At 46.4% G+C, this 144,179-nt stretch overlaps 1 protein-coding gene across 1 annotated transcript; it reads right to left on the bottom strand.

Moving 5' to 3' along the window:
• Positions 1–42,500: 42,500 nt before the first annotated feature.
• LOC138473468 (deleted in malignant brain tumors 1 protein-like) lies at positions 42,501–136,673 on the bottom strand. Its single transcript, XM_069612114.1, has 4 exons — positions 136,529–136,673; positions 98,052–98,372; positions 96,332–96,334; positions 42,501–42,859 (listed from the first exon to the last, which is right to left on the bottom strand). The coding sequence occupies exons 1-4, from the start codon at positions 136,671–136,673 to the stop codon at positions 42,501–42,503; spliced, it is 828 nt and encodes a 275-aa protein (XP_069468215.1).
• Between the last annotated feature and the right edge of the window lie 7,506 nt (positions 136,674–144,179).

The following is a 144,179-nucleotide window of genomic DNA, read 5'->3' as shown; positions in this document are numbered from 1 at the left end:
TCCTGGGAAGGTCTTTAAGGCTGGCAACCTTCTTCATATTGCCACTCTCAACTCTCGCTCTGCTGTCAAACACTCCTGTGACATCTGCCACCTCCTTGAAGAACTAGACCTTGATGTCCTTGGTCTTACTGAGACATGGTTCACGGCCAGCTCTGTCACAAGCTTTGACACTCTCTTCCCTGATGGCTACAAGATCCTCTCAGCACCCAGATCCTCCTGGTCCCGTGGGGGGGGGGAGGGGTAGCCTTGATCTTTCCTGACTGGATTCCTGCCTCTATCATTCCCACTCAGACCTACTCCTCTTTTGAATTCCGTGTCTGTAGGCTTCCTCTCGCCTACCCATTCTCTTACTGTGGTTACCATCTACCGGCCTCCTGGTCATATCACCTCATTTCTGTCTGAGTGGTCACACCTCTCCTCCTCCCTCCTGGCCTCTACCACTCAACTCTCCTCCTCGGTGACCTCAATATACATTTAGACTCTCCTTGCTCCTCCTCTTTACTCTTCAGTGACCTCAGCGACTCCCTCTCCCTGTCCATCCTGCCCCGTGGCCTGACTCACTCTGCAGGGCACACACTCGATGACTTGATCTCCTCTGACCTCCCCCTCTCCATCCCTCTGACCACTCCTCTCCCCTGGAGCGATCCCTCCCTCATCTCCTCTCATCTCTTCCTCTCTTCCCCCCAAGCCAAGCCTACCCCAACCCTGCCACCTACCTTCTTGGACATCTGACCTATGAAGCGTGTGTCAGTTGAGGCTTTCGCTGCCACCTTCTCTCCCCCCTCACCTCCTCTGGCTAACTCACACCCGGACACAACCCTGTCCCTGCTCTACTCTTCAATTTCTGATACTCTTGCCCCTGTCATGAGGTTCCGCTTGAAGTCCAAAGCCAAGTGCAATTCCTGGTATGACTCTGACCTAGCTACACTTAAACGTAAGTGTAGGGCGGCTGAGAGGAAATGGAGGACTTCTTGTTCATCCTCTGACAAACTGGTCTGTCGCCTGCTACAAAGGCAATACCGACTCTCTGTCCTCACCAAGAAGAGAGTCCACATTGAAGCTCATGTCTCTGCGGTATCTAACAACTCGGCCAAACTCTTTAAAACCTGCAAGGAGCTGGCCAACCCTGCTGAAGTCTCAACCCCTCCTGTTGCCTCCCAGGCTCTTTGCAATGCCCTTGCCTCTAACTTCATTTAAAAATCCCAGGACATCCTGTCCACCCTCTCCACCCACACCCCTCCTCTCCCTCTCCATCTGTGCTTGCTGACCCTCCTTTAGCCACCCCCCACCATCCTTCTCGTCCTTTCCTCTTTTCGCCCCTGACAAGGTTGCTAGACAAGTCACGATCTATGAAAGAATCGTCAAAAAAGGTTCCTCCCTGTTCTTCTAAAACCATCAAGGACCACATTGACACCCTCGCTCCGGCCCTTGCTGATTTTTGCAACCACTTTTTTACCTCGGGATCCTTCACCTGCCCTCTGAAGCACTCCTTTGTGCATCCTCTTCTCAAGAAACCCACAGCTGATCCTTCTTGTCCAGATAACTATCGCCCAATTCCCATTACTGTAACGCTCACCTGGTATCCACAGGGACGCCACCCAGACGGGTTACTCGCTGGTATGCTTCTCAGCTTTGCCTTGATGTGGTCTGCGGGGAAGGTTCTGCCTTGTGGTAGAATTAGGCGTGCTCTCCGTCCTGCTTTCTTTGCAGGGGCACATTGTCTTTCATGGGCGAGTGCGGTCCAGTTACTTCACTGACGCTGGCCCGTTTGATATTGTTCAGGTAGGTCTTATTGCTGTTCTTTAGTTTTGTTGCTATCCTGCATGCCTTTCTTTGTTTAAAATTTCTCTTTTTTCTCCCTTAGGTATGCAGAGCTTCAGAGCGGCGAACTGGCTTGGTTGAGCCCCGCTGGTAAATGATGGCGCATTAAGAGCGCTATCATGTGGTAAGTAAAAGCTATGCGCAGCGCTGCGAAGTCTTGCCTTTGCTAACCTGTGTTTTCCTTCCTTGTAGGTCGTGGTGTTCTTCGGGGCAAGTGGAATGTCCGGAGTGGTGCCAGCCGAGAGGCGACCAGCCAGGTAAGCCTTTTGAGCAGTTTGTAATTTGTAAATGTCTCTACAGCTTTCTTTAATGTTGCCTCTATCTTCCTCTTTCAGGTCGTTCTGTCCGGGAGGCGTGCAGATTCGAGGAAGCTGTTCTCAGTAGCTGCGAGTGTTTAAAGATGAAGACTGCAGGTAAGATGCTGCTGCTAATGATGTTCCTTTTGTCTCCTTGTAGTTTCTGCTTCTCCGAGGTTCGAGGGAATAGCTGGACACAGTGAGCGTCACGTTGCAAGCTGGAAAATAACTTGAAGCAGGTTCTGCAGTCAGGGTGTGGTTTATATAGCCCAGGTAAAGTAGTACCAGGGAAAGTAGTTCCAGGCCTGCCACACCCAAAACACTAGACCGCATAGCTTGGTTCTTAGGGAACAAAGCTATGTGGATGCCTCCATGTTGGCTGACAATACAATAAAGTAGTTCCCAAGCACATTGTTGTTCATGGTGTATGAGCCTGGCGCCATAGGCGCCAGGACTGGCCCCATGAGGGCTTTTGAAGAGGATGCCAGGCTCTAGAGGCCCGAGTCCTGACTCCACCTGGCCAATGGGTTTGCCAGAGGGGGTTTTGGGCGAGGGTTGTGACAATTACTCCCTTTCTGGGCAAACTCTTGGAAAAGTTGGCCATCTCTCAGCTTAACCTTCATTCCAATTCTGTTGGCTGTCTCCATTAACACCAGTCTGGCTTCAGAGCTGCCAGAAGCACGGACACTGCTCTCCTGAACATCCGTGAAGACCTGCTCTCCAACCTTGACTCTAACATTAACTCTGTCCTCATCCTCCTCGATCTCTCTTCTGCCTTCGACGCGGTCAACCATACCATCCTGCTCAACCGTCTCCGTGAAACCCTGGGTATCACTGATCAGGCTCTGGCCTGGCTGACCTCTTTCCTCTCAGATCATCCCTCCCAGGTCCAACTTGGGTCCTTCCTTTCATCTATCTTCCTCTCTACCTGTGGTGTTCTCCAGAGGTCTAACCTCTCGCCCTGGCTTTTCAACCAATACCTGGCAACTCTCGCCCACTGCATTGCCACTTTCTGCTCATATTTCCAGTGCTACGCTGACGACACAACTCATTTTCAGGCTGCCCTCGGCCACCTCCTCTCCCTCTCTGATTGCCTAACTGCCATACAAGATTGGTGTGCCGCCAATGATCTTTGTCTGAATGCCAGCAAGACAGAGATCCTCCTCATCGGCACACCTTCACCATCCTTTCCCCTCACTATCTGGCCGGCTTCCCTTTGCCCTCCTCCTACCCACACATGCGAGGCTAAGAACCTCAGGGTCATCTTTGACTCCACCCTTTCCTTCTCATCCCACATCTCTGAGGTCTCTAAAAAGTAAAATTTCCTACTGCACCTCCTCAGAGGTACTCTGCCTTTCCTCTCCTTCCCCCAGAAGCTCATGGTATCCCAAGCTCTGGTTCTCTCTAGATTGGACTATTGTAACAGCCTCTTTCGAAATCTACCTGCCTCTACTCTCCGCCCTCTGCAACTAATCCAGAACAGGATTGCGAGTCTTGTCCTTGGCCTCAAGCCCTGGGATCGTATCTCTACAGCTCTGAAATCTCTCCATTGGCTACCAGTGGATGCAAGGATTAAATTCAAAACCCTCTGCATTGTCCACAAGGCTGCTTGCTGGGGCCTGGGTCCAAAATACCTTCAGCTATCCCTCCGCAAATACCTTTCCTCTCGAGCTCTTCGCTCCTCTACCTCCAACTCCCTCAGGGTCAGCCATTTTTCAAACAAACGAGCTGGGGGTAGATCTCTGTCTTCGGCTGGGGCCTCCCTCTGGAACAGCCTCCCTGCCACTCTAAAACTTGAGGAGAACCATCTCCGGTTCCGGAAGCACCTCAAGACCTTCCTCTTTTCTTCTGCCTTTGCTCCCCCTCTCCCCTGCTGATCTGTTCACTTGGCATTGTGCACCTGGCCACCCACTGTCTTCCGGGCCCAGGTACCTGCTCACCCTGCCACCCTTCGGCACTGCCTCCTGGCCAACCCTGGGGTCTGTATCTGTACCCATACAGCCTCCCCTTTTTCTTCCTGCACTTATCAGACCTACCATGTCTGCTGCCTTAAACCAAGCACTTGCAAATTGCTGGCTGCACTACCACTGTTTGTTGCCTTTAATATTTATTTATTGTTATTTATCTGTTTCTCTTCTGCTTCGCACTTTCCACTTCTCCCCCCTTCCATGCACTTTTCCCCTCCCCCTCTCCCATGCACTTGCGCGTTCTCAATGTCACCAGGCCTAGTAAGATCGCTGTTTTGTTCTCCCCTGTTCCCCGCCCTTGCCTTGTCGCGCTCTGAAACACTTGTGTACTGGCGCGATAGAAATAAAATATCAATATCTTTGGCTCCTTGGGGTTCCCTTCTCCAATCTTTAACTTGTTCAAGTTCCAAACACCACAAAAGAAATACCTGGGTCCATTTGAAGCTTCTCAGGGTTCCCGTCCCCAAGCTTCAATCCGTTCAACAATACAACTTGGCTAGGCCTCTCAGAGTTCCCTTCCCCAATCTCAGGCGCCTTTCAATTTCCAATACAAATTCAGTTTTGTCAGGATGTACTTTGCTTTTCCTTCAATATCATGACATCATAGGTATTCCACTGTGTTAGGGCTCTCTGGGTTCCATTCCCCAAGCTTATGCCCCTTTTGGTTTCAAACACAGGTTCATTTTGTCAGGATGTACCTTTCCTTTCAGTTACAGTTCTTGCACCCACCCTTCTCTTGTGGGGGTACAATCAGAGACTTTCAAAACCGCCTGGTTCTTTGCTCCTCCTAGGCATGACCACTCTGATCTGTAACAACTCCCTTTATCCCTTGCTCCTCCTTTTAAACCTTTCATCTTCGCGTGCTCCCTGTACCCTTTCTTGTTCTTCTTCGCTTCTTCCTCTGCACACTTGCACCTTCCCTTTGCTGTTCCATTTTTCCACTGTGAACTCTTGCCCCTTACTTTGCTTTCTTATCGGGCCTCTTGCGCAACGTACATACTTTCTTTTCCCTTAACGTGCACACTTGCACTTGTCAGTTTCTTTCTCTTGCTTCCTGCACACTTAACAGACTGTCCTCTCTTTACGGTGCACACTTTGCACTCTTTAAAAGTCTTTATTCCACTTTTCGTTCTTTGCACGGTTCAAATGTCTGCCTTTCACTTTACTTTTATTACGTGCCTCCAGGGCAACTTCCTTCTTTCTATTTCTCTTATTCTGATTATCTCTTATACTTTTCTGTCCTTCGTACTCTTTATTTCTCTTTCCACTCTGTGACCCTTTTAAAACTGTGTCTTTCTCCTGTTTCGCTTCAGTCAAACGCACATTCCCGAGTTTCTCTCTCTCACTCACCAGGCAGCGTCGCGTTGGCAAGTGGTCCCTCTGGATACAAAGGGTTGAGGTCAGGGTCTCACCACCTGACCCTCAGACACACTTGGGACAAGCACACATCCCTAGGGAACGAGCACTCCACTGAATGCACCCAGCAGGATCCAGGGTGCCTTACTTCGGCTCCTTGCTGCGGCCCCTCACAAAACCCGGCCAGCGTCTCGGTACACTGTGCTCCTCCAGGTTTCCATTTCTGCTGCTCTCTGTTCCTTGGCTTCTCGGGTCCGGACAGCATCCCCAGCTTGCTCTACTCCTTGTGAAAAACCACATAGTAAAGTGAGTCAGGTTTGAGTGGTCATTATTAAATGCCTGACCCTGCCTGACTTTATTAGTGGGACAACTTGTATTCTTTCTATACTATGTTCCCCTTACTTTCCCCGTGTTGTTTCTATGGGTATCTTTACTGCTCTTAGTTGCCTCTACCTTGTCTCGGTATTTGATGCAAATGGGGAGGGGGAGAAGGGGTAGATTGAAAATACCCCATGAAGGCTGAGGGAGAGTGGGTTGCGGTAATATTGGGACTGGGGGAATACCATGTCTCGCCCTTGGGCATCCTCCTCCCAATCCCTCGTGACCCTCCACTTAGGTGATCCTCGCTCGCTTGTCCACCCCCAGGGTCCGGAGTGATGGCGCTTCCCTGGCCACCTGAATGGAAGATCCTGAGGGAGTAGGTGGGTGAATACCATTAGGTTTCTCGTGGCTGCCTGAAGAAACTGTTTAGCTTGCTAAAAGCTAATCAGCTAAAAGAAAGATTGGAATGTTTAAATAAAATAATGGAAAACACAAGAGAACAATTGTGATGCCTTAATTCCTAGATGAACTTGGTGATGACGTGTTGTTTCATTGCAGTAGCAGTTGGAGGAAACAGATGTGGGTCCAACACTTGTGATGCAGACAAATGATTGTTGTATGTGTGTCTCTGCTTGTGTCTATGTGTTTGTATTACAAAAGTAATATGAACCTTTCAAAATGTTAGGAGTGAAGTTCTCCAAGACATGAAGTATATCAGAAGATGTAACATGATGTGCATGTTAAATTGTTGTCACTCCATATGGATAGCATGGGTAGAACCTGGGATACAATAGAAAATGTGAATGTTTGCTGAAGTTTGATAAAGGTTCCTGGCTACCTGGTTAGGCGCCACAGGAGATTGGGGAAGCTTGGGGACACCACGTTGGATCACGCGATCCATGAAGCTGGGAAAGTGTAGAACAACTCGCAAGTGCTTTTTACTGATCATACACCAGGATCCAGGCTGGAGGATTTCCCCGACAGAGAAGAAACCATTTATGATTCCAGATTAATGTACATCTGGAATACCACGGGCTGACAGCCTAGAATGGTGAACTGGGGGATACTGTTCTTAGAAACCAGCATAGTAGAGAGAATGAATAGGAGTTAGCAAAAATAACCTTATAAGGTAGACATTTTTCACCTCATTGGCCCCAAGATCAACTGTTTGACGGCCACCGCCCACCAAATCCAATCGCTGGAGCGTCAAACATCGACCCCTCACAGTGGCAAAAGCCTGACTCGCCTGGCCCACCTGCAAAGAGATCCTGGGACCCTGGGACCGCACCGACCTGCATCGTTGAGAGCCCCCCTTGACCGCGCAGAGCGACAGCATTCGCTCCCATCCGTTGCTCCCGCTTGCTGCCTAGGCTTACACAATCAAATGTTCGGCACTGGGTCTGACTTTGTCAACCCGCCAAGAACCAAATCCAGATCCTGTTTACCACGAACTGCCTCCTCGGTACACTTTGGCACTAGAGACTGGTTAGGTCACAATCCCAGCTGTTTTCCGCAACAACATGTCCTTTTCTTGACTAGTATCCTACCTACCACCCACAGAACCATGCTCAGAGTGCCACTTTTCTCAGTCCGTTGCATCTTCTCTGTTCTTCCTTCAGGGTGGGTTTTTGTACAATATTCTCTACTCTTTCTACTGCAGATGGTGTGTTTAATTAGTCTATATATATTCATAGACCCTTGATTGGATGTTCCCTTTATTTTGCAATGTGTTACTGTGTTGTTGGGATCACTACTGGTTCACCTTCACACCCCTTTTAAGAGTATAGCCTTCCCCCAGCCCACGTTACCACCGAAGTCGAAAGAGGAATATCCCTTAACTGTGAGGGCTGAGTGGACCATTTTACCCCCACTCGCCCTTTTACTCCTGCTGAGCAGAATCCAGTTTGCCACACCCTGCTTTGCGTTAGTTGTCACCTTGGCGTTGATACCCAACCACCTCATCCTTCCTTCCTTCAGTTTCCCGTTTGGTACTGTGCCTTCCACCAGTTCTGCAGTCCTTCTTCTGCCGTTCTTCTGACTGCTAATGTCTTGCTGCTTACCTTACTTTTCAGGACTTTCCATATCGATGGCTACTCAGACTCCCAATCTTCAGGCTTCTATTCCTCGATCCTGGGTTCTTCTACATGAAAGATCTACCTACCATTGTTACAACAGAGGGTTATCCCTTCTGGGTTTTCCCATCTTTGGGAGTAAACGGGCTGGCAGACTATCTCCTGACACAGTGGGTTCTTCAAAGAAGCGGCCAAAATTCACTCAAAACTGTCTGCAGTCGTTACCAGTAAGACCAGTACTTGACATAGGCTTATGATGTGCCACCCTTGACTGACCAACAGGGTGGTGTAACTGGCACGCTCATGAGGCCGCCTATTGATTCGGATGATGGAATAGGTGACCAGACTTGCTGGAAGCTGAATGTATCACAATTTAGGATTGGAAAGAACCATGTAAGAGGGGGGCATTATGAAGCACCTCCCGATAATCGCAAGAAAGGATAAAATATCCATGACCATGTTGTAGGTGAGGAAAGAGATTGCCACTAGCAACTGCTTTGTGTTCATATGTCTGTGTTAGAATAAGTCTTATTTATGCATCCTGTCGTTGTCGTTCTACCTTTTCCAGTGCGGAGGTGGATAGAACCTGATCTTTGCGTGCATGTGAAGGGTAGTGGCTCTTACTCGGTGTATTGACGTGGGTGTAACAGGCACAGAAAGGGGCCCCAGTACCTAGAGGGGTCAGACAACAAGAGTGTCATTCTGCTTGTTTCTGGGACCCTGCAGTGGGGTAGGCCAGCCAAACCTTGTTGGATGGAAGCGACATGGTCACTGAGTACAGTGCTCTAACTGTCAGCCCTTGGGATCCCCATGCCGTGTGATGTGACGTCATCCCTTGTAGAAAAGTTATAAAGTGTTTCAACAGGAGATGTGCTTAGTGGGAAATTAGTGAAAATGTCCCACACTACCATTATTTGAGTGTCAGATGATCACTGGGGGAAGCAGTAACGACATCGCTGGATTTGTCAGAGCAAATTTTGGGATATTAAAAAATGAACATCTTGAACTTGGGCCATCTAATTTTCTTGAAATTGAAATATTAAAATATGTGTCCTGTTTCTTTTGGGACTAAGGAAAAACCAATACAAAAACCCCTGCTTTCCAACATGGAAATTGCCATGAAACTTGAAATTTAACATAGTGAACGGATCAGTTTCTCGTCACATTTTGTGATCTTTGATCAGCGACATCAAAGGTTACTGAGAAAAACGTTTTCTGAATGTCAGCGCTATATGTCTTGGACTATAGCGTAGCTACCGTGACACTTTCAGATACACATTAAGAGAGAGGAGGAGAGGAATCTGTACATACCTATCTTCTAATACATGGGAGTCTGGTCTCTCTAGAAAATCCTGCAGTGTATTTTATATTATGAGCCAGTTGTGATGTCCTTCATGAAAACATGCATCCATCATCTGCTCAACAAATACCCGCTGATTAATTCACCCCCAAAGTCTTCCTTGAGTGTACTTCTCTCAAAGCTTCAAATCTTTTTGTTTTCTTTACTCTTTGAAGATGCTTCGGAAATACATTATTTTGTACAATAGGAGAAATCAAAATGTGATGTACCTGAACAGACAACCCCAGCATCGTTACTATGGAGACAGTTGTTGACATTCCACCCTCGGTTGGGGCAGTCCCACAGGTGCACCTCTTGTCCTTTGCAGAGAACATCGTCCAGAAGAATGCTTCCAGTGCCCTGACCAAAGAAGGCCCCACCACGAGAAGCCACGGCAGTTCCACATCCCATCTGTCTGCACACAACCTGCGAATTCACCAAAGTCCAGAAATTATCACAGACCGTCCCCCAGGCTCCTCCATAGTAAACCTCAATGCGCCCGGTACAAAACTGCCCGCTGCCAGCAAGGCGCAAAGCCAGGGTTTGGGTGTCTGGAGGGGGTAAGGAGACAAAAATAACATGTATTTGTTATCAAGTGCAAATGATCATGCAAAACTCTTGAATCCATAGGAAACATGCATGTTTATTCACTCATTATGTCAGCATTTAGTGCAAGAGTTGCTTTAAGGAAGTTAGTTAGGAACATAAAGGAGTACGTGTGGCATTAGCCACTCTTAGCCCAGCAAAAGTAGGTGTTCCAAAGGATGTGTCTAAGAGTTGCCAAGACTGTGTATAGAAAACACAAACATGCCTTAAGGTGCAGCTTGACTTTTGTTCACAAAAGTTAAAAGGTACATTAGAAAAGTCAGGGAATGTACTTAATTTTCACCCAGACGTTCTAGCTATAAGTGACGCATGAGGGGCATCAAAGTGAAGATGTAAATGTGTGAGGTAAGTGAAGTAGGGGCAATTACTTACCAGTCATTTTCCTTCTACAGATTATCTGCCAACAGCTTTCTCATCTGACGCTACGGATGGTGCAGATGCTACGGATGGCACGGATGCTACAGATGGTACCGACGATGTGGATGCTGCAGACGGTACGAATGCTGCGGCAGATGGTACAAGCTGTATCTCCTATATATGCTATGTACCTGTATCACCGTTTTATCTGTATCACATGTTTACCCTATCCATCCTGTCGCTTTATATACGTATGCCACTATGTACGCCCCACTGTCCTGTTCTCGTACGTGGTCGCAGGTGCTTTACTGATAACCACCATATCACACTACTACGCTTACTCTCCCCTATACACCATCACTCAACTAGAATACAGCTAAACCATGGTAAATTCGGGCTAGCTGTTCTCATACTAACATGACCACACGAACACCTCATCATCCTAATGAAACACAGCTAGTTGAGCACATTCTGGCTAGCTTAGGCGTCTCCTCAGGCGAAACGCAGCCAGAACTCAGTCTGGGTGTCCACCCTCCAGACTGAACACATCCAAGTGATTTCCTCAGCACCACACCTACCGCTATGAAGCAGCTATCATGCAACAACCACCCCAGCTGCACACATATCCGGTGCGCCCACGCACCATACAACACTCTCTCTCTGACTTGAACTGCGGTTCCGGAGGGCGTTCAACCTACCAGCGCTTTGAGGTCATACCAGTGATATATAAGGCGCTATATAAATGCCAAGTAACATAACATAACATAACATCTGGATAGTGAAGGGAAGCGCCCCCAATTCAGCACGATCCTCCCCGCAATGAGAGACAATAAGGGACTCTCCCGTAGTGGGAATAAGGCCAAGACAGAGTGCGGGTGAGCGTAAGTGGGAGTTTATCCAAAAATAAGGCATGCAAAGAACTCTGCAACCTACGAGAGCGCTCTGTCTGACAATAGCAAAGACAGGCGTATTTCTAATACAAAAAACGTCATCAACACCTAAACACTATAGGGGGCACAAGTTAATTGGGATTGGGTGGCGTCGACTAACTATAGGTGTTGCTGCAGCGGGGTTGGTCTTGGCGTGTCGACGTCACTGGTCAGCCTCGTGGGTTGGGTTGGGCCTGGCAGGCCGGCTTGAGGTCATCCGTGCGGTGTTGATGTGCTGGGGCAGCCTGTGACAATGACGAATACCTTTCCTGTCTCATTTGCCCTAGGCCATGCACACTGCAGTTATTCAGAAAAACGACATTTAAGTTCATTAATAAATCGCTTCAGCAGCTTATCTTATAAAATAAACACAACACATGAGGAATGCACCTCGTGAGAGGTCTGGTGGTTGTCGGTTGGGGTGAGATTTACCTGTGTCCTATTGACCGGTATTTTAGGTCGCGGGACGGGGCTCTGGGGCCTGGGCCGAATGATACATGTCTGTCTGCTGCGTTAGAAGTTATTATATAGATGGGTCTCTGTGTCTTGTCCCAATGATGGGGGTCGTCCTTGCGCGGGGTCAGGATTCTTGGGGGGTTCGTGGGATTTATGATAGGGTGCTGGTAGATCAGTGGGTTCAACCGTGGGTTTATTACCGTGCTGTAAATAACACAGGTGGCGGGCTGTGGCCTTGGTTGCGGCGCCGGGGCCTCTGACTCTCTGAAGTAACGCCAGCTTGGTTGGGGGAGGTGAGGGAGCGCGGCACAAGTCTTAGCTTTTTTATCTGGCAGGCTTGGTGGGGTGGGAGAGGGAATGGCCTTGCATATATCCACAAAGGTGTTTTCCTCGTGCGTTGCTGATCAGTGAATGCAGAAGTTTTATACTGTTCTGCCTTATTTTGACGTTATTTAGACACACATTTATATTTCAATTTCGTTACACATTTCTTTAATACAGTCGGTTCCAGTACCTTTTCATTACCTAACATTATATTCACTACATTGTGTGCGTATTGTATGTACATTAGACGTTATACGAGGGATATCTAGGTTATGGCCTACAGAGATTGATGCTCGCCGCTTTGGGTGATTCAAAAACATATATGAGTTCAAGTTTCTACATACTATTGAAAAACACTTTTACAGATAAAGGTCACACGTTTGGTCAACATCTTTCTCCGTGGTTATAGCAGCATTAGTCCAGACCTGGAGGGATATCATATAACGTTACATTTTTATAGTTTGTTCACATTTTAAACAGAGGTAGTTCATTAATACCAATACTTGAATTATTTTCTACCTTCTTCAGATAGTGATGCTTCAGTTTTTTTCCTCGCTACCCCGGCCTTGCGGTCCGGGTCATACGGGGTGCAATATCACATTGTTACTAATATAATGTTGCCGTGTTGGCATCTCGGGTTTAGCTCATCTCCGACTTTCTCATGGGAACGCGCTCGCAGCGGATCTGCCAGGGCTGCTGAGGCGGCAGAGATGCATGAAAGGCCCTCCAAAGGTGGGGGCCTCGTTACAGTGTGCTGAACTCACACCATGTTTGCTAGGCAAGATGGCGTCTAGACCTAACTAATTTTTGGTAAATGCAAGGAAAGGGTACGTGTGGGCAATGTCGTCGGCGGGTGAACCCTCCTCCACCTGGGCCCGGGTGGCATGAGGGGGCGCCCACCGAGTCATGGTCCTCACCTGGGGAGGAAGCTGTAGGTGAGGAGGGCCTCGTGGCCATTGCTCCCCTACATTTCCCCCCTTTCGTTACTTAAAGTAACGAATTCTTTAGCTCTTCCAATCTTCTACATTCTTGTTCCTCTATCACTGCGTCATCCCATGCAGGGGTTCCTTTTATAGGCATCCATGCTCTGCACACCCCCCTTAAACTCTCACCTCTCCTAGCATACTCGTCTGGTGTACATGTTAAATATATACAGTCGCCAGTTTCTTCCAGATCTACCCAGACCTCCTCATACCATTCCAGTTCTACGTCTCGTGGTTCTTTGATAGTGGTGTGCCATAGTTTATCTACTATGTACTTATCACGGCACATAGGCACTAACTGGTACCTGGGGGTGTTATCTGCTCCTGTCTGCACATGTACTTCTTGTGTTGTTTTAATTGTACCACCGGAGTTGCCCATTGTCACCATCATCATTGCACCGTTAGGAACTGCGTTAGCACAACATCGGAGGCCCACCTGGCACAGGCAGAACATTACAAGGATGATCACCACTATTGGTATCAGGAACTTCATTGTCACTCCAAGCCATGAGGGAACCCAAGAGAAGATATTGTCGAACCACGAGCTGTCCTCAGCTCCACCTTCCATTTTCATCTTCTCGCCCAGGTTATGTACTGCTTCAATAACGTGGGACAGGGACCCATTTTCTGCGTCTTCGGAAGGTACGAACGTGCAGCACGCACTTCCTATTTTTCGGCAAACACCTCCATCGATTGCTGTTAACAGGTCTAGAACATACCTGTTCTGCATGGTCATTAGTCGCAGAGCTCGTAGTTCCACCTTTATTATGTTGAACCCTTCTTCAGTGTCATTGGCCAACTGGATCAGTTCCCACCGTGTGATCTGGAGCCATTTTGCATTTGCTCGTGCTTGGACACTTGATACTAGCGAGGCAAAGAATGTTTCCACGGAGCTGAACAGGCGATACCTGTCTGGGATCTGTGCCAATAAATCAGATGATGCTTGTGATATGTAGTTCGAGGCTCGCTTGTTCCTTGAGAGCTCTTCTCCTTTCCCTCCGGAGGACAGGACATAAAGGTGCGCTTGTGTAGTTGGAGAAGCTACATCCTGGTTCAAGCCTCCCTTCATCATGTTACTTCTGTCAATGTGGCTTTCTGGAATCACCATTAGTGTTGAATGCAAAGTGGCCATTGAGCAGCTACCACTCCATGATTGGGGAAGGTGCAGGTACGCCTTGTTTCCGCATACCCAGTATGTGTCCATTAGTGCTGCTGTTCCTTTTTTCATATCTGGGATGGTGAGAGTTTTGTTACAGTTCTTGTTCGTTCCCATTGCCATTTTTCCTTCTCCCTTGAAACATAGTTCGTTTTGTATTTCACTTTGTAGCTTGAAGGGTTTCTCCATCGCTGTTACCCATGTTAGTTTAGGGATGTGTTCTTTCCATATTGGCAAGCACGTTCTTTCCATCCACCGCAACTTGTCCGGTTGGACACCTTTCAGTGCTTCTGCCTTGCACAGCACTTCTTCGTCTTTCCATTTGTTTTCGGAAAACAGTGTCCCTTGTATTGCAAAGAAAGGTTCTTTAAGACAGATCACTCCAGACGCTTGCGAATAGCACGTTTTGTTGTTCTGTAGCATTCTGAAAGAGACATCGTGTGCTTGAAAAGTGTTCTTTATTCTACACAGCGTGAGATGAAGGAGACATTGGGCATCTACAATGGGCAATTCTCGTGGCAACAATACTTTAGGTGTGCCTGATGCATGGGGGATAAGTGAGCAGACATAGCAGCTCTCATTGGTTGTCTGTTTGGCTGTTGTGCTCATATCTGCATACCATTTATTTGCTTGGTGAGGGTGTCGTGGGTCTTCCATTTTGTCTAACCCTAACCCATAATACTCATCATACCCCTGTCCACCAGTCTCTCTTCTCCGCCTACTTTTCTCCCTTCTTCTGTACCTTCTCGTTATAGTAGGTGAAGAACCAGGCCCCCCTTCCTCCTTCCCACCCCCCTTTTCTAATTCTTCATATAGGGACTTGTGTTCTGTCATCATAATCACTTTTCCATCCTCCTTAATAAACAAGAGATCGTTGTTTGAAATTGGGGCGGGAGGGATCGTGCGGTTGTTGTATGTTCCAGGTTGGGACATTGTGTCATTATTTACATTTTTGGTTCTCGATTGTGACAGGACAGCAGTGGGTGGTGTAGTATAGTATCCCCACACAAAGTGTGATCCATCCCAGATCAAAAAATCACCTTCTTTGATACCTACAGTCGGAATTGTTTTCGTTCCAGGGGCAAGGGTGGTGTTGTTCCCCCCTCCCCCCTCGTTCATCTCGGTAGAGATGAACGCTATAATCCAGTGTAATACCAGACAGAACATTGAGATGAAGAACATGATAGCACACATTGATAAACCACATTCAAATGAATATGTTAATCTAGCCACTAACATTTCTCTAAATCTAACATATCTATTAGTTGCAGGCTGCCCATTCGATGCCATGATAAATCCTGTTTGAGACACAAGAGTTCATTAAATACAAACATGTAAACATTTCCACGTTGTAACGTTTCGGTGATAAAATATAGGGTTGGGTGAGGGAGGGGGTGTGTTGACAGACAAGGTAGCCTTTCAATCATCATTATTCGTACCTTACTTTATATATATATATATATAAATAATAAAAAACATAACAGTTTAAAAACAACAATAATAAAAAAAAACATCTTAAAGAGCACAGGAGAGAAAAAAAAGAACCCAACGCAAAACTTTTAAAAGTTGTAATAAAAAGAAAATTTTCATATACATATGTACATGTTTTAGTCCAGGACATTTGTTGCGCGCTAATTGTGTTCACTGTTCATCTCATAATGCACACAAAATTCCAATCATTCATTCTGCACAACTTCATCGTCCGCTGTTGCCTGTGCCTCGTCCTGTACCTCACTCTCCGCAGCGCTGTAAGCTTTACGTACGTCTGTCAAATGCACCCAATATCGCAGGCCCTTCACCTTTACCGCTGTGGGCGTGCAAAACACTACCTCATAGGGGCCATGAAAACGTGGTGCATTCCACCTCCGCACAAAACTTCTGACATATATAAGGTCACCAGGCATTAGCTGTAGTGGTTTTTCAGGCAACCTGTTTGGTTCAGTCGCGTTCCCCTCCTCTCTTGTCGAGGGGGGGGCTAGTTGCTTTGCAATTACGCGCGCTGCCCGTGTCAGTTTTCGCAGGTATTCTGTGAACTCCTCCCCCAATATAGCTGCGCTTCTGTGTGCATCAGAACGCTCACGGAGAGGCGAATGCGCTGTGTGCATTCTTCTTCCCGTGACGATCTCGTGCGGGGACAAATGGTGGTCCTTACTTGGCTGGTTTCGTAGTTCAAACAAGGCCAAAGGCAGGCAGTACATCCAAGTCTTTTTAAGGGAAAAACAAAGTTTTGATAATCTGCTTTTTAACAGGCCATTTATCTTTTCCACGACGCCATTACTTTGAGGATGATAAATCGAACATAATTTGTGCTTTATTCCCAATAATGTTGTCACTTCTTTAAATAATTCATTAACAAAATGCGTCCCGTTATCTGAGCGAATAACGTCGCAAATTCCCCAGCGCGGAAACACTTCCCGCACTAGGAACTTCGCGGCGCCCTTCGCGTCAGGGCGGGCACATGGGCCTGCCTCCACCCACCTCGAAAATGGACATACAACCACAATCATGTATCGAGCCCCGTTACACCTTTCTCCCATGTCTACATAATCAATGTGGAGCTCTCTGAATGGGCCACTTGGTTTTGGTATCGTACCCCTTAGTGTACGCAATGTCATACCTGAGTTGTAAATTTGACATGTCGTGCATTCTAGAGCTAACCTTGTGACGTGTTCCTGGAGGCAAGGTGCAAACCAATCTTCTTGTATCTCTGCCATTATGTGTTTCTTTGTGTTGTGTGCGGGAAAGTGTAGTTGTTGAAATGCTATTTCTAACAGCGTAATTGGCATTACCACTTTTCCTGAACTCTCTTGTCGCCACAATAAATCAGTCGGTGATTTGCTACATCCTCTCTTAGTCCACAGCAATTTTTCCTCTGCACTAGCTCCCTCTTGCAGCTCTATTATCTCCTGTGTGGACATCATGTTGTATCCTGTGGGGACCTCTTGGCTTGCTGTGTGGTGCAACATGTACTCTCCTATTTCACCTTTTTGTAAATATGAAGCTGCTTTGGCAGCGGCGTCTGCTGCCGCGTTCCCCAAAGATATAAAATCTGTATTTGTGGTATGAGCTTGACATTTTACGATGGCCACTGCCGTGGGGTCTTGCAGGGCCTCAATCAGTTCTTTCAATAATTCTGCATGCTGGACTGGCGTTCCGTCTGCTCGCCGAAACCCTCTCCGCCCCCACCGGGCCAACCCGCCGTGAACTGTTGTTGTCATGTATGCTGAGTCTGTATATATGGTCACTGCGCACCCCTTGGCGGCATGCAATGCTTCTATTAGCGCTATTAGTTCTGCTGCTTGCGCTGAATAGTGTGATGGGAGGCGGTGTTGTACTAGTATCTCATATTCATCTTCCTCTAATCGTACCACTGCCATACCCACATGCTTTTCTCCTGTCTCCATGTCTATTGATGCTGACCCGTCCACAAAATACACTTCACCCTCGGTCAGGGCATTTTCAAAAATCACTTGATCCTTACTTTCGTCACCTGTGTACGTGGCGCAGTTGTGGTTTTGCATGTCCTCTACGGTGCATGCCTCTGTGATGAATGTAGCTGGGTTCACTGTTTTACATCTTACTATATGGATGTTAGCGCTGGACAGTATTATCTCATATGCTGTGGCGCGTTGTGTTGTCAATGTGCTCTTTGTTCGCTCTAATATTGCAAAAAGTGAGTGTTCCACAAACAGTGTCACCGGGCAGCCCATCACTATCGTGGCACTTTTTTCAATTGCGAACGCGGCTGCAGCTAGGGATTGCTCGCACGCGAAATGACCTTGCATTACTGCGTCTAGGGTGCCGCTATAGTAAGCAAGTGGTTTGTGCCCTAAAGATGTTTTCTGTGTCAGTACTGCTGTCATCAGTGTTCCTTTGCAGTGTGAAAATAAAAAGAATTCGCGCCCATAATCTGGATTTGCTAGTACTGGAGCGCTTGATATCAGCTCTTTTAGTGAGTTAAATGCTGTGTTCATCTCCTCTGTCCATTCTATGTGTTTGTGTTCTTGTTGTGCTTCTTTCAATGCCTGTAACAAGGGCCTTGTGTACGCCGCATAGTCCAATATCCATGCTCGGCAATAGTTACACATACCCAGAAATTTCTGCATCTCTTTTACTGTTTTGGGCTCTCCAATTGTTCTAATCGCCTGTGCCCTGTCTGGTATAATTCGCTTGCCATCCTTTGATATCAGCTGACCCAAGTATAGGACCTCTGTCAGACAGTATTGTAACTTCCCCTTGTCCACCTTGTACCCTTTATTGGCCAATAATGTCAAGAGTGTTATCGAGTCCTGTCTGCACTCTTCCTCAGCCTGTGCACAAACCAATAAATCATCAACGTACTGAATCACTGTGCTTTCTACAGACAAATTCCCCAGATCTTCATGTAGTACCCTGTTAAATATGCTTGGGCTCTCGCAATATCCTTGTGGTAGTCTGCAGTGTTCGAACCTCCTTCCTCCCAATGTAAATGCTGTCAAGTACCTGCTCTCTTCTGCTAAGGGAATCGAAAAAAATGCATTTTTTAAGTCAATTACTGTGAAGTGTGATGCTACTTTTGGAATGTTGCACAGTATTGTCGCCGGGTTCGGGACTAAAGGGAACTCCTTCATTACCACATCGTTCAGTGGGCGTAAATCTTGTATCATCCTCCATGAACCCCCCTTCGCTTTTTTGATTGGGTAAATGCATGTGTTGCATGGGGAGTTTGAGGGCACTATTATACCCTGTGCTAGCAGTGCTTCTATTGTCTCTCTGATCCCTTCTTCTGCTTCTCGCGACAGTGGATATTGTTTTACCCGGGGTAGTATTGCTCCCTGTTTTAATTTTATCACCACAGGCTGAACTTCATGCAGCAACCCTACATCGTGGGGGCCATTAGTCCATAAGTTAGTGGGTACTGAACTCATGTCTTCATCAAAAAATGTGTGCGGTGCTCCTACTACCGCCATTAGTTCAACCTTAGTTTGTCTGGCTGTAACTACAATGTCGCAGGGCATTGCCAGTTCCATCACTATTTCACCATCTCCCTCAGTGTCAGAAAATAGCTCCTCGTCCGAGAGCTCTCTCAGCGGGATATTTGCATTTGTACACAATACTGTCCGCCACTCACATCCTTCCATGTCAATACCAATCACACATATTCTGTTTGTTGATACATGTATTGCATGCAAATCCAACGATAGTACTGCCCCAAGAGCAGTGTCAGGGCTTGCTATGGGACGAAAAAGGAATTCTGCTGGGATCCTCCACTCCACCCTTTTTAGTTCTGGTACTATGAGAGCCAATGTTCTCATACCTTCAACAAACATCTCCTCATTTTTTGGTACCCCTCTGATCTCTTTCATGATTGTGTGGCCGTGTATTACTGCTAATATACGGAGGGGGCATATGCCTGGCGTTGAACATACGATGCCGCTCCCTGTGAATGATATTGTCATATTCAGTTTGCTCAAGAGATCTCTCCCCAGTAAGTTGATGGGAGAGTTTTCATAGGACAGTAAGGGTGCTTTCACTGTTTTACCCCCTACTGTCACATCCAAGACCTCTGTGTAAGGAACTTCAATTACAGCCCCAGAGAACCCCTGCGTCTCTAACGTTCTATTAGATAACGGGAACCGGCCCTCTCTAATGCATGATTTCTCCGCTCCCGAATCCACCATGAATATGAATTGCTTGTCTCCTATCTGCGCTCCTATCAATGGTTCCTCTGATGCATTGTGGGTCGTAGACAGTACTGGACACGCAAGTGCTCTCTGTGGGCTGTCCTATGCGGGGTGTCTCATTGCCCCCCCCTGATCGAAAATGTTCCCCGAAACAACTGACACTCCACTGTAAGGTGCGGGGGCGGGTGCCCCATTAGCTACTGTGGCGAAAGTGTTACCAGGCGTGTAGTGCACATTGTCATTATTCTGTGGGCTGGTTTGTGTTCGGTACTGATGTCCGTGTAGTTGTGCGTTACTCCTTTGTACTACATTGTCTGGTTGCTGGTATTGTCCCATGGGGAGGCCGTAAGGGCTTCCTGGATGGGGGTGTCCATACTGTTCTATCTCTTGGAAACCGTTGTTTTGTCTGCTCCTGCATTCTCTTGAGTAATGCCCCCATCTCCCACAATTCCAACAGCTCCCCTGTGGACCTCTGGGACCCTGCCACCCATTTCCTCCCATTCCTCCATACCCTTGTCCTCCTCTTCGACCCCTGTACCCACCTCTTCCTCCTCTTGGGGCCCACTCTTGCCACGTTGGACCTCCGTTCTGCTCCTGCTCTGTCCACTGTCGTTGCCCTTGTCCTGCCCAATTCGCTGCTATTCTTCCTTGTATTGCTATTTGCCCCTCCTCTCCTTCCTCTCCCTCCCGTATGAGTGGGAGTCCCGCTACCGCTGCTGCGACCTTCACCAATTTTGATTGCACCAACTTCGCCTCATCCGCCAACCTTTTCTGTGCTACTTCCCTCTCTCTTTCTTTGATCCGTTTACAATGGTGTACTATTATGCTTTGGATCTCCGGCCAGCCTTTTGCCTCAACGCCTGCTATTTTATCTAGTGCCTTTTGCACTTCCTTTGGGAGCCCTCTCTTAATGATGAAGTAAAATAGAGATGTGGATTGGTGCCAGGGCGTACCCGTTTCCGCTCTCCACATCTCCTGCACCCGAAGAATGTAATCCATAGCGTCCTCCCCGTCATTCATGGTACATTGCATTACTGACTGCAAATCAGGGGTATCTGGGAAGGTTTCCCGCAGTGCGTCCCACACCCTTGCTCGCACGGTGTTAAAAGAAGCCCCATCATGGCGATCACACTCTAAAGTTACAGCTGGAAAACCCGCTTTAGCCCATACTCTGTCTGCCTGATCCCCTACTGCGGACACTAGTAGGCTCTTCACATCGCCTACTGCCAGCGGTATACCAGCGGTATGTTTCTCAAATGCATATATCCACTTGCTTGCCCCTCCTGACAGCTGTGGTAGTAATTTCATTAAATTAGCCTTGTCCATCTGAGCCCACGGTATATAGTTTGGCCTCCCGCCCCCTCTGTGGAGTAATGGGAGTTGTAATTTCCCTTTTGCCGTTGCAGCTTCCTTTTCCTTAGTCACTACCGACTCCAATGACGCCATCTTCCCCACCCTATTTCTTAGTCGTCCCATCCATTCATCTTCTATAGTCCCCAGTGAACATGCACCATCTAGCTCCTCGCCTTCTCCTCCTACTGCCATGCTCAATCTATCACTCTCATCCCCTCCTCCTCTGACATCACATAACAAATCCTCTCTGATCCCTCTCTCCCGTGAGACGTCACCAATGCTTCCTTCTGCTGTCCCCACTTCTATTATTCTGGTCGGTTCTTCCTCAATTCTGAACAGTATTTCCCCCTTTTTCCATCCCTCCTCAATTTGTCTATTTTCGCTCGACGCTCTAGACGTGCGTCCAGATTGTGTGGGGGCGCATGCTGTGCGTTCACATATGTCTTTTATTCTTGAGAGTTCATCTCTTGCCACTGTAAGCCTCGACTCTAAGTCACTCGTTAACTTCTCTATGTCCACCCTCTGTGTGCCTCCCTGGGCGCGCTCTCTGGTGTTTTCGTATGGTGGGGGTGCAGTTGGTCTTTGTGGCGTGCTGGTCGAAGGGGGAGGCACATAAATCGGGTCGCTATATCCTGCTGCAGGGGCTGGTTTAGGTAATATTGGGTACAACATAACCACTTCTGCAGGTTGTTCTGTACTTAGCTGTTCCTTTTCCTCTCGCGGGATCATTAGTGGATTGTCTGTGGTGGAAGGTAAATCAATATTTGGGGCTGGAGCTTTGGGTGGGGGTACTTCCTCAAACAATCTCCAAAGATCTAATATCTCCTTCCTATTCTGCCATTGTTTCCCCTTATACTTGAGGCGAATACATGTACATACCATATCAAGAACGCTTTTGTCAAAAGACCCTCCTTCTGGCCAAATCTGGGGTAACCCCTCCCCTTTCAATTCTGTTAACCATTGATCATGATATTTATTTATGCGTTCAGCATATCCCGGCAAGCTCTTACAAATGTGTGACAAGGGAGTTTCAGCCCCCATCCTCTAAATCGCTAGTGCTACCGCGTTTGCCTTCGTTACTTTTGATTAGGTGTAGATATGCGTATGTATACCTTTACGGCACAGACAAGAGCGGACCTCTCAAAATTATCACCCACTGTTATTCACTGTGCAAATCTCTTCTCGCTCACCATATCTCATCTCCTTCCCATTCCCAGGCACTCTTATGTGATCTCACTTGCAATTGATCAAGTACTGGTTATGGCCACACTCTCTGGCACCACCTCGCGGCCACTCGTTCGTCTCCAACACTCGTACGGTGCGCGCACCCTTCACAATGCTTTCCACTCACACTTTTGTCTTTTTCCTCCCTTTCCTCCCTGGCCAGCTGTCCCTGTTTTCCTGCTAAGGTTACTGTGTTCACGTCTGTACGTGCCACTACTGAGTCCCCACTTTTTAAGATGTTCTAACTACTTTATACCCTTCTCATTTTCAACCCCTACCCCGTGGAAATGGGAAAAAAAAAAGAAATAGAGAGAGAGAGAGCACAATCACTAAAAAATATTCCCGGTGTCTCCTTTTGCTAGACACCAATAACTTATTTCTCACTTCTTCATATATTCCCAGTACTAGTCTAGATAGCACTATGCGGCGCCGCCTTCCACCCCCTTTCGGAGCTAGGTTTCCGTCACTTCTACCACGTCACTTATTTCTTACTCCTAATGGCCATATGCAAAGAAAGAATAAAGAAAGTTTCAAGACCCGTCTGTAGTAGACCCCCGATGTTCTTCTCCTCTGCCTGTCCCCGTTCTTTTATTCCCAATTCCCCTTCTTTTCCCCTTGACGATCACTCGCACTCGGTACTCACGTGCCCGTCTTGAACCGATACTCTCCGAAACTGGGTCCGTCCAGGCGGCGTCACCGGTAACTCAACGGTCGGCCCCTGGCTCCGGCGAGCGGCACTCAAAGGGGATTTTTTTCCAATCGGGATCCCGTACCCTTTCTCATTGAGTGCGCACTTCTTATTGTGCCGGTCGCCGTTGGCGGGCGGCCTCCCGGAGACGGCTCACCGTGCGTATCCCTTCTCGACCGGAGATTCTCGTGCCACAAGGGGGTCGTTAAGAAGGAGTTAGGAAAAATAGTTTGGAGATATCACGCTATCGGGGTCACCACTGAAGGGAAGCGCCCCCAATTCAGCACGATCCTCCCCGCAATGAGAGACAATAAGGGACTCTCCCGTAGTGGGAATAAGGCCAAGACAGAGTGCGGGTGAGCGTAAGTGGGAGTTTATCCAAAAATAAGGCATGCAAAGAACTCTGCAACCTACGAGAGCGCTCTGTCTGACAATAGCAAAGACAGGCGTATTTCTAATACAAAAAACGTCATCAACACCTAAACACTATAGGGGGCACAAGTTAATTGGGATTGGGTGGCGTCGACTAACTATAGGTGTTGCTGCAGCGGGGTTGGTCTTGGCGTGTCGACGTCACTGGTCAGCCTCGTGGGTTGGGTTGGGCCTGGCAGGCCGGCTTGAGGTCATCCGTGCGGTGTTGATGTGCTGGGGCAGCCTGTGACAATGACGAATACCTTTCCTGTCTCATTTGCCCTAGGCCATGCACACTGCAGTTATTCAGAAAAACGACATTTAAGTTCATTAATAAATCGCTTCAGCAGCTTATCTTATAAAATAAACACAACACATGAGGAATGCACCTCGTGAGAGGTCTGGTGGTTGTCGGTTGGGGTGAGATTTACCTGTGTCCTATTGACCGGTATTTTAGGTCGCGGGACGGGGCTCTGGGGCCTGGGCCGAATGATACATGTCTGTCTGCTGCGTTAGAAGTTATTATATAGATGGGTCTCTGTGTCTTGTCCCAATGATGGGGGTCGTCCTTGCGCGGGGTCAGGATTCTTGGGGGGTTCGTGGGATTTATGATAGGGTGCTGGTAGATCAGTGGGTTCAACCGTGGGTTTATTACCGTGCTGTAAATAACACAGGTGGCGGGCTGTGGCCTTGGTTGCGGCGCCGGGGCCTCTGACTCTCTGAAGTAACGCCAGCTTGGTTGGGGGAGGTGAGGGAGCGCGGCACAAGTCTTAGCTTTTTTATCTGGCAGGCTTGGTGGGGTGGGAGAGGGAATGGCCTTGCATATATCCACAAAGGTGTTTTCCTCGTGCGTTGCTGATCAGTGAATGCAGAAGTTTTATACTGTTCTGCCTTATTTTGACGTTATTTAGACACACATTTATATTTCAATTTCGTTACACATTTCTTTAATACAGTCGGTTCCAGTACCTTTTCATTACCTAACATTATATTCACTACATTGTGTGCGTATTGTATGTACATTAGACGTTATACGAGGGATATCTAGGTTATGGCCTACAGAGATTGATGCTCGCCGCTTTGGGTGATTCAAAAACATATATGAGTTCAAGTTTCTACATACTATTGAAAAACACTTTTACAGATAAAGGTCACACGTTTGGTCAACATCTTTCTCCGTGGTTATAGCAGCATTAGTCCAGACCTGGAGGGATATCATATAACGTTACATTTTTATAGTTTGTTCACATTTTAAACAGAGGTAGTTCATTAATACCAATACTTGAATTATTTTCTACCTTCTTCAGATAGTGATGCTTCAGTTTTTTTCCTCGCTACCCCGGCCTTGCGGTCCGGGTCATACGGGGTGCAATATCACATTGTTACTAATATAATGTTGCCGTGTTGGCATCTCGGGTTTAGCTCATCTCCGACTTTCTCATGGGAACGCGCTCGCAGCGGATCTGCCATGGCTGCTGAGGCGGCAGAGATGCATGAAAGGCCCTCCAAAGGTGGGGGCCTCGTTACAGTGTGCTGAACTCACACCATGTTTGCTAGGCAAGATGGCGTCTAGACCTAACTAATTTTTGGTAAATGCAAGGAAAGGGTACGTGTGGGCAATGTCGTCGGCGGGTGAACCCTCCTCCACCTGGGCCCGGGTGGCATGAGGGGGCGCCCACCGAGTCATGGTCCTCACCTGGGGAGGAAGCTGTAGGTGAGGAGGGCCTCGTGGCCATTGCTCCCCTACAATAGATATCCACCAACGTCAGCTGTTCTCGGAAAAACAGAGGGCATAGTGCAACTTGACTCATTCACGTTGGCTCTCATGCTCCTCGACTCCAGACGTGATGTCGGCTTTCATACTTAAAGTACACACTATGTCCCGTACCTCATTGTCTCACCTTTTTCCTCTGTGCTCAGAAGCAGAGGGAATCGATTCCCTTGTTAAGAAAACACATATACAAAATGGAACCACTTTTTTAAGTGTGGAACTATAACCAAGAATAACACATGTACCTTATCCTGGCTCAATTTTTGCACCTGGACACTTTCCCTTTTTATTTTTAAACTCATCTTAGAACTCACCCACAAGAAAACTTTCAGGAGTGGGGGAGGCTTGGAGAGTGATGAGGAATCTGTGGGAGGAGAATCCATAGAATGAACATTACTGGTAAGAGATTTTCCCTTCAATGCATTGCAGCCTCACACAGATTCCTCATCAGGATAGACTCCCACAGCAGTAGATGAGGAGGAGGCGGGCTGAAAGCTTTGCAAAACGGCCATGCCAAAGCGGGTATCTCTGCCCCTAGACAGATATAAGCTGCAGTGCTTTGTGAAAGTCTGAAAGGATGCCCACATGGCAGCCTTCAAATGTCCTTCAATGGCACCACTCTTTTCAGAGCAGAGGAATCAGCCACCCTCCTTGTGGAGTGGGCCTACAAACTCCTATGGTACTCCCTGCCCACCTTTTTGTAACACTAAGCTGTGCACAGCATGATGTAGCGAGATAAAGTCTGTTTGGTCACTGTAGGCCCTTAGACAACCACACCTGCATCTTGCTTACACATCAGGCCGATGTAATTGCCACTAGAGACATTTTCTTCAATGTGAGAGACCTGATCGACACATAGTGAAAAGGATCAAAGGGACCTGCCATCAAGTGGAGAGAGAGTGCTTGATAAAGATCCCAGGTTAGGACTAAAAACTGAACTGGGGTTAACACATTCACAAACCCTTAAGGAATTGGGAACCATAGGCCCTGAAAAAAAGAACCCTGGACCAGTAGACTCTTAAAAAGAGAAATAGAAGCCAGGCTACCCCAGGTACCCTTTCCCTGTGCCCAGCTGTAGCCCCTACATGTCCAGGGACACCAGAAACTCCCAGACCACCCAGAAGGGGCACGATATCGGGTCATGTGCCTCTCTCCCTACACAATGACACAAACGTTCTCCATCTGCACGCATAGATGGGGCCCGTAGAAGGTCTGTGCGTAGACGGCAACACCTCCAATACATCATGCCTCAAGTCCCAGCCATCTTATCTTAGTCTCTCAAGAAGGATCAGGCGAGCCAAAACTTCCTGAAATTCCTGAGAACCAATGAGATGACTGGAATTGGGTTTAATGCATAGTGAAGTCAAAGGCCCCACCCGACTGAAAAGGCATCCCCCAGAGCTCCCCTTTGGGGAAATTTTCTCAATTAGAACAGTTAGCACTAGTTACCCAGAACGGTTCCCCTGCCATTTCATTCCCCTGGCTGCACCATCACGACAGAACGTTGTCCACTGTCCTTGAAACCCTGAGAACATCCAATTGTTCACTGGAAAACCGTGACCATTGACCAGAGAGTAGCTTCTTTAGGGAACACATCTGATGCCTGCACTCTGGCATCAGAAGAATGCAGGTGGCCATGGGGTAAAGGAGGAAGCTGTGGCTGATAGATTGTGCACGTTCTGGAACAGTCTGACCATTTCACCAATGCTGGAGCCTCTTTCTACGTTGGGGAAAACCTTTGCCCCATACATATCCAGGTCTCCCCCGATGAATCGGAGCCTCTGTGTAGGTGTTGTGTGCTATTTCTGGAACATCATGGAGAAGCCAGAACTGTGACGCATCAAACAAGTGTCCTCGAAGGCACCTCGATATCTGCTCCAGGAAGCAGCACCAGATGAGTCAGTCGTCAAGGTACAGGACGACACCAGATACAGGATGACATAGACTCTGTCCCTCCTGGGATGGGCCGCCACCGCTGCCATCAGCTCGGTGAACACCTTGGGTGCAGAGGTCAATCCAAAGGGAAGCACTTTGAACTGGAAATGCTTCTTGCCGATTTCGAACCTCAGGAATTCCCTGTGCCTCTGGTGCATTAGCACATGGAAGTAGGCATTTTATAGGTCCCACAACACCAACCAGTCCTGGCATTGCAGATCCTGGAGAATTTCTCACAACGTTGCCATCTTGTACTGTCCTGCCAGGAGAACTTGTTCAAGCCCCTGAGATCCGGAATGGGACAAAGTCCACACCCCTTCTTGGATAGCAGTAAGTTAAAAACTACCAATCCATTCCTCTCTCTTGAGCTAGGACCTCCTCCACTGCTCCCTTTGCCAACAATGAGGTGAAATCTTTCCCTCAGCTCTGGCTCTGGGTCTGAGGAGACCTGTCTGGAGTTCTGCAGAGGAATGGAAGACAGTAACCTCGGTCGACCAACTGAAGCACTCGAGCTTCGAAGGTGATCTCCAGCCACCTGTTTTAATGCTCAGAGTCTCTTCACTCAATCAGCAAAGTGTCGGGGGGGAGACCTCAAAGAGGTTTTGAGGCATGGGCCGACGCAGGCACTGAAGTCACCCGACTTCTTGCTGCTGGGGCTGCAAAGGCATCATGAAGTAAGACACAGACAACAGATTCACTTTTCTAAAACAGAGCATTTTATTTTATTTTATCTCAAATGTCAGGATGGAGTAAGGCCTCACCTGTCCGATGCGCAGGTGGGGTTTCCCTACCTAAAGAAACTAAGGGTAGTCTGTATCATAAAGTTCAACTCAAAAGTCTGTCTGTGTCCAAAACCTATATTTGCCCTCACAAAATATATACAATGTGTAGGGATGTCAGCAACCAGAGAAAGAGTGTTCAAAGTAACGTTCTGAGCTTCTTCTAGCTCCTTATTTTCAGCTTCTACTTCCTCAGCTTCAAAAGGGTTCCAAAAAAAGGGTCTTGGAGCTCCCTTCCCCAAGATCAACACAGTTCGAAATAACCTTGGGGTTCCCTTCCCCAAGTTCAACACATTTCTAAATAACCTCAAGGATCCCTTCCCCAATTCAACACAGTTCCAAATAACCTTGGGGATCCCTTCCCCGAGCACAACACATTTCCAAACCATCTTGGTTTTTTTTCTTCCCCAAGTATAACACAGTTCACAGTTAATTCACCATTGTCAGATTTCTGCATGAATGGCCATCCTTCAGACTTTCCAACCATTCACTTGGCTTACCTTCTCTTTAGTCACTTTCAGACTGATGAGGCAAAATAACTTAAATCTGATTATTTTCCTTGGCTCACTCCAAGTAGGGTTTCCTCGCTCTAGGAGCAGTTGTTGGACCACACGGTCCACCCATCACACGTCACGCAACCGATAAACCTTGCCACCTTATAATGTTCACTAATTCTCATTGAACTAATTTGTCACCACATGTTTCCTCTTTGCACTTGTGACATTAGTCCATCTGTACTCCTGTTTCTTCTTGACAGTCTCTTGACTCTGCCAACGTGTGCCTATCATACAATTCCCTTCATGATGTTTATTACTTGTCACCACCTTGCTTTCACACTAACCAATAGTGCTTCTTATTTGCCTTTCATGTGCATCCCCAACTCTCATTACTGGTTTGCACTTGGCTTTGCGGTTTCACATTGTTCAAAAATGCTGCTTCCTTATTTTCATTCATCACTTTCTCTCCACTTGTGCCGAATTTTCATATATTGTGCATAGCTTTTCTTTAGTTCGAAATTCCATATTTGTTGAGCACTTGCCAACTTTCTCGGTGCTCAATGTTCATCTTGTCTCCAGATGCATTCACTATAGGCAGCCATTTGTTCTGAAACTTCCTTGGCACATATTAAGCCCCCAGAGCGCTCCGGTATGAGTGCTATCTCCCTGTCACTCACCGGTATACAGAGGTTCCTCCAGGTGCTTGCGCAATACTCTTCTGCTTTCGCTCGCTCCCCTCACTCACATCGGGAGCACCGACGAGCCGCGCTCACTGCTTCTGGAAGTTCTTCTTCTGCAACGTAGTGGAGATTTCTGTGTCCCCCGGCTCTAGCTGGGGACACACCGCTCGGAGCTCATCAGTGTTGGCCCCCAAAGACTTAGCAGTCAGGGCTGCTGGCGACTTCGATGGGGGCCCAGCTAATACCAACTTCACTGAGCATTATTCCCTTGAGGCGTTCGGCTTCCTGGACTGACACGAGGCACGTTGCTCCATGTCATGGTCCACCTCCAGACACCACACACAGATGTTGTGTGGGCCGGTAATGAACATCTTGGAGCTGCAGTCTCTTCTGTGTTAAAAACCTGACAGTTTGGGGCCCGACATAGTGGCATTCTAAAAATATTTTGAGATAATGTTCCGACAAATCATGCTGAACCTGCAGGAAATAGGAACTGAGGCTGGGGCGCATAGTAAGTACTATAAGTACAGACACCAAAGTCATGTCCGGAGTCATGGAGCATGAGAGCGGAGGTGCATGAGAGCTGAGGATGATGTTGTCGAACTGCACTACGCCACCTGTTGAAATTTCAGAACTAATTTTAAATAATTACTCTGCGGATTAGGGTTGGCTGTCAGGAAATATGTGGGTTTTTATAAGCTTGAATTCACCCTTTAATACCAGCCCTATAGGTGGGTAGTTCCAGAGAGGTTCCTGAGTTTCCTGGTAAGCATATTTCATGTGGGATGGCAGAGTTGGCAGCTAGAACCAACTCACAGAGCGGAAGGATTGACTGTCTTGGGTAATACGAAGCAACAGGTATTTTTCTATATTTACCACAGCAGTGTAACTCTGCTTTATAGTCCGGAACAATTGACACTTTGCTAGTACTTAAAAGCTCTAATTTTATGCTTATTTCTACATTTTGAGGCCTGGATTAAGTATTTTAACCCATTTACATCACATATATTCTTTCTAAAAACATATTTTTCTTTTACATGACATTTGAAAACCAAGCGTTGTCTTGATGTGTCTTTGTTAAGATTGTTACCAATTGTTCTCTGGTGTGTGGAGGAACACTGCACCTTGGTGCAGGAGGATCACGTGGGTGAGGAGTCTTTGTGGAGTGGGAGTGGGACACTGGATGGCGAGACGCGTTATCCCTCCCCCTTTGCCCCATCCTACCAGGTACGATATGTGAGAACCTTACCCACCCCTTTCCCTTCTCCAAAACGTTCACATGGACAGCCCGCTCTGGGAGAAAACAGACTCACACCCGAGCAATGTACCTGACATGTCCCGCTACTATGGTCAGGTGAAGTCAGGCAATTACTGACAATCACTCACACCTGACTTCATTAATCTTCCTGTCATGGGTATCAGGAAGGTAGTTGGGGCAAGCTGGGTGGAGGCTTGGCAGGCCTGGCATAGGCACACAAAGAGCCCATACAAATCCCTCCTTTCATTCCTTCCTAGTGTTTGTAGTAACTTCCTGGTTACCACTTCCTGTTGCCAAACAGGAAGTGCATGATAACTCATGAGCTCTCTAGTGTTTGGGTGTGGCTGGCTATATAAGCCACACCCAAGATTCTTCCAGTGCTTCGTGTTGCTTACTGTGAGCTTTCTCAGCAACACACTTGCCGTGCTCTGGATCAGCCAGCATCCGCTTACCTGCTCCGGATCATCCTGTTTCTGCTTACCTGCTCCGGATCATCCTGCTTCTGCTTACCTGCTCCGGATCATCCTGCTTCTGCCTACCTGCTCCGGATCATCCTACTTCTGCTTACCCACTCTGGATCACTCAGCTTCAGCTTACCTGGTTCTTACTCCACGCCGCAGCTATCTCCAGTCAAGAGGGGACTTCTACACCGGCACCTGTAAGAACAAAGAAGAACAGCTTTAACACGCGCACATCAGTAACGCTGCGCATACTCACCAAATCTGCCCGCGATGCTGGAATCCAGGTTAGTTGCACGAGCGCACAAACCTCTGTAAGAAAGAAGAGACATTATTCATTGCGCTCGCTCCAATAACGCGGACACTTATTTCACTGCACTCTCTCTTTCTACGCGGTGCATACTTACCAAAAGCCTCCGTGAAAATTTACCTAACCACCAAGTCTCCAGTAGCGCTGAACCCGGCCTTGAGGCGCTAATACCACATAATTTTTCCTGCAAGGGAAATGGAGAGACATTACCAGGCGCGCTCGAATTGAAGGCGCTGTGCAAACCTACCAGTAGCTAGCTTCTACACGCAGCGCTACTCCCCCACATAAATACCGGCAAACAAAGACAATACGGACAATTTTGGACACTCAACATTCTCCGCGCAACGTTCACTTGTGGTAAGGAGCGCTAATACCACATAATTTCTCCTGCAACGGAAAGGGAGAGACATTACCAGGCGTGCTCGAATTGAAGGCGCTGTGCAAACCTACCAGCAGCTAGCTTCCACACGCAGCGCTACTCACCCACAAAAATACCGGCAAACAAAGACAATACGGACAATTTTGGACAGTCAACATTCTCCGCGCAACGTTCACTTGTGGGAAGGACTTTCTAGCCAGTGAAGAAACTCTCGGCCTTGCTGTGAAGGCATAAAACAGCGTTTGGCATCTGAACTCAGCCTACAGACATTGGCACCAATCACATGAGTGAATCGCGCCCCTGCAAATGCAGGATGGAGTGCACACCCTACTAAAGATCAAGGTAAGCCCATAGGGGGACATCACAGCACACAGTAAAGAGAAGGGAAGGGCCCAGAGGAATCGGGTGAATTCAGGTCTGAGTGTACACCTGGTATTTGACAGGTATTGCTCCGGGTGAAACAGGAGAAGTGAAGACTCAGGGTCAAGGGAGGCTCATCCATCGCTCATGAAGAGACACAGGTAAGTGTGACACTTCCCCACATGGATAAAAGGTGGAGTACGAGAGAACACTCAGAGCTAGGCAAAGCACACGAAGGAACAGCAGTTTCGAGCTGGCAACTGAACGAGGGGAGAAAGATGGCAAACCAAGAGGGGTTCGTATAGAGGGAAATACCCTTGACCTTTTCGGAAAGAGTCTGGTACTTTCAAGAAACCTTAGAGTCTGGAAGCATAAGGCCAGGAAAACAGACTGAATAATCCTGCATTGTGTGTTCGAGATACCGAAAGCCCTCACGCGTAACCGACCAAGGTGGGGAGGAGAAGCAGACACCGGCTTGGTTCCAAGAACAAAGAGGCGCAAGGGAGATCAACACAGCTGGTGAGTTGGGGAGACCGATGCAAGACCGATCTGTGTTGAAGTCAAGGTTGCAAGCGGCAACATTATATAACGAGCGCTGGAACAGGCATTGTTAAACGCGTGTGATGAAAGACGCAAGTAAACCTAAACTGCTGATGAATGTTTGAACTTGAGAAGGAAAGATACGACACTTTTGACAAAGTGGTCCGGCACCATGAATGTGCTCAATTGAATGTCTCTGTAAGGCATCCTGCCAAGTGATACGAAAGTAGAAGATTGATGAGAACATTGTGAAAAGTGAATCAAAGTGGTCCTGCGATGGTTTAAGCAAAACCCATTGCACATTCAAATGTCTTCGATTTTGATATCAAGAGATTCCGAGCCTGAACGAGGGAGACCAAGAGTAAACATTGTGGTAAAAAGGGGTTCAAGCCTGAAGGAGGGAGACCCATAATAAACACTGAAAGCGAGAACTTGTGCATGTGAAGATCCTGATAGGAATTAAACTTTGATACCTGTTTGTTACGACAGGCCCTCTGCAGTAAGAGACTGGTGAAGGAAAAGAGACTTTGACAGAAAGGCCCTGATATTTATGCTTTGAACTGTAACCTTGTGGCAGAGAAGCCAAAGTGTGTACGAAGCTTAAACCTACTGCCTTACCCTGTGCTGAAAACACGGGGAAGGGAAGCCAACTGCTCAACTGTTCTGACATATTATTTCTTGAACACTTTTCCTTTTTGCATACATTATTGTCCCACACCCTTTTGTATTTAGAAGTATGGATTGGCAATAGGTTTATAAGTATAGGCCCTTTTATTTTGACGGAGACTATCCTTTTATTTAGGGTAGATAGGCTTTCAACCAACCCATTGAAGTTCAATAAACACCCTTGAAATATGATCACTTGTGTCTACCTTGTTACCGCCCTGTAACACCTTTACCCCATCCTACCACATAGGATATGTGGGAACTTTACCCCCCCCCTCGCTTCTTAAACACTTTCACACGTACAGCCCGCTCTGGGAGAAAACAGACTCACACCTGAGCATTGTACCTGACATGTCCATCAGGCGTAGTCAGGCAATTACTGACAATCACTCACACCTGACTTCCAGTAAACTTCCCCACATGTATAAAATGCGACGCATGGGCGCACACTCTGAGCAAGTCAAAGTACACGAAGGAACAGCAGTTTCGAGTCCGAAGTTGAATGAGGGGAGAAAGACGGCAATCCAAGAGGGCTTTGCAAAGAGGGAAATACCCTTGGCCTTTTCGGAAAGAAACTGTTACTTTCAAGAAATCTTCAAGTCAGGAAGCGCAAGGCCAGGAAACCAGACTGAAGAATCCTGCATTGTGTGTTGGAGAGAGCGAAGGCCCTCCTACATAACCGACCAAGGTGGGAGGAGCAGCAGCCGCCGGGGTATCGTTCTTGGCTCCAGGAACATACAAGCGCAAGAGAGATCAACACAGCCAGTGAGTTGGGAGACCGATGCAAGACCGGTCTGTGTTGAAGTCAAGGTGTCAAGGTTGGAAGCTGCAATATTGTATAACAAGTGCTGGAATGAACATTGTTAAACGCGTGTGATGTAAGACACGAGTAAAGGTAAACTGCTGTTGAATGTTTGCAATTAATAATTTGCATTTTAAAAGTGCTCCCATAGCCCAGGGGCATCGAGGTGCTTTTACAGGAATGTGTATTAGTTGCGTATTTATAACGCTCTTAAAATAACCATAGGTTTATAAGCGCAGACCCAGGGATCGAACCTGTGTTGCTTCATGTCGTCTTGTTTCCAAGGCGAGCACGTTACGGCTGAGCTATCCTCCCGGGACTTGAACAAAAGATATAATACCGTTGACTGAGTAGAATATTGATGAGAACATTGTGTAAAGTGAATCGAAGTGGTCCTGCAATGGTTTAAGCAAAACCCATCACACATACGAAAGCCTTCAATTTTGATATCAAGATGATCGGATCCTGAACGAGGGAGACCAAGAGTAAACATTGTGGTAAAAAGGGGATCCAGGCCTGAAGGAGGGAGACCCATGATAAACACTAAAAGCGAAAAATTGTGCATGTGAAGATCTTGATAGGAATTAAACTATGATACCTGTTTGTTACAACAGGCCCTCTGCAGTAAGAGACTGGTGAAAGAAAAGAGACTTTGGCAGAAAGGCCCTCATATTTGAACTGTATCCTCGCGGCAGAGAAGCCAGAGTGTGTGCAAAGCTCGAACGTGCCGCCTTGCCCAGTGCTGAAAACATAGGAAGGATATTATTTCTTGAAAACTTTTCCTTTTTGCATACATTATTATCCCACACCCTTTTATATTTAGAAGTAAGGATTGCCTTAGGTTTATTAGTATAGGCCCTTTTATTTTGCCAGAGACTCGACTAGGACTGCGTTATTATTATTTGATGGTTGTCGCTTACTCTCATCCTTAGATTTAGGTTAGATAGGCGTTCAACCAAGCCACGGAAGTTCAATAAACACCCTTGAAGTGTGAGAACTTGTGTCTGTCTTCACTGTTTGATACCATGCCTTCTTTACATCTCCCAACTGATCGACCACACTGAATCTGTTGGTTCGCTCCACGACCACTAGTCTGGCTTTAGAGCAGCCAGAGGCACAGAAACTGCTCTCCAGAACACCCGTGAAGGCTTGCTCTCAAACCTCGATTCAAATGCCCCCTCCATTCTCACCCTTCTCAATCTTTCCTCTGTCTTTGATACGGTCAATCTGCTCTCCGATATCCTTGGCATCACAGACCTGACACTGGACTGGTTGACTTCCTTCCTGTCTGACCGACCTTCTCAGGTTCAATTGGGCCCTTTCCTCTCTTCCACACACTCTCCACCTGTGGCGTCCCTCAGGGTCCTCAGTGCTCTAGCCTCTTGCCATGGCTCTTCAACATGTACCTTGCCCCTCTGGCCCACTTGATGTCCACCTTCTCTCCTCACTTCCAGTGTTGTGCATACGACACGCAACTCTAATTCAAGCTTCCCTCCACTTCCTCATCTCTATGCCTGACTGTATGACTGCTATTCAGGCATGGTGCGCTGCTAACGATTTCTGCCTTAATGCCAGTAAGACTGAGATCCTTCTCACTGGAACCCCTGCTGCTTCCTTCCCTCCTATTCTCTGGCCGCTCTACATGGGTCCCCTAACCCTCTTGTGAGGCTAAAAACCTTGGTGTCATCTTCGACTCCTCTCTCTTATTCTCGCCTCATATTGCGGTCCTTGCCAAGAAGGCTCACCTTTAGCAGCACCTCCCCAGAGGCATTCTCCCTTTCCTCACCTTCCCCAAGAAACTTAATATCTCCAGAGCTCTGGTCCTCGCTAAGATGGACTAATGCAACAGCCTCTTCCTCAATCTACCTTCATCCTCCCTTTGCCCCCTTCAGCTAATCCAGAATAGGATTGCGAGAATGTATCCTTGGCCTCAAGACCAGGGACTGCATCTCTCCATCCCTAAAATCTCTCCACTGGATCCCAATGGCTGTGAAGATCAAGTTCAAGACCCTTTGCATAATCCACAAGGCTTTCTGGAGCATGGGACCCCGCTACATCCAACTCTCTCTCCCTAAATGCCTCCTTGTTAGATCCCATTGGTCTTCTAGCTCCAACACTTTGCAGATCAGATGTTTTTCCAAGCAAGTTTTTCTTCAGCTCGAGCGTCCCTCTGGAATGGCCTTCCTGCCCCTCTCAGGCTTGAGCCAGATCTCCATAAGTTCTGAAAGCTTCTCAAGACCTTCCTTTTCTCTTTTTCCTTCCCTCTTCCCCTCTCCTACTAATGCTCCCCTCTGCCGCATTGACTGGCTGCTTGGTCCCTTCTGAGTCCTACAGGGTACCAGACCCTCCTCGCCCACTCTACCCCAGGATCCCGGACTCGCTGACCTAACCACCTCCCTAACCTGCAGTTGTCCTCCCAGGCTTCCCTTCTCCTGACTAGCCTGGTGGGGTGTGCATCCCTACTGAGCCTGGTCCTGCCCTGTCCTTGCACTTAGCATATGGTCCGCACTCCCTGAATCACCTGGCACTTGGCCACCTGGCCTTGCCCTAGCACTTGCCTAGCCCAAGGGGCCCACCTCTTCCACTCCTCCTCCCCCCAACACATGTATGCCACCACACTGCCCCTTACTTACCTCTCATTATCCCTTTGGCCCTTCCCGGCACTTCCCCCCGGCCCCCTACTCCCTATTCCCCTCCCCCTGCACTTCTTGTTACTGCACTTGCACGATCCAAATGACACAAAGCCTAGTAGGACCGTTGTTGTTGTTTTATTCCCAGTCCCACGCCCTTTTTTTGTCTTGTGGTGGCTTGAAGCACCATTTGATGTATAGGTGCTTTATAAATACACAATGAATAAATGAATAAATATATCTTTAGTTTTACTATGCCCTATTCTAGGTAGTTATACAATGTATTGATTGGCTGTGGGCTTTAGATTCCTAGTAATAAGTAGGAAAAAAGCAGAGTGTTCAAATAATATATCTCCATAGAATTAATATACATAAAGGGTAGAGTAAAGTGTGCAAGCATTCTTTATGTGTTTCTATTAATAAGTATAATGATGCAGTATTTTGTTATTTTAGTGATAATACTGGTTTTGGAAGGTCTTGATGACTTATGATGTCAATCATTCATACACTGGTAATAATAGTTGGTTCCTAGAGGTTCTGGGGATAGGCCCGTGGAAATGATGGAAAAAATGCTGCCTAACAGTGTGTGTTTCGGGTAGAGGATTGGGGAGGCAGGTGACAGGGTGAGATGGTGGAGGTAGGTTAGAGATGGGTTGGGTGGAACCCACACACTTAAAAAAAAGAAAAAAAGAAATTTGTCGAAGTGGGCCCTCAGTGAAAAAAAACATGGTGAACATGCAAACGTTCAATGCAGCTGGGCTGAAAACACAGGAAACCCTTGTGTGCTAAGCGCTATACCTTACTCCAGAGCCTTGTGTCATGTATATCACAATTCCCTACTGCAAAACCTGCTTTGATGGCCATTTGGTGGGCATTTTGACCTGAACTGTGTTACAAACTAGAGTCTAACAAGTGGGTTATGATGAAAATGACATGGCATGATCCAAGGATATGAAATATTAAAAGTATAATGTAAACAAAATACATACTTTTTATGATAAAAACGAAAAATTGCAAAGTTAATGATCAAATGATTCAGGAGGAAAATCAACGTTTTTATGTCTCATGGATCATCATTTTGCAGTGTGTGAGGCTGCAGTTACCTGGATTTAGTGTTGTTGATGTAGGTACTATAACTGCCCCTAGAATACAAAGAAAGAATACAATGTTTTAATAGCATATAAACTGTAGAAGTTTTTTTAGGCATAACAGAGCACCAAAGAGCTGTTATACATGGTGGATCTCTTTATTCCATGACTCACATGTCATTACCAAACATTGCCCTCACTTACCCTTATCACGCGGTCCTCAGGTTTTTTAAATAAATCACAGGACTAACATATTTAAAGATATTACAAGCAACAATATCACTAAAACTTTGGTGCCAATGGAGGAATAGTGAATCAGAACCTCTCGAAGTGCAAAGCAACCCCCTCATCAGCTAAGGAGTTACAGTCAGAGTGGCAGTAATGGGAAGGGATTCTAGAGTGCATCTAGAGATCATTTCACAGAATTGCAGCAGAATTACCACCTAACTTGTAATGAGGCTGTATGTAATGATGTCACCTAAAACCCCTCAAAGCCTGGCACACTAACACAACACTGTGTATTGTCAAGGATTTACCGATGGAAAGGTTGGTGCTAGAACCATCACATTTGCACCAGCGAGGGATGTGGGGATACTAGACTAGGGAGCAGACTCCAATTGGGCAGCCATGACCTGCGGGTAGTCACAAGGGACCTAGAGATGTATCTGAGTGAGATCAATCACACCCTTCTGCTGAATGCATTCCAAACCAGCATTATATGAAACTATATGAGGTTGCATTTACAGTGACAAAGATGCAGACGATACATAGAATTCTGATAATAGAAGTGTTATGGTGTAGCTTTATTGGATGTTTAATTATAGCTTAAATATGTATTAGGATATTCAACAGTACTGGAATGTAGACATGCCATGGATGGAGTGTAGCTAAGTCATCTGATGGCATGGCTGGAGTGTAGCTATGTCATTTTATGAGGTAGCACTACAGATATCTATGAGGTAGATGTTTATTTTCATAAATGTTCCAATTTAGTCAGTTGCTGCTTTCCAGTGTGCCTTGATGTAATGTTATGAGGCTGGAGGTCTTTGTTTGAGATATTAACTTAAATAAACAGTTAATTTTATATTACGTGCATCCAGGCCTATCAATCTAACATTGACGACGAGGATTCAAGAAAGAAGAAAGACCAGGCCTCAGCCGCGTACCTGCCTCCCTGTTGTGACACTGCGGTCTGAAGCGATGCTGCTCCGTGTCGCACTATGGCCGCTCCATTCCGTGGAACGTTGTAGCAGCCCACAAGTAAGTGCTACGCCCCCCTGCTCTCCTACTTACCCGTTTTCACTTGTGTGCATTCGTAAGCCCCCGCCTCACCTCACTCAACGCGGCAACCCGCCCCACTCATTCCTACGCAACACGCTAACTGCAAAGCTGCCGCTGCTCCTCCCCTCGCCGTCTTTGCTACCATACTACACGGTATAGCGGCGTAACATGAAGGGAAGGGTGCCATTGAGTTTAGAAGGGAAGTTTAAAGTGAAGGACATTGTGAAGTGAGGTGAGGGGTGAGGAGGGGTGAAGATTAATGATAAGGAGGCCCTTGGGAAATAGGGTCAAAGGTGCCAAGGAAGTTTTGGATTAAAGCACCAGTGGCTGAAGTGCAGGAGGGGCAGGAAATACCAATAAGCAGCAATCAAAGAAATTGAAGTACAATGGCATTACTCATAAGAGCGGGACAGAAAGCACCTAGAAGTAGCAACCCAGCTGAAAGAAGCAGAGGATTGAAGCACAGTTATGGGAAGTAGTGTTTTATCTCATACAGGAGTACAAAAAGATATAGCACTGACTCTGAAGTATTTTCATGGCCATGTCAAATGTCAGTGGCCCACCTATGTGTATGGCAACTCCAGGACCAGTGAAGATCAAGTGGGCACAGTGGAAGAAAGGCTTTATCCATTATTTGAAAGCGGCTGGTGGGAATTCCTTTTCCATTGACAGAAAACCTGCCCTACTGATGCATCATTTAGGATACGAAGGACAGAGGATTTTTGAGACCCTTCCACAAATTGCAAGCGATGGTGAGGGAGATACTATGTCTGAACCTGATGGTGCTTTTGTGAAAATTGACCTACACGTTAACCCAAAAACAAGCACTATACTTGAAAGGTATAATTTTTGCATTAGATTGCAGGAACCAGGAGAATCAGTAGAAGAGTATGTTAACGCACTCCGCCAATTGGCATCTTCATGCAAGTTTAAAGGATCCTATGATGAACATTTATGTGACCAGTTCAAGACACATTGCAGCTCTGACCGGATACATGAGGAATTATGGCTTAATGATGAACCTACGTTGGATGAGGTTTTTGCCATTGCTCGCAGGTTTAAACATTCATTAGCTTGCATTGCTAATTTTGTGAAGCGAGACACTAATGAGATGAAGGCAGAGGTGTTGAATGTCAATGAACAAAAGAGCAAGAAAAAGACTAAGGACAAGGAAAAACAGTCATATTGGGGTGGAAAGGAGACCAAAAACACAAGCAGAAGGGAGGGAGGAGAAAAAGAGGAACACTTATGTTATCATTGTGCTAGTAACACACATTTTGCTGCCTCAGTAGTATGTCCAGGAAGAAGAGCAGTATGCTCAAAATTCAAGAGGAGGGGACATTTAGCAAATTGACGCAAAAATTACCATAACAGTCAGAAGAAGGTCTTATATGTCACTGAGGAGGAAGGACGAAAATCATCAGATGATGAAAATGAGTTCCCTGTGAAGAATGTTATTGTTAACACTGTAAATGCTGTAGGTGATGTGAACGATGAAGATGATGAGTGTGAGAGTCCCCATGCGAGTGTTAAAGTGAATGGGAAAGAAGTATGGATGATGGCTGATTCAGGATCAAAAATCACTCTCATGTCAAGAGAGGTATTTGAAAGGGTCATAAAAGGTGATGTACAAAAACACTTGAAGCCCGACATTAGACCTGGTGGTTATAATCAAGACCCAATTTATCTTTTGGTATACAGAATGAATCCGTTCAAATTTAAGAATCGGGAATGTGAAGGAAAAATATATGTAACCAAGAGAGGGCTTACTTTGTTGGGTGGAGGGAGCAGAAAAAGTTGAAAATCAAATTAGACCCAAATGGACCTGAGCAGGTGTTGCAAGTAGCCAAAACAGTCATTAGTAGACATCTCATGGTATTTAAGAAAGGTATTGGCAAGATAAAAGGTGTACAACATCAAATTGTTTTAAGGAAGGGAAGTGTGCCTGTAGCAGCAAAATTGAGGGCTGGAGCTTACAAAACTGTTGAAATTGGGATTTATTGAAAGAGCGGGAGGGGTGGACTGGACTTCTCCACTGGTAGTTGCCAAGAAAAGCTCAGGAGAACTCGGTTTGTGTGTGGATTTACGTCAACTTATTAAGTGTGTGATGGTGGATCGTCACCCTCTCCCGAATATGTCAGAGATGCTTTCAAGGATTGGCCAAGGGAAGGTATTTTCCAAATTGGACATGGCGTCCGCTTATCACCAGGCAGAACTGGAGGAGCGGTGCTGCAAATTGACGGCATTTGTCACTCATGAAGTGGTGTTGCAGTTTAAACGCATGCCGTTTGGACTTCTCCACGCTTGAGCGGTTTTTCAAAAGGTCAGGTTAGTTTGTCGAATCAGAGCTGTATATTGTTTTCAGGATGATGTGCTAGTTTGTGGGAAGAATGAGGAGGAACATGACAATATTCTTGATAGGGTGCTAGAAATATTTGAGAAGAATGGCATCGTGTTAAGGGAGGAGAAATGTAAGTTTGGTGTTTCTAAAGTGGTGGTAAAGTTGGCGCAATTAGCGCCTGGGTCGTAATGACCCCCAATGTCTTTTGTACGGAACTTTCACCAGGAGGAAATAGTGTGCATCAAATTGCTATTCTGCATCCATCATGAGTGAAGATAAAAAATAATTCACGACCTCTGGGAGGTTCTTGCAGGGGCGTGCAATCCTTCAATGGAAATTGCGGTAGGGGGCCAAAATTGCCCCACTTATTGGCTGTGGTGAAACTCAGTGGAGTGAGTTGTGTTTAAAGATGGCGAGACATCCTGGATGTCCAGTGGGTGGATGAGGTATCACAGACTAGTTGCACAGTAGACACGGGCAGCAAAGAGACGAGATGTTTGGCGAAATAAAGGCTGCATGTACAAGCAGACTCGAGGAGTACTTGCTTCTTCTTGTGGGCCTGATTATTGAAGTTCACAACAGCGACCTCCCTACATTCACCTGACAGGCCATCTATAGTTACAGCCACAGATCACTACAGGACTATCGGGTTCAGGACTCGGTTAGATGGGATACACGGACTAGTCCGTGATACATCATCCACCCACTGGACATACAGGATATCTCGCCATCTTTAAACACAACTCACTCCACTGAGTTTCACCACAGCCAATAAGTGGGGCAATTTTGGCCCCCTACCGCAATTTCCATTGAAGCAGTAACGACATCTCTGGATTCGTCAGAGCAAATTTTGGGATATTAAAAAATGAGCATCTTGATCTTGGGCCATTTATTTTTCTTGAAATTGAAATATTAAAATATGTGTCCTGTTTCTTTTGGGACTAAGGAAAAACCAATAGAAAAACCCCCGCTTTCCAACATGGAAATTGCCATGAAACTTGAAATTTAACATAGTGATCGGATCAGTTTCTCGTAAGGTTTTGTGCTCTTTGATCAGCGAAATCAAAGGTTACTGAGAAAAACGTTTTCTGAATGTCAGCGCTATATGTCTTGGACTATAGCGTAGCTACCGTGACACTTTCAGATACACATTAAGAGAGAGGAGGAGAGGAAACTGTACATACCTATCTTCTAATACATGGGAGTCTGGTCTCTCTAGAAAATCCTGCAGTGTATTTTATATTATGAGCCAGTTGTGATGTCCTTCATGAAAACATGCATCCATCATCAGCCCATCAAATACCCGCTGATTAATTCACCCCAAAGTCTTCCTCGCGTGTACTTCTCTCAAAGCTTCAAATCTTTTCGTTTTCTTTACTCTTTCAGGACGCTTCGGAAATACATTATTTTGTACAATAGGAGAAATCAAAATGTGATGTACCTGAACAGACAACCCCAGCATCGTTACTATGGAGACAGTTGTTTACGTTCCACCCTCGGTTGGGGCAGTCCCACAGGTGCACCTCTTGTCCTTTGCAGAGAACATCGTCCAGAAGAATGCTTCCAGTGCCCTGACCAAAGAAGGCCCCACCACGAGAAGCCACGGCAGTTCCACATCCCATCTGTCTGCACACGACCTGCGAATTCACCAAAGTCCAGAAATTATCACACACCGTCCCCCAGGCTCCTCCATAGTAAACCTCAATGCGCCCTGTACAAAACTGCCCGCTTCCAGCAAGGCGCAATGCCAGGGTTTGGGTATCTGGAGGTGGTAAGGAGACAAAAATAACATGTATTTGTTATCAATTGCAAAAGATCATGCATAATTCTTGAATCAATAGGAAACATGCATGTCTATTCACTCAGTATGTCAGCTTTTAGTGCAAGAGTTGCTTTAAGGAAGTCAGTTAGGAACACAAAGGAGTATGTGTGGCATTAGCCACTCTTAGTCCAGCAAAAGTAGGTGTTCCAAAGGATGTGTCTAAGAGTTGTCAAGACAGTGTATAGAAAACACAAACATGCTGTAAGGTGCAGCTTGACTTTTGTTCACGAAAGTTAAAAGGTACATTAGAAAAGTCAGGGAATGTACTTAATTTTCACCCAGACGTTCTAGCTATAAGTGATGTATGAGGGGCATCAAAGTGAAGATGTAAATGTGTGAGGTAAATGGAGTTGGGGCAATTACTTGCCGGTCATTTTCTTTCTGCAGATTATCTGCCAACAGCTTCCTCATCTGATACCACAGATGGTGCGGATGCTACGGATGGCACGGATGCTACAGATGGTACGGACGATGTGGATGCTGCAGACGGTACGGATGCTGCGGCAGATGGTACATAGCTGTATCTCCTATATATGCTATGCACCTGTATCACCGTGTTATCTTTATCACATGTTTACCCTATCCATCCTGTAGCTTTATATACGTATGCCACTATGTACGCCCCACTGTCCTGTTCTCGTACGTGGTCGCAGGCGCTTTACTGATAACCACCATATAACTCTACTACTGCGCTTCTCTCCCTACACAATGCCACAAACTTTCTCCATCTGCACGCATAGATGGGGCCCATAGAAGGTCTGTGCGTTGACAGCAACACCTCCAATATATCATGCCTCAAGTCCCAGCCATCTTATCTTAGTCTCTCAAGAAGGATCAGGCGAGCCAAAACTTCCTGAAATTCCTGAGAACCAACGAAATGACTGGAATTGGGTTTAATGCATACTGAAGTCAAAGGCCCCACCCGACTGAAAAGGCATCCCCCAGAGCTCCCCTTTGGGGAAATTTGCTCAATTAGAACAGTTAGCACTACTTACCCAGAACGGTTCCCCTGCCATTTCATTCCCCTGGCTGCACCATCATCTCTTCACTCAATCAGTAAAATATGGGGGGGGAGACCTCAAAGAGGTTTCGAGGCATGGGCCGGTGCAGGCACTGAAGTCACCCGACTTCTTGCTGCTGGGGCTGCAAAGGCATCATGAAGTAAGACACAGACAACAGATTCACTTTTATAAAACAGAGCATTTTATTTCTCAAATGTCAGGATGGAGTAAGGCCTCACCTGTCCGATTCGGAGGTGGGGTTTCCCTACCTAAAGAAACTAAGGATAGTCTGTATCATAAAGTTCAACTCAAAAGTCTGCCTGTGTCCAAAACCTATATTTGCCCTCACAATAAAATCTATACAATGTGTAGGGATGTCAGAAACCAGAGAAAGAGTGTTCAAAGTAAAGTTCTGAGCTTCTTCTAGCTCCTTATTTTAAGCTTCTACTTCCTCAGCCCAAAACGGTTCCAAAAAAAGGGTCTTGGAGCTCCCTTGCCCAAGATCAACACAGTTTGAAATAACTTGGTGTTCCCTTCTGCAATGTTGAACACAGTTCCAAATAACCTTGGGGTTCCCTTCCCCAAGTTCAACACATTTCTAAATAACCTCAGGGATCCCTTCCCCAAGTTCAACACAGTTCCAAATAACCTTGGGGATCCCTTCCCTGAGTACAACACATTTCCAAACCATCTTGGTTTTTTTTTCTTCCCCAAGTATAACACAGTTAACAGTTAATTCACCATTGTCAGATTTCTGCATGAATGGCCATCCTTCAGACTTTCCAACCATTCATTTGGCTTACCTTCTCTTTAGTCACTTTCAGACTGATGAGGAAAAATAACTTAAATCTGATTATTTTCCTTGGCTCACTCCAAGTAGGGTTTCCTCGCTCTAGGAGCAGTTGTTGGACCACACAGTCCACCCATCACAGGTCACGCAACCGATAAACCTTGCCACCTTATAATGTTCACTAATTCTCATTGAACTAATTTGTCACCATATGTTTCCTCTTTGCACTTGTGACATTAGTCCATCTGTACTCCTGTTTCTTCTTGACAGTCTCTTGACTCTGCCAACGCGTGCCTATCATACAATTCCTTTCATGATGTTTATTACTTGTCACCACCTTGCTTTCACACTAACCAATAGTGCTTCTTATTTGCCTTTCATGTGCATCCCCAACTCTCTTTACTGGTTTTCACTTGGCTTTGCGGTTTCACATTGTTCAAAAATGCTGCTTCCTTATTTTCATTCATCACTTTCTCTCCACTTGTGCCGCATTTTCATATATTGTACATAGCTTTTCTTTAGTTCGAAATTCCATATTTGTTGAGCACTTGCCAACTTTCTCGGTGCTCAATGTTCATCTTGTCTCCAGATGCATTCACTATATGCAGTCATTTGTTCTGAAACTTCCTTGGCACATATTAAGCCCCCAGAGCGCTCCGGTATGAGTGCTGTCTCCCTGTCACTCACCGGTATACAGAGGTTCCTCCAGGTGCTTGCGCAATATTCTTCTGCTTTCGCTCGCTTCCCTCGCTCACATCGGGAGCACCGACGAGCCGCGCTCACTGCTTCTGGAAGTTCTTCTTCTGCAACGTAGTGGAGATTTCTTTGTCCCCCAGCTCTAGCTGGGGACACACCGCTCGGAGCTCTGCGGGGCTCTTGACTCTCTCGCGGCTCTCTCCAGCCTCAGGGTCCTTCCCGCTCTCCTGCAGCCACCAGCACCCTTTTCACTGGCTCCTCCACTCTAGCCTGCTTCACGGCACCATGGCTTCCCATGCTCTTCCTGCATGTGGGTCACTCCTTTTCATATGCACCTGTAGCCTCTTAAGGGGTTGCGGTGCAAGTCCTTTGCCTGACTACAATTACCTCTATCACTAGGACATGCCTGACCTTTAGAATGGTATTCTACAGTCCTCTTCCAAGTACTAAAGTGGTGTTCACAGGTGGAAGTGTGCATTACTCCTAGTCACTTCTTCTCGTCCCAACCTTAAAGGGACCTGAATGGGACACGGTTGGAGTGTGTGACAGTGGGGAACAGTGTTAATTACCTATGAAGGTTGGGGAAGGGTAGAATGTATTTTGACAGTTTCTAGATTTAATCATAGGGGGTAAATGTGTGTTTAATATGTCCACATAAGGAGGTCTTCTTATTGATTTCTTCCTCGTCCCTCTATGTGAATGACTTACTTGAGATCCATTTTTCAAGGAGTAAAGGGAGGGGGCCTGACAATAACCTATCAAGGCTTCCTGGACGGAAGGCTCATTGTGGAACAGAAACGGGGGATACCGCGTCTCAGCGAAAGACACCCTCACTCCATTCCCCAAATCTCCTCTGCCTAGGTGATCCTCCCTCACATATCCAACCCCAGGGTCGGGATCCACAACCGATAGCCCTTCCCTGGCCACCTAAGCAGAGGATTCCGGGGAGAAGGAAGTGAGTATGCATTCAGGTTTCTCACAGTGCATAAGAATCTTTTCTGTGCTTGCTTAGCCTGGATGGTGGCTACCCTCGCTCTCACACTTCTTTTCCGGGGTCTGCCCATCAGTGTTGGCCCCCAAAGACTTAGCAGTCAGGGCTGCTGGCGACTTCGATGGGGGCCCAGCTAATACCAACTTCACTGAGCATTATTCCCTTGAGGCGTTCGGCTTCCTGGACTGACAGGATGCACGTTGCTCCATGTCATGGTCCACCCCCTGACACCACACACAGATGTTGTGTGGGCCGGTAATGAACCTCTTGGAGCTGCAGTCTCTTCTGTGTTAAAAACCTGACAGTTTGGAGCCTGACATAGTGGCATTCTAAAAATATTTTGAGATAATGTTCCGACAAATCATGCTGAACATGCTGGAAATAGAAACTGAGGCTGGGGCGCATAGTGAGTACTATAAGTACGGACACCAACATCATGTCCGGAGTCATGGAGCATGAGAGCGGAGGTGCATGAGAGCTGAGGATGATGTTGTCGAGCTACACTACGCCACCTGTTGAAATTTCAGAACTAATTTTAAATAATTACTCTGCAGATTAGGGCTGGCTGTCAGGAAATATGTGGGTTTTTATAAGCTTGAATTCACCCTTCAATGCCAGCCCTATAGGTGGGTAGTTCCAGAGAGGTTCCTGAGTTTCCTGGTAAGCATATTTCATGTGGGATGACAGAGGTGGCAGCTAGAACCAACTCACAGAGCGGAAGGATTGACTGTCTTCGGTAATACGAAGCAACAGGTATTTTTTTATATTTACCACAGCAGTGTAACTCTGCTTTATAGTCTGGAACAATTGACACTTTGCTAGTACTTAAAAGTTCTAATGTTATGCTTATTTCTACATTTTGAGGCCTGGATTAAGTATTTTAACCCATTTACATCACATATATTCTTTCTAAAAAACATATTATTCTTTTACATGACAGTTGAAAACCAAGCGTTGTCTTCATGTGTCTTTGTTAAGATTGTTACCAATTGTTCTCTGGTGTGTGGAGGAACACTGCACCTTGGTGCAGGAGGATCACGTGGGTGAGGAGTCTTTGTGGAGTGGGAGTGGGACACTGGATGGCGAGACGCGTTATCCCTCCCCCTTTGCCCCATCCTACCAGGTACGATATGTGAGAACCTTACCCACCCCTTTCCCTTCTCCAAAACGTTCACATGGACAGCCCGCTCTGGGAGAAAACGGACTCACACCCGAGCAATGTACCTGACATGTCCCGCTACTATGGTCAGGTGAAGTCAGGCAATTACTGACAATCACTCACACCTGACTTAATTAATCTTCCTGTCATGGGTATCAGGAAGGTAGTTGGGGCAAGCTGGGTGGCGGCTTGGCAGGCCTGGCATAGGCACACAAAGAGCCCATACAAATCCCTCCTTTCATTCCTTCCTAGTGTTTGTAGTAACTTCCTGGTTACCACTTCCTGTTGCCAAACAGGAAGTGCATGATAACTCATGAGCTCTCTAGTGTTTGGGTGTGGCTGGCTATATAAGCCACACCCAAGATTCTTCCAGTGCTTCGTGTTGCTTACTGTGAGCTGTATCAGCAACACACTTGCCTGCCGTGCTCTGGATCAGCCAGCATCCGCTTACCTGCTCCGGATCATCCTGTTTCTGCTTACCTGCTCCGGATCATCCTGCTTCTGCTTACCTGCTCCGGATCATCCTGCTTCTGCCTACCTGCTCCGGATCATCCTACTTCTGCTCCCCCACTCTGGATCATTCAGCTTCAGCTTACCTGGTTCTTACTCCACGCCGCAGCTATCTCCAGTCAAGAGGGGACTTCTACACCGGCACCTGTAAGAACAAAGAAGAACAACGTTAACACGCGCACATCAGTAACGCTGCGCATACTCACCAAATCTTCCCGCGACGCTGGAATCCAGGTTAGTTGCACGAGCGCACAAACCTCTGTAAGAAAGAAGAGACATTATTCATTGCGCTCGCTCCAATAACGCGGACACTTATTTCACTGCGCTCTCTCTCTCTCTACACGGTGCATACTTACCAAAAGCCTCATTGAAAACTTACCTAACCACCAAATCTCCAGTAGCGCTGAACCCGGCCTCGAGGCGCTAATACCACATTATTTCTCCTGCAAGGGAAAGGGAGAGATATTACCAGCGCGCTCGAATTGAAGGCGCTGTGCAAACCTACCAGCAGCTAGCTTCTACACGCAGCGCTACTCACCCACAAAAATACCGGCAAACAAAGACAATACGGACAATTTTGGACACTCAACATTCTCCGCACAACGTTCACTTGTGGGAAGGACTTTCTAGCCAGTGAAGAAACTGGCGCCTTGAACTCTCGGCCTTGCTGTGAAGGCATAAAACAGCGTTTGGCATCTGAACTCAGCCTACAGATATTGGCACCAATCACATGAGTGAATCGCGCCCCTGCAAATGCAAGATGGAGTGCACACCCTACTAAAGTTCAAGGTAAGCCCATAGGGGGACATCACAGCACACAGTAAAGAGAAGGGAAGGGCCCAGGGGAATCGGGTGAATTCAGGTCTGAGTGTACACCTGGTATTTGACGGGTATTCCTCCGGGTGAAACAGGGGAAGTGAAGACTCAGGGTCAAGGGAGGCTCGTCCATCGCTCCTGCAGAGACACAGGTGAGTGTGACACTTCCCCACATGGATAAAAGGTGGAGCACGAGAGAACACTCTGAGCTAGGCAAAGCACACGAAGGAACAGCAGTTTCGAGCCGGCAACTGAACGAGGGGAGAAAGATGGCAAACCAAGAGGGGTTCGTATAGAGGGAAATACCCTTGACCTTTTCGGAAAGAGTCTGTTACTTTCAAGAAACCTTCGAGTCTGGAAGTATAAGGCCAGGAAACCAGACTGAATAATACTGCATTGTGTGTTGGAGATACCGAAGGCCCTCACGCGTAACCGACCAAGGCGGGGAGGAGCAGCAGACACTGGCTTGATATCAAGAGATTCTGAGCCTGAACGAGGGAGATCCATGGTCCAAGCCCGAAAGAGGGAGACCAAGAGTAAACATTGTGGTAAAAAGGGGTTCAAGCCTGAAGGAGGGAGACCCATAATAAACACTGAAAGTGAGAACTTGTGCATGTGAAGATCCTGATAGGAATTAAACTTTGATACCTGTTTGTTACGACAGGCCCTCTGCAGTAAGAGACTGGTGAAGGAAAAGAGACTTTGGCAGAAAGGCCCTGATATTTATGCTTTGAACTGTAACCTTGTGGCAGAGAAGCCAAAGTGTGTATGAAGCTTAAACGTACTGCCTTACCCTGTGCTGAAAACACGGGGAAGGGAAGCCAACTGCTCAACTGTTCTGACATATTATTTCTTGAACACTTTTCCTTTTTGCATACATTATTGTCCCACACCCTTTTGTATTTAGAAGTATGGATTGGCAATAGGTTTATAAGTATAGGCCCTTTTATTTTGACAGAGACTATCCTTTTATGTAGGGTAGATAGGCTTTCAACCAACCCATTGAAGTTCAATAAACACCCTTGAAATATGATCACTTGTGTCTGCCTTGTATGTGGTGTCAAAAGTGGGATATGACTCAATTGAGAAGAATTAGTAGAAAAATCCATAGGCTTTGACATTTGTAGTAGCAGTGACACTAATATCCCTTCAGGGAAAAGACGGATGGTTCTCACAGACTTTGGGCCTCATTACACGGATGGCGGTGGACCAAGGTGCTATTAGCCCCCGTCCCACGCCCTTTTTTTGTCTTGTGGTGGCTTGAAGCACCATTTGATGTATAGGTGCTTTATAAATACACAATGAATAAATGAATAAATATATCTTTAGTTTTACTATGCCCTATTCTAGGTAGTTATACAATGTATTGATTGGCTGTGGGCTTTAGATTCCTAGTAATAAGTAGGAAAAAAGCAGAGTGTTCAAATAATATATCTCCATAGAATTAATATACATAAAGGGTAGAGTAAAGTGTGCAAGCATTCTTTATGTGTTTCTATTAATAAGTATAATGATGCAGTATTTTGTTATTTTAGTGATAATACTGGTTTTGGAAGGTCTTGATGACTTATGATGTCAATCATTTATACACTGGTAATAATAGTTGGTTCCTAGAGGTTCTGGGGATAGGCCCGTGGAAATGATGGAAAAAATGCTGCCTAACAGTGTGTGTTTCGGGTAGAGGATTGGGGAGGCAGGTGACAGGGTGAGGTGGTGGAGGTAGGTTAAAGATGGGTTGGGTGGAACCCACCCACTTAAAAAAAAGAAAAAAAGAAATTTTTCGAAGTGGGCCCTCAGTGAAAAAAACATGGTGAACATCCAAACGTTCAATACAGCTGGGATGAAAACACAGGAAACCCTTGTGTGCTAAGCGCTATACCTTACTCCAGAGCCTTGTGTCATGTATATCACTATTCCCTACTGCAAAACCTGCTTTGGTGGGCATTTTGACCTCGTCTGGGTTACAAACTAGAGTCTAACAAGTGGGTTATGATGAAAATGACATGGCATGATCCAAGGATCTGAAATATTAAAAGTATAATTTAAACAAAATACATACTTTTCATGATAAAAACGAATAATTGCAAAGTTAATGATCAAATGATTGAGGAAAATCTACGTTTTTTTGTCTCATGGATCATCATTTTGCAGTGTGTGAGGCTGCAGTTACCTGGATTTAGTGTTGTTGATGTAGGTGCTACAACTGCCCCTAGAATACAAAGAAAGAATACAATGTTTTAATAGCATATAAACTGTAGAAGTTTTTGAAGGCATAACAGAGCACCAAAGAGCTGTTATACATCGTGGAACTCTTTATTCCATGACTCACATGTCATTACCAAACATTGCCCTACTTACCCTTATCACGCGGTCCTCAGGTTTTTTTATACAAAACGCAGGACTAACATATTTGAAGATATTACAAGCAACAATATCACTAAAACATTGGAGCCAATGGAGGAATAGTGAATCAGAACCTCTCGAAGTGCAAAGCAACCTAAGGAGTTACAGTCAGAGTGGCAGTAATGGGAAGGGATTCTAGAGTGCATCAGAGATAATTTCACAAGGCAGGAATTAATTAAGTTGTTATAAAATTGAAAGTCTTTCTTAGTAATGTTAAAAATGGTGGAGAATTGCTGAAAGGAAAGGACATACGTGTCATCTATAATCTGTTGGACGAATCTGATACCCTTTTGAATCCATGTTTTGCGGTTAAGGATCTTGTTATTAATTACTATGTTCTTATTATGCCATAATAGTGGGGAAAGATGCTTACTAGGAGTTATAGTGTGAGGAAAAAGAAAGGTTTGTAGAGCAGATATTGAAGCTTTAATAGGGTCTGAAATCTTTTTAGTTGAATGTTTGAAAATGTATATGTAGTCCGTGATTTCGTGTGGTAAAACTACTTGTTTTTCTAATGTACACCAGGTTGGGATATCAGCTGATATAGGATCAATGAACCATTGACGAGATTGTTTTATAAGAAATGCATGATGATATGATTTAAAGTCAGGGAATCTTACTCCCCCCATATCATAGGGGGCTTTCAGTTTCGTCAGGGCAATTCTCTTGCTTTTTCCTTTTCCCCATAGAAAATTAAGTAGTATAGAGTAAATGGATTTGAAAAAGGAAAGGGATAATGGGACGGAGAGAAGTTGCAGATAGTATAGTATTATGGGAGTAAGCATCATCTTGATAGTATCTAAGCGCCCCCACCAGGAGAGGTATAGTGGAGACCATTTGGATGTTAGATCCTTGAGGGTACCCAGTAGTGTTTCAGTGTTGAGTTTGATCGTATTTGGGATAGTTGGGGCAAAATGAAGACCTAAATATTTGATAGAGCTACTGCACCATTTGAGGCCAAAAGTGGCAATATCATGTTTAAGGCAGTATGGATTTAGGGGCATAACTTCCGATTTCTGTGTATTTAATTTATATCCTGAGACCTGACCAAATTGCGATAATACACTCAAGAGGTTGGGAATATGAAGTTTGGGGTTTTTAATTAATATAAGAATATCATCCGCATATGCGGCAATTTTATTTATTGAGGTACCTACTTGAATTCCCGGGATATTTTTGTTAGATCTTATCAATTCGAGAAGTGGTTCAAGAGAGAGGATATATAGTAAAGGTGAGAAGGGGCAGCCTTGACGCGTGCCTCTTAGTAAGGGAAAGGAGGAGGAGGTTTGACCATTTAAGTAAATAGCGGATTTGGGGGCAGAATAAAGAAGTTTAACCAATGAAATAAATTTATCACCACACCCATGCCAACGTAGAGTTTGAAACATAAAATTCCAGTCAACACGATCGAAAGCCTTTTCCGCATCTAATGCGATGGCCGCATAGCCTTGAGTGTCTCTTTTGTCATTGGCTGCAAGGTTGATGGCATTTAGTAGGAGTCTTGCATTGGAGGATATGTTGCGTCCTTTAACATAACCTGTTTGGTCTGGTTTTACTAGACTTGGGAGAGAGGACTCGATTCTATTGGCAAGTATTTTAGCAAAAATTTTGCTTTCAATATTGATAAGGGAAATGGGTCGATAGTTGCTAGGAAGAGTTGGGTCCTTTTCTGGTTTTGGAAAGATGATAAGTAAGGCTTCAGAGAAGGATCCAGAGGAACATTTTTGTGATATGAAATATGCAAAAAGGTTATTGAGCTTAGGTATTAGGAGTTGAGAAAATGTGTTATAGAATTCTGTGGATAGTCCATCTGGGCCAGGTGCTTTACCTTTTCCGAGGCCATGGATGGCTTTGGTAATCTCAATAGAGGTGATGTCCTTTTCTAGATGAGATAGATCAATTTCGGGGTAGGTGGTTCTGCTTATGTTTTTCAAAAAGGAATCAATGTTTTCTTTGGGAATAGCATGTTCTGGAGTATATAGATCCGTATAAAATTTTCTGAAGCATTCCAAAATTTCATCAGACCTATGATGCATCCTGCCCAATTTGTCTTGAATGTGAGAGACTTGAACTTTTTCTTTCTTGGTTTTTAAATAAGAGGCTAGCATTTTACCTGCTTTGTTAGATGTTTGATAGATCTTAGTTTTATATTTAAGAATGGTACCTGCAGCTAGCTCAGTGATTTCTTGATTGATTTCAACGCGTATCTTAATGACTTGTCGTAGGTTTGATGAGTTGGTGTCAGTATAGTAGTTTTGTACGGTAAGTTGCAGCAAGAAGGCAAGGTAGTGATTAAGGTTAAAAGGAGAAATGGGTTCTTGTAGAAGGGAGGTTGACTGACGTGCTCAGTATTGTGATTTTCTGTATGACTTTGTTGAGTAGCCTGTTCGCCCCTTTAATAACTTATAGCTTCCTTAATAAGGTTGGAGATCCATGTTGCCATTATTATACATCAAACTTTTCAGTCTTTTTTGTTAATATTAAAAGTTTTTTTTTTTTTTTTTTTTTTTTTTCCTCCTAAGCCTTTTCCTTCAGTATGCTATTATATAAAATGTTAATATGTTCACTTAATAGCTATTTCTTACTGTAATGATGTTATTTTATCCTCCAGCAGGTGGAGTTCTTGTGGAAACGTGCTTGAAGTTTAGGCCCAGCCTGCGGTGTCAGCTGATGAAGAACGCCGCCCCTCTCCTCACGAGGGGCGGTTCGCGTTCCGACGTCCTTCCGATGCGGAAGCCCTTGATTGAAGCTGCAGCGTATGAAGCCCTTCCTGACTCCTGAGCCGCGGAGAAGTTCCACCGAGTGCGAGCGGGATGTTTATAATGCTCGGTATGACGAAAAGGTAAGTTTTTTATATATTATTATGTGCCCTAATGCTATTTTATTGTAATGTGAGGCGGAGCCGATCCTCTAGGCGGCCATCTTGCCTCGGCGCCTAGCCACGCCCCCTCCACAAGAAGGACTTTAACAAAAAGAAATGGCGACTAAACCCGACCGGAGCCAAAATAAAAAGTATTTGGTCAAGCGGGTTTATGTTTGAGGCTAATACAATGGCCTAAAACAGTACCACGTTTATATAGTATAATCGCGGTAGAAAGGTTCGGGTAGATACCACTGCCACCAGCCAAGACTAAATGTTAAGAGAGCAAAACAAAGCTCCAAGAGGCACAGACAAAAAGGGGTAGGAATTAACCCTTTCCAATACTCCATGTAAGATGGGGTGTACTGGGTCTGTAGGTTAAAGTGACTATATCAAGTTAATGGCAACGTTACATGTTTCTGGGGGACAGTAGTCAGCCCCAGAAAAATGGAGTCAGTGGGAAGTCTCAAAGACAACCCTGTGTCACTGCACTGAAGGTGCTGTTTAACACACACAAAAAAAGTGGGGCTCATGGAGTAGGTGTGGGAAAAAGTAGAAATACACATGGCAAAACACATGTAAGAGTGGGAAAAAGGCTCACACTCTTACCAGGTGGAAAAAAGAAACCCCTGAAATCCAGCAAAGCTGCTGAGGGACTCAGTAGGTGAGGGAAATTAGCCATAAATGAGAATTCTCCCCAATACTTCTTAAGTATGTCCTCAGTCCAACACTTCTAGAATATTCATGAGCTCCCCTGCCGACACCTCCAGAACCTGCCGTGAGGCGCACAGATCCAGCCTTTCCCTAATATGCATCCTTAGCTTCTCTTTGAACATTGTGTCTGCCAAGAAAGATCTCAGCAGGGACAGCAGTACCTTTCTGAATGCTTGCAGATGCACACCCTTCCTCATTGCCCTGAATATGTCTTCTTTGATCACAGAAAATGGTGGCTACTGCTTCAACTATCAATGTAGAATCTGCACTACCTGCTATAGTTGTGCATTTTGGGTGTCGCCAGCTGTTCTCGAACTTCCCCCTCAACTTCTTTTACCGTCTGGATGCAATTCCCCTTCTCCCTGTGATGCACACTTCTAAGATTGCCTACTTTGTTATATGGCCTGCATTCCTGGTGGTGTGCAGGACAGCTACTTGAAGGTGCCTTAAGGCTTCACGCTACACATTGGCAGCAACCCTCTCTCCCCTATCCTCTGCCTGTCTCCCCGGGGCAGTCTGTGTGGGTGGATCTTCCCTGATCCTTTGATGTGCTTGTTTCCCATGGCAGCTTCAGAGTGCACGCAAACTGCACACAGAACCTTCCATGCAGTGCATGTTACCCAACGCTTACGATTGCCCCATTGACCATGACGTGCTTTAAGCGATCTTCATAGTCTGTTCATAGTTAGACAGTTGGTGCACAGAAGTCTTTCCTGGATTTTCAGAATATTATATTGATTGGTCCCTTATCAGCTATTCTTTCAATTTCTCGTACTCAGAATCAACACCCTCAATGCTGAGAGATACTCATCTTCACCCTCAATGCAGAGAGATACTCTTCTTCACCCTCAATGCAGAGAGATACTCTTCTACGCCCTCAATGCTGAGAGATAGTCTTCACCCTCAGTGCTGAGAGATGCTCTTCTTCACCCTCAATGCAGAGAGATATTCTTCTACACCCTCAATGCTGAGAGATACTCTTCTACACCCTCAGTGCTCAGAGATGCTCTTCCTCACCATCAATACTGAGATACTCTTCTATGCCCTCATTGCTGAGAGATACTCTTCTATGCCCTCAATGCTGAGAGATACTCATCTTCACCCTCAATGCTGAGAGATACTCTTCACCCTCAGTGCTGAGAGACGCTCTTCTTCACTCTCAATACTGAGATACTCTTCTACGCCCTCAATGCTGCGAGATACTCTTCTACGCCCTCAATGCTGAGAGATACTCTTCGCCCTCAGTGCTGAGAGATGCTCTTCTTCACCCTCAATTCAGAGAGATACTCTTCTACACCCTCAATGCTGAGAGATACTCTTCTACACCCTCAGTGCTCAGAGATGCTCTTCCTCACCGTCAATACTGAGATACTCTTCTATGCCCTCATTGCTGAGAGATACTCTTCTATGCCCTCAATGCTGAGAGATACTCTTCTTCACCCTCAATGGTGAGAGATACTCTTCTACCCCTCAATCCTGAGAGATACTCTACACCCTCAGTGCTCAGAGATGCTCTTCTTCACCATCAATACTGATATACTCTTCTACGCTCTCACTGCTGAGAGATACTCTTCTACACCCTCAAAGCTGAGAGATACTCTTCTATGCCCTCAATGCTGAGAGATAATGTTCTACGCCCTCAATGCTGAGAGCTACTCTTCTACGCCCTCAATGCTGAGAGCTACACTTCTATGCCCTCAATGCTGAGATATTCTTCTTCACCCTTTATGCTGAGAGATACTCTTCTTCACCCTCAATGCAGAGAGATACTCTTCTATGCCCTCAATGCTGAGAGCTACACGTCTATGCCCTCAATGCTGAGAGATATTCTTCTATGCCCTCAATGCTGAGAGACATTCTTCTTCACCCTCAATGCTGAGAGATACTCTTCTTCACCCTCAATGGTGAGAGATACTCTTCTACCCCTCAATCCTGAGAGATACTCTACACCCTCAGTGCTCAGAGATGCTCTTCTTCACCATCAATACTGATATACTCTTCTACGCTCTCACTGCTGAGAGATACTCTTCTACACCCTCAAAGCTGAGAGATACACGTCTATGCCCTCAATGCTGAGAGATATTCTTCTATGCCCTCAATGCTGAGAGACATTCTTCTTCACCCTTAATGCTGAGAGATACTCTTCTTCACCCTCATTGCAGAGATAATCTTCTACGCCCTCAATGCTGAGAGCTACTCTTCTCTGCCCTCAATGCTGAGAGATAGTCTACTACGCCCTCAATGCTGAGATATACTCTTCTACGCCCTCAATGCTGAGAGCAACACTTCTATGCCCTCAATGCTGAGATATTCTTCTTCACCCTTAATGCTGAGATATACTCTTCTTCACCCTCAATGCGGAGAGATACTCTTCTATGCCCTCAATGCTGAGAGCTACACGTCTATGCCCTCAATGCTGAGAGATATTCTTCTTCACCCTCAATACTGAGAGATACTCTTCTTCACCCTCAATGCAGGGAGATACTCTTCTATGCCCTCAATGCTAAGAGCTACACTTCTATGCCCTCAATGCTGAAAGATACTCTTCTATGCCCTCAATGCTGAGAAACATTCTTCTTCACCATCAATGCTGAGAGATACTCTTCTATTGGTCAATTGTGCTGCCGGTCCCTTATATATAAATTGGTGCATGCAACAGTGATGTTTTGATTGCTCTGTGCATCTATTTTCAAGACTTTATACCCACCTGTTTGAGATCTTCCTCATCCTCCTAAGGCTCCCATCTGGCATATACACAAAGACCTCTTGTTCTTTGGCAAACAAGTGTCACCTGATAGCACAAACCTGCATTCCTGCTCTTAACAGTGCATAGCAATGGCCACCAAGTAGTCATTGAAGATGTAAAACAGTGGTTTCCGCTTATGTGAATGCGCCCCAGGTTTCTATGAGAACATGTATTTGCTTGTGTGACGGCACAATGTAGATGATAGAGTAATGCATGTTTACTGCTGTGAGTTCATGTTTAGTAATTAGAGGCAGATGTTAAAGAATGTGCATAGTCAGAACATATATGACTACATGAATTATGCAATGCAAGACGCGGCACACGCAGAGTTGATAATTGATTTTATGAAGTATTAGTTCATTGAAAGGGCACGTTTTGCCTGTGGAAAGTGAGAAAGCATCATTATGTTTGCCTGCGGATGATAAATGACACTATAAAGAACCATAGAAATTCCATTGCTATTGGCCCTCGTCGCCTTGGAAAAACATCTATGCTGGAGTAACTACCTGCCGTCCAACCCTAGATAAGCAGACAGTAATCGAATCAGCAGTCCGTGCTTTGGTCTGTGTACAGCCCACTGCATGGACCACTGCGGGCAGTCTTGGCAATAGTCGCCTGTAGCTTTACCGCACTCCAGTTCTCTGCGGCTCATCTTCTTCCAGGAGAAGGCTGCATGCACCCTTGTTACAATCACCCTCAGGTCAGCGGCTTCAGCTATGAACCTATTTGCCATGCACATTTTCATCCGCTCTACCCACCTACTTATGGCGCACACAGGGATTACCAACCATTTCAAAGAGCCCAGAGTATTGGCGGGTGAGCACCATTGATGCCACAGCACTGCGTCAATACATTGATCAATCGCTGGTGGCATTTAGGGCGTGGATTTAGTTCAATATTCCCCTTCAGAGCTCATATTGTATACACAGCCATTACCAGAGGAGTGTTCTTTGGTAAAGGGTGATAGAGTTTCAGATCTGCTGCAACTTTTAAGAAACTTCCTCAGCTACTTATTCTCCTTTAGATCATTTTCTTTGTTAATTATCCCATATTTGTCCACTGCTCTGCATCAATGTATTGGCCTCTAAACAATGCTCTCCATTTTTCTGATTTTGTTACACAGGGTCCAGTTGATCATAAACTGAACACTTTTACTGGAGAATTTGATATCCCTGATACCCCGATGTTCTCCAGAATTTTCACTAAATTGAATGACTTCAGATCCATTTTTTATTTGTCTCTGTTGATTACCCTGTCATCGCAGATTGAGGGTAATACTTTGTACTGTGTTATTTCTTCATCATACATAATCAGTAATGATATTCCTTTTAAAGTTAATTGGTCCGACAATGTTTTAACTCCCTTTAATATCACACCTGTTGCTCCTTTACCAATCAGTCAACTTAAACTATTAAAGACTTCAAAGCGAAACCGGTCACAAAAATATTTACTTCAGCTGCTTCCCAAGTAGTAAACATGTTATACTTCATTACTACCTTCACTGTTAATGTGGTGGCCCACACTTTCTTAAAAAATACATTTTTTGGTATATGTAGGGTCTAAATCATTGAATGAAGTCATTGGAAAGATGATTCCATCTATCTAGACCACTCTTCCCGCTTGGAGATCCTTGCAATATCACTGTGGGGTTTCGAAGCAAAGGCTAAATCTTGCTTCTCGGATCACATATGCTACTATCCAGTCTAATGCCCTTCTTCAGGTTGTTTGACACTATTCTGGCCCTCTTCTGTCTCCCATGGCTTCTCCTTTGGTGGACACGTGCACGGCCACCATTTAATTTTTTTTATCCATACAATTGATCTGATTCAGCGGTGTATTTCTGGAAGGCACAATCGGTCTTAGTTCCCCTTTTTACGCATAAGGAGATTCCTCTTTGTTTGAGTTTATCTTTCTGAATTTACATCAATCTCACTGTTGCTGAAAGTATGGTTTATTCTAAGGATGCCGTTGATTTGTGTTTCTTGAACAATCTCTCTAGAGATGCCTTAGCATCTATTGTGCACATAAAAAATGCATCTCTTGCACAAGATGTCTGACCCGACTAATTGAAGATGGATTTAATTTCTTCCAACTTAAAAAAGGCTTAATTAGAGACCACTAATTAAGCAGAATTAAGGGGGCGCGGAACAACATGGCCACCTGAACACAGGCTACTCCCTCTGCCAGCAAAATTGAGAAGATATTGTGCGTACCAAAGCCAGCCAGCCAACCGAATCCACCACAGAGAAGCGGTGGAGACACTGAGGCACCCCCAAGTGAATGTAACGCTCACCTGATTCCCGCAGAGGCGCCGGTCTTGACTGGGCGAATACCGTATCTTCAAAGGTGATGTGTAACACACGGTTGGCTCTTTGGGCTGGACCTCCGTGCACTGTATGTCTGACTCGAAGAGTAAGATGTCTGCAGATAGAAAATATGGGATTAATGAACTGGGATTATTGGGTGTCTCTCTCTTCTTCCCCTTCTCTTCTCCTGTAGAACCCCAAAGGTTAACGCTCTCACCTTAGGTAAGTGAACGCCGTGCTCTCCATCTGCCTCGGGGCAGGGTGCCGTAACCAGTTTCTTCACTGGATAAGGGTGCAGGCCTCTTGACCTCAGAGGACTGCTGTCCGTCGTTTACTGCACGAACGGTAAGTTCCGAGTATTTCAAATGTCTTTAAAAGTCTTTTGTAATGATGTCTCTTGTTTTGCAGGGTTCCGGCGATGGCGGATGACGGGCTGAAGTGAGTTGAGGATGGAACCCGTGTGAGGAATAGAAGCGCCTGGAAGCACGTAAGTAAGCGCTTGTTGCCTGCTTCACGATGCGCACTAACTGTCCTTTTATCTTGCAGGTACAAGTTCGGAGCTGCTGAAGGGTGCCGGAATACCCACTGGGTTCGGCGTGGGAAGGAGTAATGGCACGTGAGTAATAAAGTTACCCAATGTCTTTAAACGCACCTTCTTTTGTCTTTCAGATGCGGGATGCAGCGCCGAAGGCCTCCGGAGCGTGCGAAGAGTTGGTAAGCTTTTGTCTTTCAGATGCCGGAATGCAGTGCGAAGACCTCCGGAGCACGCGAAGAGTAGGTAAGCCTTTGTCTTTCAGATGCCGGATGCAGCGCGAGGCGTTGGTGACAGCTGATGGACCAGGTAAGAGAAGCGCTGTCACTGAAGACTGTAATGCTAACCTGTTCTTTCTTGTCTTTATAGGTGTTGCTGAAGACTGGATTCAGGATGGTAAGCCTTTTTCCCTTAGGCCCAGGATCAGATGCAGAAGACACGATGAGCGTTCTGCTGCAGAGGATGCAGAATAACGCAAAGCAAGATTCATAAATCGGGTGTGGTTTAAATAGCCTCCTGTAGTGCTTAGGTGTCTCCTTCCACAGCCTCGCCTAGGTAAGAAAAGAGTTCCTGCTTTCCAGAAGAGTCCCAGTGTTCTGAACCTAGGGAGTGGCTCCTGCCCCACCCAACAGGAAAAGTAGTCCCAAACAGAAGAGGATTAGAGGCTCAACTGGCAGGTAAGTAAGCAGCATGGTCTGCTGCAGGTAAGTCCACCCAAGCATTATGAGCCCGGCGCTTCCAGCGCTGGGACTGGGCATATTTATGAGCCTGGTGCCACTGGCGCCAGGACAGGATCCAAAAGGTCCCAATTGGGACTGGTTGGCACTCGGAACCTGGGTTATGGGTCTGCTTCCAAGGGAGTTGGGTAAGTCCTGACCTTTAGGAAGCAGAGATCATGACAGCACCCCCCCTCAAGGCCCCTCCCAAACCGGGCTTCTCCGGGGGTTTGGGCTTGTCAGGAAAGGTTCGATGGAATCTTTTGATTAGACGAGGAGCGTGGACATATTCTGCAGGTTCCCAGGATCTTTCTTGGGGGCCGTAGCCTTTCCAGTCAATTAGGTAAAATAGTTTAGATTTGGAGATCTTGGAGTCCAGGATGCTTTTGACTTCAAACTCGAGTTCTCCATCCACTAGGATAAGTTTTGGAGATTAGGTAGTCGGGTTTGAGGTTGCACGGGTTTTAATAGAGAGACGTGGAAAACCGGATGTATCTTCATGTGAGGGGGCAAGTCCAATTTGACCGCTACTGGGTTTACTATGGTAGTGATGGAATAGGGACCAAGGTATCTTGGGTTGAATGTGCGTGGTCCTTTTAGAGGTAGATATTTGGTGGATAACCAGACTTGATCTCCTACTTGATATTGGGGGGCTTCCTTCCGATGTTGATCTGCTCCTTTCTTGTATTGTTCCTTAGCCCTTTGAAGGTGAGAAACGGCTTCCTTAAAGGCTTGGGTGATTGTAGAATGCAGGTAGTCTACTGCTGGTGTTCCAAGATCTTGGAGTGGATCCAACTCCGAGGTTCGAGGGTGACTGCCGTATAGAAGAAAAAACGGGGTTTTCCCAGTTCCCGAGTGGACAGAGTTATTGTAGGCATATTCGGCTATCCAAAGGATATCTTTCCAAGTTTTTTCAGTTTGTTGCAGCATGCAGCGTAAATACTGTTCCAGAGTTTGATTGGTCCTCTCGGTTTGTCCGTCGGTTTGAGGGTGGTGACTGGTCGATAGTCTCACATCAATTTGAGCCGACCGACAGCAACTTCGCCAAAAATGAGAAATAAATTGACTACCTCGATCCGAAATTAGAACTGAAGGAAAACCGTGCAGTCAGACGATGTTTTCGAGAAATTCTCGGGCCAGAGTTGTTGCTGTTGGCAAGCCTTTGAGTGGAATGAAATGCGCCATCTTGGAGAATAAGTCCACGATTACTAGGATCGTATTGTATCCGGAGCATGGAGGTAGATCGGTGATGAAGTCCATAGAAAGCGTATGCCAAGGGCGAGGTGGGATGTCAATAGGGCGTAAGAGGCCGGCTGGTTTTTCCTTTTGACTCTTGTTTTGGGCGCATACTCCACAGGACATTATAAAGTCTCTGATATCTTTTTTCCAAGACGGCCACCAGAAGTAGCACGTTATCTTTTCTGAGGTTTTGGCCATACCGGGATGTCCTTCCATTAAGGAATCGTGATAACAAGAGATTACCTTTTTCTGTAAATCTGTGCTGGGCAGGTATAATCGTTCTTGGAAATACAATAAGTTGTCCTTCACTGCAAAGTCCTTTCCCTGCAGATGCCAATTCTGTATGTCTGCTGGAGTTACAAGTTGCCTGGCTTTATCCTTAACTTCCTCTATGGATTGTGTGGCGATTACACCCAGAATTCGTTGTTTGGGAATGATAGGTACAGGTTTAGGGTTGATCAAGTGATCTTCCACTCCCATCCGAGAAAGGGCATCAGCTTTACCGTTTTTTGTACCAGGTCGATAGGTAATTATGAAATCAAACTCGGCAAAGAATAGTGCCCAACGGAGTTGTCTAGAGGATCGGGCTTTTGCGGTTTTCAAATATTGCAGGTTTCGGTGATCCGTAATCACAGTAACGGTGTGTCGGGCCCCCAGAAGATAATGCCGCCAAGCCTTAAAGGCAGACTTGATAGCCAGAAGTTCCTTATCAGTAATAGTCTAATTGATTTCAGGAGGCGAGAATTTGCGGGACCAAAATGCCACGGGATGCAACTGATTGGTTACTGGGTCCTTTTGTGATAGAACTGCCCCCATGGCAAGACTCGAAGCATCAGTTTCAACAATGAAGGGGAGTTCAGGGCGAGGATGTTTTAAAATTGGTGCAGAGATAAATTTAGTCTTCAAATTCTGGAAAGCTTGCTCCGCCTCGGTAGACCATTCAAAACGTTTGTTTTTCTTTAACAAGGCGGTGATGGGCTGGACTATTCGAGAGAATTCGGGGATAAACCTGCGGTAAAAGTTAGCAAAGCCTAACATGCTTTGAACACCTTTTACGGAGGATGGTGATGGCCATTTGAGAATTGCATCGACCTTCTTTGAATCCATACGCACTCCGCTAGGTGATAATATGAATCCCAAGAACTCAACTTCAGTGACGTTGAAAACACATTTTTCCAACTTGGCGAAAAGTTTGTGTTGACGCAATCTCTCGAGGACCATTTTCACGTGTTTCCGATGTTCAGATTCCGATGAAGAATAAACGAGGATGTCATCAATGTAAACAACAACACACACATCTATGAGCTCTCTGAGGACATCGTTCATAAAATATTGAAAGGCGGTCGGGGCATTGCAAAGTCCGAAGGGCATGACCTGATATTCAAATAGCCCATACTTGGTGCGGAAGGCCGTCTTCCATTCATCGCCCTCTTTTACTCGTACCAGGTGGTAGGCTCCTCTAAGATCCAGCTTTGTATATATGCATGCTTTTCTGACTTGGTCCAGGAGTTCAGGGATCAAAGGTAACGGATATCTATTCTTAACGGTGATCTGGTTCAGGGCACGATAATCTATACAAGTTCTAAGGTCCCCTTCTTTTTTTGGAACGAAGAACAAAGCTGAAGAAGCAGGGGACTTGGAAGGACGAATAAACCCATTCGCTAGGTATCGATCCAGGTATTGTCGGAGGCCAGGCTCGGTGAGGGCATAAATCCTACTACAAGGAGGAGTAGATCCAGGTATCAGGTCTATCTGGCAGTCATAAGACCTATGAGGAGGTAGAGAGTTAGCCTGATCCTTCCGGAAAACATCTTTGAATTCTAGGTATTCGGGAGGTAACTGAGGAGTCTCCGAAGAAATTGCTGCCAGTGCAACACCAGGTGGAGGGTGACAAGTAGAGACACATTCTGGAAACTAAACCGTTCTTGCTCGCCAATCGATCTGAGGATTGTGTTTCTCTAACCAAGCTATTCCTAGAATAATCTGGAACTGAGGGGCCTTGATCACATCGAACACGATCTTCTCATGGTGTCCATCTTGACTTACTAGCGTCACTTCTTGAGTGGTATGCGTTACTGGTCCGGAGGCTATCTCCGTACCATCCACCGTAGTAATGACGTCCTTTACAGCCTTGGGACAAAGAGTTAGATTCATCCTCAAAACCATTTCATGATCCACATAATTGCCGATGGCACCGCTGTCGACGTAAGCTTCAATCGCATGTAATCGATCCGGATGATCAGGGCTAATGAGGACCATAGGTATCACGAAATGCGAGGTCACGGAACTGGTTTTAACGCTCGGCAAGAGGACCTCTATTCTTGTCGGGCGAGGTCGTTTCCCTGCTCAGAGTTTGTGACCTTGGTAACTGCAGCTCCTACTGCCTTCTTGGCTGGTTTCACCGGACAGTCTCGAAGAAAGTGCCCTGAGTTTCCACAATAGAGGCATAATTGCAACTGTTTTCTCCTTTCCCGCTCCTTTTGTGTTAGTGGTCCTTTCAGGCCCCCTATTTGCATGGGTTCTCCGGAGTCTACTCCTTTGGAAGGAGTTGGTGGTTTGGAAAATACTCGAGCATCAAACTTGGAACGATCGGCCTTCCTGTTCTGCAGTCTGTGATCTATTTGAACGACTAAGTCTATATAGTCCGAACAGTCTTGCGGAGGATTCACTACTTGGGCTAACACATCTTTGAGCTCTCCACATAGACCTCTATAAAACAGCGTAATCCTTTTGTCCTGAGGCCATTGAGTTTCCACTATCAGTCTGTTGAAAGACGCAATATAAGCCAAAAGATCTTGATTACCCTGTCGCAATGAAAGAAGCTCATTGTCCAAGGCCTGCCCCTGTGAATGTCTTGCGAACAGTTTTTCCATACTGAGCTGAAAAGCTTGAAAATCATGGAGAACCGGATCATCTTGATTAACTAGAGGGATCGACCAGTCTGCCGCATTGCCACTAAGGTACGAAAGCACGAAAGCTACTTTAGCTTGATCAGTTGGAAAGGCTGCTGGCCGGCATAAGAAATGCAACCGGCACTGATTAATAAATACTGCAAACCTCTTTGGGTCACCAGAAAATCGTTCGGGCGGAGCCAGAGGTACATTCCCAGGTAGATTGATTTGCACTGGATTCATAGAGGATGTTGAAGGAAGATTTGCCCCTGATGCGGGTAATGGGGTCTGTCCAGCTTGTGACTGTAGCAATTGTCTAGCGAGATCGTCTGTTCGCTCCTTGGAAATAATCAGTTCCCTTCTTAGAGCGTTCGTTTCCTGACGGGCTGCATGCACTTCTGCTCTTAGTTCCCCAAGTAACTGGGCTTGCTGGTCGGTATCCGAGGTTTCCATAGTGCCTGGGCGGGAGTTTTGCGGTAGGCTTTGCGTTCTGTAACGCTCACCTGATTCCCGCAGAGGCGCCGGTCTTGACTGGGCGAATACCGTATCTTCAAAGGTGATGTGTAACACACGGTTGGCTCTTTGGGCTGGACCTCTGTGCACTGTATGTCTGACTCGAAGAGTAAGATGTCTGCAGATAGAAAATATGGGATTAATGAACTGGGATTATTGGGTGTCTCTCTCTTCTTCCCCTTCTCTTCTCCTGTAGAACCCCAAAGGTTAACGCTCTCACCTTAGGTAAGTGAACGCCGTGCTCTCCATCTGCCTCGGGGCAGGGTGCCGTAACCAGTTTCTTCACTGGATAAGGGTGCAGGCCTCTTGACCTCAGAGGACTGCTGTCCGTCGTTTACTGCACGAACGGTAAGTTCCGAGTATTTCAAATGTCTTTAAAAGTCTTTTGTAATGATGTCTCTTGTTTTGCAGGGTTCCGGCGATGGCGGATGACGGGCTGAAGTGAGTTGAGGATGGAACCCGTGTGAAGAATAGAAGCGCCTGGAAGCACGTAAGTAAGCGCTTGTTGCCTGCTTCACGATGCGCACGAACTGTCCTTTTATCTTGCAGGTACAAGTTCGGAGCTGCTGAAGGGTGCCGGAATACCCACTGGGTTCGGCGTGGGAAGGAGTAATGGCACGTGAGTAATAAAGTTACCCAATGTCTTTAAACGCACCTTCTTTTGTCTTTCAGATGCGGGATGCAGCGCCGAAGGCCTCCGGAGCGTGCGAAGAGTTGGTAAGCTTTTGTCTTTCAGATGCCGGAATGCAGTGCGAAGACCTCCGGAGCACGCGAAGAGTAGGTAAGCCTTTGTCTTTCAGATGCCGGATGCAGCGCGAGGCGTTGGTGACAGCTGATGGACCAGGTAAGAGAAGCGCTGTCACTGAAGACCGTAAACTAACCTGTTCTTTCTTGTCTTTATAGGTGTTGCTGAAGACTGGATTCAGGATGGTAAGCCTTTTTCCCTTAGGCCCAGGATCAGATGCAGAAGACACGATGAGTGTTCTGCTGCAGAGGATGCAGAATAACGCAAAGCAAGATTCATCCATCGGGTGTGGTTTAAATAGCCTCCTGTAGTGCTTAGGTGTCTCCTTCCACAGCCTCGCCTAGGTAAGAAAAGAGTTCCTGCTTTCCAGAAGAGTCCCAGTGTTCTGAACCTAGGGAGTGGCTCCTGCCCCACCCAACAGGAAAAGTAGTCCCAAACAGAAGAGGATTAGAGGCGCAACTGGCAGGTAAGTAAGCAGCATGGTCTGCTGCAGGTAAGTCCACCCAAGCATTATGAGCCCGGCGCTTCCAGCGCTGGGACTGGGCATATTTATGAGCCTGGTGCCACTGGCGCCAGGACAGGGTCCAAAAGGTCCAAATTGGGACTGGTTGGCACTCGGAACCTGGGTTATGGGTCTGCTTCCAAGGGAGTTGGGTAAGTCCTGACCTTTTGGAAGCAGAGATCATGACAGTGAAGTCCTGGGAGAAAGTATACAGTCGAAACCAGCCGGCGAGAGAGCGCAGTAAAGGCCTCACCGCTCCAAGCAAGCTGCCAGCGAGGATACCGGCAGCCACCCGCAAGATCACTGGTGGCACAGGGGAAACGACGGAGACTGCACCTCTGCACCGGAGGGGACCCCCTTCGAGATCATACAGGGAGGAGCAGAACAGCGCAGCTAAATCCGATAGGTATGGAGCTCAGTGAGCTTTGCCCAGCAATTCACATCCAGAACAGTACAGTGAGAGCGGTCTCACATGCTGAGAAGAATCCGAACCCACAGAGAAGCGGGGGGGCCCGTACCCCGCAATACCCTCCCGGCCTTGAAAGCATGCGTAGTCCACAGCGGGGTCTTGCATGATAAGGAGCCTATGGTCACCTGCGGGATCTCTGAAGGTGTAAAGGAGAAGGCAGTAACCAAGTCCCTCCTGCGGCGGGAACTCCTGCTGAGACCAAGTGGGGAGGAGCTGAACATCGTTGCACAACCCGACACTTATATGAAGCCTGGCAGGAGCGGGGAGCGCTGCACCGGGCCCACTCAGCCATACCTGTTGTAACGCGCAGGGCCCTGTTGTGCAGTGCTGAGGAGGAGCTGACACTCCATTTGACAATCTAGCAGTGAGCACAACCTCATGGAAGCAAAGGCCCTAAAACATCAAAGCCAAGGGGACGTGCATTGTGACAACTTCCTGCCCCCAACAGCGAGTCCATACATTACGCGCTGAGGCACGTACAGGCGCCTGCCCGAGATGCAAAAGAGAAGATAGAGACCATGTCCCTGGTGCAAGCGAGACCCTGGCTGAAATCACGTGGAGAAGAGTTGATCTGCAATATACAACACTGCAGTTGCACAGAAGCTGTCAAGAGCGAGGTTTACTGAGCCAGACTCGTCAGACCACACCCGCTACAAGGCACAGGGCCCAGCTGCCCAGAGCGGAGGAGGAGAGGACACCACGAACGACAACCCAGCAGTGAGGGCCCCACGCTGTGTAAAGGCCCCCGCAACATAAAGAGACGAGGGGCTGCATATTGCGATACCTCCCCACCCTCATCAGCAAGCACAGCGTCCAGATAGTAGCGGCAAGAGCTCTTAGACCATGTGGCACTGCAGCAGTGACTCCACCAGGGAGAGAGACACAGGTCCAACCAAGAGAAAGCTGTCCATGAGCAGTGGCACTAGACCAACCCCTGAGAGCGGACATTGCCAAGTGTGCAGCCCCCAACCCACAGTGTTAGGGCAGTAACCCCACTGAAGACGAATAGCATGGGAGGGCTGTGCCACACCCATCACAGCAAAGGGACTGAAAAGCAGACCGGCAAGTGACAATGCTGGGGGGCACATCAGGGAAGGGACCGGAAGGAAGAATGCTCACGGAGATGGACATGTCCCGTTTCTCCACCAGAGAAGACTCTGTTCATATATTGGCGGAAATCAAATCCCTGAGAGGGGACATACAAGCCGCCCTGGCTCACCTTACAGGCAGGGTTACTACCTTTGAAAGTAAGGTAGAAGGCCTGGAGACCACCAAACTTAATGTGAACCTCGTAGAAATGCGGCTCAACACTAGGATGACAGAGTTTGAGCTGCACAAAGAAGAGGTTACACTAAAGGTGGAAGACATGGAAAACAGGGAGAGAAGAAATAATATTTGCATGCTGGGTCTGAGGGAACCGCCTGGCGAAACCCTGAGACAGATTGGTGAAAAGTTACAGGCCGTCTTCAACCTACTCTTCGATGCGGAAGGATGCAAAGTGGTGGAATTGGAAAGGGCGCACAGAGGAAGCAGACCATATGGGGAGGGCCCGAGATCCATCATGGCCAAGTTCATACGACACAGGGATAAGGCAGAAATCCTGGCACAGGCTTGTGAACGGAGGGAACTGGACTTCAATGGATCAAAGATTGTGATACATCAGGATATTAGAAACCTTACAGTCTCGAGGAGAAGAGACTGCAGACCACTCACAAAATGGCTACTGGAGAAGGGGATAAGGTACAGGTGAGGGTATCCGTTTTCACTGCAATTCGAGGTAGACACGATGGACTACTGCATCACCTCAGCGGACGAAGCAGAACAAGAACTCAGTCATCTAACAGCAGATGCCGAGGGAGCACTGGACCCAATGGACATCCAAGCCACAAAAAAGGGACAGCAGCCACGAGCACCGGGCCCACAGAGAAGACGGAAGGGGCAGATAGGATGGAAATACATGCGCTTAAACGGCCTGTCCCCACACAAAATAACCTGAGCATCGGGGCAGTATGGGCAAATATAGCCTTAGGATAATCCGCCCCCGCTGGGGGCGTCAAACACAACGTACTGACAGTCTGGTAAGGTACTGGACTGCATGCTGGAAAAGGGGAGTGGGCAGTCCCCCTCCCTAAGTGGTCCTCCACAGGATAGAGAGCGTCTTGTTAACCCTCACAGAGTTCTGCAGGTTTTTGTTCATGGGAATGTTAAAGTTTGTTTCATTTAAGGGTGCAATTTCAAAGGTAGCTACTATGGTTTCGGGGTGTCACTTTCTTCATGAATGGTACTGCATGAAGCAGTGGGAGGCAGGCAGAGGTGAAAGAGTGATGATGGAAGTGATAGACAGGGAAAGAAATTAGACCCGATGAGGGCACTAGGAGTCTGATCGTTGGCACCCTGAATGTGAAAGGCATGAACTCACCCACGAAAAGTTCCCTGGTAGCGAGGGAGTTTCATGAAGCTGCCCTGGATGTGCTGTTCCTATAAGAAACGAGGCAAGTTAGGGAAGTGGAGCGGAAGCTTAGAGGCCTAGGTGTGGGACAGATGTACTGCACTTCTGGAGCAGTAAAGAAGGGTGGGGTGGGGATTATAACCCACAAGCAATGCAGGCTGTAAGACCTGAAAGTAACTGAGTTGTTGGATGGGCGGCTAGTCATAGGGCAAGGTGCCCTGGAGGGAGCGTGGATAGTGCTGATGTCTCTATACGGCCCCAATAAATGCCATGCAGGGTTTATTCACAGCGCAATGGACCACATACAAGTTGTGCTGGCTGAAGCATGCATCTTTGGGGGGACTTTAACTCCTGGGCGGATGAAATGTTAGATGGGAAATCCAATAGAAGCGGGGATGGCCACACAGAGGAGCTGAGACGGGGACACCTGAGGTGCGCCATAGATGCAAGGGGCTTGCTAGATGTGTGGGGATTGAAGCACCCAGGAAAACAGGGCTATTCCTTCTTTTCCCCCCGCATTCAACGCATACAAGGATAGATTTCCTGTCACTAAATAGGGACCAGGGGGATAGACTGTTAGACTGTGAAATAAGAACGGTGGGATGGACAGACACAACATGGTTTGTATGACACTAGACATAGAGGGAATACATAGGGCAGATAATAGCTGGAGGTGCAATGCCCTTCTTTGGAAGGATCCAGTGTTTGCAGAGCAGTCGTCAGGAGACATAGTTGAATATTTTAAGATTAATGACACAGGGGAAACAGACATAAAGATAGTATGGGATGCAGGAAAGGCCACATGGAGAGGTCTCTTAATCAGGGAAGGGGAGCAGAAAAAAAGGGAAAGGAAACTCCGAGAGGGCAAGCTCTGCCACGCGATAATGGAGGGGGAGGCGAGGATGCACACGGACGGAGGGGACCGAGATGGGAGATTGAAGGCATGCAGGAAAAGAGAGCACAATTGCAAGAGCTAACACTGGGCAAAACCCTGTGCAAACTTAAATACCTTAAAAAAAAATACTATGAGAAAGGTGACAAGGCAGACACTCTCCTGGCAGAACCACTCCGGGCTCAGAGGGCAGAAAGATGGGTTACAACTCTGGACAAGACAGAAAGGGCCCCCAGAACCGTGCCAGTGGATATATCAGAGGTCTTTGTGACATTTTATGAGGGACTATCCAAGTCAGAATCTCCAGATGCAGCTGGAGGGACAGAGGCATACCTTGAGGGTATAGACATGATGCATCTCACAGATGCTGATACAGAGCACTTAGAGACTTAAACGCGATCTCCCACCTCCCAGGTGGCAAGGCTCCAGGAGAAGATGGCTATACCAAAGGTTCTCAGGGTGACACAGGGCAACACAGGTTCTATCCCCGAGTCCGCGTTTAGAAACCTCTGGTTATTAAGCGCGTTATAAATAACCTATCATATCATATATAATATTATATGATACAACAATATACTTGAGACAGGCGCCACCCACGCATCCTTCAGCAAAGCACTGATAACTGTGATACCCAAGGAAGAAAGAGACTCAACGTACTGCTCCTCATATCGCCGTATCTCCATGCCAAATGTTGACGAGAAGATCCTCACACGCATCCTAGCCACCCAACTAGAGGCGAAAATGCCACAACTGGTGAACTCAGACCAAGTTTAGTTCATAGCCGGCAGACAGGGCACTGATGGGATAAGAAAAGCACTAAATCTCATGCAGCACTTATCTGGTGAGCCAGGGGACTATGCACTCATGAGCCTTGACGCGGAAAAGGCGTTCAACCGAGTAGAGTGGGGGTTTCTGTTCCCTGTACTGAGGAAGGTGGGCTTTGGTAAAAGGATAATGAGGGCTATAGGGGCAATGTAAGTGGAACTTACAGCGCAGGTGGTGGTGAATGGGAAAAGGTCCAGGTTCATAAGGCTAGAGAGGGGCACTAGACAAGGTTGCCCACTGTCCCTCCTACTATTTGCGCTTGTGATGGAACCTCTGGGCACAAAGATACGCCAAGAAGAGCAGATAGCGGGCATAAGAGAAGGAAGGGTTGAACATAAGCTAAGCATGTATGCAGATGATATATTGCTCCGTATCTAGAAGGTGGCCAACTCAGCCCGGAGGGTACTCCAGACTATAGAGGAGTACGGACAGGTGTTAGGATTCAAAGTAAATGTGGGCAAGTCAACCCTGTTCCCAATAGGCAAGGGGAGGCGTGGGTGCAAAGAGGAGTGGAAAGATCCAGGGATGCCGGTAGAGGAAAGCAACATAAAATACTTGGGAATATGGATAACCATTGCCAAGACTGCCCGCAGTGGTCCATGCAGTGGGCTGTACACAGACCAAAGCACGGACTGCTGATTCGATTACTGTCTGCTTATCTAGGGTTGGACGGCAGGTAGTTACTCCAGCATAGATGTTTTTCCAAGGCGACGAGGGCCAATAGCAATGGAATTTCTATGGTTCTTTATAGTGTCATTTATCATCCGCAGGCAAACATAATGATGCTTTCTCACTTTCCACAGGCAAAACGTGCCCTTTCAATGAACTAATACTTCATAAAATCAATTATCAACTCTGCGTGTGCCGCGTCTTGCATTGCATAATTCATGTAGTCATATATGTTCTGACTATGCACATTCTTTAACATCTGCCTCTAATTACTAAACATGAACTCACAGCAGTAAACATGCATTACTCTATCATCTACATTGTGCCGTCACACAAGCAAATACATGTTCTCATAGAAACCTGGGGCGCATTCACATAAGCGGAAACCACTGTTTTACATCTTCAATGACTACTTGGTGGCCATTGCTATGCACTATTAAGAGCAGGAATGCAGGTTTGTGCTATCAGGTGACACTTGTTTGCCAAAGAACAAGAGGTCTTTGTGTATATGCCAGATGGGAGCCTTAGGAGGATGAGGAAGATCTCAAACAGGTGGGTATAAAGTCTTGAAAATAGATGCACAGAGCAATCAAAACATCACTGTTGCATGCACCAATTTATATATAAGGGACCGGCAGCACAATTGACCAATAGAAGAGTATCTCTCAGCATTGATGGTGAAGAAGAATGTTTCTCAGCATTGAGGGCATAGAAGAGTATCTTTCAGCATTGAGGGCATAGAAGTGTAGCTCTTAGCATTGAGGGCATAGAAGAGTATCTCCCTGCATTGAGGGTGAAGAAGAGTATCTCTCAGTATTGAGGGTGAAGAAGAATATCTCTCAGCATTGAGGGCATAGACGTGTAGCTCTCAGCATTGAGGGCATAGAAGAGTATCTCTCCGCATTGAGGGTGAAGAAGAGTATATCTCAGCATTAAGGGTGAAGAAGAATATCTCAGCATTGAGGGCATAGAAGTGTTGCTCTCAGCATTGAGGGCGTAGAAGAGTATATCTCAGCATTGAGGGCGTAGTAGACTATCTCTCAGCATTGAGGGCAGAGAAGAGTAGCTCTCAGCATTGAGGGCGTAGAAGATTATCTCTGCAATGAGGGTGAAGAAGAGTATCTCTCAGCATTAAGGGTGAAGAAGAATGTCTCTCAGCATTGAGGGCATAGAAGAATATCTCTCAGCATTGAGGGCATAGACGTGTATCTCTCAGCTTTGAGGGTGTAGAAGAGTATCTCTCAGCAGTGAGAGCGTAGAAGAGTATATCAGTATTGATGGTGAAGAAGAGCATCTCTGAGCACTGAGGGTGTAGAGTATCTCTCAGGATTGAGGGGTAGAAGAGTATCTTTCACCATTGAGGGTGAAGAAGAGTATCTCTCAGCATTGAGGGTGAAGAAGAATGTCTCTCAGCATTGAGGGCATAGAAGAATATCTCTCAGCATTGAGGGCATAGACGTGTAGCTCTCAGCATTGAGGGCATAGAAGAGTATCTCTCTGCATTGAGGGTGAAGAAGAGTATCTCTCAGCATAAAGGGTGAAGAAGAATATCTCAGCATTGAGGGCATAGAAGTGTAGCTCTCAGCATTGAGGGCGTAGAAGAGTAGCTCTCAGCATTGAGGGCGTAGAACATTATCTCTCAGCATTGAGGGCATAGAAGAGTATCTCTCAGCTTTGAGGGTGTAGAAGAGTATCTCTCAGCAGTGAGAGCGTAGAAGAGTATATCAGTATTGATGGTGAAGAAGAGCATCTCTGAGCACTGAGGGTGTAGAGTATCTCTCAGGATTGAGGGGTAGAAGAGTATCTCTCACCATTGAGGGTGAAGAAGAGTATCTCTCAGCATTGAGGGCATAGAAGAGTATCTCTCAGCAATGAGGGCATAGAAGAGTATCTCAGTATTGACGGTGAGGAAGAGCATCTCTGAGCACTGAGGGTGTAGAAGAGTATCTCTCAGCATTGAGGGTGTAGAAGAGTATCTCTCTGAATTGAGGGTGAAGAAGAGCATCTCTCAGCACTGAGGGCGAAGAGTATCTCTCAGCATTGAGGGCGTAGAAGAGTATCTCGCAGCATTGAGGGCGTAGAAGAGTATCTCAGTATTGAGAGTGAAGAAGAGCGTCTCTCAGCACTGAGGGTGAAGAGTATCTCTCAGCATTGAGGGTGAAGATGAGTATCTCTCAGCATTGAGGGCATAGAAGAGTATCTCTCAGCAATGAGGGCATAGAAGAGTATCTCAGTATTGATGGTGAGGAAGAGCATCTCTGAGCACTGAGGGTGTAGAAGAGTATCTCTCAGCATTGAGGGTGTAGAAGAATATCTCTCTGCATTGAGGGTGAAGAAGAGCATCTCTCAGCACTGAGGGTGAAGACTATCTCTCAGCATTGAGGGCGTAGAAGAGTATCTCTCTGCATTGAGGGTGAAGAAGAGTATCTCTCTGCATTGAGGGTGAAGATGAGTATCTCTCAGCATTGAGGGTGTTGATTCTGAGTACGAGAAATTGAAAGAATAGCTGATAAGGGACCAATCTATATAATATTCTGAAAATCCAGGAAAGACTTCTGTGCACCAACTGTCTAACTATGAACAGACTATGAAGATCGCTTAAAGCACGTCATGGTCAATGGGGCAATCGTAAGCGTTGGGTAACATGCACTGCATGGAAGGTTCTGTGTGCAGTTTGCGTGCACTCTGAAGCTGCCATGGGAAACAAGCACATCAAAGGATCAGGGAAGATCCACCCACACAGACTGCCCCGGGGAGACAGGCAGAGGATAGGGGAGAGAGGGTTGCTGCCAATGTGTAGCGTGAAGCCTTAAGGCACCTTCAAGTAGCTGTCCTGCACACCACCAGGAATGCAGGCCATATAACAAAGTAGGCAATCTTAGAAGTGTGCATCACAGGGAGAAGGGGAATTGCATCCAGACGGTAAAAGAAGTTGAGGGGGAAGTTCGAGAACAGCTGGCGACACCCAAAATGCACAACTATAGCAGGTAGTGCAGATTCTACATTGATAGTTGAAGCAGTAGCCACCATTTTCTGTGATCAAAGAAGACATATTCAGGGCAATGAGGAAGGGTGTGCATCTGCAAGCATTCAGAAAGGTACTGCTGTCCCTGCTGAGATCTTTCTTGGCAGACACAATGTTCAAAGAGAAGCTAAGGATGCATATTAGGGAAAGGCTGGATCTGTGCGCCTCACGGCAGGTTCTGGAGGTGTCGGCAGGGGAGCTCATGAATATTCTAGAAGTGTTGGACTGAGGACATACTTAAGAAGTATTGGGGAGAATTCTCATTTATGGCTAATTTCCCTCACCTACTGAGTCCCTCAGCAGCTTTGCTGGATTTCAGGGGTTTCTTTTTTCCACCTGGTAAGAGTGTGAGCCTTTTTCCCACTCTTACATGTGTTTTGCCATGTGTATTTCTACTTTTTCCCACACCTACTCCATGAGCCCCACTTTTTTTGTGTGTGTTAAACAGCACCTTCAGTGCAGTGACACAGGGTTGTCTTTGAGACTTCCCACTGACTCCATTTTTCTGGGGCTGACTACTGTCCCCCAGAAACATGTAACGTTGCCATTAACTTGATATAGTCACTTTAACCTACAGACCCAGTACACCCCATCTTACATGGAGTATTGGAAAGGGTTAATTCCTACCCCTTTTTGTCTGTGCCTCTTGGAGCTTTGTTTTGCTCTCTTAACATTTAGTCTTGGCTGGTGGCAGTGGTATCTACCCGAACCTTTCTACCGCGATTATACTATATAAACGTGGTACTGTTTTAGGCCATTGTATTAGCCTCAAACATAAACCCGCTTGACCAAATACTTTTTATTTTGGCTCCGGTCGGGTTTAGTCGCCATTTCTTTTTGTTAAAGTCCTTCTTGTGGAGGGGGCATGGCTAGGCGCCGAGGCAAGATGGCCGCCTAGAGGATCGGCTCCGCCTCACATTACAATAAAATAGCATTAGGGCACATAATAATATATAAAAAACTTACCTTTTCGTCATACCGAGCATTATAAACATCCCGCTCGCACTCGGTGGAACTTCTCCGCGGCTCAGGAGTCAGGAAGGGCTTCATACGCTGCAGCTTCAATCAAGGGCTTCCGCATCGGAAGGACGTCGGAACGCGAACCGCCCCTCGTGAGGAGAGGGGCGGCGTTCTTCATCAGCTGACACCGCAGGCTGGGCCTAAACTTCAAGCACGTTTCCACAAGAACGCCACCTGCTGGAGGATAAAATAACATCATTACAGTAAGAAATAGCTATTAAGTGAACATATTAACATTTTATATAATAGCATACTGAAGGAAAAGGCTTAGGAGGAAAGAAAAAAAAAAAAAAAAAAAAAAAAAAAAACTTTTAATATTAACAAAAAAGACTGAAAAGTTTGATGTATAATAATGGCAACATGGATCTCCAACCTTATTAAGGAAGCTATAAGTTATTAAAGGGGCGAACAGGCTACTCAACAAAGTCATACAGAAAATCACAATACTGAGCACGTCAGTCAACCTCCCTTCTACAAGAACCCATTTCTCCTTTTAACCTTAATCACTACCTTGCCTTCTTGCTGCAACTTACCGTACAAAACTACTATACTGACACCAACTCATCAAACCTACGACAAGTCATTAAGATACGCGTTGAAATCAATAAAGAAATCACTGAGCTAGCTGCAGGTACCGTTCTTAAATATAAAACTAAGATCTATCAAACATCTAACAAAGCAGGTAAAATGCTAGCCTCTTATTTAAAAACCAAGAAAGAAAAAGTTCAAGTCTCTCACATTCAAGACAAATTGGGCAGGATGCATCATAGGTCTGATGAAATTTTGGAATGCTTCAGAAAATTTTATACGGATCTATATACTCCAGAACATGCTATTCCCAAAGAAAACATTGATTCCTTTTTGAAAAACATAAGCAGAACCACCTACCCCGAAATTGATCTATCTCATCTAGAAAAGGACATCACCTCTATTGAGATTACCAAAGCCATCCATGGCCTCGGAAAAGGTAAAGCACCTGGCCCAGATGGACTATCCACAGAATTCTATAACACATTTTCTCAACTCCTAATACCTAAGCTCAATAACCTTTTTGCATATTTCATATCACAAAAATGTTCCTCTGGATCCTTCTCTGAAGCCTTACTTATCATCTTTCCAAAACCAGAAAAGGACCCAACTCTTCCTAGCAACTATCGACCCATTTCCCTTATCAATATTGAAAGCAAAATTTTTGCTAAAATACTTGCCAATAGAATCGAGTCCTCTCTCCCAAGTCTAGTAAAACCAGACCAAACAGGTTATGTTAAAGGACGCAACATATCCTCCAATGCAAGACTCCTACTAAATGCCATCAACCTTGCAGCCAATGACAAAAGAGACACTCAAGGCTATGCGGCCATCGCATTAGATGCGGAAAAGGCTTTCGATCGTGTTGACTGGAATTTTATGTTTCAAACTCTACGTTGGCATGGGTGTGGTGATAAATTTATTTCATTGGTTAAACTTCTTTATTCTGCCCCCAAATCCGCTATTTACTTAAATGGTCAAACCTCCTCCTCCTTTCCCTTACTAAGAGGCACGCGTCAAGGCTGCCCCTTCTCACCTTTACTATATATCCTCTCTCTTGAACCACTTCTCGAATTGATAAGATCTAACAAAAATATCCCGGGAATTCAAGTAGGTACCTCAATAAATAAAATTGCCGCATATGCGGATGATATTCTTATATTAATTAAAAACCCCAAACTTCATATTCCCAACCTCTTGAGTGTATTATCGCAATTTGGTCAGGTCTCAGGATATAAATTAAATACACAGAAATCGGAAGTTATGCCCCTAAATCCATACTGCCTTAAACATGATATTGCCACTTTTGGCCTCAAATGGTGCAGTAGCTCTATCAAATATTTAGGTCTTCATTTTGCCCCAACTATCCCAAATACGATTAAACTCAATACTGAAACCCTACTAGGCACCCTTAAGGACCTAACATCCAAATGGTCCCCATTATACCTCTCCTGGTGGGGGCGCTTAGATACCATCAAAATGATGCTCACTCCCATAATTCTATACTACTTACAACTTCTCTCCGTCCCATTATCCCTTTCCTTTTTCAAATCCGTTTACTCTACTCTACTCAATTTTCTTTGGGGAAAAGGAAAAAGCAAAAGAATTGCTCTGACGAAACTGAAAGCCCCCTATGACATGGGAGGAGTTAGATTTCCTGACTTTAAGTCATATCACTATGCATTTCTTATAAAGCAGTCTCTGCAATGGTTCATGGACCCTATATCCGCTGATATCCCGACCTGGTGTACATTAGAAAAACAAGTAGTTCTACCACACAACATCACAGACTATATATACATATTTAAACATTCATCTAAAAAAATGTTAGACCCTATTAAAGCTTCAATCTCAGCTTTACAAACCTTTCTCTTTCCCAACACTATAACTCCTCATAAGCATCTTTCCCCACTATTATGGCATAACAAAAACATAGTAATTAATAACAAGATCCTCAACCGCAAAATATGGATCCAAAGAGGTATCAGATTCATCCAACACATTATAGATGACCCGTGTATCCTCTCCTTCCAGCAACTCTCCATCACATTTAACATTCCTAAGAAGGACTTTCAATTTTATAACAACTTAATTAATTCCTGTCTAGATGCACTGGCCCAATTTTCCAATGAAATTCTCACTCCAGATGCTCTCAGACTAATGCATCTTACTATAGTTGGTGAAGTTCGAGCCTCTAAAATATACAATATGCTCACCTCAACTTTTAAGATATGTCCTATACGTCTGAAGTGGGAACTTGATTTGGGTTTCAGGTTTGATGACGAAACTTGGCATCGCTTGTTTGCAAAGATCAAACAAATATCGGTATCAGCAAATATATCACAACACTACTATTTCTTCATGCATAGAGCATTCATTACTCCGGCCAAACTGGCTAAATCTAATCCGAATTATAATGCAAAATGTTGGTCATGTGGCATATCTCCAGCCACGTATATGCATATGTTTTTTGAATGTTCATTTACTGTTAAATTTTGGCAGGAAATCTGGAAGCTTCTTAAATGTATCTTCTGTGTTGATGTGCCCTTTTCCTTTGTTAACATATTTTTAGGAAGTATAGCCATTACAACTTATTTCCCATCTGACTCTGCAAGACTTTATGACTTATTCATCTGTATAGCTTTAAAATGTATTACGGCTAACTGGAAAGACGCTAGTTTACTTTCCACCAAAATCTGGTGGAACACCATTTGTAACACTCATAAACTAGAGATGTGCATGGCCAATAATCACAACACAATTCCTAAATATAATGCTAAATGGTATTTTTTCACCAGGTATCTTAACTGTTTTAATGCAACTGCTCATGGTACATAAATTTACACCCTTATATTAGCATCATTATTCATATTTCCATACATATTCAAAAATGCTAGAACTTGATAATGTTTGAAATGATTAGATTATTTTGATGAAATAATCCAATATACCCATTCCCCCCTATCCTCTTCCCTCCTTATCCTTATATGTCTCTAGTCTGTCTCCCTGTACGTCTCCCCCCAAATCTCTATTTTCACTACATATAAATCACTCGTTGCAGACCTGTGATATAATTAATTCTAAACTACATGTTATATTAATGCGGTTTATATCTATTATAGTTCATATTACATTCGCAAGTGAATTTAACAAATGACTTAGCCTTATAGAAATACTATTACAAAGGATCAAAATCATTTACTATGTCATTTCTCTGTGGTTCTTGTTTTATTCAAAGTCTGTAACCTGTTGATATCTGTATCAAAATCAATATTTTAACAATAAAAATCATTAAAATAAAAAAAAAAAGAGATAATTTCACAGAATTGCCGTAAATTATCACCTAACTTGTGATGAGGCTGTGCGTAAAGATGTCACCTAAAACCCCTCAAAGCCTGGCACACTAACACAACACTGTGTATTGTCAAGGATTTACCGATGGAAAGGTTGGTGCTAGAACCATCACATTTGCACCAGCGAGGGATGTGGGGATAATAGACTAGGGAGCAGCCTCCAATTGGGCAGCCATGACCTGCGGGTAGTCACAAGGGACCTAGAGACGTATCTGACTGAGATAAATCACACCCTTCTGCTGAATGCATTCCAAACCAGCATTATATGAAACTATATGAGGTTGCATCTACAGTGACAAAGATGCAGACGATACATAGAATACTGATAATAGAAGTGTTATGGTGTAGCTTTATTGGATGTTTAATTATAGCTTAAATGTGTATTAGGATATTCAACAGTACTGGAATGTAGTCATGTCACGGATGGAGTGTAGCTAGGTCATCTGATGGAATGGCTGGAGTGTAGCTATGTCATCTTATGAGGTAGCATTCCAGATATCTATGAGGTAGATGTTTACTTTCACAAATGATCCAATTTAGTCAGTTGCTGCTTTCCAGTGTGCCTTGATGTAATGTTATGAGGCTGGAGGTCTTTGTTTGAGATATTAACTTAAATAAAAAGTTAACTTTATATTACATGCATCCAGGCCTATCAATCTAACAAGAAGCACAGGTACTTATAGCTGAGGTGCATGCTATATATAAAAAGGCACAAAAGGATGCCATTATAACATGTGTTGGTGCACTTATTTTACCAAATAGCCCTTATATATTAGCAGCATGATGGTTGGTGTCCATTTGCTTATATGTACTACACATTATCACATTCGTACAATGTGTTATTAATCTATGCTGTGTTAGAAAGGCATGGTATCAAGCGAGACACAAACTCGAGGATGTTAGTTTCAAAACCTGTATTTACTATGTTTCCTGGGTTAGTGTAATGCTTACCTGGCCCTAACTCTAAAGGTATGGTTCCCTTAACTGATGTTTCTAAAGACTGTCGATGTCTGATAGTCCAAAATAAAAGTCTGTCAGTGTCTAAACCTATGCTTGCCCTCACTCTCTACAAAAATGTGATACAAAGTCTTTAAAAAAGAAGAAAACAGTGGTTCAACAAAAATATACCAAACCAAGGTTGGTTTCAGGTGGTCTTCCCAAAAGGTGTAGTTTGTTCAATGTCAAAAAAATGAGTTCAATCAAAAAGGGATGTTCTTTAGACCTTCTCCACAGAGCCCTTTTAATATTCTCAAATACTTTCAGTGTCAGATCTATGGTCTCCTCATATGGCCTCTGTGCACTGCCCTATCTCCTACTCTTCCATTAATGGTGGCACTCGCTGGGAAGTTCTCATGGCTCCCTTCGACTCCTCTGAAGTCATCATTAATGTTTACCTAAATGGCACTGGCCCTCATTACGACCCTGGCGGAAATCGAAAAACGATGGCGGAAATGCAATACCGCCATCGAATAGCGCTCGGTGCGACTATGACCCGTCACCGCAAAGTACGATGCCATTAGCGACACCGTAGTGAACGCCAACGCTAACTGCACCAAGTACGCGCGCGCGCGCCATGCCAAACCGTAAATACCACCATGGCGCAACGGTACGCGAATTCCGACCCTAGCGGACATGTACCTAACGCCATCAAGCACGGCGGAAAGTACCATTCCGCCATGGTGAGAAGTACGGCATCGCGAATCAACCGTAAACGGCCCCACTGAGTGCCTGTACACCGCTCCCTGGCCACATAGTACAACTCCCCGTAGGTGCAATGAAGTCACAATGCAACCAGTGAAATGTACAAGTCACCCATGCATGCCAACGAACAAAAGAATCTCAAGAGGGGCCAATGGGAGCTGCAGGGCACAGATGGCATGAATACAGAAGCCATTCCAATGGACATGACCTCAGTCCCCCACCAAGAAACGCACGCAAACACAGGCACCTGTGACCAGCAATATTCCGAAAATCACATCATTCCACCAGTCCACCTGGCTGACCGGCATCTGTCACACAAAACCTAATCCCCCGCCCCTGAGCATGACATCATTCAAACAGTCATATTGGCAGCCCCCATCCCTGACCTCACTGGGCTTCGTAGGCAAACGCGCCCAGCACAGTACCACGCAACTATACTCCGAAGCTGGAACCCAATGCAGATCTCCTCACAATACATCGCTCCCCAAATAGGAATATGCCACATCACTTGCAAAGAAGAACGCTACACGGCCCATATCAGAATAGAAATTTAATGCACAACAAATTCACCAAGCCCATACAGCCATTAGGCCATTAACTCCAAAACACATTTCACCATTGTGGGCTGCATCCGCAAGAAATGACCAGCTACTTCTTGTGTGACGCCCTGTTCCTTCATGGTACACAGGGCCACATTCTCGTACGAAAAGGCAACATGGAAGCGCACAGAACCGCAGGGCCGTCCCAATGGGGAGGCACTAGTCCAGCTGAAAGGCCGAAATGTTACTCCGAGCCACTAGTACTGCGTAAGGGCATGTGGCCCATTGGCGATCGTCCCATAAAATCGTAATGCTGCTCCACTGATTAACACGAAGCAGCAGGTGTCGGGAGTAAAAGCCATCTGCAGGAGTGGCATACAGATGGCAGTGGCAAAAGGGGAGGAGATACCTGTCAACCAAAAGAAAAGAAAAAGAATAGAATGGCCATCAGAACTACATCCGAACAACTCACTTCAATGATCACACTAAATCCACAGCCATATGCATGCTAGCCCACTCCAAAGGATCATCACCACCCCAAAACCACTTGCGACTCATAACTATCTATATCGAGGTGAAAACACCATCACAAACGAGTGTACCTGTGCATGCGTCTGTGAAAACAGAATCCATCAGATGGGATTGGTAACGTGCATGCACACAAGTGTCTGAAGGCGCGTCGAGACAGGGAGGGCTCAACAAGGCCAGATAGACGATGGACCCACTATGGCAGCCCTGCATCACATAGCGCAGGGGAGGCGGACAGATTCCAAGAAGCCCTGTACATGGCAAACACTGTATCAAATCATCTGTCCATGCATCCATTCATCATTCCCTCATCCCGTAATGATAACGCCTGTTTCCATACTCACATAACATGTGAGAATTCCATTGAGTCTGTGCGTTATGCAGCCTGCAAAATCCACTGTGCCCCAGCCCGTAATTCCAGTGTTGTGAAGTAACATGTATATGGGAACGTCCGGCCTCATCGTCCACTTCGCTATTGCGCATCCCAAACTATTCATATCAATCATTGCATCCTCGCCATGGCCCCTGTCCCAAGGACATTGAACAATAGAACGTTATATTTGCAGTCAGACCTGTGGGCATCTCCTCGCCGCTAGCTGATAACCGAAAGCGCCGCCCTTCGAATTCCTCATTTGCAACATCACGTCGAAAAGGCATCTGTGGCCGCTTGAAATCACAAATTAATCCATCTAGTGCGGCTGTGTGTGAAAATGGCAACTGCCTTCACTCACAAATGGGACGCCCCGCCCGTCGTTGCAACTCGGTACAGTGATGCATGAGGGTCCACCGTTACTCGAGTACTACGTTCCACTGACCCTTCACAAGTCTGTTCGCGACTGCAAAGATTGTATGTGAAACAATGGGACCATAGCCGAATGAACATATCAACCAATGTTACACGGCCATCGGGTACAAATACATGATTGTAATAGCAAGATGCCATTCCTCGAATTGCAGCGTTGTGTGCGGGACGTGCTCGGCCAAAGGGGAGAGCAGCTTGCACAGGTGGAATGAATCACCACAGGTGGAGGCCATACAGCCTGAAAACACATAAATTGCACACCCAGTCTCCTCCCACAACCACACCCACTCCGAAATGCTACCGGCAGGACTCGCGATGTTGGCCCTGGGGGACCTGATAGCACTGCAAGTACTCCAACTCCAAGAAGAAGACGAACACCAACTACAACCGGCCGCACGGAGGAGACGCAGGAGGAGGAGGAGGGCAAGGCAGGGCCAGCAAGGGCCGCCAGCACAGCCACTACCACCACGCAGGCAGCCCGCAATCCCACGCCTCCGAGCACATCCGTTCAACCTCACTGATGAGCAGATCCACACCCTCTACCGTTTGGACCGGGACACCATAGCCGCCATTGTGGACATGACACAGGCTGACCTTGTCAGCATGATAGATAGCCCAACCGCCATCCCACCCCTACTGAAGGTGGTGTCTGTACTCCACTTCCTGGCCACAGGCACCTACCAGCACACAGTCGGACAGTTGCATGGCATTTCTCAGCCACTGTTCTCACGGACACTATTGCAAGTGCTCGATGCCCTCCTGCAGCACGCAGACGACTTCATCTCTCTACCACGCTCGGAGCAGGAAATTACCAACACAAAAGTGGGATTCCATGCACTTGGCGGCATACCGGGTTGCCTTGGTGCCATCGACTGCACCCATGTGGAATTGGTCGTCCCACATGCCATGGAGGCCCAGTACCGCAACCGAAAACAATTTCATTCTCTGAATGTACAAATGGTGTGTGACTCCAACAGGATCATTACACATTGTTGTGCCCGATTCCCTGGATCAACCCATGATTCTATGGTCTTGAGGAACTCAACAATACCACGCTACATGGAGCGACACGCAGGGTACAGATCCTGGCTACTCGGTGAGTCTCATTTCATGCATGATGATGTGGGGTATGTGATGCGGCAATGACCTGGCAGGAAGGGGGGGGGGTGCGTACGTAGCAATGGCATTCCACATAATTCGTTTATCGTCCACATACAGGTGATGCCGGATATCCACTGAAGAGATGGCTCCTCACACCAGTCCGGAACCCACGGGACCAGCATGAGGAGGACTACAACCATGCCCACTCACGTACCCGTGTAGTCATAGAACAGGCATTCGGCCTACTGAAGACTCGTTTCCGGTGCCTCAGCAGGTCTGGCGGGGCACTCCTGTACCGCCATGAGAAGGTTGCAAAGATGGTGATGGCATGTGTCATGCTACACAACATGTGCGTACGTAGAAATGTGCCCATGCCCCCTGACGCAGAACTGCAAGCACCTGAAGATGGTCATGATGAGTGTGGGGATGTGGCAGCACCTCAAGGAGTCCGCGAGGCACAGGAGGGCCGTGACATTCGTCAGCATCTCATTGATGCATGCTTCTAGCACTCACGCCTGGTGGCTGATACATGGACACGGGACTCGTGGCACTGTGTGTGTCTGGTACATGCACAATATGGACTGTACGCCTATGATGGCCGAGTACACAAAGATCATTGTCCACACATCTCATTGGTTGATCGTGCATTGTTTATGGCATATGTGATATCATGTTGAACACCCTATCGACCCGCCACCCAAGTGAGCCCAACACACCCCCTCCACCCTCCTACCTCCCCCCCGAACACCAGTGTCCAAAGATGCTCATTGTCAGTGGGCAGTCGCTATTGCAAGCCCCCTCTGCGGGTATCAGGGGCACCCCTGCCTGTGGAGCGCAGGTTCCTCCCAGATCTACGTTGGGGGCTGCCCTGGACGGAACTTGCAACGGATGATGTCTCTGCCTGCTCACGTCCATGCATGTCCCTAAGGGTTTGTGAGAGCTCAGTGAGCACACGGCGCACTGCGGCAAGTTCGGCACATACGTCTTTGGACGTCGCATGCAGTTCCCCCCTCAGGCTCTTGGTGCTTCTCTCCATTTGGACTCTCAGGCTCTCGGTGCTACTCTCCATTTGTACTCTCAGGCACTCGGTGCTACTCTCCATTTGTGCCCTTAGTGTCTCTGTACTTCTCTCCATTTCTGCCCTAAGTGTCTCAGTTGATGTTTCTATGTCTGCCTTAGTGCCCCCACATTCATCGGCATGGTCCTTGAGGAGCGTGGCCAGTTGCTGCTGTTGCACGATTAACTGGTCGAGGGACTGTTGCCTCTGCTGGGCCATGGCCATTTGCGGTGGTGTCACAGAGTGGCTGTTCGCCTCATGTTGCCCTGCCACAGGGCTTGTGGGGGATGGCCAGTCGTCGTCTTGTGGGTGCCCCTGCGTGGTATCCTCATGGTGTACGGGATGGAACAGACAGGGGGATTGGGACAGGTCATGGATGGATCTGACTTCGACATCCCCGTCTTCTGTGTCGGAGCATGCTGCCATTAATGGGGTGTCACCTATGGTGCTGCTGCCACCAGAGGCAGTGCCTTCTGTGGCATCCATTGGGGGGACCTGTGGTGGTGGTGTTGTGGGCATGCTGGCTGCTGGGGTGCCTGTTGATGTTCCCTCCTCTGTGCTGCCACTTGATTTGTGCTGCTGCCGTGTCTTGATGCGTGCAGCTGAGGTGGAGGGTCTTTGGCCGTTGGTCTTGGCCCTCTTTGCAGGTGTGCTGGTAGGGGTGTCCTGAAGCTCGTCGTTTGGATCGGACCCTGTGGTGGAGTAAAGGAGGGCGAGCGTTATTAATGGGTCTGTGGGAATTGGAATGGCAATGTATCACATGCATTGGGGTGGTACCTGAGGGTGATTTGGGTCGGGACCTTGGAGGTGCTTTCATTTGTGTGTGGAGTGAGGGTGCAGTTGTTTGGCAGCCTGCAGTTAGGGTGTGCCTGCTGCACGTGTAGTGGGTGTGTTTGGGGTTTTTAATTATTTATGTATTTATTGTGAGTTTTAAAGTGCGCTATCAGGACAATGTGTGTGGACGTTCTCCTGGCCATGTGTTGCTGTTGCGCTATGTGGACACATGTGATTCACATGATTGGACATTGTGGATTTGGCATGGTTTTATTTGGGCCACCTACCGGATTCTCCGGATGTCTGCACTCCTTTCTCCATCCCTCCGACTCCCTCTATGCTCTCCATTCCAATGGTGGAGGCACAGATTTCTTCCCAGGGGGTCAACTTGATGGGTGATTCCGATCCTCCCCCGGTGGCTGTGGCAATGTTGCGGTTGGCAGAAAGTATGCTACGGACGCGTATCCGCAGGTCGTCCCATCGCTTTCTGCATTGCTGTGGGTTGCGGGGTGCGGTCCCCACCGCACTTACCCGCTGTGCCACCAGGGCCCATATGGCCTTCTTGTTCGCAAGTGCCGTCCTGGTCCTTTGCGTGTAGAAGACGGCGGCGGCATTCTCCTGGAGGGTCTCTGTAAGCACGGTGAGTTCCTCACGGGAGAAGTGGACCTGCCGCTTGTGGTCGCACGCTTTCTTCGCTACTTTTCCCATTTTTCTTGGTTTCACTAGGGTGGATGACGGGTTGGGATGTGTCTCAGGGTAGTGTTTTTAGTGGTTGTGTGGATTTTGTGGTTTTATAGGTGTACGGCGTGTTGTTTCCCGTTCCGGGCCCATGTTTTTACTTCCGTTTCCGTATATTTACGGTCACCGTACTTTCCGGTTGGCGCTCACTGCTGTGTCCGCTAAGATGGGTGGCGGTATTGCACCTAGGGCGCCGTACGGCGGCGGTGTGGGCCGTTTTGGGGTCATTTCCGCCATCGCGGACTTTGCACTTCCGCCATGCCGTGGTGCTCGTGCCCGATGGGTCGGAATGGGCCGCACTTTGCTCCATCGTGCAATGGCGGAAACGCTATTTACGCTGTGGCGGTCCGGTCAGTCACTTTCCGCCAGGGTCGTAATGAGGGCCACTGTCATGGTCCAACTCCCTCAGGCCAATCTCCTCCTCGTTGATAGGCGCTTCCCTCGCCTCATCAATTTCCTCTCATCTCCTGCTGTCCCCTCCTCTCCCCCTTTGGCTACCTTGCCCTCTCTCTCCTCCTCCTCCTCTGCCCCTCCTAGGGCTCTTTCTTGTCCGCAGGGCATACCTCTGATCTGTACCCCTCCCTGGAAGGTCTTTAAGGTTGGCAACCTTCTTCATATTGCCACTCTCAACTCTGGCTCTGCTGTCAAACACTCCTCTGACATCTGTCACCTCCTTGAAGAACTAGACCTTGATGTCCTTGGTCTTACTGAGACATGGTTCACAGCCAGCTCTGTCACGAGCTTTGACACTCTGTTCCCTGATGGCTACAAGATCCTCTCAGCACCCAGATCCTCCCGGTCCTGTGGGGGAGGGGGTAGCCCTGATCTTTCCTGAGTGGATTCCTGCCTCTATCATTCCCACTCAGACCTACTCCTCTTTTAAATTCCTTGTCTGTAGGCTTTCTCTCTCGCCTACCCATTCTCTTACTGTGGTTACCATCTACCGGCCTCCTGGTCAAATCACCTAATTTCTCTCTGAGTGGGCAGACCTCCCCTCCTCCCTCCTGGCCTCTACCACTCAACTCCTCCTCCTTAGTGACCTCAATATACATTTAGACTCTCCTTGCTCCTCCTCTGTACTCTTCAGTGACCTCTGCGACTCCCTCTCCCTGTCCATCCTCCCCCATGGCCCAACTCACTCTGCAGGGCACACACTCGATGACTTGATCTCTTCTGACCTCCCCCTCTCCATCCCTCTGACCACTCCTCTCTCCTGGAGTGATCACTCCCTCCTCTCCTCTCTAACTCTCTTCCCCCCAAGCCAAGCCTACCCCAACACTGCCACCTACCTTCTCAGACATCCGGCCCATGAAGCGTGTGTCTGTTGAGGCTTTTGCTGCCACTTTCTCACCCCCCCTCCACCTTTGGCTGTCTCACATCCTGACACAGCCCTGTCTCTGCTCTACTCTTCAATTTCTGATTCGCTTGATGCTCTTGCCCCTGTCATGAGGATCCGTTTGAAGTCCAAAGCCAAGTGCAATTCCTGATATGACTCTGACCTAGCTACACTTAAACTTAAGTGTAGGGCGGCTGAGAGGAAATGGAGGACTTCTTGTTCATCCGCTGACAAACTAGCATGTCGCCTGCTACAAAGGCAATACCAACTCTCTGTCCTCACGAAGAAGAGAGTCCACATTCAAGCTTGTGTCGCTGAAGCATCTAACAACTCGGCCGAACTCTTTAAAATCTGCAAGGAGCTGGCCAACCCTGCTGCAGTCTCTACTCCTCCTGTTGCCTCCAAGGCTCTTTGCAATGCCCTTGCCTCTCACTTCATTTAAAAATCCCAGGACATCCTTTCCACCTTCTCCACCCACACCCTTCCTCTCCCCTCTCCATCTGTGCTTGCTGACCCTCCTTTAGCCACCCCCCACCATCCTTCTCGTCCTTTCCTCTTTTCTCCCCTGACAAGGTTGCTAGACAAGTCCGATCTATGAAAGCATCGTCAAAAAAGGTTCATCCCTGTTCCTCTAAAACCATCAAGGACCACATTGACACCCTCGCTCCGGCCCTTGCTGATTTTTGCAACCTTCTTTTTTACCTCAGAATCCTTCCCCTCTCCTCTGAAGCAATCCTTTGTGCATCCTCTTCTCAAGAAACCCACAGCTGATCCTTCTTGTCCAGCTAACTATCGCCCAATTTACATTACTCCATTTCTGGGCAAACTCCTGGAAAAGTTGGACATCTCTCAGCTTAACGTTCATTCCAATTCTGTTGGCTGTCTCCATGACCACCAGTCTGGCTTCAGAGCTGCCAGAAGCACGGAAACGGCTCTCCTGAACATCCGTGAAGATCTGCTCTCCAACCTTGCCTCTGACCTCATCCTTTTCGATCTCTCTTCTGCCTTCGACGTGGTCAACCATACCATCCTGCTCAACCTTCTCTGTGAAAACCTGGGTATCACTGATCAGGCTCTGGCCTGGCTGACCTCTTTCCTCTCAGATCGACCCTCCCAGGTCCAACTTGGGTCCTTCCTTTCATCTATCTTCCTCTCTACCTGTGGTGTTCCCCAGGGGTCTAACCCCTCGCCGTGGCTTTTCAACCAATACCTGGCAACTCTCGCCCACTGCATTGCCACTTTCTGCTCAAATATCCAGTGCTACGCTGACGACACTCAACTCATTTTCAGGCTGCCCTCGGCCACCTTCTCTCCCTCTCTGATTGCCTAACTGCCATTCAAGATTGGTGTGCCGCGAATGATCTTTGTCTGAATGCCAGCAAGAAGGAGATCCTCCTCATCGGCACACCTTCACCATCCTTTCCCCTCACTCTCTGGCCAGCGTCCCTTTACCCTCCTCCTATCCCACCTGTGAGGCTAAGAACCTCGTGGTCATCTTTGACTCCACCCTTTCCTTCTCAGCCCACATCTCTCAGGTCTCTAAAAAGTCAAATTTCCTACTGCACCTCCTCAGAGGTACTCTGCCTTTCCTCTCCTTCCCCCAGAAGGTCATGGTATCCCAAGCTCTGGTTCTCTCTAGCTTGGACTATTGTAATAGCCTCTTTCTAAATCTACCTGCCTCTACTCTCCACCCATTCAACTAATCCAGAACAGGACAGCGAGACTTGTCCTTGGCCTCAAGCCCTGGGATTGTATCTCTCCAGCTCTGAAATCTCTCCATTGGCTCCCAGTGGATGCAAGGATTCAATTCAAAACCCTCTGCATTGTCCACAGGGCTGCTTGCTGGGGCCTGGGTCCAAAATACCTTCAGCTATCCCTCTGCAAATACCTCCCCACTCGAGCTCTTCGCTCCTCTACCTCCAACTCCCTCAGGGTCAGTCGTTTTTCAAAGAAACAAGTTGGGGGTAGATCTCTGTCTTCAGCTGGGGCCTCCCTCTGGAACAGCCTCCCTGCCACTCTAAAACTTGAGGAGAACCATCTCCGGTTCCGGAAGCACCTCAAGACCTTCCTCTTTTCTTCTGCCTTCGCGCTCCCTCTCCCCTGCTGATCTGTTCTCTCTTGGCACCGTGCACCTGGCCACCCACTGTCCTCTGGGCCCAGGTACCTGCTCACCCTGCCACCCTTCCGCACTGCCTCCGGGCCACCCCTTGCACTGGGGTCTGTATCTGTACCCATACAGCTCCCCCTTTTTCTTCCTGCACTTATCAGACCTACCATGTCTGCTGCCTTAAACCTAGCACTTGCAAATTGCTGGCTGCACTACCACTGTTTGTTGCCTTTATTATTTATTTATCTGTTTCTCCTCTGCTTCGCACTTTCCACTTCTCCCCCCTTCCATGCACTTCCCCCTCCCCCTCTCCCATGTGTTAGGGAGAATTCTCTGTTTAGGCTGAATTTCCTAACCTAGTGAGTCCCCCAGCAGCTTTGCTGGATTTTTGGGGTTTAATTTTTTCTCCTGCCAAGAGTGAGACTCTTTTACCCTCACTCTTGGACATGATTTGAGTGTGTTTCTTTGAATCTAGATGTGCTTAATGGGCTATGGGGTCTTTTACCCCATAGGGCTACATGTGTTTTTGTGATGTGTGTTACACAGCACCCACAGTGCAGTAACACAGGGGTGTCATAGTGACCCCCCAGTATAGACTCCATACCCTGGGACTGACTACTGTCTCGCAGGGCATGTAAAGTCACCATTGACTTTACTAGTCTTAAATTCTGAACAGAACCAGTACAAACCATCATATTGTGGACGTACTGGCTGGGGCAATTCAATTGCCCCAGGGTCTGTTAGTCGAGGGGGCACGTCTCCGTCCCCCCTGATCGAGTTTTGGCTGGTGGCAGTGGATACTACTTTTTATATTCAACCGCAAATATTTTCCTATGGGATTTCCCATTGTTTTAGGCTACTATCTTTATTTATTATTTACGGTAGCCTCGAAATAACGCCGGTTTATTTAATTAATATTAATTCTCCGGTTGGTATTTTTTGTCAAAACTTGATTCTAAAATGGCGTTTGTGTTCTCTTCTGTGACTCCAACCCAAGTCGAGCCCTTTGTTCCACTTTTTGGCGGGCTTCTCCACAGAAGCCCTCCAAAGTGGTGCCACTCTGTCTGGGGTACTTAGGAGGGGTGGAGGGGAATTTAGGCACCCTGGACTGAGTTGCCTAGGCAACTCAAGTCGCACTCCGCCCTGATTGACCCAAGTGGTGAGCCGGCCGGCTCACCACTTAGCATGTTTGAGTGACAGCTAGGCTGAGTGAATGGGGGTTTGCTGCATAAAAGCAGGGCTTTGGGGACTGGAACTTCAGAAGTCGCCACAGGACCTAAGAATCCGACGAGGGAGAAGCTGAGCCGACCTGCCACGACACCACCACCGGTGGAGCACTGCTGGACTGCCTCACCACTTTTCCCAACGACAGAGGAGATCTCCCGCTGGAGAGTCTTCTTCCTTTGACTGGTGGGGATAACCAGTTTCACCGTCTTTTCGCTTTCCCGACGTATCTCGTGGCCGCCTTGCCCGTGCCAAGCACCCCAGCAACCGGGATACCACGTTTTACCACGACCGCGAGACAAAGGTACCACCTTTAACCGGAAAACTCCGCGGCTGGTTTCTGCCCTGGTAGTGCAAGGACCTTCATCTTTCCTCCAAGTCGAGATCTTCTCTTCCGCTGGACGATGACTCAACTTGCACCCACTACCAGGAACAACTGCTACCGCTGGAGGATCCTTCCCACTTAAGGTACCGTGTCCCGCCTGGCTTCCCTTGCTACCGACTGTACGGGGTAGATTTAGCCCCCGGCTTTCGAACCTGGGTTAGCCTGGGACACCTTGGCTAAACTTTTCTAAATCTCTCCAAAGCTTTTCTGAAATCTCTGCAAGACTTTCTCAGCCTAGTGTAACTGTGTGATCTTGGGCGCATTTGTGCTCTGCTCTCTGGTCAGTGTTTGCTTGTATTATTGTATCTGAGTGCCTGTTGAGTATACTTTGCATACTGCCTAACTCTCTTGAGGGAAGTCTGACTGCTCAGCCACAGCTACCAGGTAAATCTGGGTGGTACAGACTGCTACCAAGTGGGTTTACTGCCAACGTCTGTAGTCTTAAACCTTTTGCAGTGGTCCCTAAGGGAACTGCACAGGTTTCTGCCTAACACCATGCACTTGCGTGTTCTCAATGTCACTGGGCCTAGTAAGATCGCTGTTTTGTTCTCCCCTGTTCCCCTCCCTTGCCTTGTCGTGCTCTGAAACCCTTGTGTACGAGCGCGATAGAAATAAAATATCAATAGCTTTGGCTCCTTGGGGTTCCCTTCTTCAATCTTTAACTTGTTCAAGTTCCAAACACCACAAAAGACATACCTAGGTCCATTTGGAGCTTCTCTGGGTTCCCGTCCCCAAGCTTCAATCCGTTCAACAATACAAAAAAACAAGTATCCAACTTGGCTAGGCCTCTCAGGGTTCCCTTCCCCAATCCCAGGCGCCTTTCAATTTCGAATACAAATTCAGCTTTGTCAGGATGCACTTTGCTTTTCCTTCCATATCATGACATCATAGGTATTCCACTGTGTTAGGCCTCTCTGGGTTCTACTCCCCAAGCTTATGCCCCTTTTGGTTTCAAACACAGGTTCATTTTGTCAGGATGTACCTTTCCTTTCAGTTACAGTTCTTGCACACACCCTTCTCTTGTGGGGGTACAATCAGAGACTTTCAAAACCGCCTGGTTCTTTGCTCCTCCTAGGCATGACCACTCTGATCTGTAACAACTCTCTTTATCCCTTGCTCCTCCTTTTAAACCTTTCATCTTCACGTACCCCCTGTACCCTTTCTTGTTCTTCTTCGCTTCTTCCTCGGCACACTTGCACCTTCCCTTTGCTGTTCCATTTTTCCACTGTGCACTCTTGCCCCTTCCTTTGCTTTCTTATCGGGCCTCTTGCGCAACGTACATACTTTCTTTTCCCTTAACGTGCACCCTTGCACTTGTCAGTTTCTTTCTCGTGCTTCCTGCACACTTAACAGACTGTCCTCTCTTTACAGTGCACACTTTGCACTCTTTAAAAGTCTTTATTCCACTTTTCGTTCTTTGCACGGTTCAAATGTCTTTCTTTCACTTTACTTTTCTTCCGTGCCTCCAGGGCAACTTCCTTCTTTCTATTTCTCATATTCTGATTATCTCTTATACTTTCCTGTCCTTAGTACACTTTATTTCTCTTTCCACTCTGTGACGCTTTAAAACTGTGTCTTTCTCCTGTTTCGCTTCAGTCAAACGCACACTCCCGAGTTTCTCTCTCTTACTCACCAGGCAGCGTCGCCTTGACAAGCGTTCCCTCTGGATACACAGGGTTGAGGTCAGGGTCTCACCACCTGACCCTCAGACACCCTTGGGACATGCACACATCCCTAGGGAACGAGCACTCCACTGAACGCAGCCAGCAGGATCCAGGGTGCCTTACTCCAGATCCTTGGAGGCAGAGCTCCGAAGCCATGCTGCAGCCCCTCACAAAACCCGGCCAGCGTTTCGGTACACTGTGCTCCTCCAGGTTTCCATTCCTGCTGCTCTCTGTTCCTTGGCTTCTCGGGTCCGGACAGCATCCCCAGCTTGCTCTACTCCTTGTGAAAAACCACACCGTAAAGTGAGTCAGGTTTGAGTGGTCATTATTAAATGCCTGATCCTGCCTGACTTTATTAGTGGGACAACTTGTATTCTTTCTATACTATGTTCCCCTTACTTTCCCCGTGTTGTTTCTATGGGTATCTTTACTGCTCTTAGTTGCCTCTACCTTGTCTCTGTATTTGATGCAAATGGGGAGGGGGAGATGGGATGAGATTGAAAATACCCCATGAAGGCTGAGGGAGAGTGGGTTGCGGTAATATTGGGACTGGGGGAATACCATGTCTCGCCCTTGGGCATCCTCCTCCCAATCCCTCGTGACCCTCCACTTAGGTGATCCTCGCTCGCTTGTCCACCCCAAGGGTCAGGATCCAACAGTGATGGCGCTTCCCTGGCCACCTGAATGGAAGATTCTGAGGGAGTAGGTGGGTGCATACCATTAGGTTTCTCGTGGCTGCCTGAAGAAACTGTTTAGCTCGCTAAAAGCTAATCAGCTAAAAGAAAAATTGGAATGTTTAAATAAAATAATGTAAAACACAAGAGAACAATTGTGATGCCTTAATTCCTAGATGAACTTGGTAATGACGTGTTGTTTCATTGCAGTAGCAGTTGGAGGAAACAGCTGTGGGTCCAACACTTGTGATGCAGACAAATGATTGTTGTATGTGTGTCTCTGCTTGTGTCTATGTGTTTGTATTACAAAGTAATATGAACCTTTTAAAATTTTAGGAGTGAAGTCCTCTAAGACATGAAGCATATCAGAAGATGTAACATGATGTGCCTGTTAGATTGTTTTACTCCATATGGATAGCATGGGTAGAACCTGGGATACGATAGAAAATGTGAATGTTTGCTGAAGTTTGATAAAGGTTCCTGGCTACCTGGTTAGGCGCCACAGGAGATCACGCGATCCATGAAGCTGGGAAAGTGTAGAACAACTCACAATTGCTTCTTACTGATCATACACCGGGTTCCAGGCTGGATGATTTCAGATTAATGTACATCTAGAATACCACTGGCTGACAGCCTAGAATGGTGAACTGTGGGGTAGTCCTCTTAGCAACCAGCACAGTAGAGAGAATGAATAGGAGTTAGCAAAAATAACCTTATAAGGTAGACATTTTTCACCTCACTGTCCCCAACATCAACTGTTTGATGGCCGCCGGCCGGAAAGAGATCCTGGGACCGCACTGACCTGCATCGTTGAGAGCTCCCCTTCGACCGCGCAGAGCGACAGCATTCGCTCCCATCCGTTGCTCCCGCTTGCTGCCTGGGCCTACACAATCAAATGTTCGGCACTGGGTCTGACTTTGTCAACCTGCCAAGAACCAAATCCAGATCCTGTTTACCACAAACTGCCTCCTCGGTCCACTTTGGCACTAGAGACTGGTTAGGTCACAATCCCAGCAGTTTTCCGCAACAACATATCCTTTTCTTGACTAGTAACCTACCTACCACCCCCGGTACCACGCTCAGATTGCTACTTTTCTCAGTCTGTCGCATCTTCTCTGTTCTTCCTTCAGGGTGGGTTTTTGTACAATATTCTTTACTCTTTCTACTGCAGATGGTGTGCTTAATTAGTCTATATATATTCATAGAACCTTGATTGGACGTTCCCTTTATTTTGGAATGTGTTACTGTGTTGTTGGGATCACTACTGGTTCACCTTCACACCCCTTTTAAGAGTATAGCCTTCCCTCAGCCCACGTTACCACCGAAGGCGAAAGAGGAATATCGCTTAACTGTGAGGGCTGAGTGGACCATTTTATCCCCACTCGCCCTTTTACTCCTGCCGAGCAGAATCCAATTTGTCACACCCTGCTTTGCGTTAGTTGTCATCTTGGCATTGATACCCAACCACCTCATCCTTCCTTCCTTCAGTTTCCCGTTTGGTACTGTGCCTTCCACCAGTTCTGCAGTCCTTCTTCCGCCGTTCTTCGACTGCTAATGTCTCGCTGCTTACCTTACTTTTCAGGACTTTCCATATCGATGGCTACTCAGACTCCCAATCTTCAGGCTTCTATTCCTCAATCCTGGGTTCTTCTACATGAAAGATCTACCTACCATTGTTACAATAGAGGGTTATCCCTTCTGGGTTTTCCCATCTTTGGGAGTAAACGGGCTGGCAGACTATCTCCTGACACAGTGGGTTCTTCAGAGAAGCGGCCAAAATTTACTCGAAACTGTCTGCAGCCGTTACCAGTAAGACCAGTACTTGACATAGGCTTATGATGTGCCACCCTTGACTGACCAACAGGGTGGTGTAACTGGCACGCTCATGAGGCCGCCTATTGATTCGGATGATGGAATAGGTGACCAGACTTGCTGGAAGCTGAATGTATCACAATTTAGGATTGGAAAGAACCATGTAAGAGGGGGGCATTATGAAACACCTCCCGATAATCGCAAGAAAGGATAAAATATCCATGTCTATGTTGTAGGTGAGGAAAGAGATTGCCACTAGCAACTGCTTTGTGTTCATATGTCTGTGTTAGAATGAGTCTTCTTTATGCATCCTGTTGTTGTCGGTCTACCTTTTCCAGTGCGGAGGTGGATAGAACCTGATCTTTGCGTGCATGTGAAGGGTAGTGGCTCTTACTCGGTGCATTGACGTGGGTGTAACAGGCACAGAAAGGGGCCCCAGCACCTAGAGGGGTCAGACGACAAGAGGGGTCATTCTGCTTGTTTCAGAGACCCTGCAGTGGGCTAGGCCAGCCAACCCTTGTTGGATGGAAGAGACAAGGTCAGTGAGTACAGTGCTCTAACTGTCAGCCCTTGGGTGCCCCATGCCGTGTGCTGTGACGTCCTCCCTTGTAGAAAAGTTATAAAGTGTTTTAACAGGAGATGTGCTTAGTGGGAAATTAGTGAAAATGTCCCACACTACCATTATTTGAGTGTCAGATGATCACTGGGGGAAGCAGTAACGACATTGCTGGATTCGTCAGAGCAAATTTTGGGATATTCAAAAATGAACATCTTGAACTTGGGCCATCTAATTTTCTTGAAATTGAAATATTAAAAAATGTGTCCTGTTTCTTTTGGGACTAAGGAAAAACCAATACGAAAACCCCTGCCTGAAATTGCCATGAAACTTGAAATTTAACATAGTGACCGGATCCGTTTCTCGTCAAGTTTTGTGATGTTTGATCAGCGAAATCAAAGGTTACTGAGAAAAACGTTTTCTGAATGTCAGCGCTATATGTCTTGGACTATAGCGTAGCTACCGTGACACTTTCAGATACACATTAAGAGAGAGAAGGAGAGGAATCTGTACATACCTATCTTCTAATACATGGGAGTCTGGCCTCTCTAGAAAAGCCTGCAGTGTATTTTAAATTATGAGCCAGTTGTGATGTCCTTCATGAAAACATGCATCCATCATCAGCCCAACAAATACCTGCTGATTAATTCACCCCAAAGTCTTCCTCGCGTGTACTTCTCTCAAAGCTTCAAATCTTTCCGTTTTCTTTACTCTTTGAAGATGCTTCGGAAATACATTATTTTGTACAATAGGAGAAATCAAAATGTGATGTACCTGAACAGACAACCCCAGCATCATTACTATGGAGACAGTTGTTGACATTCCACCCTCGGTTGGGGCAGTCCCACAGGTGCACCTCTTGTCCTTTGCAGAGAACATCATCCAGAAGAATGCTTCCAGTGCCCTGACCAAAGAAGGCCCCACCACGAGAAGCCACAGCAGTTCCACATCCCATCTGTCTGCACACAACCTGCGAATTCACCAAAGTCCAGAAATTATCACAGACCGTCCCCCAGGCTCCTCCATAGTAAACCTCAATGCGCCCGGTACAAAACTGCCCGCTGCCAGCAAGGCGCAAAGCCAGGGTTTGGGTGTCTGGAGGGGGTAAGGAGACAAAAATAACATGTTTTTGTTATCAATTGCAAAAGATCATGCAAAACTCTTGAATCAATAGGAAACATGCATATTTATTCTCTCATTATGTCAGCATTTAGTGCAAGAGTTGCTTTAAGGAAGTTAGTTAGGAACACAAAGGAGTACGTGTGGCATTAGCCACTCTTAGACCAGCAAAAGTAGGTGTTCCAAAGGATGTGTCTAAGAGTTGCCAAGACTGTGTATAGAAAACACAAACATTCCTTAAGGTGCAGCTTGACTTTTGTTCACGAAAGTTAAAAGGTACATTAGAAAAGTCAGGGAATGTACTTAATTTTAACCCAGACGTTCTAGCTATAAGTGACGCATGAGGGGCATCAAAGTGAAGATGTAAATGTGTGAGGTAAGTAGAGTAGGGGCAATTACTTACTGGTCATTTTCCTTCTACAGATTATCTGCCAACAGCTTCCTCATCTGACGCTATGGATGGTGCGGATGCTACGGATGGCCCAGATGCTACGGATGGTACGACGATGTGGATGCTGCAGACGGTGCGGATGCTGCGGCAGATGGTACAAGCTGTATCTCCTATATATGCTATGTACCTGTATCACCGTGTTATCTTTATCACATGTTTACCCTATCCATCCTGTCGCTTTATATATGTATGTCACTATGTACGCCCCTCTGTCCTGTTCTCGTACGTGGTCGCAGGTGCTTTACTGATAACCACCATATCACACTACTACGCTTACTCTCCCCTATACACCATCACTCAACTAGAATACAGCTAAACCATGGTAAATTCGGGCTAGCTGTTCTCATACTAACATGACCCCACGAACACCTCATCATCCTAATGAAACACAGCTAGTTGAGCACATTCTGGCTAGCTTAGGCGTCTCCTCAGGTGAAACGCAGCCAGAACTCAGTCTGGGTGTCCACCCTCCAGACTGAACACATCCAAGTGATTTCCTCAGCACCACACCTACCGCTATGAAGCAGCTATCATGCAACAACCAACCCAGCTGCACACATATCCGGTGCGCCCTCACACCATACAACACTCTCTCTCTGACTTGAACTGCGGTTCCGGAGGGCGTTCAACCTACCAGCGCTTTGAGGTCATACCAGTGATATATAAGGCGCTATATAAATGCCAAGTAACATAACATAACATAGCACCTGGATAGATATCCACCAGCGTCAGCTGTTCTCGGAAAAACAGAGGGCATAGTGCAACTTGACTCATTCACGTTGGCTCTCATGCTCCTCGACTCCAGACGTGATGTCGGCTTTCATACTTAAAGGACACGCTATGCCCCCTACCTCATTGTCTCACCTTTTTCCTCCGTGCTCAGAAGCCAAGGGAATCGATTCCCTTGTTAAGAAAACACATATACAAAATGGGACCACTTTTTTAAGTGTGGAACTATAACCAAGAATAACAAATGTACCTTATCCTGGCTCAATTTGTGCACCCGGACACTTTCCCTTTTTATTTTTAAACTCATCTTAGAACTCACCCACAAGACAACTTTCAGAAGTGGGGAAGGCTTGGAGAGTGATGAGGAATCTGTGGGAGGCCAATGAACATTACTGGTAAGAGATTTTCCCTTCAATGCATTGCACCCTCGCACAGATTCCTCATCAGGATAGACTCCCACAGCAGTAGATGAGGAGGAGGCGGGCTGAAAGCTTTGCAAAACAGCCCTGCCAATGCGGGTATCTCTGGCCCTAGACAGATATAAGCTGCAGTGCTTTGTGAAAGTCAGAAGGGATGCCCACATGGCAGCCTTCAGATGTCCTTCAATGGCACCCCTCTTTTCAGAGCAGAGGAATCAGCCACCCTCCTTGTGGAGTGGGCCTACAGACTCCTATGGTACTCCCTGCCCACCTTTTTGTAACACTAAGCTGTGCACAGCATGATGTAGCGAGATAAAGTCTGTTTGATCACTGTAGGCCCTTAGACAACCACACCTGCATCTTACTTACACATTCGGCCGATGTAATTGCCACTAGAGACATTTTCTTCAATATGAGAGACCTGATCGACACATAGTGAAAAGGATCAAAGGGACCTGCCATCAAGTGGAGAGAGAGTGCTTGATAAAGATCCCAGGTTAGGACTAAAAACTGAACTGGGGTTAACACATTCACAAACCCTTAAGGAATTGGGAACCATGGGCCCTGAAAAAAAGAACCCTGGACCAGTAGACTCTTAAAAAGAGAAATAGAAGCCAGGCTACCCCAGATACCCTTTCCCTGTGCCCAGCTGTAGCCCCTGCATGTCCAGGGACACCAGAAACTCCCAGACCACCCAGAAGGGGCACGATATCGGGTCATGTGCCTCTCTCCCTACACAATGACACAACCTTTCTCCATCTGCACGCATAGATGGGGCCCGTAGAAGGTCTGTGCGTAGACAGCAACACCTCCAATACATCATGCCTCAAGTCCCAGCCATCTTATCTTAGTCTCTCAAGAAGGATCAGGCGAGCCAAAACTTCCTGAAATTCCTGAGAACCAATGAGATGACTGGAATTGGGTTTAATGCATAGTGAAGTCAAAGGCCCCACCCGACTGAAAAGGCATCCCCCAGAGCTCCCCTTTGGGGAAATTTTCTCAATTAGAACAGTTAGCACTAGTTACCCAGAACGGTTCCCCTGCCATTTCATTCCCCTGGCTGCACCATCATGACAGAACGTTGTCCACTGTCCTTGAAACCCTGAGAACATCCAATAGTTCACTGGAAAACCGTGACCATTGACCAGAGAGTAGCTTCTTTAGGGAACACATCTGATGCCTGCACTCTGGCATCAGAAGAATGCAGGTGGCCATGGGGTAAAGGAGGAAGCTGTGGCTGATAGATTGTGCGTGTTCTGGAACAGTGTGACCATTTCACCAATGCTGGAGCCTCTTTCTACGTTGGGGAAAACCTTTGCCCCATGCATATCCAGGTCTCCCCCGATGAATCGGAGCCTCTGTGTAGGTGTTGTGTGCGATTTCTGGAACATCATGGAGAAGCCAGAACTGTGAAGCATCAAACAAGTGTCCTCGAAGGCACCTCGATATCTGCTCCAGGAAGCAGCACCAGATGAGCCAGTCGTCAAGATACAGGACGACACCAGATACAAGATGACATAGACTCTGTCCCTCCTGGGATGGGCCGCCACCGCTGCCATCAGCTCGGTGAACACCCTGGGTGCAGAGGTCAATCCAAAGGGAAGCACTTTGAACTGGAAATGCTTCTTGCCGATTTCGAACCTCAGGAATTCCCTGTGCCTCTGGTGCATTAGCACATGGAAGTAGGCATTTTATAGGTCCCACAACACCAACCAGTCCTGGCATTGCAGATCCTGGAGAATTTCACACAACGTTACCATCTTGTACTGTCCTGCCAGGAGAACTTGTTCAAGCCCCTGAGATCCGGAATGGGACAAAGTCCACACCCCTTCTTGGATAGCAGTAAGTTAAAAACTACCAATCCATTCCTCTCTCTTGAGCTAGGACCTCCTCCACTGCTCCCTTTGCCAACAATGAGGTGAAATCTTTCCCTCAGCTCTGGCTCTGGGTCTGAGGAGACCTGTCTGGAGTTCTGCAGAGGAATGGAAGACAGTAACCTTGGTCGACCAACTGAATCACTCGAGCTTCGAAGGTGATCTCCACCCACCTGTTTTAATGCTCAGAGTCTCTTCACTCAATCAGCAAAGTGTGGGGGGGAGAGACCTCAAAGAGGTTTCGAGGCATGGGCCGGCGCAGGCACTGAAGTCACCCGACTTCTTGCTGCTGGGGCTGCAAAGGCATCATGAAGTAAGACACAGACAACATATTCACTTTTCTAAAACAGAGCATTTTATTTCTCAAATGTCAGGATGGAGTAAGGCCTCACCTGTCCGATGCGGAGGTGGGGTTTCCCTACCTAAAGAAACTAAGGGTAGTCTGTATCATAAAGTTCAACTCAAAAGTCTGTCTGTGTCCAAAACCTAGATTTGCCCTCACAAAATCTATACAATGTGTAGGGATGTCAGCAACCAGAGAAAGAGTGTTCAAAGTAAAGTTCTGAGCTTCTTCTAGCTCCTTATTTTCAGCTTCTACTTCCTCAGCTTCAAAACGGTTAAAAAAAAAAGGGTCTTGGAGCTCCCTTCCCCAAGATTAACACAGTTCGAAATAACTTGGTGTTCCCTTCCGCAATGTTGAACACAGTTCCAAATAACCTTGGGGTTCCCTTCCCCAAGTTCAACACATTTCTAAATAACCTCAGGGATCCCTTCCCCAAGTTCAACACAGTTCCAAATAACCTTGGGGATCCCTTCCCCGAGTACAACACATTTCCAAACCATCTTGGTTTTTTTTTTCTTCCCCAAGTATAACACAGTTCACAGTTAATTCACCATTGTCAGATTTCTGCATGAATGGCCATCCTTCAGACTTTCCAACCATTCACTTGGCTTACCTTCTCTTTAGTCACTTTCAGACTGATGAGGCAAAATAACTTAAATCTGATTATTTTCCTTGGCTCACTCCAAGTAGGGTTTCCTCGCTCTAGGACCAGTTGTTGGACCACACGGTCCACCCATCACAGGTCACGCAACCGATAAACCTTGCCACCTTATAATGTTCACTAATTCTCATTGAACTAATTTGTCACCATATGTTTCCTCTTTGCACTTGTGACATTAGTACATCTGTACTCCTGTTTCTTCTTGACAGTCTCTTGACTCTGCAAATGTGTGCCTATCATACAATTCCCTTTGTGATGTTTATTACTTGTCACCACCTTGCTTTCACACTAACCAATAGTGCTTCTCATTTGCCTTTCATGTGCATCACCAACTCTCATTACTGGTTTTCACTTGGCTTTGCGGTTTCACATTGTTCAAAAATGCTGCTTCCTTATTTTCATTCATCACTTCCTCTCCACTTGTGCCACATTTTCATATATTGTGCATAGCTTTTCTTTAGTTCGAAATTCCATATTTGTTGAGCACTTGCCAACTTTCTCGGTGCTCAATGTTCATCTTGTCTCCAGATGCATTCACTATATGCAGTCATTTGTTCTGAAACTTCCTTGGCACATATTAAGCCCCCAGAGCGCTCCGGTATGAGTGCTGTCTCCCTGTCACTCACCGGTATACAGAGGTTCCTCCAGGTGCTTGCGCAATACTCTTCTGCTTTCGCTCGCTCCCCTCGCTCACATCGGGAGCACCGACGAGCCACGCTCACTGCTTCTGGAAGTTCTTCTTCTGCAACGTAGTGGAGATTTCTGTGTCCCCCAGCTCTAGCTGGGGACACACCGCTCGGAGCTCTGCGGGGCTCTTGACTCTCTCGCGGCTCTCTCCAGCCTCAGGGTCCTTCCCGCTCTCCTGCAGCCACCAGCGCCCTTTTCACTGGCTCCTCCACTCTAGCCTGCTTCACGGCACCATGGCTTCCCACGCTCTTCCTGCATGTGGGTCACTCCTTTTCATATGCACCTGTAGCCTCTTAAGTCCTTTGCCTGACTACAATTACCTCTATCACTAGGACATGCCTGGCCTTTAGAATGGTATTCTACAGTCCTCTTCCAAGTACTAAAGTGGTGTTCACAGGTGGAAGTGTGCATTACTCCTAGTCACTTCTTCTCGTCCCAACCTTAAAGGGACCTGAATGGGACACGGTTGGAGTGTGTGACAGTGGGGAACAGTGTTAATTAAAGGTGTTGGGCACATTAGTTACCAATAGCGCTGACGATGTCAAGGCTGAAGCCATACCAGTCGCATGCTTGGTGAACAGATCAAGCATTTGCTGCTCTCATTTTCCCCACTCTCTTGACATGGCCCCATGGACATGTATGACTTACCCCCCTCGGTTGACAAGCTGCTGTCTTCTAGTCTGTGCCTACGGTTCTTTTTCTTGTGGGAAAAAGGAGAGGAGTGATGTGACTCATACAGTATACCAACTTTTTATGGTGGCTACCCTCGCTCTCGCACTTCTTTCCCAGGGTCGGCCCATCAGTGTTGGCCCCCAAAGACTTAGCAGTCAGCGCTGCTGGCGACTTCGATGGGGGCCCACCTTATACCAACTTCACTGAGCATTATTCCCTTGAGGCGTTCGGCTTCCTGGACTGACACGAGGCACGTTGCTCCATGTCATGGTCCACCTCCAGACACCACACACAGATGTTGTGTGGGCCGGTAATGAACATCTTGGAGCTGCAGTCTCTTCTGTGTTAAAAACCTGACAGTTTGGGGCCCGACATAGTGGCATTCTAAAAATATTTTGAGATAATGTTCCGACAAATCATGCTGAACCTGCAGGAAATAGGAACTGAGGCTGGGGCGCATAGTGAGTACCATAAGTACGGACACCAAAGTCATGTCCGGAGTCATGGAGCATGAGAGCGGAGGTGCATGAGAGCTGAGGATGATGTTGTCGAGCTGCACTACACCACCTGTTGAAATTTCAGAACTAATTTTAAATAATTACTCTGCAGATTAGGGTTGGCTGTCAGGAAATATGTGGGTTTTTATGAGCTTGAATTCACCCTTTAATGCCAGCCCTATAGGTGGGTAGTTCCAGAGAGGTTCCTGAGTTTCCTGGTAAGCATATTTCATGTGGGATGGCAGAGTTGGCAGCTAGAGCCAACTCACAGAGCGGAAGGATTGACTGTCTTGGGTAATACGAAGCAACAGGTATTGTTTTATATTTACCACAGCAGTGTAACTCTGCTTTATAGTCTGGAGCAATTGACACTTTGCTAGTACTTAAAAGCGCTAATGTTATGCTTATTTCTACATTTTGAGGCCTGGATTACGTATTTTAACCCATTTACATCACATATATTCTTTCTAAAAAACATATTTTTCTCTTACATGACATTTGAAAACCAAGCGTTCTCTTCATGTGTCTTTGTTAAGATTGTTACCAATTGTTCTCTGGTGTGTGGAGGAACACTGCACCTTGGTGCAGGAGGATCACGTGGGTGAGGAGTGGGAGTGGGACACTGGATGGCGAGACGCGTTATCCCTCCCCCTTTGCCCCATCCTACCAGGTACGATATGTGAGAACCTTACCCACCCCTTTCCCTTCTCCAAAACGTTCACATGGACAGCCCACTCTGGGAGAAAACAGACTCACACCCGAGCAATGTACCTGACATGTCCCGCTACTATGGTCAGGTGAAGTCAGGCAATAACTGACAATCACTCACACCTAACTTCCATTAAACTTCCTGTCATGGGTATCAGGCAGGTAGTTGGGGCAAGCTGGGTGGAGGCTTGGCAGGCCTGGCATAGGCACACAAAGAGCCCATACAAATCCCTCCTTTCATTCCTTTCTAGTTTTTGTAGTAACTTCCTGGTTACCACTTCCTGTTGCCAAACAGGAAGTGTATGATAACTCATGAGCTCTCTAGTGTTTGGGTGTGGCTGGCTATATAAGCCACACCCAAGATTCTTCCAGTGCTTCGTGTTGCTTACTGTGAGCTGTATCAGCAACACACTTGCCGTGCTCTGGATCAGCCAGCATCCGCTTACCTGCTCCGGATCATCCTGTTTCTGCTTACCTGCTCCGGATCATCCTGCTTCTGCTTACCTGCTCCGGATCATCCTGCTTCTGCCTACCTGCTCCGGATCATCCTACTTCTGCTTACCCACTCTGGATCACTCAGCTTCAGCTAACCTGGTTCTTACTCCACGCCGCAGCTATCTCCAGTCAAGAGGGGACTTCTACACCGGCACCTGTAAGAACAAAGAAGAACAGCCTTAACACGCGCACATCAGTAACGCTGCGCATACTCACCAAATCTGCCCGCGACGCTGGAATCCAGGTTAGTTGCACGAGCGCACAAACCTCTGTAAGAAAGAAGAGACATTATTCATTGCGCTCGCTCCAATAACGCGGACACTTATTTCACTGCGCTGTCTCTCTCTACGCGGTGCATACTTACCAAAAGCCTACGTGAACACTTACCTAACCACCAAGTCTCCAGTAGCGCTGAACCCGGCCTCGAGGCGCTAATACCACATAATTTCTCCTGCAAGGGAAAGGGAGAGACATTACCAGGCGCGCTCGAATTGAAGGCACTGTGCAAACCTACCAGCAGCTAGCTTCTACACGCAGCGCTACTCCCCCACATAAATACCGACAAACAAAGACAATACGGACAATTTTGGACACTCAACGTTCTCCGCGCAACTTTCACTTGTGGTAAGGAGCGCTAATACCACATAATTTCTCCTGCAAGGGAAAGGGAGAGACATTACCAGGCGCGCTCGAATTGAAGGCGCTGTGCAAACCTACCAGCAGCTAGCTTCTACACGCAGCGCTACTCACCCACAAAAATACCGGCAAACAAAGACAATACGGACAATTTTGGACAGTCAACATTCTCGGCGCAACGTTCACTTGTGAGAAGGACTTTCTAGCCAGTGAAGAAACTGGCGCCTTGAACTCTCGGCCTTGCTGTGAAGGCATAAAACAGCGTTTGGCATCTGAACTCAGCCTACAGACATTGGCACCAATCACATGAGTGAATCGCGCCCCTGCAAATGCAGGATGGAGTGCACACCCTACTAAAGATCAAGGTAAGCCCATAGGGGGACATCACAGCACACAGTAAAAAGAAGGGAAGGGCCCAGAGGAATTGGGTGAATTCAGGTCTGAGTGTACACCTGGTATTTGACAGGTATTGCTCCGGGTGAAACAGGGGAAGTGAAGACTCAGGGTCAAGTGAGGCTCGTCCATCGCTCCTGCAGAGACACAGGTGAGTGTGACACTTCCCCACACGGATAAAAGGTGGAGCACGAGAGAACACTCTGAGCTAGGCAAAGCACACGAAGGAACAGCAGTTTCGAGCCGGCAACTGAACGAGGGGAGAAAGATGGAAAACCAAGAGTGGTTCGTATAGAGGGAAATACCCTTGACCTTTTGGGAAAGAGTCTGTTACTTTCAAGAAACCTTCGAGTCTGGAAGTATAAGGCCAGGAAACCAGACTGAATAATACGGCATTGTGTGTTGGAGATACCGAAGGCCCTCACGCGTAACCGACCAAGGCGGGGAGGAGCAGCAGACACCGGCTTCATATCAAGAGATTCCGAGCCTGAACGAGGGAGATCCATGGTCCAAGCCCGAAAGAGGGAGACCAAGAGTAAACATTGTGGTAAAAAGGGGTTCAAGTCTGAAGGAGGGAGACCCATAATAAACACTGAAAGCGAGAACTTGTGCATGTGAAGATCCTGATAGGAATTAAACTTTGATACCTGTTTGTTACGACATGCCCTCTGCAGTAAGAGACTGGTGAAGGAAAAAAGACTTTGGCAGAAAGGCCCTGATATTTATGCTTTGAACTGTAACCTTGTGGCAGAGAAGCCAAAGTGTGTACGAAGCTTAAATGTACTGCCTTGCCCTGTGCTGAAAACACGGGGAAGGGAAGCCAACTGCTCAACTGTTCTGACATATTATTTCTTGAACACTTTTTCCTTTTTGCATACATTATTGTCCCACACCCTTTTGTATTCAGAAGTATGGATTGGCAATAGGTTTATAAGTATAGGCCCTTTTATTTTGACAGAGACTATCCTTTTATTTAGGGTAGATAGGCTTTCAACCAACCCATTGAAGTTCAATAAACACCCTTGAAATATGATCACTTGTGTCTGCCTTCACCGTTTGATATGACTTCCTTGTATGTGGTGTCAAAAGTGGGATATGACTCAATTGAGAAGAATTAGTAGAAAAATCCATAGGCTTTGACATTTGTAGTAGCAGTGACACTACTATCCCTTCAGGGAAAAGACGGATGGTTCTCACAGACTTTGGGCTATTAGCACCTTGGTCCATGCCGGTAAAATACCGGCACCGCCTTGGTGGAAAGGGGAATTACCGCCCTATTCCAAGGTTGGTGGGGCGGTAATTCCCCCTTCCGCCATTGCCCTTCCCCATTCCCATTTTTGCCCCATAGGGCTCTATGGGAATGGGGAAGGCGGTAATTACGGTACCGCAAATTGCGGTACCGTAATTAGCTCCCTGGTCCCTTTGCGGGTTGGTTTTTAACGCCTGCAAAAAGCAGGCGATAAATTCCCCAACCCGCAAAGGGACCTCGTAGTAAGGCGGTAAGGGTTTACCGGTACCGGTATTTTAAATCCTTACCGCCATCCGTGTAATGAGGCCCTTAGTCCTAATACCTGATGAAGGTTGTTATATAAGACTGGCCCCAAAATCTGGCCTAGCCTAGAAGTTTGGTCCGGATGTCCTAGCAGGTGTTAATAGATCCCGACTTCTGGGAGACGTAAAGGTTCTCTTACAGAATGATGGCAAAACTCGATTTGAAATACATCATGGGGACAAAATTGCACAGGGAATTCTTGAGAAAGCTCTATTTCTCAGTTTTAAAGAAGAGAGTGAAACAAAGGAAACTGAGGGAGGTAGCTTAGGCTTTGGAGAGGCTGATGAACCACCCATCATTGAGGCAAAGAGGGAAGAAGAGCCTACCATCCTTACCAATATAGCCTTCGCCCAGCGAAATGATCCAGCACTCTAAGAGCATTTCGTACAGGTGATTCCTGAGAAGAAGGATGAGAAAAGGGGAGCCCATTGTTCTTCCTGAAACAGGGATTACTGTCCAGAAAGGACACCTCCAGAGAAGGCCTAAGTAGAGTTCAAATAGTAATTCCCAAAACCCATCGTAAGATTGTGTTATTGATTGCACATTCTCATTTGACAGGGAGACATTTAGGACAATGTAAGACCCAAGCTCACATCAGTGGGAAATTCTACTGGCTTGGTATCCATCATAGAAATCACTTTCTCCCGAATCGGGATGGTGCATCATTGGGCGGTTGGAAACCTCTTGACTGGGTAATAAATATGTCCTCACAATATTTTATTATGCTGCCCGATACCCAGAGGCAATCCCCTTGCGGAACAATACAACATAAAAGGTCTTAAAATATCTTCTACCATTCTATTCCAGAGTTGGTTTCCCCAAGGAAATTGTAACGGATCAGGATCCAATTTTATGAGCAAATTGATGAGTGAAGTCAAGGAATTACTACATATCTCCACCAGAAGAACCTCAGGTTACCCTCCTCAAATAGACAGATTGGTCGAGAGATTTAATAAAACCCTTAGGACGATTTTGAGAAAATTTGTAGATCTGGATGGAAAGGACTCGGATAGCATCATCCCCTGCACCCTATTTGAAGTAAGAAAGACCCCTCTTGCATCCACTGTTTTATCTTCTTTTGAACTACTTTACAGTAGAGAACCAAAAGATGTCTTAGACATGCTCCGGAAGACCTGGGGAAAAAAGGGAAGAGGGACCTATTCCCCTTTCACAAATGGCTACCCGATTACAAGAGCATATTAACTTTGTTCATAATCTAGTCTACACTAAAATGGAAAAAGCTCATGTCCAACAGCAGGACCAAAGGTATTAGCCCTCTTACCGACCTCTGAATTAAACTGGTCTCAAAGTGGCACGGGCCATATGAGGTACTAGAGAAAACATTGACCTGTACCTATAAAATAGCCCAACCTGATAAGAAGCAAAGGACTCACCTTTTTAAATCTCTTAAAGGAGTGGAAAGAAAACCCTTCTGCTACCTCAACCTCGATATTGTCTTGTTTGGTTTCAGAGGAGATAAACAATTCAAAGCATATTCCCCAAGAACTATCTAGACAGAAGCAAGAAGATTTAAATGACCTGGTCATGGCATTCTCTGATGTATTCTGTGAAAAACCAGGGAGAGTACATGGTACTTATCATTATATAAGAACTCCAAAGGGGAAATTGGTCCTTTTAAAACCCTACAGACTCCCAGAAGCCGGATAACAAATACTGGTAGAGGAAGAGTAAATAAATGCTGAAGCAAACATCATCGCGCCTTCTTCCAGCCCATGGTGCTCTCCTATTGTATGGGTAAAAAAACCTGATAATTCTTGGAGGTTTTGCATAGACTTCAGGCCGGTTAATGCCATCTCCGCCTTCGATGCATATCTTATGCCGCGCATCGATGAGTTAATAGTTAAACTCGGATGTGCCATCTTTCTATTGACCATAGACTTATACAAGGGATATTTGCAGGTTCCTGTACATGGACTTGATAAGGAAAAGACAGCTTTCTCGATGCCCCTGGGACTATTCCAGTTTAAAGTCCTCCCTTTTGGCCTGCATGGGGCTCCGGTCACTTTTCAACCGTTTATGGGCAGGATATTACAGCCCCATTCCGATTACTGTGGTACCTATATTGACGACATAGTCATTTACAGTAAGACCTGGAAAGACCATCTTTTCCATCTGTTTACTATTATAAGAACCCTCAGAGAAGCCGTTGTCACTGCCAATCCATCCAAATGTAAGTTGGCCCAACAAGCCGTGAAATACCTCAGCTGCTTTGTAGGGAATGGCAGTGCCCAGCCCCAACGAGAAAAAAGAGAAAGCCGTCCTAGATACCCCCACGCCGAATACTAAGAGAGATCTCAGGGTGTTCCTAGGATTGATTGGTTATTACTGTAGGTTTAGCCCTAATTTCTCTGATAAAATAGCTAGTTTAACCGATAACTTAAAGAACTCTGAACCCCCAGAAGATGCATTAGACTGATGAGGATGATATATGTTACAACAACTTAAAACAGACTTTGGGCCAGAACCCAATCCTAAAGTTCGTAGACTTTTCAAAGGAGTTTGTGTTACACACTGATGCCTCTCTCACAGGGTTAGGAGCAGTCCTACTACAAATTTGTGATGGATTAGAAAACCCTATCCTATTGACTAGTTGAAACATCTTCCCACGTGAAAAGAACTACTCCGTATTGGAATTAGAGGCCATTGCCATCAAATGGGAAATGACCCATCGAAGATACTATCGTTTAAGAAGGAAGCTCACCCTTGTCAAAGACCACTCAACTTTAGTATTGATAAGCCAATGAAAGGATTCTAGCCCTCGAGTCAAGCGATGTACGTAGACATGCAACCCTACTGTTTCACTGTGGAACACAAAAAAGGAAAAGACCAGGGGAACGTCGATTTCCTTTCCCGGTTTCCCTCTGAAACAGATGCAGCTATATAGCATAGGAGAAGGGTTTTTGACAAACAAGAAGGTCTCTAATCCGCTAGCTCCCGTGGATCTCTCTCTGAGGTGGCCAGGGCAAGGCTGTCGCCTTTGGGTCCAGACCATGGGGGTGGACCAGTGTGGGAGGATTACCTGGGTGAGGGGTCTTCGGGGATTTGGAGTGGGGCACCCGATGGCGAGATGCGGTTTCCCTCACCCTGTAACACCTTTACCACATCCTACCAGATAGGATATGTGGGAACTTTACCCCCCCCTCGCTTCTTAAACACTTTCACACGTACAGCCCACTCTGGGACAAAACAGACTCACACCTGAGCATTGTACCTGACATGGTCCATCAGGCGTAGTCAGGCAATTACTGACAATCACTCACACCTGACTTCCATTAAACCTCCACACATGTATAAAAGGCAGCGCATGGGCGCACACTCTGAGCAAGTCAAAGTACACAGCAGGAACAGCAGTTTTGAGTCCGCAGTTGAATGAGGGGAGAAAGACGGCAATGCAAGAGGGCTTTGCAAAGAGGAAAATACCCATGGCCTTTTTGGAAAGAAACCGTTACTTTCAAGAAATCTTCAAGCCAGGAAGCGCAAGGCCAGGAAACCAGACTGAAGAATCCTGCATTGTGTGTTGGAGAGAGCCAAGGCCCTCCTACATAACCGACCAAGGTGGGAGGAGCAGCAGCCGCCGGGGTATCGTCCTTGGCTCCAGGAACATACAAGCGCAAGAGAGATCAACACAGCCAGTGAGTTGGAGAGACCAATGCAAGACCGGTCTGTGTTGAAGTCAAGGTGTCAAGGTTGCAAGCTGCATTATTGTATAACAAGCGCTGGAATGAACATTGTTAAACGCGTGAGATGTAAGACACGAGTAAAGGTAAACTACTGTTGAATGTTTGTAATTTATTTATTTGTATTTTAAAAGTGCCCACACAGCCCGGGGGCATCGAGGTGCTTTTACAGGAATGTGTATTAGTTCCGTATTTATAACGCTTTTAAAATAACCATAGGTTTATAAGTGCAGACCCAGGGATCGAACCTGTGTTGCTTCATGTCGTCTTGTTTCCAAGGCGAGCACGTTACGGCTGAGCTATCCTCCCGGGACTTGAACAAAAGATATAATACCGTTGACTGAGTAGAATATTGATGAGAACATTGTGTAAAGTGAATCGAAGTGGTCCTGCAATGGTTTAAGCAAAACCCATCACACATACGAAAGCCTTCAATTTTGATATCAAGAGGATCGGAGCCTGAACGAGGGAGACCAAGAGTAAACATTGTGGTAAAAAGGGGGTCCAGGCCTGGCGGAGGGAGACCCATGATAAACACTAAAAGCGAAAAATTGTGCATGTGAAGATCTTGATAGGAATTAAACTATGATACCTGTTTGTTACAACAGGCCCTCTGCAGTAAAAGACTGGTGAAAGAAAAGAGACTTTGGCAGAAAGGCCCTCATATTTGAACTGTATCCTCGCGGCAGAGAAGCCAGAGTGTGTGCAAAGCTCGAACGTGCCGCCTTGCCCAGTGCTGAAAACATAGGAAGGATATTATTTCTTGAAAACTTTTCCTTTTTGCATACATTATTATCCCACACCCTTTTATATTTAGAAGTAAGGATTGCCTTAGGTTTATTAGTATAGGCCCTTTTATTTTGCCAGAGACTCGACTAGGACTGCGTTATTATTATTTGATGGTTGTCGCTTACTCTCATCCTTAGATTTAGGTTAGATAGGCGTTCAACCAAGCCACGGAAGTTCAATAAACACCCTTGAAGTGTGAGAACTTGTGTCTGTCTTCACTGTTTGATACCATGCCTTCTTTACATCTCCCAACTGATCGACCACACTGAATCTGTTGGTTCGCTCCACGACCACCAGTCTGGCTTTAGAGCAGCCAGAGGCACAGAAAATGCTCTCCAGAACACCCGTGAAGGCTTGCTCTCAAACCTCGATTCAAATGCCCCCTCCATTCTCATCCTTCTCAATCTTTCCTCTGTCTTTGATACGGTCAATCTGCTCTCCGATATCCTTGGCATCACAGACCTGACACTGGACTGGTTGACTTCCTTCCTGTCTGACCGACCTTCTCAGGTTCAATTGGGCCCTTTCCTCTCTTCCACACACTCTCCACCTGTGGCGTCCCTCAGGGTCCTCAGTGCTCTAGCCTCTTGCCATGACTCTTTAACATGTACCTTGCCCCTCTGGCCCACTTGATCTCCACCTTCTCTCCTCACTTCCAGTGTTGTGCATACGACACGCAACTCTAATTCAAGCTTCCCTCCACTTCCTCATCTCTATTCCTGACTGTATGACTGCTATTCAGGCATGGTGCGCTGCTAACGATTTCTGCCTTAATGCCAGTAAGACTGAGATCCTTCTCACTGGAACCCCTGCTCCTTCCTTCCCTCCTATTCTCTGGCCGCTCTACATGGGTCCCCTAACCCTCTTGTGAGGCTAAAAACCTTGGTGTCATCTTCGACTCCTCTCTCTTATTCTCGCCTCACATTGCGGTCCTTGCCAAGAAGGCTCACCTTTAGCAGCACCTACCCAGAGGCATTCTCCCTTTCCTCACCTTCCCCCAGAAACTTAATGTCTCCAGAGCTCTGGTCCTCGCTAAGATGGACTAATGCAACAGCCTCTTCCTCAATCTACCTTCATCCTCCCTTTGCCCCCTTCAGCTAATCCAGAATAGGATTGCGAGAATGTATCCTTGGCCTCAAGACCAGGGACTGCATCTCTCCATCCCTAAAATCTCTCCACTGGATCCCAATGGCTGTGAAGATCAAGTTCAAGACCCTTTGCATAATCCACAAGGCTTTCTGGAGCATGGGACCCACTACATCCAACTCTCTCTCCCTAAATGCCTCCTTGTTAGATCCCATTGATCTTCTAGCTCCAACACTTTGCAGATCAGATGTTTTTCCAAGCAAAGAGTGTGGGTTACATCTCTCGCTTCAGCTGGAGCGTCCCTCTGGAATGGCCTTCCTGCCCCTCTCAGGCTTGAGCCAGATCTCCATAAGTTCTGAAATCTTCTCAAGACCTTCCTTTTCTCTTTTTCCTTCTCTCTTCCCCTCTCCTACTAATGCTCCCCTATGCTGCATTGACTGGCTGCTTGGTCCCTTCTGAGTCCTACAGGGTACCAGACCCTCCTCGCCCACTCTACCCCAGCATCCCGGACTTGCTGACCTAACCACCTCCCTAACCTGCACTTGTCCTCCCAGGCCCCCCCTCTCCTGACTAGCCTGGTGGGGTGTGCATCCCTACTGAGCCTGGTCCTGCCCTGTCCTTGCACTTAGCATATGGTCCGCACTCCCTGAATCCCCTGGCACTTGGCCACCTGGCCTTGCCCTAGCACTTGCCTAGCCCAAGGGGCCCACCTCTTCCACTCCTCCTTCCCCCAACAGATGTATGCCACCACTCTGCCCCTCACTTACCTCCCATTATCCCTTTGTCCCTTCCCGGCACTTCCCCCCAGCCCCCTACTCCCTATTCCCCTCCCCCTGCACTTCTTGTTACTGCACTTGCACGATCCAAATGACACAAAGCCTAGTAGGACCGTTGTTGTTGTTTTATTCCCTATTCCACACCCTTTTTTTGTCTTGTGGTGGCTTGAAGCACCATTTGATGTATAGGTGCTTTATAAATACACAATGAATAAATGAATAAATATATCTTTAGTTTTACTATGCCATATTCTTGGTAGTTATGCAATGTATTGATTGGCTGTGGGCTTTAGATTCCTAGTAATAAGTAGGAAAAAAGCAGAGAGAGTTCAAATAATATCTCTCCATAGAATTAATATACATAAAGGGTAGAGTAAAGAGTGCAAGCATTCTTTATGTGTTTCTATTAATAAGTTTAATGATGCAGTATTTTGTTATTTTAGTGATAATACTGGTTTTGGAAGGTCTTGATGACTTATGATGTCAATCATTTATACACTGGTAATAATAGTTGGTTCCTAGAGGTTCTGGGGATAGGCCCGTGGAAATGATGGAAAAAATGCTGCCTAACAGTGTGTGTTTCGGGTAGAGGATTGGTTGGCAGGTGACAGGGTGAGGTGGTGGAGGTAGGTTAGAGATGGGTTGGGTGGAACCCACCCACTTAAAAAAAAGAAAAAAGAAATTTGTCGAAGTGGGCCCTCAGTGAAAAAAAACATGGTGAACATGCAAACGTTCAATATAGCTGGGATGAAAACACAGGAAACCCTTGTGTGCTAAGCGCTATACCTTACTCCAGAGCCTTGTGTCATGTATATCACTATTCCCTACTGCAAAACCTGCTTTGGTGGGCATTTGGTGGGCATTTTGACCTCGTCTGGGTTACAAACTAGAGTCTAACAAGTGGGTTATGATGAAAATGACATGGCATGATCCAAGGATCTGAAATATTAAAAGTATAATTTAAACAAAATACATACTTTTTATGATAAAAACGAATAATTGCAAAGTTAATGATCAAATGATTGAGGAAAATCTACGTTTTTTTCTCTCATGGATCATCATTTTGCAGTGTGTGAGGCTGCAGTTACCTGGATTTAGTGTTGTTGATATAGGTACTACAACTGCCCCTAGAATACAAAGAAAGAATACAATGTTTTAATAGCATATAAACTGTAGAAGTTTTTGAAGGCATAACAGAGCACCAAAGAGCTGTTATACATCGTGGAACTCTTTATTCCATGACTCACATGTTATTACCAAACATTGCCCTCACTTACCCTTATCACGCGGTCCTCAGGTTTTTTTTATACAAAACGCCGGACTAACATATTTGAAGATATTACAAGCAACAATATCACTAAAACTTTGGTGCCAATGGAGGAATAGTGAATCAGAACCTCTCGAAGTGCAAAGCAACCCCCTCATCAGCTAAGGAGTTACAGTCAGAGTGGCAGTAATGGGAAGGGATTCTAGAGTGCATCTAGAGATCATTTCACAGAATTGCCGTAAATTATCACCTAACTTGTGATGAGGCTGTACGTAAAGATGTCACCTAAAACCCCTCAAAGCCTGGCACACTAACACAACACTGTGTATTGTCAAGGATTTACCGATGGAAAGGTTGGTGCTAGAACCATCACATTTGCACCAGCGAGGGATGTGGGGATACTAGACTAGGGAGCAGACTCCAATTGGGCAGCCATGACCTGCGGGTAGTCACAAGGGACCTAGAGACGTATCTGACTGAGATAAATCACACCCTTCTGCTGAATGCATTCCAAACCAGCATTATATGAAACTATATGAGGTTGCATTTACAGTGACAAAGATGCAGACGATACATAGAATACTGATAATAGAAGTGTTATGGTGTAGCTTTATTGGATGTTTAATTATAGCTTAAATATGTATTAGGATATTCAACAGTACTGGAATGTAGACATGCCATGGATGGAGTGTAGCTAGGTCATCTGATGGAATGGCTGGAGTGTAGCTATGTCATCTTATGAGGTAGCATTACAGATATCTATGAGGTAGATGTTTATTTTCACAAATGTTCCAATTTAGTCAGTTGCTGCTTTCCAGTGTGCCTTGATGTAATGTCATGCGGCTGGAGGTCTTTGTTTGAGATATTAACTTAAATAAAAAGTTAACTTTATATTACATGCATCCAGGCCTATAAATCTAACAAGAAGCACAGGTACTTATAGCTGAGGTGCATGCTATATATAAAAAGGCACAAAAGGATGCCATTATAACATGTGTTGGTGCACTTATTTTACCAAATAGCCCTTATATATTATCAGCATGATGGTTGGTGTTCATTTGCTTATATGTACTACACATTATCACATTCGTACAATGTGTTATTAATCTATGCTGTGTTAGAAAGGCATGGTATCAAGCGAGACACAAACTCGAGGATGTTAGTTTCAAAACCTATATTTACTACGTTTCCTGGGTTAGTGTAATGCTTACCTGGCCCTAACTCTAAAGGTATGGTTCCCTTAACTGATGTTCCTAAAGACTGTCAATGTCTGATAGTCCAAAATAAAAGTCTGTCAGTATCTAAACTTTTGCTTGCCCTCACTCTCTACAAAAATGTGATACAAAGTCTTTAAAAAAGAAGAAAACAGTGGTTCAACAAAAATATAGCAAACCAAGGTTGGTTTCAGGTGGTCTTCCCAAAAGGTGTAGTTTGTTCAATGTCAAAAAAATGAGTTCAATCAAAAAGGGATGTTCTTTAGACCTTCTCCACAGAGCCCTTTTAATATTCTCAAATACTTTCAGTGTCAGATCTATGGACTCCTCATATGGCCTCTGTGCACTGCCCTATCTCCTACTCTTCCATTAATGGCGGCACGTGCTGGGAAGTTCTCATGGCTCCCTTCGACTCCTCTGAAGTCATCATTAATGTCTACCTAAATGGTACTGTCATGGTCCAACTCCCTCAGGCCAATCTCCTCCTCGTTGATAGGCGCTTCCCTCGCCTCATCAATTTCCTCTCATCTCCTGCTGTCCCCTCCTCTCCCCCCTTGGCTACCTTGCCCTCTCTCTCCTCCTCCTCCTCCTCTGCCCCTCCAAGGGCTCTTTCTTGTCTGCAGGGAATACCTCTGATCTGTACCCCTCCCCGGAAGGTCTTTAAGGCTGGCAACCTTCTTCATATTGCCACTATCAACTCTGGCTCTGCTGTCAAACACTCCTCTGACATCTGTCTGACATCTGTCACCTCCTTGAAGAACTAGACCTTGATGTCCTTGGTCTTACTGAGACATGGTTCACAGCCAGCTCTGTCACGAGCTTTGACACTCTCTTCCCTGATGGCTACAAGATCCTCTCAGCACCCAGATCCTCCCGGTCCCGTGGGGGGGGGGGGGGGGGTAGGCCTGATCTTTCCTGAGTGGATTCCTGCCTCTATCATTCCCACTCAGACCTACTCCTCTTTTAAATTCCTTGTCTGTAGGCTTTCTCTCTCGCCTACCCATTCTCTTACTGTGGTTACCATCTACCGGCCTCCTGGTCAAATCACCTAATTTCTCTCTGAGTGGGCAGACCTCTCCTCCTCCCTCCTGGCCTCTACCACTCAACTCCTCCTCCTTAGTGACCTCAATATACATTTAGACTCTCCTTGCTCCTCCTCTGTACTCCTCAGTGACCTCTGCGACTCCCTCTCCCTGTCCATCCTCCCCCATGGCCCAACTCACTCTGCAGGGCACACACTCGATGACTTGATCTCCTCTGACCTCCCCCTCTCCATCTCTCTGACCACTCCTCTCTCCTGGAGTGATCACTCCCTTCTCTCCTCTCATCTCTATCTCTCTTCCCCCCAAGCCAAGCCTACCCCAACACTGCCACCTACCTTCTCGGACATCCGGCCCATGGAGCGTGTGTCTGTTGAGGCTTTTGCTGGCACTTTCTCACCCCCCCTCCACCTTTGGCTGTCTCACATCCTGACGCAGCCCTGTCTCTTCTCTACTCTTCAATTTCTGATTTGCTTGATGCTCTTGCCCCTGTCATGAGGATCCGTTTGAAGTCCAAAGCCAAGTGCAATTCCTGGTATGACTCTGACCTAGCTACACTTAAACTTAAGTGTAGGGCGGCTGAGAGGAAATGGAGGACTTCTTGTTCATCCGCTGACAAACTAGCATGTCGCCTGCTACAAAGGCAATACCGACTCTCTGTCCTCACGAAGAAGAGAGACCATATTCAAGCTCGTGTCGCTGCAGCATCTAACAACTCGGCCAAACTCTTTAAAATCTGCAAGGAGCTGGCCAACCCTGCTGCAGTCTCTACTCCTCCTGTTGCCTCCCAGGCTCTTTGCAATGCCCTTGCCTCTCACTTCATTTAAAAATCCCAGGACATCCTGTCCACCCTCTCCACCCACACCCCTCCTCTCCCCTCTCCATCTGTGCTTGCTGACCCTCCTTTAGCCACCCCCCACCATCCTTCTCGTCCTTTCCTCTTTTCTCCCCTGACAAGGTTGCTAGACAAGTCCGATCTATGAAAGCATCGTCAAAAAAGGTTCATCCCTGTTCCTCTAAAACCATCAAGGACCACATTGACACCCTCGCTCCGGCCCTTGCTGATTTTTGCAACCTTCTTTTTTACCTCAGGATCCTTCCCCTCTCCTCTGAAGCAATCCTTTGTGCATCCTCTTCTCAAGAAACCCACAGCTGATCCTTCTTGTCCAGCTAACTATCGCCCAATTTACATTACTCCATTTCTGGGCAAACTCCTGGAAAAGTTGGACATCTCTCAGCTTAACGTTCATTCCAATTCTGTTGGCTGTCTCCATGACTACCAGTCTGGCTTCAGAGCTGCCAGAAGCACGGAAACGGCTCTCCTGAACATCCGTGAAGATCTGCTCTCCAACCTTGCCTCTGTCCTCATCCTTTTCGATCTCTCTTCTGCCTTCGACGCGGTCAACCATACCATCCTGCTCAACCTTCTCTGTGAAAACCTGGGTATCACTGATCAGGCTCTGGCCTGGCTGACCTCTTTCCTCTCAGATCGACCCTCCCAGGTCCAACTTGGGTGCTTCCTTTCATCTATCTTCCTCTCTACCTGTGGTGTTCCCCAGGGGTCTAACCTCTCGCCCTGGCTTTTCAACCAATACCTGGCAACTCTCGCCCACTGCATTGCCACTTTCTGCTCAAATATCCAGTGCTACGCTGACGACACTCAACTCATTTTCAGGCTACCCTCGGCCACCTTCTCTCCCTCTCTGATTGCCTAACTGCCATTCAAGATTGGTGTGCCGCCAATGATCTTTATCTGAATGCCAGCAAGACGGAGATCCTCCTCATCGGCACACCTTCACCATCCTTTCCCCTCACTCTCTGGCCAGCCTCCCTTTACCCTCCTCCTATCCCACCTGTGAGGCTAAGAACCTCGTGGTCATCTTTGACTCCACCCTTTCCTTCTCAGCCCACATCTCTGAGGTCTCTAAAAAGTCGAATTTCCTACTGCACCTCCTCAGAGGTACTCTGCCTTTCCTCTCCTTCCCCCAGAAGGTCATGGTATCCCAAGCTCTGGTTCTCTCTAGCTTGGACTATTGTAACAGCCTCTTTCTAAATCTACCTGCCTCTACTCTCCGCCCATTCAACTAATCCAGAACAGGACTGCGAGACTTGTCCTTGGCCTCAAGCCCTGGGATTGTATCTCTCCAGCTCTGAAATCTCTCCATTGGCTCCCAGTGGATGCAAGGATTAAATTCAAAACCCTCTGCATTGTCCACAGGGCTGCTTGCTGGGGCCTGGGTCCAAAATACCTTCAGCTATCCCTCTGCAAATACCTCCCCACTCGAACTCTTCGCTCCTCTACCTCCAACTCCCTCAGGGTCAGTCGTTTTTCAAAGAAACGAGCTAGGGGTAGATCTCTGTCTTCAGCTGGGGCCTCCCTCTGGAGCAGCCTACCTGCCACTCTAAAACTTCAGAAGAACCATCTCTGGTTCCGGAAGCACCTCAAGACCTTCCTCTTTTCTTCTGCCTTCGCGCTCCCTCTCCCCTGCTGATCTGTTCTCTCTTGGCACCGTGCACCTGGCCACCCACTGTCCTCTGGGCCCAGGTACCTGCTCACCCTGCCACCCTTCCGCACTGCCTCCGGGCCACCCCTTGCACTGGGGTCTGTATCTGTACCCATACAGCTCCCCCTTTTTCTTCCTGCACTTATCAGACTTACCATGTCTGCTGCCTTAAACCTAGCACTTGCAAATCGCTGGCTGCACTACCACTGTTTGTTGCCTTTATTATTTATTTATCTGTTTCTCCTCTGCTTCGCACTTTCCACTTCTCCCCCCTTCCATGCACTTTCCCCTCCCCCTCTCCCATGTGTTAGGGAGAATTCTCTGTTTAGGCTGAATTTCCTAACCTAGTGAGTCCCCCAGCAGCTTTGCTGGATTTTTGGGGTTTAATTTTCTCTCCTGCCAAGAGTGAGACTCTTTTACCCTCACTCTTGGACATGATTTGAGTGTGTTTCTTTGAATCTAGATGTGCTTAATGGGCTATGGGGTCTTTTACCCCATAGGGCTACATGTGTTTTTGTGATGTGTGTTACACAGCACCCACAGTGCAGTAACACAGGGGTGTCATAGTGACCCCCCAGTATAGACTCCATACCCTGGGACTGACTACTGTCTCCCAGGGCATGTAAAGTCACCATTGACTTTACTAGTCTTAAATTCTGAACAGAACCAGTACAAACCATCATATTGTGGACGTACTGGCTGGGGCAATTCAATTGCCCCAGGGTCTGTTAGTCGAGGGGGCACGTCTCCGTCCCCCCTGATCGAGTTTTGGCTGGTGGCAGTGGATACTACTTTTTATATTCAATTCAAATATTTTCCTATGGGATTTCCCATTGTTTTAGGCTACTATCTTTATTTAATTATTTACGGTAGCCTCGAACATACCGCCGGTTTATTTAATTAATATTAATTCTCCGGTTGGTATTTTTTGCCAAAACTTGATTCTAAAATGGTGTTTGTGTTCTCTTCTGTGACTCCAACCCAAGTCGAGCCCTTTGTTCCACTTTTTGGCGGGCTTCTCCACAGAAGCCCTCCAAAGTGGTGCCACTCTGTCTGGGGTACTTAGGAGGGGTGGAGGGGAATTTAGGCACCCTGGACTGAGTTGCCTAGGCAACTCAAGTCGCACTCCGCCCTGATTGGCCCAAGTGGTGAGCCGGCCGGCTCACCACTTAGCATGTTTGAGTGACAGCTAGGCTGAGTGAATGGGGGCTTGCTGCATAAAAGCAGGGCTTTGGGGACTGGAACTTCAGAAGTCGCCACAGGACCTAAGAATCCGACGAGGGAGAAGCTGAGCCGACCTGCCACGACACCACCACCGGTGGAGCCCTGCTGGACTGCCTCACCACTTTTCCCAACGACAGAGGAGATCTCCCGCTGGAGAGTCTTCTTCCTTTGACTGGTGGGGATAACCAGTTTCACCGTCTTTTCGCTTTCCCGACGTATCTCGTGGCCGCCTTGCCCGTGCCAAGCACCCCGGCAACCGGGATACCACGTTTTACCACGACCGCGAGACAAAGGTACCACCTTTAACCGGAAAGCTCTGCGGCTGGTTTCTGCCCTGGTAGTGCAACGACCTTCATCTTTCCTCCAAGTCGAGATCTTCTCTTCCCCTGGACGACGACGTAACTTGCACCCACTAACAGGAACAACTGCCACCGCTGGAGGATCCTTCCCACTTAAGGTACCGTGTCCCGCCTGGCTTCCCTTGCTACCGACTGTACGGGGTAGATTTAGCCCCCGGCTTTCGAACCTGTGTTAGCCTGGGACACCTTGGCTAAACTTTTCTAAATCTCTCCCAACGCTTTTCTGAACCCTCTGCAAGACTTTCTCAGCCTAGTGTAACTGTGTGATCTTGGGTGCATTTGTGCTCTGCTCTCTCTAAGAGTGGGCCCAGCCTTTGGACTTTGGCTCACCAGTGACTTTTTGCTCTCTGCCTTGCTAACAGTGTTCTGGAATCGTAGAGTGGTGTACCTCTTCATATTCTGTCTTTTTCCCTCCCTTTTTCACAAACTTATTAGAGTGCAATCTAGTTAAGCGCTCACCACTGTATGAAAATAAGTGGTGTTTTACTGTGATTTTCTAATAGGGAAAAAGGGGTGTATATATCATAATAGTAACTGTGTTGAGAATATTTTACAATAAGAGTGCCGGAGTGTTTCAACTGTGTGTTTTTAAATAAATAATTATATACTTTGATACCAAAGCTCTGGTCAGTGTTTGCTTGTATTATTATATCTGAGTGCCTATTGAGTATACTTTGCATACTGCCTAACTCTCTTGAGGGAAGTCTGACTGCTCAGCCACAGCTACCAGGTAAATCTGGGTGGTACAAACTGCTACCAAGTGGGTTTACTGCCAACACCTGTAGTCTTAAATCTTTTGCAGTGGTCCCTAAGGGAACGGCACAGGTTTCTGCCTAACACTGGTGTACAGCGGTGGGATTTGTATTGAGTATACACTTTAGAGTGCTTAAGGATACCTTAGTACAACTAACCACAAAGGTTAGCACTGAAAAAGTAATCTTTCTAACATATCAACTATAGAAACTTATAGTCAAGAGTCCCTTGCTACAAAAACTGCTGATTGTTTAAGAGTATTGTGTAAGCATAAGAACCTTCTGACTAAAGGAAAGAAAATGGAGTTAATAGAAAGGTTGTTAGCTAACCAAAGTCTGGATGATGGGTCTGAGGAACCTACCATGCCAGAAAATGTAGATAACAGTATAGAAATTGATATTGATCCAAATGTTGATAATCTTGGGGAAGAGTCAGAAGAGGAGGGTGAGGCTGCTGTGACTGTCCCCCCTAGACCTCTGTCTGCTCTACCTGCTGTACCTACTGGGCCTTTGCCAAGTCCCACACTTAGTCCTCAATATCTTGAATTAGAGAAAATGAAACTTGAACTAGAGTTCAAGAGACTGAATACTCAGGCTGAACAGAGACATCAGGAACTGAATCAAGAACTAAGGCTAAGGGAAATGGAGCTCAAGCATGAGCTAGAAATGAATAAATTATCTGTCGAAAATGCTTCTCTCTCTGACTCCTCTAGAAGTTCCAGTCCTAAAAGACCCCGGATGCCTAAAGACCCCGGTATGTATGAGCCTAAGTTGGATGTGTTGGATTGGTTGTCTCTGTTTGAATATAATCATGGGCTCCAGAACATCACAGGAAATGACTTACTCACCTGGTTGTTCTCTAGGCTTCCCCTGTTGCAACTGATGTGGTAATGGAGTAGGGGGAGGAGGATAGGAAAGAGTGTGAATGTGTGAAACTAGCTCTGATAGCTAGGTTTGGGAAGACCCCTTCCCAGTATCTTAAGAGGTTTAGGACCCTCAAAAAGAATGATGGTACCCCTTGGGCTACCTGGGTGAGTGAATGTTTGAAAAACTTAGAGGGATGGATTAAGGGTTACAAGGTGAACACTTATGAAGGTATGAACAATCTTTTTATGTTGGAGTCAACTTATGATGCCTGCTCTCCTGAGCTCAGACAGCACTTGGCTGATTCAAATTAATTAGATTCCAGAAAGCTAGCTAAGGCTGCTGACTTGTGGGTTGCCAACAGGGCCACTCACAAGGATTCAGGGGTCACTCAGAAAAAGGATGAGGGAAAGCAGCCACCTAAAGTGAATCCAGAGAATTCTAATACCTCCCATACCAAAGAGGGCCACAAACAACAAAATAACCAGGGTAAGACCCAGGGTAAACCGAATCAGGTTAGTGTACCTTCTGGTCAACAACCAGAAGGAGGTCAGAACAAGCCACCCTTCCAGAGAGCATTTGGACAATGCTATATCTGTAAGGCTACTGACCATATCAAAGGGGATCCCAGATGCAAGGGTAAACCTGCAGGGATCAGCACAGTCTCCTTAGCCTTCACTCCTGAGGATGAAGTACAGATGGCTAGTGCCCACTTTGAACTCTTTGCTGAAGAACCCTTCGGTCTTCAAGCTACTGTAAACTTAGAGCCTATGGGTCTGGTTAGTCCCGAGAATAGGGTTTTGTATAACTCCCTACCTGTTAACTCTAAGGTGTATTATGTGGACAGTGTTCTTGTCAATGGCCAGGATACTCCTGCCAGGAGAGACACTGCGGCCAGCAGAACAGTAGTGGATGAAAGCTTCTTTCAACCTGAGGATGTGGCAAAAGCACCCAAAGGTCCCACTAAAATGTCTGGAGGCCATGTCCAGATGGTTCCTATCCTACCAGCCCTCATTCAGTGTAACAACATGACAGTGAGGATCCCTGTCAGTGTTCAGACTGAGGTGCCTGGGAAGGTCCTGTTGGGGAATGACCTGAGAACTCTAGGAGTAGTGTCACATACCCCCAGGCCTCCCAGTATGGAGACCCAGAACCTAACCAAATTGGCTAGAGAGGCCACCTTAAGGGACCACTCTAAGCCTGTGGGAACCTCTACTGCGACCCCCACTACAAGCCCTGGTGTTAGTAAGTTCACCTCTAACCCAGGCACATTTCAGGATAGTACATTAGGGAAATGGGAGCCCCAACCAAGCTCCATCATTGTTCCCCCAGTTTCAGAGTCTGTGACCCCCCCTGCTTCTGAGGAAGAGGAGGATAGACCTACTGGACCCTTACCTAGGCCTAAGAGAACTGGTCATTCTCAATGCTGGTGGAAAACCAGGAAAGAAAAGTCTAAGGCCAAAAACCTTCAGACTGTTGGACCTTCTACTGAAGACTCCAACCCAAATCCTAATATTAGGGGGGAAACTCCTAAAATAGGTAAGGTTAGATCTAAGAGGAAGGGGAAGAAGGTACATTGCCTAACCCCAACCCCTCCAACCAAGAGGCCTAAGACCCAACCTGCTCCCACAAGAGAGGTGGTGACGAACCTTGGAGGCCCCCCTAGATCTAAGGGAATCCTTTATAAGGATCCCTTGAAAAAGCCTAACACAGGTTCAGAAGTTGTATCAACTTCTGAGGGACTGGTCAACCAGATCCCCTATAACTTTAAAAAGACTGATGTTCCTCAAAGGGTTTGTAGGTCATATAGTTTACAAAGGAAAACCTTTGATTGGGCCATAGAACATAGGTCAAGGTGTCACCATCAAAATGCTGATGGACTCTCTAGGATGTATGTCATCGACTAGAGGTATGAGGTTCATCCAGGAGTGGATTAAATCCTCCTGTCCCTTAGTCTGGGGGGGGGGGGCGAGTGTTAGGGAGAATTCTCTGTTTAGGCTGAATTTCCTAACCTAGTGAGTCCCCCAGCAGCTTTGCTGGATTTTTGGGGTTTAATTTTTTCTCCTGCCAAGAGTGAGACTCTTTTACCCTCACTCTTGGACATGATTTGAGTGTGTTTCTTTGAATCTAGATGTGCTTAATGGGCTATGGGATCTTTTACCCCATAGGGCTTCATTTTTTTTGTGATGTGTGTTACACAGCACCCTCAGTGCAGTAACACAGGGGTGTCATAGTGACCCCCCAGGATAGACTCCATACCCTGGGACTGACTACTGTCTCCCAGGGCATGTAAAGTCACCATTGACTTTACTAGTCTTAAATTCTGAACAGAACCAGTACAAACCATCATATTGTGGACGTACTGGCTGGGGCAATTCAATTGCCCCAGGGTCTGTTAGTCGAGGGGGCACGTTTCCGTCCCCCCTGATCGAGTTTTGGCTGGTGGCAGTGGATACTACTTTTTATATTCAACCGCAAATATTTTCCTATGGGATTTCCCATTGTTTTAGGCTACTATCTTTACTTAATTATTTACGGTAGCCTCGAACATACCGCCGGTTTATTTAATTAATATTAATTCTCCGGTTGGTATTTTTTGCCAAAACTTGATTCTAAAATGGCGTTTGTGTTCTCTTCTGTGACTCCAACCCAAGTCGAGCCCTTTGTTCCACTTTTTGGCTGGCTTCTCCACAGAAGCCCTCCAAAGTGGTGCCACTCTGTCTGGGGTACTTAGGAGGGGTGGAGGGGAATTTAGGCACCCTGGACTGAGTTGCTAGGCAACTCAAGTCGCACTCCGCCCTGATTGGCCCAAGTGGTGAGCCGGCCGGCTCACCACTTAGCATGTTTGAGTTGCAGCTAGGCTGAGTGAATGGGGGTTTTCTGCATAAAAGCAGGGCTTTGGGGACTGGAACTTCAGAAGTCGCCACAGGACCTAAGAATCCGACGAGGGAGAAGCTGAGCCGACCTGCCACGACACCACCACCGGTGGAGCCCTGCTGGACTGCCTCACCACTTTTCCCAACGACAGAGGAGATCTCCCGCCGGAGAGTCTTCTTCCTTTGATTGGTGGGGATAACCAGTTTCACCGTCTTTTCGCTTTCCCGACGTATCTCGTGGCCGCCTTGCCCGTGCCAAGCACCCCAGCAACCGGGATACCACGTTTTACCACGACCGCGAGACAAAGGTACCACCTTTAACCGGAAAACTCTGCGGCTGGTTTCTGCCCTGGTAGTGCAACGACCTTCATCTTTCCTCCAAGTCGAGATCTTTTCTTCCCCTGGACGACGACGCAACTTGCACCCACTACCAGGAACAACTGCCACCGCTGGAGGATCCTTCCCACTTAAGGTACCCTGTCCGGCCTGGCTTCCCTTGCTACCGACTGTACGGGGTAGATTTAGCCCCCGGCTTTCGAACCTGGGTTAGCCTGGGACACCTTGGCTAAACTTTTCTAAATCTCTCCAAAGCTTTTCTGAAATCTCTGCAAGACTTTCTCAGCCTAGTGTAACTGTGTGATCTTGGGCGCATTTGTGCTCTGCTCTCTCTAAGAGTGGGCCCAGCCTTTGGACTTTGGCTCACCAGTGACTTTTTGCTCTCTGCCTTGCTAACAGTGTTCTGGAATCGTAGAGTGGTGTACCTCTTCATATTCTGTCTTTTTCCCTCCCTTTTTCACAAACTTATTAGAGTGCAATCTAGTTAAGCGCTCACCTCTGTATGAAAATAAGTGGTGTTTTACTGTGATTTTCTAATAGGGAAAAAGGGGTGTATATATCATAATAGTAACTGTGTTGAGAATATTTTACAATAAGAGTGCTGGAGTGTTTCAACTGTGTGTTTCTAAATAAATAATTATATACTTTGATACCAAAGCTCTGGTCAGTGTTTGCTTGTATTATTGTATCTGAGTGCCTATTGAGTATACATTGCATACTGCCTAACTCTCTTGAGGGAAGTCTGACTGCTCAGCCACAGCTACCAGGTAAATCTGGGTGGTACAGACTGCTACCAAGTGGGTTTACTGCCAACGCCTGTAGTCTTAAATCTTTTGCAGTGGTCCCTAAGGGAACTGCACAGGTTTCTGCCTAACACCATGCACTTGCGTGTTCTCAATGTCACTGGGCCTAGTAAGATCGCTGTTTTGTTCTCCCCTGTTCCCCTCCCTTGCCTTGTCGTGCTCTGAAACCCTTGTGTACGAGTGCGATAGAAATAAAATATCAATAGCTTTGGCTCCTTGGGGTTCCCTTCTTCAATCTTTAACTTGTTCAAGTTCCAAACACCACAAAAGACATACCTAGGTCCATTTGGAGCTTCTCGGGGTTCCCGTCCCCAAGCTTCAATCCGTTCAACAATACAAAAAAACAAGTATCCAACTTGGCTAGGCCTCTCAGGGTTCCCTTCCCCAATCCCAGGCGCCTTTCAATTTCGAATACAAATTCAGATTTGTCAGGATGCACTTTGCTTTTCCTTCCATATCACGACATCATAGGTATTCCGCTGTGTTAGGCCTCTCTGGGTTCTACTCCCCAAGCTTATGCCCCTTTTGGTTTCAAACACAGGTTCATTTTGTCAGGATGTACCTTTCCTTTCAGTTACAGTTCTTGCACACACACTTCTCTTGTGGGGGTACAATCAGAGACTTTCAAAACCGCCTGGTTCTTTGCTCCTCCTAGGCATGACCACTCTGATCTGTAACAACTCTCTTTATCCCTTGCTCCTCCTTTTAAACCTTTCATCTTCACGTACCCCCTGTACCCTTTCTTGTTCTTCTTTGCTTCTTCCTCGGCACACTTGCACCTTCCCTTTGCTGTTCCATTTTTCCACTGTGCACTCTTGCCCCTTCCTTTGCTTTCTTATCGGGCCTCTTGCGCAACGTACATACTTTCTTTTCACTTAACGTGCACCCTTGCACTTGTCAGTTTCTTTCTCGTGCTTCCTACACACTTAACAGACTGTCCTCTCTTTACAGTGCACACTTTGCACTCTTTAAAAGTCTTTATTCCACTTTTCGTTCTTTGCACGGTTCAAATGTCTTTCTTTCACTTTACTTTTCTTCCGTGCCTCCAGGGCAACTTCCTTCTTTCTATTTCTCATATTCTGATTATCTCTTATACTTTCCTGTCCTTAGTACACTTTACTTCTCTTTCCACTCTGTGACGCTTTAAAACTGTGTCTTTCTCCTGTTTCGCTTCAGTCAAACGCACACTCCCGAGTTTCTCTCTCTCACTCACCAGGCAGCGTCGCCTTAACAAGCGTTTCCTCTGGATACACAGGGTTGAGGTCAGGGTCTCACCACCTGACCCTCAGACACCCTTGGGACATGCACACATCCCTAGGGAACGAGCACTCCACTGAACGCAGCCAGCAGGATCCAGGGTGCCTTACTCCGGTTCCTTGGAGGCAGAGCTCCGAAGCCATGCTGCAGCCCCTCACAAAACCCGGCCAGCGTTTCGGTACACTGTGCTCCTCCAGGTTTCCATTCCTGCTGCTCTCTGTTCCTTGGCTTCTCGGGTCCGGACAGCATCCCCAGCTTGCTCTACTCCTTGTGAAAAACCACACAGTAAAGTGAGTCAGGTGTGAGTTGTCATTATTAAATGCCTGACCCTGCCTGACTCTATTAGTGGGACAACTTGCATTCTTTCTATACTATGTTCCCCTTACTTTCCCCGTGTTGTTTCTATGGGTATCTTTACTGCTCTTAGTTGCCTCTACCTTGTCTCAGTATTTGATTCAAATGGGGAGGGGGAGATGGGATGAGATTGAGTGGGTTGCGGTAATATTGGGACTGGGGGAATACCATGTCTCGCCCTTGGGCATCCTCCTCCCAATCCCTCGTGACCCTCCACTTAGGTGATCCTCGCTCGCTTGTCCACCCCCAGGGTCAGGATCCAACAGTGATGGCACTTCCCTGGCCACCTGAATGGAAGATCCTGAGGGAGTAGGTGGGTGAATACCATTAGGTTTCTCGTAGCTGCCTGAAGAAACTGGTTAGCTTGCTAAAAGCTAATCAGCTAAAAGAAAAATTGGAATGTTTAAATAAAATAATGTAAAACACAAGAGAACAATTGTGATGCCTTAATTCCTAGATGAACTTGGTAATGACGTGTTGTTTCATTGCAGTAGCAGTTGGAGGAAACAGCTGTGGGTCCAACACTTGTGATGCAGACAAATGATTGTTGTATGTGTGTCTCTGCTTGTGTCTATGTGTTTGTATTACAAAGTAATATGAACCTTTTAAAATTTTAGGAGTGAAGTCCTCTAAGACATGAAGCATATCAGAAGATGTAACATGATGTGCCTGTTAGATTGTTTTTACTCCATATGGATAGCATGGGTAGAACCTGGGATACAATAGAAAATGTGAATGTTTGCCGAAGTTTGATAAAGGTTCCTGGCTATCTGGTTAGGTGCCACAGGAGATTGGGGAAGCTTGGGGACACCACGTTGGACCACGCGATCCATGAAGCTGGGAAAGTGTAGAACAACTCACAATTGCTTCTTACTGATCATACACCGGGTTCCAGGCTGGATGATTTCCCCAACAGAGAAGACACCATTTATGATTTCAGATTAATGTACATCTAGAATACCACTGGCTGACAGCCTAGAATGGTGAACTGTGGGGTAGTCCTCTTAGCAACCAGCACAGTAGAGAGAATGAATAGGAGTTAGCAAAAATAACCTTATAAGGTAGACATTTTTCACCTCACTGTCCCCAACATCAACTGTTTGACGGCCGCCGGCCGGAAAGAGATCCTGGGACCGCACTGACCTGCATCGTTGAGAGCTCCCCTTCGACCGCGCAGAGCGACAGCATTCGCTCCCATCCGTTGCTCCCGCTTGCTGCCTGGGCCTACACAATCAAATGTCCGGCACTGGGTCTGACTTCGTCAACCTGCCAAGAACCAAATCCAGATCCTGTTTACCACAAACTGCCTCCTCGGTCCACTTTGGCACAATCCCAGCAGTTTTCCGCAACAACATATCCTTTTCTTGACTAGTAACCCACCTACCACCCCCGGTACCACGCTCAGATTGCTACTTTTCTCAGTCTGTCGCATCTTCTCTGTTCTTCCTTCAGGGTGGCTTTTTGTACAATATTCTTTACTCTTTCTACTGCAGATGGTGTGCTTAATTAGTCTATATATATTCATAGAACCTTGATTGGACGTTCCCTTTATTTTGGAATGTGTTACTGTGTTGTTGGGATCACTACTGGTTCACCTTCACACCCCTTTTAAGAGTATAGCCTTCCCTCAGCCCACATTACCACCGAAGGCGAAAGAGGAATATCGCTTAACTGTGAGGGCTGAGTGGACCATTTTACCCCCACTCGCCCTTTTACTCCTGCCGAGCAGAATCCAATTTGTCACACCCTGCTTTGCGTTAGTTGTCACCTTGGCATTGATACCCAACCACCTCATCCTTCCTTCCTTCAGTTTCCCGTTTGGTACTGTGCCTTCCACCAGTTCTGCAGTCCTTCTTCCGCCGTTTCTTCGACTGCTAATGTCTCGCTGCTTACCTTACTTTTCAGGACTTTCCATATCGATGGCTACTCAGACTCCCAATCTTCAGGCTTTTATTCCTCAATCCTGGGTTCTTCTACATGAAAGATCTACCTACCATTGTTACAATAGAGGGTTATCCCTTCTGGGTTTTCCCATCTTTGGGAGTAAACGGGCTGGCAGACTATCTCCTGACACAGTGGGTTCTTCAGAGAAGCGGCCAAAATTTACTCGAAACTGTCTGCAGCCGTTACCAGTAAGACCAGTACTTGACATAGGCTTATGATGTGCCACCCTTGACTGCTCAACAGGGTGGTGTAACTGGCATGCTCATGAGGCCGCCTATTGATTCGGATGATGGAATAGGTGACCGGACTTGGTGGAAGCTGAATGTATCACAATTTAGGATTGGAAAGAACCATGTAAGAGGGGGGCATTATGAAGCACCTCCCGATAATCGCAAGAAAGGATAAAATATCCATGTCCATGTTGTAGGTGAGGAAAGAGATTGCCACTAGCAACTGCTTTGTGTTCACATGTCTGTGTTAGAATAAGTCTTATTTATGCATCCTGTTGTTGTCGGTCTACCTTTTCCAGTGCGGAGGTGGATAGAACCTGATCTTTGCGTGCATGTGAAGGGTAGTGGCTCTTACTCGGTGCATTGACGTGGGTGTAACAGGCACAGAAAGGGGCCCCAGCACCTAGAGGGGTCAGACGACAAGAGGGGTCATTCTGCTTGTTTCAGGGACCCTGCAGTGGGCTAGGCCAGCCAACCCTTGTTGGATGGAAGAGACATGGTCGCTCAGTACAGTGCTCTAACTGTCAGCCCTTGGGTGCCCCATGCCGTGTGCTGTGACGTCATCCCTTGTAGAAAAGTTATAAAGTGTTTTAACAGGAGATGTGCTTAGTAGGAAATTAGTGAAAATGTCCCACACTACCATTATTTGAGTGTCAGATGATCACTGGGGGAAGCAGTAACGACATGGCTGGATTTGTCAGAGCAAATGTTGGGATATTCAAAAATGAACATCTTGAACTTGGGCCATCTAATTTTCTTGAAATTGAAATATTAAAAAATGTGTCCTGTTTGTTTTGGGACTAAGGAAAAACCAATACAAAAACCCCTGCCTGAAATTGCCATGAAACTTGAAATTTAACATAGTGACCGGATCCGTTTCTCGTAAAGTTTTGTGCTCTTTGATCAGCGACATCAAAGGTGACTGAGAAAAACGTTTTCTGAATGTCAGCGCTATATGTCTTGGACTATAGCGTAGCTACCGTGACACTTTCAGATACACATTAAGAGAGAGGAGGAGAGGAATCTGTACATACCTATCTTCTAATACATGGGAGTCTGGTCTCTCTAGAAAAGCCTGCAGTGTATTTTATATTATGAGCCAGTTGTGATGTCCTTCATGAAAACATGCATCCATCATCAGCCCAACAAATACCCGCTGATTAATTCACCCCAAAGTCTTCCTCGCGTGTACTTCTCTCAAAGCTTCAAATCTTTTAGTTTTCTTTACTCTTTGAAGACGCTTCGGAAGTAGATTACTTTGTACAATAGGAGAAATCAAAATGTGATGTACCTGAACAGACAACCCCAGCATCATTACTATGGAGACAGTTGTTTACATTCCATCCTCGGTTGGGGCAGTCCCACAGGTGCACCTCTTGTCCTTTGCAGAGAACATCGTCCAGAAGAATGCTTCCAGTGCCCTGACCAAAGAAGGCCCCACCACGAGAAGCCACGGCAGTTCCACATCCCATCTGTCTGCACACGACCTGCGAATTCACCAAAGTCCAGAAATTATCACACACCGTCCCCCAGGCTCCTCCATAGTAAACCTCAATGCGCCCGGTACAAAACTGCCCGCTGCCAGCAAGGCGCAAAGCCAGGGTTTGGGTGTCTGGAGGGGGTAAGGAGAAAAAGATAACATGTATTTGTTATCAAGTGCAAAAGATCATGCAAGACTCTCGAATCAATAGGAAACATGCATGTTTATTCACTCATTATGTCAGCATTTAGTGCAAGAGTTGCTTTAAGGAAGTCAGTTAGGAACACAAAGGCGTACGTGTGGCATTAGCCACTCTTAGACCAGCAAAAGTAGGTGTTCCAAAGGATGTGTCTAAGAGTTGTCAAGACTGTGTATAGAAAACACAAACATGCCTTAAGGTGCAGCTTGACTTTTGTTCACGAAATTTAAAAGGTACATTAGAAAAGTCAGGGAATGTACTTAATTTTCACCCAGACGTTCTAGCTATAAGTGACGCATGAGGGGCATCAAAGTGAAGATGTAAATGTGTGAGGTAAGTGGAGTAGGGGCAATTACTTACCGGTCATTTTCCTTCTACAGATTATCTGCCAACAGCTTCCTCATCTGACGCTATGGATGGTGCAGATGCTACGGATGGCACGGATGCTACAGATGGTACCGACGATGTGGATGCTGCAGACGGTACGAATGCTGCGGCAGATGGTACAAGCTGTATCTCCTCTATATGCTATGTACCTGTATCACCGTTTTATCTGTATCACATGTTTACCCTATCCATCCTGTCGCTTTATATACGTATGTCACTATGTACGCCCCACTGTCCTGTTCTCGTACGTGGTCGCAGGTGCTTTACTGATAACCACCATATCACACTACTACGCTTACTCTCCCCTATACACCATCACTCAACTAGAATACAGCTAAACCATGGTAAATTCGGGCTAGCTGTTCTCATACTAACATGACCCCACAAACACCTCATCATCCTAATAAAACAGAGCTAGCTGAGCACATTCTGGCTAGCTTAGGCGTCTCCTCAGGCGAAAGGCAGCCAGAACTCAGTCTGGACTGGAGGTGTCCACCCTCCAGACTGAACACATCCAAGTGATTTCCTCAGCACCACACCTACCGCTATGAAGCAGCTATCATGCAACAACCACCCCAGCTGCACACATATCCGGTGCGCCCACACACCATACAACACTCTCTCTCTGACTTGAACTGCGGTTCCGGAGGGCGTTCAACCTACCAGCGCTTTGAGGTCATACCAGTGATATATAAGGCGCTATATAAATGCCAAGTAACATAACATAACATAGCACCTGGATAGATATCCACCAGCGTCAGCTGTTCTCGGAAAAACAGAGGGCATAGTGCAACTTGACTCATTCACGTTGGCTCTCATGCTCCTCGACTCCAGACGTGATGTTGGTTTTCATACTTAAAGGACACGCTATGCCCCCTACCTCATTGTCTCACCTTTTTCCTCCGTGCTCAGAAGCCAAGGGAATCGATTCCCTTGTTAAGAAAACACATATACAAAATGGGAACACTTTTTTAAGTGTGGAACTATAACCAAGAATAACAAATGTACCTTATCCTGGCTCACTTTCCCTTTTTATTTTTAAACTCATCTTAGAACTCACCCACAAGAAAACTTTCAGAAGTGGGGAAGGCTTGGAGAGTGATGAGGAATCTGTGGGAGGCCAATGAACATTACTGGTAAGAGATTTTCCCTTCAATGCATTGCACCCTCGCACAGACTCCTCACCAGGATAGACTCCCACAGCAGTAGATGAGGAGGAGGCGGGCTGAACGCTTTGCAAAACGGCCCTGCCAAAGCGGGTATCTCTGCCTCTAGACAGATATAAGCTGCAGTGCTCTGTGAAAGTCAGAAGGGATGCCCACATGGCAGCCTTCAGATGTCCTTCAATGGCACCACTCTTTTCAGAGCAGAGGAATCAGCCACCCTCCTTGTGGAGTGGGCCTACAGACTCCTATGGTCCTCCCTGCCCACCTTTTTGTAACACTAAGCTGTGCACAGCATGATGTAGCGAGATAGTCTGTTTGATCACTGTAGGCCCTTAGACAACCACACCTGCATCTTACTTACACATCCGGCCGATGTAATTGCCACTAGAGACATTTTCTTCAATGTGAGAGACCTGATCGACACATAGTGAAAAGGATCAAAGGCACCTACCATCAAGTGGAGAGAGAGTGCTTGATAAAGATCCCAGGTTAGGACTTAAAACTGAACTGGGGTTAACACATTCACAAGCCCTTAAGGAATTGGGAACCATAGGCCCTGAAAAAAAGAACCCCGGACCAGTAGTCTCTTAAAAAGAGAAATAGAAGCCAGGCTACCCAAGGTACCCTTTCACTGTGCCCAGCTGTAGCCCCTTCATGTCCAGGGACACCAGAATCTCCCAGACCACCCAGAAGGGGCACGATATCGGGTCATGTACCTCTCTCCCTACACAATGACACAAACTTTCTCCATCTGCACGCATGGATGGGGCCCGTAGAAGGTCTGTGCGTAGACAGCAACACCTCCAATACATCATGCCTCAAGTCCAAGCCATCTTATCTTAGTCTCTCAAGAAGGATCAGGCGAGCCAAAACTTCCTGAAATTCCTGAGAACCAATGAGATGACTGGAATTTAATGCATAGTGAAGTCAAATGCAAATGTCAAAAGGCGCGCACCGTGGGAAGTACGAGGAAGTACTGTTTACTGGCGTGCCGTGCTGTGTTGGACCTGCGTTGTACATCGAACATCTTTTGCTCACACGGAACTTCGTGTCTAACTGGCATTTTGGCCGGAGGAAGTCTTTGTGGTGAACACCGTGGACTGCCTGACCTAGCGGCATTAGAAGAAGGTGACTTTTCAATTACCTGTGCGCATAGCGGGCACGTTTGGTGTTCCTTCGTGCACGCGGGCAGCACGTCTACACAGTTTATACTGTGCTTATAGTTTAGCGTGTACTCCTAGTATTTCCATCGAGCACGTGGGAAGCGCGCTAACTTGGCTGTGTGTGGAGCGAAATTCTATGATATTGATTGGTTGTTTTTTCTGTTTCGACTTTTTTTCGTTAAAGGTCTGTTTGGCTGGGCTCCGCCCTGGTGTACTGTGACGCCCCCTTTTCTTGGCAACCTCCTACTTATACCCAGCAGCCAGCGCACTCGCGCGCACACCGTGGGAAGTACGAGGAAGTTCTGTTTACTGGCGTGCCGTGCTGTGTTGGACCTGCGTTGTACATCGAGCATCTTTTCTTCCTCACACGGAACTTCGTGTCTAACTGGCATTTTGGCCGGAGGAAGTCTTTGTGGTGAACACCGTGGACTGCCTGACCTAGCGGCATTAGAAGAAGGTGACTTTTCAATTACCTGTGCGCATAGCGGGCACGTTTGGTGTTCCTTCGTGCACGCGGGCAGCACGTCTACACAGTTTATACTGTGCTTATAGTTTAGCGTGTACGCCTAGTATTTCCATCGAGCACGTGGGAAGCGCGCTAACTTGGCTGTGTGTGGAGCGAAATTCTATGATATTGATTGGTTGTTTTTTCTGTTTCGACTTTTTTTCGTTAAAGGTCTGTTTGGCTGGGCTCCGCCCTGGTGTACTGTGACGCCCCCTTTTCTTGGCAACCTCCTACTTATACCCAGCAGCCAGCGCACTTGTGCGCACACCGTGGGAAGTACGAGGAGGTACTGTTTACTGTTCACTGTGCAGTGTGCGGTGGGCTGGCTGCTGGGAAGTAAGGTGGGTTGAGTGCATTAATAGCAATAACTAAGGCGTTGAACTGTTTAACTAAGCTTTGGGTAGTCACCAAACTCCTTGCTGATATATCATGGTGAATGGTCTCCGTAGCAGGCGAAAAATCTATGTTAAGATGAGTAATGATATGAATGATCCCATGGTAACACACGCAGATAATGAGGAAATGGGGGACTCTGAGAGCGAGGAGAATAATTTATCTAACAAGGTGGGAACGTCTGCGTGTGTAGAAACCCAGGGGGATATGACCTGCAAAAAAACGCCGCCAGAGACATCAGTGGAAAGCATTCCCGAGATTAATTCTGAGTTGACACTAGAGACCTTTAGGCTTAAAGCAATGAACCATGATTGTGATAATGGGGTCCTGGGTGCAAGCTTAGGAGAATATAGGAAAGGTGACTTATTAACGAAAATGGGTGTCACTACCACGAAACCGAGATTCTCCGATGTCTCGATTATTGCTCCAGCAATTGAGGCACTTTTGGATAGGAGGATGCGATTTTCTAGAGGGCCCTCCACCCCAATCAAAGTGAATAAGTACAGCATGGAGGATGTACATGTGCATATCGATTCTGATCAAGTAGTCAGTACGAAGGCCCAGATGCATACTTATTTTGATGACCAAATTGGTAATAATGATGTGAATAAGGAATTCAAAAGTTCAGAGACTAGTTCTCCTTCAGAAGTAGAAATTCCTCCTGAAGTGTCTTCTGGGATGTCTGGATTTATTCCAGTGCTGCTACCCTCCCCTGTTGAACCACAAATAACTTTGTCTGTCCTAGAAGGTGAGGTAGAACGTAACCTAATTGAGTCCTCTGATATTGGAGCTGAGTTTCCGGTATTGTCCAGGATCCTGAATTTACTGGATAAAGGACATGACCAGACCCATGTCCAACTTGGATACTCACACAGTATGCTAACAGAGCTTCTTACAAAGGTCAACAGAATAGAGGGGTTATTTTTTACTTGTGACATTATAGCGGCCCTCTCTGGTGGTAAACAAAGGGAGTGCCCTTCACTGAATAATAAAGCTTCTCAAACTCCTGCTGACCCACGATTGGGCCCTAATGCGACAACTACCTTTGCAGCAGTCACTGCTGTTGATCCTACCAAAAATTACATACCAGCCGCAGTAGAAATTAAACATCTCAATGAGATGGTATCGGCCTACTCAGCGGCCATACACAGATACTAGTCGGTATAACAAGGGGCAGTCCGAGTGAACAACTATTGGATGCTCAGACGACTGATGCTGAGGTGATGGCCGCTCTGGTCCCATCGACACCAAATTTAACAAAATAGGAACTCTTGGATAGCCCTACAGTACTAACTAATTTGATTGACTTGGAAGACGAGGCTCAGTTAGGTCAGCAGGACTTGAGAACGCTGAAAGACAAAATGATTGAGGAACAGGTATATGAACCTGTCTTGTCAAGGAAACAGAAAAAAATGCTGCTGAGAGCCACAAAACGCAAGATCAATCAAGCAAAAAACATAAAATCAAAGAAAAATCAAATTCTCCCTAAAGTCACTTTAGACTCATTGAAAGTCGATTCTAAGAACTTGTCACATGAAGAAGAGAGGTTTGACCTTTTGCAACTTAATAAAGAGTCAAGGGCAGTATTGAATATTGATGCAACACAAAGTCCTGGCGACTTACGGAAGTCGCTGATTAAAAATAACACAGGAAGTGACCTGGGGGGCATTGCTGTAGGAGAGCATGGATGTTCTCCCAAACAAAAACAAACGGACTTGATAAAGTTCTTTCCTGCTTTCTATATGAAGAAGGCCTCTAATAAAATCAAGGTTGCAGTGACGAATAAAACCACGAAAAAAACAGTTGCGAATAAATCTACTCTAAGTAAATCCAAGATATGCATAAATGGACAGGCAGACCAAGATCGGCCATTGATTAATTATTCCCGCCCCAAGGTGGGACCCTCTAATAGTGGCATCAAAGAACTTGTATCTAAAGTAGTCACTGATGATGGGGATGTAGTTGAAGAGCTGGGTGCGTCACATGGTAAGCATAATGTAAATATGGACCTCAATAGGTCTAAATTAGAACCCCCAAGCCAAACTGATGAGGTATACTCTGAATGCTATCCTAATGACCAAATGGTAAAAAAAAGAGTGAATGTTCCTAACTCCCGAGATGCCACCTATTATGGGATGGGAAACCAAACAACTAAACTCTGCAAAAACGAGTCTTAATCGCTCTGCAATGTTGAAGGCCTTTCAAGAAATACCGGCGCTATGTACCATTAGAAGCAATGATATTGACTGGGTTTGTTTGGTACACAATAATCCCAAGCGGATGATATGTGGTTATCAGTCACATATCAGCACAAGATTAATTTGGGCGCAGCGAGAAGATCTGGAATTATTGGGACTATATCCTTGTCTCTTTAATACCAGCGAACTCGCTGAAATGTTCATTGCGACTGTTCCTGAACCTCCGCAAATCGCTAATTCAGTGGGTACTCAACCACTGATTAATGAGGAGGTTCTGAAGCAATTTATGAACTTGGCAGCTTCCCTAACGGGTATGATGAGTATGGGGGTGTTGACTCCTTCTACCCCGAACATAAAAATGGATGGCAAATAGGATGAAAATCTAGGAATTAAGATCCTTTCCTGGAACTCTTGTGGAAAAGCCAATTTAAGGTTATGGAATGCATCCTTAGATAGGGACAGTCACCCAGGGATCTGTTTGATACAGGAGACTATGTCCATGGGCAATCTAGTGCTAGAAGGGTTCGATACTTATCACTAGCCCGTGAGAAGAGGTGATCAAGGCCGCCCTGTTGGAGGCCTTGCAATATTGATTGATAAGCAGTTAAAACTAGAATCCTCTATTGTGTGGGCTGATGAAGCTTTATTGGTGGTGGAAATTGCATGCAAAGATCCAGTGTGTTGAGAGTTTTGATTGTTGATTTATACTGGAATGAGGTCACAGTGTCTTTTGAAACAATTATAAATCGACTGAACTTTATCTTTGAACAGGTAGTTAAAGTAGTTGCTTTAAGGAAAGAGAAACGCCTATTGCTCAAACAATTTACCAAAGCTAATTTTACCATCAACGAATTCAATGAGAGCAAAGCTCAAATCATCATGACCTATAAAAGACAACTAAAACTGATGAGGTATGAACTGATTAATATGGATAAGCAGAACCTAATTACTCTATTATTAAAGAATAACACCAGACAGGTGTGGGCCACCATGCGTAACCTGTTTGATAATACTGAGTCGATCGGAGAATCAGCAATATCTGCAGTAGTTTGGATGACGTACATCAGGGCTAAATTTACCAAGCCAACTGCTTTTTGTGCCTATGGGGATACTTTAACATTTAAGCCTACCTTGTGGGGTTGTCCATGGACGATAGAAGATATAATTACGATCATCAAGAAATCAAAAGGATCTAGAGCCCCAGGTCCTGATGGTATTCCTTCTTGCCCGATCAAACTCAACCCGGATTTGTGGGCAAGAATTTTTAAAATAAAATGTGATGCTATTTATTCATTGGGCTACATTCCGAACTCGTGGTGTATGGCTAATATTATCCCCATTTATAAAAAGGGCCAATTGAATGAACCAGCGAATTATAGACCGATAGCATTGATGGATGCTGCAGCGAAGAACTTTACTGGCTTATTACTCCAACATATTAATCAGCATATCATAAAGTTCCATCTGCTCTCGAAATATCAGACTAGTTTTCGTCATCATATGGGATGTCAACTCAATGCAACGCTCATTGCTCACGTATATCAGCAGACTAGATCTTACAAGGCAGGGCCGGTATATATGGCGTCACTGGATCTTACTGCTGCATTCGATTCTGTAATTAGACACATTTTATGGACACAATTGATTAAATTTGGTTTTCCGGTGCAGCTTGTTTCAATCATTGCTGCTCTTCATAAACAAACCACTTACGAATTAGTTTGACAAGAAATGGGGCATTTACTGATACAATTCCCACTGAGATTGGCCTCAAAAAGGGATGTAACTTCGCTGCGGTCCTATTTAACTTATATTTACTAGATTTGGACGAGCAATGGAATGACGCCATCATTTTTCCTGTCAAACTGGGGGGAACTGCGATTAATTGGCTGAGTTTTGCAGATGATTTGTTTTTTTTTGATAGGACCCAATTTGGGTTACAGACAAAACTGGCTTTGTTTCATTCCTTTGCCAGTAGCCGCAATCTAGAGATCAATCTCAAAGAATCCTTCATAATTACGTTCATTGAAGGTCGGAAAAAAGCTATTAAATTTTCCTGGGGTCTGAATGGTATTGCTATTCCTACATCTACTGCCATCCGCTATTTAGGCTACCATCTAGCAAGCTCATATTCCAGTGAGGGGTGGAAGACAATTTTGTCTAATAAGGCAAAAATGCTGACAATCCAGATGAAAATGATTTATCATCGCCTGGGGAAATACTCAATGATCCCTATAATTAAATTTTATGCTCAAAAGATCGAACCAATTCTATTGTACTCTCTAGATATATGTTTGCATGATGTGGAACAAACTCTTGACGTGATCCAAGGTAAAATGTTGAAAACTGTATTGGGTCTGGCTTACTCCACCCCGAATGCTATCGTGTGTCATGAGCTGGGTTTACTACCATTATCGGTGAAGTGGCACTGGCGACTACTTATGTATTATGGAAAAATGCTAGCGCCCCCTAAAGATTCCCTTTATGAAGATCTTGAAACTATGATAAAGAAAGGGTACCCTCCCTCAATTCTAAAATTTAGGAATAAGATGGAAGAGTTGCTAGCTAGCGCTATGATTCCTCGGGATGATTTGGTACTGGGTTTGCCTTCTTGAAAACTTAAATATTGTAGATACCATTGGTGCCTATTGACTGACAAAATCAATGAATATCAAACCTTCTGTGAATATGCGAAATTTACAAAGCAGTGGGGATATCGACCTAAGTACCAGGTCATCTTTCCTTGTGATCGAGCCAGGAAGACGTATTTGAGATTTCGCTTGAATCAGCTAATTACTAATGAAAAATTGATGTCGTGGAAATGCTATAATAACATACTTAATAATGGTCAATGTAGATTCTGTAAAGGGTATAGTACAATGGAAACACTGAAACATCTTACAGTTTACTGTTCATATTTTGAATCCACCAGAACTCATATATTTGGTAAATACCTCTACACAGTATCGAGCCTCAGTAGAGAGTCTCTTTGGCAAAGATGTATGGTAGGTACAAACCAAAGCCTCATTATATGTTTAATACATTTTTTATTAATTCTTGAAAAAAAACTGTCTGAAAAACTACTAATTGTATCTGATGAATTATCACGAATCATACAATAAGATTGCCTCAATGAGGAGTGTGGCGACTCTTACAAATTTCATGTCAGCTTGGGTAGCGCCTTTCTATGCTAGAATTTTTATGTGAGTGTTGTGTTTATCCTATTGGGTTTAGTAAAGTGATTTGACAAATGAAATACGAAAAGAAATGAAGATTTTATATTCCTATTAAGTTCCATGCATGGAATCTTATGGTTTTTATTTATTTGAAATAGTGATTTCTAAATACAGACTAAGACATGTTGTCTGTTATTTGTGATGTCGATGTGTAATTTATCGTTTTATATTCTGAAAAATTATATTATGCAGAGAGGTTATATAATTTTATTATGTGATGGATTGTGTTTGTTATGATTCAATTGTATTATGTGAGATATTGTTTTTGTTCGTCATGATTGGAAAGAATTTTTGTAAAGGTTGAAAAAAAAACATAAACAATAAATTTAAAAAAAATAGTGAAGTCAAAGGCCCCACCCGACTGAAAAGGCATCCCGCAGAGCTCCCCTTTGGAGAAATTTTCTCAATTAGAACAGTTAGCACTAGTTACCCAGAACGGTTCCCCTGCCATTTCATTCCCCTGGCTGCACCATCACGACAGAACGTTGTCCACTGTCCTTGAAACCCTGAGAACATCCAATAGTTCACTGGAAAACCGTGCTCTTTTTTTGTCTTGTGGTGGCTTGAAGCACTATTTGATGTATAGGTGCTTTATAAATACACAATGAATAAATCAATAAATATATCTTTAGTTTTACTATGCCATATTCTAGGTAGTTATACAATGTATTGATTGGCTGTGGGCTTTAGATTCCTAGTAATAAGTAGGAAAAAAGCAGAGAGTGTTCAAATAATATCTCTCCATAGAATAAATATACATAAAGGGTAGAGTTAAGAGTGCAAGCATTCTTTATGTGTTTCTATTTATAAGTATAATGATGCAGTATTTTGTTATTTTAGTGATAATACTGGTTTTGGAAGGTCTTGATGACTTATGATGTCAATCATTCATACACTGGTAATAATAGTTGGTTCCTAGAGGTTTTGGGGATAGGCCCATGGAAATAATGGAAAAAATGCTGCCTAACAGTGTGTGATTCGGGTAGAGGATTGGGGAGGCAGGTGGCAGGGTGAGGTGGTGGAGGTAGGTTAGAGATGGGTTGAAAAAAGAAATTTGTCGAAGTGGGCCCTCAGTGAAAAAAAACATGGTGAACATGCAAACGTTCAATATAGCTGGGATGAAAACACAGGAAACCCTTGTGTGCTAAGCGCTATACCTTACTCCAGAGCCTTGTGTCATGTATATCAATATTCCCTACTGCAAAACCTGCTTTGGTGGGCATTTGGTGGGCATTTTGACCTCGTCTGGGTTACAAACTAGAGTCTAACAAGTGGGTTATGATGAAAATGAGATGGCATGATCCAAGGATCTGAAATGTTAAAAGTATAATTTAAACAAAATACATACTTTTTATGATAAAAACGAATAATTGCAAAGTTAATGATCAAATGATTGAGGAAAATCAACTTTTTTTGTCTCATGGATCATCATTTTGCAGTGTGTGAGGCTGCAGTTACCTGGATTTACTGTTGTTGATGTAGGTACTATAACTGCCCCTAGAATACAAAGAAAGAATACAATGTTTTAATAGCATATAAACTGTAGAAGTTTTTGAAGGCATAACAGAG

This window comes from Ambystoma mexicanum, chromosome 8 (assembly GCF_040938575.1).
Source record: "Ambystoma mexicanum isolate Mex_15411 chromosome 8, UKY_AmexF1_1, whole genome shotgun sequence".
Lineage (NCBI taxonomy): Eukaryota > Metazoa > Chordata > Amphibia > Caudata > Ambystomatidae > Ambystoma > Ambystoma mexicanum.
This window is presented reverse-complemented; position numbering and strand designations above follow the sequence as displayed.

Bases quoted from the DNA above. Each gene is read 5' to 3' on its own strand.
- LOC138473468 (XM_069612114.1), bottom strand. From the start codon at position 136,673: ATGCCAGTTAGACACGAAGTTCCGTGTGAGGAAGAAAAGATGCTCGAT. The intron at 98,373-136,528 runs GTAGGAGGTTGC...TACCCCCTCCAG, and splicing joins GCGCTGGCTGCTGGGTATAA to ACACCCAAACCCTGGCTTTG.